A 141,215-nucleotide genomic window follows, 5' to 3' on the forward strand; every position below is an offset into this window, starting at 1 on the left:
ACAGAAAGAGAGAAAGATTAGTAGTTGCCCAGGGTTCCAGGAAGGACAGGAGGGGCATCTCTATGAGGGAAACATCAAGAATCCTGTGTTGATGGAAATCTTCATTTCAGTGTCAACTCTTGGTTGTGATTGATATTACACATAAGTTTTTTGAGGTCTCATTGTTGGGGGAAACTGGGTAAAGGGTATATGGAGCTCTCTGTAGTGTTTTCTTTTCTTTATTCCCTCCCTTCCTCCTCCTCCTCCTCCTCCTCCTCCTCCTTCTTTCTCTCTCTCTCTCTCTCTCTCTCTCTCTCTCTCTCTCTCTCTCTCTCTCTCTCTTTCTTCCCTTTCTTTTCCTTTGTGGTACTAGGGATTGAACCCAGAAGCCCTCTACCACTGATCTGCACCCTCCTATTTTTGATACAGTCCTCACTATGTTGCTGATGCAGGCCTTGAACTTGCAATCCTTCTGCCTCAGCTTCCTGAGTCACTATAATTACAGGCGTGTGCCCCACATTGGCTCCTGTAGGGTTTCTTATAACTGCATAGGAATCCAAAATTATCTCGAAATAAAATGCTTATTTAAAAAAAATGACACCCCCTGATTGAACTACAGGAACCTGAATGTACAGCTTGGGGGCACGCTGCCTACCAAGACAACATGAGGAAACCATCCTGCTCTTTCCCCAAGCGCTGTCGATACCTGAAAAGTAGGAACACAACGGCAGCTTTCTGATCTTTCATTCTGCCACGAAGGCACACGCCCCAGAGAACGCGAGGTGACGGCGAGGTTGCCAGCCAAGATCCCCTGGCACTGCTGCTTGGCGCAGATTCAATGGGATCCGGTTCCTGGCAGCAGTCTCTCTCCCTTCTTCCCTCTGGAGGAGCAGTGGGGAGTGGGAGACACCTCTGAGACCCAGGTGGGCACAGGGCTGGGGCAGTTCTGTCAAACAGGATGACCAAGCCTCAGGGTGGGGCAGACAGGAGAGGGAGAGGGAGGTAAGGGATGGCCACAGGCATACCCTGCTCTGCCCTTGCTCTGCCTCCCCCTATCCCGTGTCCCAAGTGCCCTTGCCGCCAAAACCAGCCACTTCAGATGCAGCTCAGGTCCCATTTCCTCTTTCATTGCAACCAGGACCGCTTCTTGCGAGAGCGCAGCAATGCAGCCCCCAGGGAAATGACCAACACACTTCTGGATGCGTTTAAACTCCTCACAGACGAACACCCAACTCACCAGGCTCCTTGGCACAAAGCTAGGCACAGAATACAAAAGTCCTGCAATGCTTGTCTCAGTCCAGGAAGAGCCTCCTCAATTTATAAAGTGACCATAAAAATCAAGGAAAAGGCCAGGTATGGGGGTGTGCGCCTATAATCTCAGAGGCTTAGGAGGCTGAGGCAGGAGGATCTGGAGTTCAAAGCCAGCCTTAGTAACTTAGCGAGGCCCTGGCAACTCAATGAGACCTTGTCTCTAAATAAAATATAAGAAAAGGGTTGGGATGTGGCTCAGTGGTTGAGTTCCCCTGGGTTCATTCAATCTCCGGACCGAAAAAAAGTAGAATCAAGGAGAAAGAGACCAACAATCTGATAGGAAAACCATCAAAAGATATAAACTGATTGCTCTGTTTATAAATGCAAATGGCCCTTAGCCATATGAAAGGATGGTCAACTCCCTCATGATAAGAAAAATGCAAATGAAAATGTACAAGAGAGCGCGGCTCACCTGTCACACGGACAGACGTCCAGGAGTTTGTCAGCATACTGAGCTAGCAAGACTCAGAGGTATTCCCAGTGGGAAGGCAAAATGCTGTAATCCCTATGATTTTGTAAATATTTTATGGTAAAACAATCTCAAACTGACAAAAAAGTTGCAAATAGGGTACGAGGTACTATTTGTTTCTGAATCATTCATCATTAAGTTGTTAATATAATACTCCAGGCCTCCCCCCCAAATTTCAGCAGTTAATTCTTACAAATAGGACTTTCTCCTTCATAGCTATAGTAGGAACATCAAAATCAGGAAAGTAACGTTATCCATTACTACCATCCAGCCCTCCAGCCCATTCAGTTTCCCTTGTAGTTCTGATAATGCCTTTACAGAAAAAAGATCTGGTCCAAAATCATACTTTCTTTTCTTTAAATCTTTATTTATTTTTTTTACACTTTTTGTTTTCAAGCATCTTCAGCTTCCTTCAACACGGAAGTTTCAGTCTCTCTTTGATGTTCTTGACCTTGACGCTTTTGAACAGGGCGCGTCAGCTCATTTGTAGAGTAGCCCTCCCCTCAGGTTTGTCTGGTGTCTCCTCGAGATCAGACTGGTGCACCTGTGGTGGCACAGGGCAGGGATGCTGCTGTGTGGGTCTCACTGCGTCCTGTTGGCTGGCACACCATTTTGATGATGACCTGACTGATGACATTGACTTTGGTTTTGATCACTTGATTAAAGTGATATGTTCCAGGCTTTTCCTTCCTCTTTGTAATTAATATGCATTTTGTGGGGAGGATCTTTGAGACTACATAAATATTGCATTCCTCATTAAACTTGCAGTCTTGTTCATTAGTCGTGGGCCACAAATCAATGTTTCAGTCAATGGCAGATGGCATATGTGACAGTAGTTCCATAAGATTATATCACCCAGTGATGTCATCGCCATCTTAGTTTGTGTAAGTACACTTGTGATGTTTACACAACAACAAATTTGCCTAATGATGCCTTTCTTAGAACATGTCTCTTTCATTAAACAACATACTACTACATTTATTGCTATCTGTATGGACTCGTGTGTGTGTGTGTGTGTGTGTGTGTGTGTGTGTGTGTTTGCTCTGGAGATAGAATACAGGGTGCTCTACCACTGGGCTACATCTCCAGTTCTTTTATTTTATTTTGAGACAGGGTCTTGCTAAATTGCCCAGGCTGGCTTTGAACTTGCAATCCTCCTGTCTCAGCCTCCCAGATTGCTGGGATTATAGGCCTGTGCCATGGCACCTGGCTGTATGGGTTATAATCTGTTCTTCCCATTATTTGTTTTGGTGCTCAGATTGCCCCATATTCTGTATCCCATCATTCTTTAATCACTTCCTTCCTTTTACATGTGACATATTCTTTTTTTTTTTTTATTGTAAACAAATGGGATACATGTTGTTTCTCTGTACATGGCGTAAAGGCATACCATTTGCGTAATCATAAATTTACATAGGGTAATGCTGTTTGATTCATTTCGTTATTTTTTTCCCTTCCCCCCCACCCCTCCCACCACTCTTTTCCCTCTATACAGTCCCTCCTTCCTCCATTCTTGCCCCCCTCCCTAACCCTAACTCTAACCCTAACACTAACCCCTCCCACCCCCCATTATGTGTCATCATCCACTTATTAGCGATATCATTCGTCCTTTGTTTTTTGGAGATTGGCTTATCTCACTTAGCATGATATTCTCCAATTTCATCCATTTGCCTGCAAATGCCATAATTTTATCATTCTTTATGGCTGAATAATATTCCATTGTATATATATACCACAGTTTCTTTATCCATTCATCAATTGAAGGACATCTAGGTTGGTTCCACAATCTGGCTATTGTGAACTGAGCAGCTATGAACATTGATGTGGCTGTATCTCTGTAATATGCTGATTTTAAGTCCTTTGGGTATAGGCCAAGGAGTGGGATAGCTGGGTCAAATGGTGGTTCCATTCCAAGTTTTCTAAGGAGTCTCCACACTGCTTTCCAGAGTGGCTGCACTAATTTGCAGCCCCACCAGCAATGTACATGTGACATATTCTGAGCTCAGCTTCTTCCTTGTATGACTCAGTTCCTTTTAGTAGAATGATATTTAGAAACCAAGATCTGGGTAAGAGGTGTGCTCATTGCTATTGAGATTTCATTGTTTTTAGGTATTCTCTAGGGGCAACAAAGGAATATATACCCACATGCAAATATATGTGTATACAGAGAAATGTACACATGAATGCATGTGGGCACACATATGTATCTATAGTATCACATTTTATATCTTGTTTACTTACCTGTCTAGTCAAGTACTCTACCACTGAGCTATCCTCCTAGCCCCTATCTTTATTTATCTATCTGTCAGTGTATAGGATGAGGGCTTCTGCTGGAGGGAGAGGCAGGGGCTGAGGTATCTACTGGGAAAGGGGCTGAACCAACAGCTAGAAGTGAGGGAACATTTATTGAAGCTGCTCTGATAAATCCAATAAGAGGATAAAAATAATTGAAGAAAAAGACTTTGCACAGTCATATATAAAACCATATGGAATGAATTTGTGTCTTTATGATTTTTCTCTGTGAATTACAATATGGCATTTTATGGGGGACAGAACACTTCCATATCCACTCTTTAATTCTCCCAATGTGGGTGCATGCATAGTAATTAACTTGGTGTCTTTGAGTCTTTGGAAAACTAGTTACTAGTCTGTGGACTTCTGTTATGATTTGTGTCAAAATGTCCCCCAAATGCTGGGGACCAAGTGTTGAAGGTTTTGTCCCCAGCTGGTGGTGCAATGGGAGGAGATGGGAACTACAGGAGCAGGGACCTAGTTGGAGGAAGTTAGGTCACTAAGGGAAGTGCCCTGGAAGGGGATATTGGGACCCAAGTCTCTTCTCTCTCTCTCTGCTTCCTGGCCACCATGAGGCGAGCAACTTTGCTCTACCACTGTCCTCTATCATGTTCTGACCTGTCACAGATCCAAAGGAATGGGGACAAGCAACCATGGACTGACCTCTGAAACTGTGAGCCAAAATAAACCTTTTTTTTCCTTTAAGTCATTTACCTCAGATATTTTGTCATAGTGATAGAAAGCAGACTGACACAACTTCCCAGGAAATGAGTTGACTGGCATTTGGGTGGGGTTTGAAGGGAGTGATCTCCAGCCCCAGTGACCACTCAGCCTCTGAAGGAATCCCCAGGAAGAGGGCCAACAGGAACTCCCTAAAGGAACTTCTTCCCTTCAACCCTCCAGTGCAGCCACGGACAAAGATCCAGAGAGATACTACTAGGAATTCAGACAGGACTGGCTCCACTGCCAAGAACAGCCCTGGCCACCCTGCCAACAGGTGTGGTGCAGGCCATGGACCAGCAACCTTGCATGCTCTTTCCTAGCTTATCTTTTTCCAAAGTCTGTCTTCATTTGGATAATGTATTTTCTTTCCACCCTTGTATATTTGGTGTTTTGGGGTGGTTGAATTGAAAATTTAACCACAGGGGACAGGGTGACAAGAAGTCACATAGAGTCCTCATGGACAGGAATGCACATTACTCAGAGATCTTGATCTTAGAGTGTCCAGGAGTTGGATTATCCTTCTCTGGGAAAGAGAGGGAGTGCATTTCAGGTTGCAGATGGGGTGGGTTCTTTATATCAGCAGGAGCATCACTAAGGATGTCTTTTCTGTTGAGATGAAATGCACACAACATTAACCATTTTCAAGTGTGAGAATCAGGGGCATTTAGTAGAGTCACAGTGTTGTGCAGCCACTAACTCCGTCTTATAGCAGGATCACTTTTGAAAGTGCACTTGTAGGAAGATGGCTGCCATGAGGCAGTAATAATGCCTTTGCCCAGCACGTCTTACTTTGGGGAACAAGCCCGCCCCTAATTCCTAGTGTGTGGATTGGTTCTGTACCTCCCAAGGCCATCTCTTTTATCCACTTACAGGGATGGGTGTGTGATCCATGCCTTCCCACTGGCCATAGAACTTGGTTCAAGGTGGGCTTTTGCCCAAAGCCAGAACAACTGAAGTAATTCTTGGGATTTTTCTGCTCGGGCTGGCCTCACAAGTGCAGGCAACATTGGCAAAAAAACAAAAGCCAAAATAAGGACCATTGTGTGTTTCAGACCTTGAAGCTCAGGGTTGAGAAGACATTAAGGAACTTGGAACTTCATGTCCTGGAGACAGCAGGGGGCTTCCCGAAAGGAAAGGAAATGTTTTGTTTCCACCAGAACCCTAAGCTGGGAGAAAGTGCACCCAAGCCTGCGGGCCACGTCTTTCAAAGCTGCGTGGAGTTTGTTTGAAGTAGTGAGGGAAAGATGCTGACGTAGTGGGAAGCAGATGTGAGTGATGTGAGAGAGAGAGGGAGAGCAGCTCCTCTTGAGAATGAGTACGTACTCAAGTGTCATTAGAACTCTTGGATTTTCCTACTCTTGAACACCCAACCTGGGATCTCCATTATCTAATCTCTAAACAGCTTAGTCCCTTTGTGTAAGATAGTCTAGGCTGGGATGCTGTCACTTGCAGCAGAGTCTTGGCTAATGTAAGTCTTCCCTGGAAGGTAGACAGACAGGTCCTGGCTGGGAGTCCTGCAGTATCACCATTAGCAGGTTCAGATGAAGAACCTGCACTGACAATGGTCCAGCTGTAGCTCTCCCAGGAGTGACATGAAGAGGACATTGAGATGCCTGTGAGATCGATGTCATCAGGAGGGTGCTAGGTAAGCCAGGTCTGGAAGCCAGGGAGGAGGATGGCAAAGGCCAGCAATGAGTTTGGAAGGGTGCCCCTGGTGGTTACTGGTGTAAACATGACTGGATCTTTGAGGCCCATGGTGGCATTTACTTCCTGGATCCTTGCAGTTAAATGGAACTATATGACTGGTTCTAGTCACCAAGTGACAAATGTCTATTTTCTATGTGATACCCTCCAGATCTCTCCATGAGAAGATAGCTATTCTATTGCCTGGGTTCCCTGAATATTCAGTGGGCACAGTCTCCTACCTCCACCCCACTGCAGACCTGCAGGGGGCATGTGAATTGAACAAGAAACCTGTAGAATTTTTTTTTTTCCCCCAAGTACTGGTAGTCCAACCTAGGGTCTCAAGCGTGGCAGGCAAGCACTGTCCCACTGAGTCAGACTCAGTCCCATGGATTTTCATAACCTATTAAGTAAATTTAATATACACTTGCATTATGCTTTGGTGTTTATTTATTTTTTGTTTTTGTTTTTTAGATATTTTTGGTACCTGAGATTGAACCCAAGGGCACTGAGCCACTGAGCCACATCCCCAGCCCTTTTTTTTTTTCCCCAGCCCTTTTTATTTTATTTTTTTTTTTTTTGTGACAGGGTCTCACAAAGTTGTTGAGTCTGGCTTTGAACCTGTGATCCTCCTGCCTCAGGCTCCTGAGCTGTTGGAATTATAGGTATGAGCCACCATGCCCAGCGCTGTTTTATTTTGGCAAGATACACAAAACACGAAATTTACCATTTTCGCCATTTTTCAGTATACAGTTTAGTGGCATTGAGTACATTCACGTCATTGTGCAAATGTCACTGCCATCTACCTCCAGAGCTTGTTCATCTTCCCAAACTGGAACCCTGTGCCCATTCAACACTAACTCCCCATCCCCCTCTCTGTCCAGTCCCTGGTAGCCATTATTCTACTTGGTCTCTATGAAGTCATTATTCTTGGTACCTCATGTATGTGAAATCCTGAGTTATTTGTCCTTCTGAGACTAGTTTATCTCACTTGGCACATCTTCAAGGTTCATTTATGTCGCAGCATATGTCAGAATTTCCTTACTTTTTAAGGCTGAAGAATATTTCAGTGTAAACTATATTTTGTTTATCCATTCATCTGTTGATGGGCATTAGGTTGTTCCCATTGGCTATTGTGAACAGTGTTGCTATGAACACGGGTGCACAAATATCTGTTCGAGTCTGTTGTCAATTCTTTTGGATATATACCCAAAAAATTGCTGGGTCATATGGTAATTCTGTCTACTTTTTCTGAGGAACCACAATACTATTTTCCATAGAAATTTTGTGGTTTTTAAGTCACTGAAATTTGAAATTGTTCCTGCAGGATAACCGCGTCTATCCAGACGGCTACTGCCCTTCACTCCAGAGTATCTAGGATCAACCACTCTGGCAAGGCCACAGAGGGGCAGATACAAGTGAGGCGGTGCAGGAGCCTAAAGCTGAAAACAATTTGAGCTGAACCCAGAGTGATGTGCAGTGAGGAGGGTTAGCTGGCACTGATTGCCTCCTCTTGGGACCAAAGATAGCAGGGCCAGGGTTGGAACAAACCTGTTGCCACATCTTCTTCTTCTTCTTTTCTACTCCTCCTTTTTAAATATTTTTTTAGTTGTCAGTGGTACTTTATTTATTTATATGTGGTACTGACAATTGAACCCAGTGCCTCATGCATGCTAGGCCATGACTTTAGCTCCGATGTTTGCTTCTTATTAGACACAAACTCCCTCACCTTGCCACCTTGACCCCAGCAACACAGACATCCAAAGTCACACGTCTAAGGTTCCCAATAATGTCATCATAAATAGCCCTACTGAATAGTAACATGCATTTGCCCATCTTGGTACTGAGAATTTCAGTTTGAGAAGAGCAACTGTAGTGTTTTAGAGGTGTGGTAGTGTTGCGGTGTGCTGATTTCAGAGTCAGACGAACCTGGCTTTGAATCCTGATTCTGCCATTTTTCTCTCTCGCTCTTCGCTCTGTGCTGGATAATGAACCTAGGGCTTGCGCCCTAGACAAGCTAGACAAGCGCTCTACCACTGAGCTACACCCGCAGCCCAGCCTCAATTCCTTCACTGGAGAGCGAGGCCAATTCAAACTACCTGACAGGGTGGTGATGACTGGGGGCAAGTGCCACGTCAGGTGGCTGGCACATGCTAAACACTCACCAAGTGGCTGCTGCTCTTTGGGGGCAACAGAGAGGCATGCCAATCATTTTTCTAAAATGCTCTCCCCTTTAGCCAAGCTGGGAGCACCATGTAGATTGTAGGTGCCCAACTTGATATAGAAGCCATGAAGCCTGCTGTTCACATATTCATTCAACCAAGGGATACTGAGCCCTACTACGCATCAGATGTCAGAGATGTGCATCCTGACCTCACAGAGCATTTCGAGTCTCTAGAACAGGCCTGGTGGAGATCATGGGTAGAAGGGCCTAGCATCAGTAGTCTGGAGTGGCCACTTGAGTGGGGGTGACACTGAAAAGAGGGCAATTGCCTGGGGAATGGTCTTAGGTCTTGAGGCCTGGGGGAGGGGAAGGAGGTGGAGACCGAAGGACCAGGAAACACTGGAGGGCTTCCTGAAGGAAAACAAGCTCTCTTAGGTGAAAGAGCAGCTGTGTGATCTCCAAAACTAGCTCTTTCCCTTAACACTAAAAGAGGCAAAGCTGGTGGGTGAGGGGGTGTTCCATGAGGACAGGGAAAAGCCAGCTTTGGCAGTGAGGGCCTTGGATACCCATCTCCAGTAGCCCCAGCAGGTGGGATGGTGAGTGTCTGGGAGGCAGCTCAGGACACTGGAACACAAATGAAGGGCTGGGTGGAATGCAGGTGCACAGTGGGTGATGGTTGTTTGCGGGGGACGGGCAGAACGGAGAAGTCAGGCAAGGTAGCTGGGGAGCCGAGGGCCCAGCGCCAAGTCCTAGAGGTGACTTTTGGAGGAGAGATGAGCAGAGGGTGGCTGTGCTGGTGGAATTTGACAGATGCCCCAAGTCAAAAGCCTGGAGCTCGCAGAGCTCTATGGGGTTGAGAACAGCCCCCACGGTGAAGGGGTGAGGGCGGAGTATAGGTATACACAGAATCTGACAGCGGGGAGACCTTTCAGCGTCATTTAGTTCAACCTCCCACCCCACGAGATCTTTCAGTCTTCCAGAGCCCACCTGATGGTACCCAACTCTACTTCGACACCTCAAGGTAGGGGGAGCTCACTCTCTTCTAGGCAGCGCATCCGAGAGAGGTGCTTGAGCCTCTGGGGAAGCCTGGAGGAGCCTGGCTCTCCGACCTTGGCCCTGTTGAACCGGCTGGCCGCCACTCCGGCGGCACCTGGCTGGGGATTGCGGCTCGGACGGGCCAGCGCTGCTGTCCCCAGCCCCAGTGCTGAGGCAGGCAGAGTGCAGTGGGCTCTGGTGGAGGTCGGGAGAACTGCAGGGCGAAGGCCGCCGGGGGCTCAGTGGGCTGCGGGGGGAGGCACTTGACACCGGCCCGGGGAGAGGAGGGGCCGCTGTCCCTGCGGCCAGTGCTGGATGCGGGGACCCAGCGCAGAAGCAGCGCCAGGTAGCGGGGCGCTGTGCGGGGGGGAGGCTGCAGCAAGGCCCCGGGATCAGCTCCTACCCAAGGGGCCCTGAGTGGTCGCGAGCGCGGCATTGGCGGGGTGCTCAGGCCGGGCGCACGGTCGAAGCGCTGCGGGGTTTGGCTCTCAGTCTCACAGCGTGCGGGGACCCCGGTGGGGCCGCAGAGGCCAGAAGTCAGGCTGAGGGCGCTAGGACCGGCCGCGCGCCCAGGTCGCTCCCGCCGCGGCGCCCCGGGGCCCCCCAGCCGGCGCTGCCTCCCGGGCCGGCTCCGCAGCGCCGGGGCCCGGGCCAGCGCGGCCGCGGGGGGCGAGTGGCGGGCGGAGGCCTGGGCCCGCGGGCGGCCGGAGGGAGGGAAGGAGGAAGGCGGAGAGAAGGGGTGGGAGGGGGGGACCCGGCGGAGGAGGCGGAGAGAGGGAGCGCGACAGCGAGCGGAGGGAGGGAGCGAGCGAGCGAGCAAGGCAGGCAGGCGGGCCGGGAGGGAGGAGGGCGCGCGGGCGGCGGCGGCGGCGAGAGCAGAGGACGAGCCGGGACGCGGCGCCGCGGCACCAGGGCGCGCAGCCGGGCCGGCCCGACCCGACCGGCCACACGGTAATGAGCGCCGCTGGTGGCGGCCCGGGAGGTCGGCCCGGAGGCGGGCTGGAAAGAGGGAGGCCGGGCGAGGGACACGGCGGCGGGCAGTGCCCGGCTCGGGGCACGCTCCTGGACCCCTGCAACTCGGCGCCGGGCGCCGGAGGGGCCAGAGCTGCGGGCGGGGACGGCGGGCCAGGCTGGCCGGGGCGGCGCGGGGGATTTGAGGGTTTGTTTATGTCCCCGCGGGCTCGGCAGGCGCCCCCTCCCGTCCTGCCCGCTCCCGGCGCGGACCCCCCTCCCCGCCCCCGCCCGGCTCCGGGCTCAAGTTCAAGTCTATACAATGATGCGGGGGGCCCTCTCCACCGCGGGCCTCGGCGGCGGTGCCCGGCTCTGCGCTGCCGCAGGGGCCCCGGCCCGGCCGCCCCCGCCTTCCGGGCTCTGGTCCGGCCCCGGGGCCCTGCTTAGGGCCTGAGGCCGGGGCGCTGGAGGGCGCGGACCCCGACCCGGAATAATCGGCCCCCGCCGCGGCCCATGGGGAGTAAGGGAGGGGGCGGGGGCCGGGCCCCGCGCAGGCTCCGCGGCGGCGGCAGAAAATGGCAGCCTGGCACGACCCGGCCCCCCGCCCCTCCCCCCGGCTCCCGGCCCTCCTCGGCCCGGCGGGGCGGGGGACCCGGGAGGCCCCCGGGGGCGGGCCGGGGGGTGATTCGGGGGCCGGACCGGGGAGCGCTGCGCAGCGATCCTCCTCCGGCCACCTGTGGCTGGGGGTGCGGGGTTCCAGCGGATCTGGGAGGGGCAGCGAGGGTGGGGAGAGTGCCCATTTGGGGGGCGCACCTTCCAGCCGAGCGCCGGGCAGCGCGGAGTTGGGGGCGTCCTGGCTGGCTCCTCCCTGCCCCCGCTGCGGGCCGTGGGAGCCGGGGCGGCGGTGGCGGCGGCGCCGCAGTGTGGGGGCGGGGCGGGGGCGGGCGAGGATCCCGGGGCCGGCCGCGGGGGCCGGAAAACGCGGGGGTGGGAGCAGCGGGGCTGGGAACCGCGCGGGTGGGGACGCCGGGGTCGCCCCCTGCAGCAGCCCCCACACACACACTCACAGGCACGCGGACACACTCACGCACACGCACCCCCGCCGGGCCGGTGCAGACGTGTCCTTGAAAGCTTCGCATCTGCACAGTGAAGGACGAGGCCTCACCGAGGCTGCGGATCGGGGTCTTCGGCCCCACGTCCCCGCACCCCGGGAGACCCCGAGCTCCAAGCCGCAGGCGGCCGCGGTCCGTGTCCCGCCCTCACCCCGGCTCCGCTCCCCAGGCCGCCCTGCCCTCCCTTCCCTCCCTCCTCTTCGGCTCGGTCTAAGCTGGCGCCCGTCCAGGACCCGCCCCCGGCCTCCCCCAGCCCCTCAACGCTGGGGCCCGCGGCCCTCCGGCTGCCAAACTGCGTTTCGCTTTCCTGGAGCCTGCCTTGTTGGGGGCACCCTCTCCCTTCCCTCCCCCCCTGTGCTGTTTCCCCCCTTCTCACAATCCCCTCCGTCCTTCCTTCTCTTTCTGCTGCAAGGCCAAGGTGCAAGGTGCGGACACCCTCGGTGGGAGTAGGGGGCCCGCTGGTTCCCAGGAGCTCTCCCAGGCTCCCAGGAGTAGCCCCCTGTGGCTGCACCTTGACCCAAGATGGCGTTCTGCACCCAGTTGGGCAGCTCAGGCCTGCGTCAGGCAGGAGTGGAAGGGCTGGAGACGGGAGCCACCACGTAACTGTCTCCTTTCAAGCCAGCAGGGACAGGAGACTTTGGGGAGAAGCACCCTCCGCCCTGTGACCCAGCTTGCCCCTCACTGCCCTGCCCAGAGACTGCCATCAGCATCCCTGGGGACAGTTCAGTCTTCATGTTTCACTCTGGGCTGCCAGAGGCTGAACCGCCTCCTGGGCAGGCTGTGAAGGGATCCTGGGATCAGGTGCTGCTCCAGTGTGCTCCTCCCTCCCAGGCAGATGTGACAGCTGCAGCCTAGGGAACTATTCTCCTTGAGCTGCTGGGATGTTAGTACTGGCCTGTGGGATTTGGGGAGCCCAGCTGTCAGGCAGACCCCCTTTGGGCTATCCCCTCTGCTGGCAGGGGCCGCTTGCCTTTGGAGAGTTAGGTTGCTGGAATTCCTGCTGGGTTTGGGGGTAAGATGGCCCCGTCTGCTTCTCTAGGCTCTACTGAGCCACTGGTGGGACCGTTGACAGGCAATTCTGTCAAATGTGTGCATGTGTAGGTGTGCAGGAGGACTCCAGGCCAAGCCAAGCGGCCAGTCTGCCACCTGCTTGCTTCCCCTCGTCCGGCCACCTTCTGCTCTGGGCCCTGGAGTTCCTTCCAGCCTCTTCGCCTGCACCTTGGTGCTTGTGTTCAGTCCTCTTCAGATGTGCAGCTGCCCAGGGCTTTCCTTCTTACCCCACGGAGGCTCCAGTGCCTTCAGTGAGAGCCTGACCTCAGGGAGGGTGAATTCCTTCTAGTCTCGGGGAATGACCCGTCCCCAGTGCAGAGGCGGCCCTCCCAGTACTGGAGGAGCTTAGGGGAGGCCGCCAGTGGCCATCTGTCAGGGTGTCTGCGGACAGGATTCCTCTGTGGGGTGGGGGTTGGACTGGAGCTTGGAGGTCCATTCCAACTTTGAAATTCTATGGCTCCGATTTTGGCGGTGGAATTTCAGACCCAGAATGGGGGTGGAGTGGTCTGTTTTTCACCACAGATGCAGTCAGGGTAGACTTCCTGGAGAGGAGGTATGAGAGGGAGCGGGACGTCCCAGGAGGTGGGCCTTGGGAAGGAGGGGTGCGTGAGGTTCTGCAGGGAGACAGGTTTGTCTCATCTGACTCTGCGCTGTCGTTAAGGCCTCCTATGTGTGTGTCCATAGGGGACTGAGGAGCTCACAGTGAACTCGGAAGGAAGGAAGCCTCAGACACCATCCACACACAGATTTCCACGTAAGCTCCTCAGTCCCCTATGGATATTTTACTATCACTTTCATACCTCTCAGCCATTGGTCCTCTTAAAACCAGCCAGGAAGACAGGCTGAGCCATGAGATCCTCGTCCAGGGTCCCTGAGCAGGAAGAAGTGACATACGGCTTGCATTCTGGGTGACCAAGGCTGCCCCAGCCACAGCTGTGTCCTGGGCTGCCACCGCGGGTCCAGCTCCCCTATCAGTTTGAAAAGGCCTCTTGCCTGGTGGATCTGAGTCCTCTGTTGGACATTTAGCGTGGCCTCCCAGGGTGTTCTGCCAAGTGACAGGGAAGCTTACTTGAAGTCCCTGCCCTCTCCCAGGAGGCAGGTTTATTTGCCTCCTGTTGCTGTCTGTGTGTCCGGTGGCATCACCACTTACAGGCCAGTTCCTTAGTTCCTCGAGAGTCCTCAGCTCTTTCCCACACTCCTTTAGAGGCTCCTGCGCGGGGAACCAGATAGAAGGGAGTCTGAGAGCAGCCTTGCTGTCTCTAATGGGTAGATTGAAAGTGGATCTTGTTTCTCCACCCTTGGGCCTGAGCTGTTACCATAAAGATTCCAGGCAAATTTGGGGTTGATAGCACTGTGAGCCCTGAGAGCGCTCAGACTTGGGTTGGGGGCTGCGTGGGGAGGGTCGGGCCCAGTTCTTCCCCCAGTTGGCAGTGCTACCCAGAACCTGAGGCAGAAGGGCTGCTTATGTTCTGTCACATGTTTCTGCCTAACACTTCTGTGGCCTCCAGCTTGCTGGCCTGAGGTCCCCTCCACCCTGCATGTACTGCTGATAGTGGAGTGTGTCTCCAGCTTCTAGCAGCTAGGGGCAGGGCACGGGCCTTGGGAATCGCTTCCACTTCCATTTTGGTATCTAGTAGGTGTTAGAGGCCTTTGGCTTGCCTGTTGAGACTGGGTTTCTGCTGGGACTTTGCTGCTCCCGAGTGGGCTTTAATAGTAAACAGAGGGTGCCAGATTCCTTTCCACTTGAACTCCGAGGGCTTTTTGTCTGTTATTTGTCTTTTTGACTACAGTATGTTGCCCCTAAAGACTACCAGATCTCAGATCAGTATCAACCTGAGATTTGTATTTGTGTCCAAGCTGCCTCCACTTGGTTAAGTGAGGGCAAGACGGGGTTGTGTGCACGTGTCTGCGTATCTGTGTTTGTGTGGTGTGTGGCTGTGTGTGGACAGACAGGACTTGCTTCCACATGAGCTGGTTTCAAGGCAATGTCAAGTGAGGGCCCTGGAGTCAGAAGGAGCTGAACTTTCCAGCTGCAAGGCCTCGGGCAACCGGTTTCTCTTGGCCTCGCCTGTAACATGGAGCAGGTTATGAGCACTTTCCTCCTTTGGGCAGCAGACAGGGCTGACACTGTGGGAAGGTGCTCAGAAGTCCTGTCCACCCTCCTGCCTCTTTTGCGAAGTCTTGGGTCAGTTGTGCCAAATACTGATCCTGACTGAAAGCCTTGGGGGATGGGAGCCTCCCCAGTGCCACTTAGCCACCTGTTCCGAATCTAACGACCTGACACTTGTTTCAGCTTCTTATTCTTTAAAAAAAAAAAAAAAAAAATATATATATATATATATATATATGCATATATATATATATATATATATGTTATAGATGGACACAATACCTTTATTTTATTTTAATGTGGTGCTGAGGATTGAACCCAGGGCCTCACATGTGCTAAGTGAGTGCTCTGCCGCTGAGCCCCAACCCCAGCCCCACTTAGTCTGTCTTGAATTCAATACTATTCCCCCCACATTTGTTTCCTTTTGTCCAAGATTTGCTGAGCATTTCCTGTGAATAAGCCCTGTGCTGGCTTTGAGGGGACACTGAACTGAATATGTACCCAACTAATTAACACTGCAGCGTGAGCATCTTAGAAATGAAGTGCTCAAAGGAGAGAGAGGTCATAACCAAGGGGGTCAAGGAAGGCTCCTTGGAGGAGGGGGCACTTCAGAGGGGCCTCTGAGTTCCGAAGGGTCAGGGGAAGGGTGTCATCTGGAGCAGCCACAGTGTAGGGACTGTGGGTATGCTGGAGGTCAGATTGAGGCCCTGAAGAGGTTTGGAGAGAAGGTTCCTGGGACTCATAAGCCTGTGTGGCCCCAGAGCATCACTCCCAACAGCCTGTCTGGGGTTGGGGGTGAGTGGAGAAAAGGCAGGACAGAAGAGGGTAGCCGAAGGGGTGACTGAGCTGCTCTCTGGGAGTAGGATATTGATTCTTTATATTCCATAGACTAGAGCCCAAGAGTTCAGACTTGAGAGGAGCTGAGCAGATTCAAAGTGCACAGCCCCAGGGGGTCGTGGCCACAGAAAGCCAAGGTAGGGGCTAGTTTTCATGCCTGCCATGGCAATCACAGTGCGGGTGGGGGCAGAAGGGTCCCTTCTCTGGTCTTTCAGAAGTTTTCACGTCCCACACCGATCACTCTCCAGGTCTAGACACCCCAGCGTCCAGAACATTCCTACGAAGGGCCAGGAGAGAAATGGGATTGGAGTGGCAGATTCCTGCCTCTACAGGCTGACTCCCCTTGCCCTCTTCTTCCTCCCTCACACTGTGAAGAGCTGGCTGCCGACTCAGAGGGGAGGGGCCTGGGCAGGGAGCCAGCACCCCCAGGTGTGGGTGCACGTGCCTAGCAGCCTTTGGTGAGGACAGCCCATGGACAGGGCCCTCTGTCCGGCTGGGCCACATCTCCCTTGCTGATCACATCTGTGGCTGCCGCCTGTCTGGAGGACAGTGGTGGGGGAGGAGGCATGGACGCCTGGGGGTTTCTAGCCAGGCCCTGGTGGAGAGTGGATTAATTTTGTAGCAGCAGAGGTGGCTCTGCATGGGCCCCTCCTGTTCTGCTGTGGTCCTCTCTGACCCCTAAGCCTTCCTGACCTTATTTAGATATATGACCAGGTTCCTATTTTCTCTTTCCTGCGGTCATCTGTATTGATCCTGCTTCTCTGTTTCTGTTTCAAATGTCAAGGTCATATTTAATTCTCAGCCTGTTGTTAGCTGCCCCATCTGGGTGCACGGAGGGGACTGTCGGAGGATCGTCTCTTATAGCCAGCAACTGGGAAGCTGGGTCTCGGGTCTCCTGAATCTTAGATCAGTGTTCTTGTGATTAGTTGGGGGGTCAGTACAGAAAATGCTCCAGACCTAATCAGCTAGATCACAGGGTTCCAGTGACCCTTACTTGAAAGTGTTAAAAAAGATGCTTAGAGTGAGGATTATGGGATTGAGGGGTTAGACTCGTGGTTGACTGAGCTATCGGCAGGACACGAACTGTGTCGTAGTGAATGTCTGCAAGGCCCTGGACTGTGCCTCCCTTCAGTTCCCCAGAGGATCTTGGGAGGCATAGGCGAGTGTGCCCCCACTTGTGTCAGGCCAGGGAATCCTCCAACAGCCCACAAGCAGAATCTTGGGGGAGACACTTCTTGAAGGGATGGTCTTGTGTGGTGAATTTTATAGATTCTTTAAGGGTAGATAAATGTATGGATAAAGGAGAGTCTAGATAGATCTTCCAGAACCTTTGAAATGAGGTAGTAAGGGTGTCTATTCCGACTTGTTAAATGCCCATGAATTGGTATTGGCTTACCCAGAAGGCAGTGTGCACAGTATATTCTCATTTTTATAAAACTCCTTTAAAATAAATACAAATATTCGCATTTATGCATGGGCTAGTGCATATGTAAAAAAGTTGTCCTGGAAGAATATACACCCAATCTGTCAGTAAGGATTTTGCCTTCTTACTTTATACGTTTTTGTATTCCTTGAAAAAATGTAAATGAACATGTGTTTGTTTCTTAATGACAACAACCAAAAATAAAACGATACCTTAAAAAAAAAAAGTGGTAAAAACAGATTTTATTCTGGAACTTTGGCAGCAGGGGAGAGAGTCCACAGTGTAGAACTGGGCTCCGTTCTAATGCCTGGACCAGTGTGGATTCTTAGCCAGGAGCAGGGATAGAGGTCAGGATAAGATGAGGATTCTGGCAAAGAAACAGTAGGATTCTTGCTAAAGGCAGCCTGGGTGACTGGATACCAAGGGTAGGAATGAGAAACTTCACAAGCTATTGAGAGTGATCAGATATCAAGGGAAAGTCACACGTATAGAAAGTTTATGAATAATATGAAAAAAAATTGAAGTCACCCTAACGGGGAGAACAGAATTGCTTTTTTATAAAAAAATCAACTTAGAAGTCAAGATTACTGGAGGAAACTAAAGCTTTGTAGGGAGGGTCTTTTCTAGAGAGTTTTCAGGGTAAAGACTTGGGCTGGAAGGGGCTAAGAGGAGAAAATAGGCAGCTGCCTGAACCTTGTTCCCCAGGGACAGTGGACAAAGTTAGCTTTCTAGGATGGTGACTTGAAACTCTCTTCCTACCCGGGGTGAGAAACATCATTGAGAATCTTCCCGAAAGACATCAGTCTGGTGCACTGCCGTGGCCCAGATGTTCTCCAGGAGCTGGAGAAACAACTGTGGTCTAGCCCAGGGGTGCAGCACAGGTGGCCCAACCCAGGCATGGAGAGGGCACCACTTCCCCTTCTACAGTCTTCTCTCCTCCCCAGCCAGGGGCATCTCTTAAAGCTCCCTTCCTCTCTGAAGCTACCTGTGCTAAACAGAGCACGAGAGAGGGTCTTTGCCAGCCTCCTCTGGAAGGAGGCAGGAAGAGAAATGAACGAATCCCAGCATGGAGGCAAGCAGAGCTGATCCCTGTGCAGAACAGTCCCTTCGTTCCAGGCTGGTAGGCACAGATGTGCAGGGCAAAAAAGGAACTGGGTAACGGGACAGACCTCCCCTACCAGGGGATTATCATGTTGTACTAGGGCTCAGTTGCTGGAGCCCTGAACAGCTGTGGGACGCAGGGTTTTCATCTGTAGCTCTGGGACAGTGGTGTCCTCATGTGACTGGAGTTGCCTGAACGAAATGCAAACACTTATGGAAACAGCCCAAATGTAAGCTGCCAAGGAGTTATGCACCCCTTTTCTTTAAGTAGGGGTAGTCCTGGGTGGCAAAGGGTGAGGACAACCCCCGTGGAGGCCCTGTCGCACTGTAAGACCTTACAAAAGTGACCTGTCTTCCTCATCACCCTTAGGTGAAGGGAAGAGAGAGTTATGTTGAGAATGATCCCCAAGCCCACAGTGGACTCTGGGCTGGTGGGAGGGCAGTGGCAGGGACAGAGAAAGGTGTCTCTGCCCACCAGCTTTTTTTGTCTGACCCAGGTGGCTTTTCCCAGTGCCGACAGGGAGTTTGACCTTTCTGGCTTCCATTTCTTTCTCCACAAAGCCAGGATTTGACTATATAGAGACTCCTGCCCATGTAGTGTCCCCAAGCCCTGGCCCTCTGTCCCTCCCTGTCCCCTGGTCTCCTTAGGGCCAAACAGGCAGTGGCCTCTGCTCTGGGTTCTGGGTCTGCTGGCAGGGCTGGCTGTGCCACGGCCCGGAGGCATGGGAGGGTCTAGACCACAGCGGCCTGGCAGCTGGCGCTCGGCAATGGCTCCTAATGGTTTTATTACCGGTAACAATGCGCAGCTTGTTGACATGCGCTCACAGCCTGTGCTTCCCAGCCTGACTGGTGGTGGCCTGAGGGCCCTGCCTGGTACTGAAAGCTCAGCTGGAGAGCCCACTGGGGCTGGGCAGTTGCCTCTGAGTGTTCTTCTGTCAACACCCTCCCAGTGGCCTAGCGTCTGAGAGCTGGGCCCCAAAGTGGCAGGCCTGACAGCTCTCAAGCTTTTTCCCCAGAAGCCCCTTGCTTCAGACCGCGACAGTGTCCATCCGTTCATTTATGAAGACCTCTGGGTACCAGGCACTGGCTGCACAGAGGAGAGACCAAGGAGCCAGCAGCCTAGGGAGCAGTGTGGTGAGGGCTGGTCAGTGTGGGTGGCTGGAGGAGCCCTGGCAGTGGCACCTTGGCATCACTGGGACTCAGAGGGAAGGGACGGTCCAGAAGAGCTTTCTGAACGATGTGACACTTGAGCTGAATTGATGGGCAGGGAGCAATGAGTTAGTTGGTCAGGGGCATGTTCTGGCCCCATGTGGCTGGAGTGTAGGGAATGCTGGGATAGAAAGCCGGAGGACTGGGCCGGGCCAGGCTGTGGAGGCTGTGGAGGCTGTGGGCCCCCTGGAGCCTCATATTTGTATATGTGAGAAAGATCATTCTGGGACCCCAAGGTGGAGAAATGGGAGAGGTAAGATTGGTGACTGGGAGCCCAGGAAAGCAGGGGGCAGTAGCAGGGGCTTAGAGGAGGGCACGCTTTGAGGGACGCTCAGGAAGCAGAGTCAGGAAGGGCTGCGCGTTGAAGGGAGTGGGGCAGCTCAGCATATGCGTGGGAGAGAGGTGGGGTGCTTCCCAGGGAAGCAGAATTGGAGTCAGGGCTGGAAGGTGGGTGGGATTTCCTCAGAGAAGCCTGGATGTCTTCAAGCTTGCAGGAGGAGGCGAGCGCCTGAATCACAGGCCTGGAGGGGGCGTCCAGTGGGATGGATGAGAAAGGGGCATTTGGTTCCGTCACTGGTAGGCAGCCCTGCAGACGCTTGAAGGAGGCAGCGACTTGACCAGGATCAGGGATGCTGATGATGGGGACCTGTGCTGGGGCTTCGGCTTCTCTGTGGTTCCCCCAAAAGATAAGCAGCAAGGCCTAGACCCTTTCGCTCCTCTCGCTGGCTGCGCGATCTGGGTGAGTCCCACCACCCTTTGAGAATCATCTGTAGAAACTGAGGTAGAGCGGCAGGCCTTCCAGCCAGTCTCCATTTAGAGGTAGGTGAGCCAAGATAGGAGGGGACAAGCTGGGGGCAGCATTTTTGCTAAGCAAACAGAGAAGATGCAAAAACTGTTTCTCTCAAATAGAAATGAGTCTTTTGTGTGTCACTTGTAGTATAATCTGAAGGCTGTTTCCAAAGACTTTCTAGAAAAATGACCTGAGCCACGTCAGCAGCACGGAAGCCAGGCAGAGGCCAGGGCCAGTGTGGCATCACGCTGGTGCCATCAATCTTGGTCTGGTCAGGTGGTGGTTCCACCTTCCCTGTGCCACCTGCCAGCCATGTATCCTTGGGCAGATCACTTAACCTCTGTTGGCCTTGGTGTTGCTGTCTGTGGAGTGGACATAACCTCACAGACTTGTATGTTTGTTTGTTTGCCTTGAACATTGCATCTTGTGCTAAACCTGGATATTTTATTTCACTCATCTTTTAAAAGAATCCTTATCCAGTTGGCCTCGCAGGTGTTAGATTAAAATTCTGCCATGTACGTTCCCTGTTTGGCACAGAGGCGATGCGTACTCCCCCCCTTCTTTCTAGCTGAGTTTCCTCTGGTGCTTTGCCTCCCAAGAGGCCTGTTCCCTTCTGTCCCATCGTCAGTTTTGAGCTAACTGTTCCTGCAGAGTTCCCTTTGTCAGGTCCCAGTGACTCTCTGATTCCCAGTTCTTTTCCTTCAACCTGAGCTACTCTGGAGTGTGTGAGGAGCTTCTGCTGAGAATGGGAATGGGGGTCAGTTCCTTTTTCTTTTTAGTAACTGGGAGGGAGGGTCTGTGCTGAGCTGCCCAGGGCTGTGTGGAGAGCAGAGTGTTGGTGGAAGCCAGGGAGGATAGTCAGACGATTCGGTGGGATCACAGCTGGGACCTGCTTCTGCAGCTGGCTCGTTGTGCGATTGTGCGGGGGGGGGGGGGGGGGGGGGGAGAGGCCTGGTGGGGTCGGGGAGGTGAGATTGGGGGTGACTTGGCCTGGACCTGGGATGGGCTGTCCTGCTTGCAGAGCCAGATCTCGGGAGATGGTGGAGCCAGAATCCTCTGTGAGGGACACACATGGTGGCTCTTTGACTGAGTTGTTTTCCTGTGATCTGCAGCCATGCCGGTGGGGGAGATCTTTGAAGCATCCCTGCATTCCAGAGCCTCTGGGTCTGGAGTGGGGGTGGCTTTTCAGCAGGGGCTCTTGTGCTGGCGATGTTGGCCAGGAGGCCTGGCAATCATCGGGCTGTCTCTGGTCAGGGCTGGGACCTCATGGGGTCTGCTGCTTATTTGAGTGTGGAGCCCATGTTCCTCTGGATTGAACAGAGAGGACCCAGGCCTTAGCCTGCCCCTCCGGAAGCTGGGCCTATATGAACCCAGGGTGTGGTGCTGTAATCAAATAAAATGTACAGCATAATTAATCTGGCATACCCTTAATGATATGCATAATTGTGCTGCATGGTAATTAGGTGTAAATGGTAAGCAGTTCACATAAATGTTTTTGTAATTGGTATTAATTTTGCAGAGGCAAACCAAGTTTATGTGGTTTTTCTCTTCTTGCTCTGTTAGTTTTCTGGTACAGGCAATTCCCAGCTTTTGGAGGAATTCTATTGCAAATGTTTGTTTATAGGGCAATGTTTTGTATTTTCTCTCAGAACAATGTTATGAATGGTTATGAGGTTCCAAGCTGGTTTCCAAATGCCTCTTTGGCCCGTACAGTAGGTGAAATGTACAAGCACGTGCCTGTGTGGGGGTGGCCACCAGCCCCCTGCTCCAGGTGCCCCTAGGCCTGCAACTCGAGGGGCGGTCTCAGCGTGTGCACGTGCATCTGCGTGTGTCTGCATGTGTGGTGTGTCTCTCTCTGGGCGCACATGTGCTGGTGCTCATGTGTCTGTTTCTGTGTGTCTGCGTGCTCATCTGTGTCTGTGTTTGTATCTGTGTCTGTCTCTGTGTGCATCTGTGTCTGTGTGTTTATGGCTGGGTGTTTGTGTGCATCTGTGCATGTGCATCTGTGTATGTGTGTGTGAGTCTGTGTGGCCACAGTGCCAGGTGGAAAGTCATTGCTGTGGGTGGGAAAGTCATCGCTCTATTCTAGGGGCTCATGCCAGTACCCTTGGATGGAGTCTTAAGCCAGAGTCTGCGTTTCCTGAGAACCATACTGGCCTTTCATCCTGAGCCATGTGATATCTTGAATGAACATTTACTGAGTGCCTACCATGTGCCAGGCACTGTGCCAGTTTTACAGATTGAGAAACTGAGGTCCACACCTCTGAGTGACAGAGCCAGAGCCTGAGGTGGAGTGTGGCTGAGCCACCTGAGGGTGGAAGGGTGGGTGAGCTGCGGTGGCATGTGCCGCCCAGGATCCTGGAGCTCCTCCTCCTTGCCTTGACCCGCCTCCCCAGTGGCTGGGTTGGAGATGGAAGGTGAGGGGAAAGCAGCCCAGGGTCCGGTGGGTAGTTCTGCGAGCAGCAGTTCTACCTTGCCTTAGTGGGTGGGAAGGGGCTGAGCCCCATCAGCAGCTTCCAGTCCCTAAAGACCCTTGGGGGACCTTCTAGTTTTGACCTTGTAGTCCGTCAACTGGGTGATGGAGGGTATCGCTTAGTCTAGGAAAATGATAACAAAGTCAGGTGGGGGAATGTGTCCGCAGGCACTGCAGGAGAGGGTGGTCACAGGCAAGAAGGGACTCACCCGCCCCTCTGTTTTCTGAGGATCTCTGGCACCCCCAGTGCCTGGAACCCTCATGACCCCCTTCATCTTTGCATCCAGGGAGAGGAGGACCTGCACCCCCCTTAGCAAGTGTCAGTTCTGGCCTGGGGACAGTGGATAGGAACCTTGGGGCTCCTGCAAATGGTCTTTCTGTTGGTGCAATGCCTTGGGGGCCCTGCCAAGTGACCCCTAGAATGGGGATTGTGGGGGGTCACTCTAGGCACCGCAGCACTGTGCTGGGGATGTTGCAGCTGCCTGGGAGTGACTTCACACAGTCCTCTCTGCCTCAAGGGTCACACGGAATGGGGGGGCAGGAGCAGCCCCAACTATGGGCTGTGGGGTCAGGAGAAGGCACCAGGAAAGTGCAAGCCATGAATCCTGACCTCATCTATTTGGGAAAACAGATGCATCCACATACACGTGACATATGGAGTGACTACCCACAGAAACTGATTAAAGACCCCCGGGTTGGTTGGCAAGGAGAAGGGGGCAAATGGAGGAAGGAGAGATGTCAGACTGAGGGTCAGGGAGAGAGGAGCTGGGGGACTCTGGGAGGAGCCCCCATTTGGAGGAGAGAGTGGTGCGAATGGATACGGTGTGCAACAGGGGATACTGGACCTGGAATGATGGGGGTGCTGGGAGAGGTGGAGGGTGAGGCCAGAGGTGGAGGCCAAGGCCCCTCCATAGCCAGCCATTGGTGTAAGACCAGACCAGAGTTTAGATATTACCATGTGTGGAAAATATTGGCATCACAGAGTTCAAATAGAGGTAGAGAGCTAGAGATATGTATCAACTTTATTAATATGTAATTCAAGCTGGGCATGGTGGTGCACACCTGTAATCCCAGTGACTCAGGAGCCTAAGACAGGAGGATCACAAGTTCGAGGTCAGCCTTAACAATTTAGTGAGATCTCAAAATAAAATAAAAAGCAGGGCTGGGGATGTAGCTCAGAGGCAGAACACCTCTGGGTTAAATCCCTAGTGCTACAAAGAAGAAAAAGATATTATTCACTATCAGTGAGAGCCCATCCAGGAGACAAAAACCACATGGGGCTGGGTTGTGGCTCAGTGGTAAAGTGCTTGCCTCACACGTGTGAGGCACTGGGTTTGATCCTCAGCACCAAATAAAAATAAATAAAATAAAGGTGTTGTGTCCATCTACAACTAAAAAAATTTCTTAAAAAACTACATGGAGTTTGGAACAAGGAAAATTTAATATAAAGAATGATCAAACTATACCAGGGGATTGGAATAATGAGGGATTGGCCAGTGCCAAGAACTCCAAAGAATATGGAAATAGAAGCTATAAGAACATTCCATACAACTTGCCCATGTATGCGTACAATTGGATGGTTTCAGTACACTCACAGAGTTGTGTGGCCATTGCTGCAGTCAATTTTAGAAACTTCTCATCAGGGATCAGGTGTTTGGTTGAGGAAGCTGCACGTGAACTGTCTGTGCTGAAAGGCTGGGATGGAGGTGGAGACACCAGAGGAGGAAGGAGGGAGCAGGAGGGAGGCAGGAGGAGGGAGGCCTGCTGCAGAACAAGGCCAGAGTTACTGTAGCCCTGGTACAAGGGCTAGAGGGATTGAGGGGATAAGAGAAGCTTGGGGATCAGGTGCCTGGGAGTGGGACTGAAGGTGGAAGGTGGGACCTGAGCTCCCTCCATGGTTGGGGTTTGGGCAGCTGAGTGCCACTTCACACAGAGAAGCTAGAAACCAGAGTAAGCTTTGCGGGGAAGAGGAGGTATCCGGGTCTGGAAGGGCAGGGTTTGAGTGACTACCAGTCATCCAGGTGGAGGTACACAGAAAGTAAAGAACGAGGGAGCCCCTGCAGGAAGAGCTCCTGAAAGCCTGGGTGTGTTAGAGGAGGGGAGCTAGAGAAAAGCTGAGGGCAGGTGGTACCCCTGAGCAGCTGTGGAAGCAAGACTCCGTGCTAGCCCCGACACAGCTGCAGAGTCTGAGGTCAGGGAAACCAGGAGCGTGGAGCCCAGTGGAAGCACGGTGGGACAGAATACCAGAGAATCCACCGGCTTGTGAACTTCCAGAAGTAGGGGGTCCCTTGTCCACCCTGGGCCTGGCACAGCAATGGCACTGGATATCTGATTGGTGCTTGAAGTGGGGAGTCATTAGCTGCCAGGGCTGTTGAATTGAGCTCAGGGCCCACAAGGAGGAAAAAAAACCCTCAGAGGCCGGGGGTGACTCTATCAGTGAGGGCCCACGCAGGAGACAAAAACCACATGGTGTTTTGAACAAGGAAAGTTTAAAGAATGATCAGCTATACCAGGGCACTGGAATAATGAGGGATTGGCTGGTGCCAAGAACTCCAAAGATGACAGAGATAGAAGATATAAGAACAGCCCCTACCCCTACAGTTGCCATAGAGTGCCTGGGGAAGAGGTCCCCAGGGCTGAGATTCAGACCTGGATGGAGAGGGCATGGCTGTGGCTCCCTGGATGGCAGAAAAGTCATTGGTGCCATGTTGGTGGAACTTTCTAGAAATCTGCACTCTGGGACTTACTGGAAATACATCCTTTGGGTCCCAGGGGAAGTTGTTCGTGGGGAGAGATCTTACAGGAGGCACACTGCTCCTAAGCCCCCCAGGGGAGCACTGGGTAGAGCTGCCAGTTGTGCTAGCACGCATTGCTAGGGTCAGGAGTTGGAGAAGCTGTCCGCTCCGCCGGGGCCGAGCGCTCCTGCAGAAACTGGACAGGGAACCAGGTGCTGGAGAAGTTGCAACAGTAGACCAAGTGCTGGGAGCTTCACCTCCTGCAAGAATCTAATGCTGGAAAGAACCCAGGCTGCAGGATCTGGCTGCTGGAGGAGTTGTGGAAACCCTCCAGGAGAGCACACTGGGTCTGGGAAGGAACCCTCCTTCCTCCTTCAATGTCTCTGCAGTGCCCTCCACTGACAAAGTTAATGCCGTGCCAGCCAGGAAGGGGAAAAACATATTTAAAGGACCCGCCTGTGTTTTCACCAAGGTGACTGAGTTGGTAACTGGTACGGTCTGCCCAGTTGGCTACAGAGCTTCCCTTTGCACCCTTCACACCCGTGGGAATTCCTGTGCAGCAACAAAATGACTAGCTACCTGCTGTCAAGACATAGTTATCCTTGTGACGTTCTCATCCTTTTGCCCACGTAGAGTCCCAACAGTTAGTGCACCAAGTCCTGGCTACAGTGATAACTGCTCAAACTCAGAGTGCCCTGACTATTGTTACCTAAAACTAAATTATAAAGTTAATGACTGACAATTTGTATAGAAAACAATGGGAAGAAGGGAAAAAGAGGAAGACAATGGTAACTACACACGCAAATAAATACCTGCGCATCCCCAGTCCTCATTTCTTCCTGTGTTCACAAGGCCACACTTGCCCTCTGCTTTCCTCTCCCGTGACCCATTCTGCATTTCCTCTGCCCTCAGCCAGTGTCTCAGCAAGACATGCTGCGTTAACCCGATGGAGTGACCCAAACCCTCGTTCCTGAAGGATCTAATCAGTGGTCCTGGTTCTGCTACTGTCATTGTAGTGTTCCATGAAGCTCTACTGTGGGGCGCAGAAGTTCCAAGAGTCACATGGGGGGCTCTCCTAGGTTCCGACCTAGCCTTCCTTGGCCTCACTGAGTATCAGCTATACGACTTCTCACCCCCAGCCGTGGAGTAACTCCTTGATCTGTCGATTCAGTGGCCAAGGAGTCCAAAAACAAAAACCAGGATGATATCTTACTTTCCAGGGAACCATTTTGGGGTTCACTAGTGGAAGCATTCTTCCTTAGGGGGATGAAGACAGTCAGTGTCCCCACAGGGTTTCCGAGTATGAGGTAGGGAGCAGGGGCCAACCCAGGAGGCTAAGGGGAGAGTTCCTGAAGAGGCCCTGGAGCTGGCAGGTGTGGGACATTCTTTACACTAGAGAGGCACACAGGTGTGGCCCTTGGGCCACCTCCCGGGGAGGATACAGTCAGATTGGTGCTCATGATGACCACGGAGCCTGCCAGGGACCACACGACTGGTTTCTCACATGGACTTCCAGCCCTGACACCTGGGCTGTGGAAACCCATCTGACCGCCACCGCGCACATGGCTCCTTCTGTGTACAACCCTCGCTCGGCAATGGAGGCTCCTTTATGGAAATCTCTGGTGGCTCATTTTGGCTCCTGAGAACAATTCCAACTCCTTGACAGCATCTATTTTGGGTATAAACTCCCCCAACACACACACTTTTGGGGCTGTGTCATGGTAACCATTAGCGTGAGCAGAGTCTGACTCAGACTCAGCCCGCCCCTAGGGCTGCTGTCCGGGCCGCAGGTGTGCAGGTGTCGTAAATGCGCCTGCTGCCTGTACCTGTGCTGGCAGTGACCTGCCCTCCAGGTGTGTGTGAGAGCCACGGGTCACCTTACTGTGACTCCCAGGCCATACTAATGGGCTCTAAAATCGAGACAGGATGGCAGGACTGTTAGCCTGTCACCAGGCTGGTGGTGGTCTGTGGGCAGTGGGTGGGTTGCATACAAGTGGTATTTCTGAAAGAGCAAGGGGGTGATGATGTCATCTCATGCTGAAGTGGCACCGAGACTCCCCTTGCCCCTCCTCCTTACCCAGTCTGACTTGTGACACAGAGACTGTGCTGGGAGGGCGGGGGCGTTGGCAGATAGACATCTCCCTCTAGAAGATCATGGGGTCCCCGTCAGCCTTCTGCTGGCCCCTAGCTTGTAGCAGACCCAGAACCTGTTGCCACTCTGGGGAGGGGACACAAGATGCTCTCCTGCCTTCCAGCACCCACAGGACTTGTTCGTACCTCTTACCCACTCAGTAGGACATTCAGCCATAAGGCTGTTATTTGTGAGCTGGGGCCACCCCAGGGGCAGCGATCATTGACTGTGGGAGTGGCTCTGGGGTCTGTGCCTAACCTGCTCATCTGAGGGCCCCTGTGTATGGGAGGGCTCTGGGGTTAGATGGACCTGGATTCATAATCCTGCCCTAGGTGCTCTAGCTGTGCTGCCTTGGAGAGGATATAAACCTCTCAGTTTCCTTTTCTATAAAATGGGAATAACGATGGGACATACTGCATGGGCTCCACAGGGTTGCTACGAGGATCGAATGGGACAGTGCGTGTCCTGGAGCTCTGTGCCTGACAGGTGGTAGGTGTTCAGTAAATAGCCGAATGAATAAATGAACAAATAACTCCTTCATTGGGGCAGGTCATTGGCTGCTGTGATTAGAGGTTGCAGAGGCCACCTCCTGCTTCCCTGCCCCAGTGCACATCATCCTAACCAGGAAGGGGGCTAACTGCAAACTGTTCTGACTGTGCCCACAGCTAATACACCCAGCAGTCACGTGGCAGTCACCAGGGATGGTGATGGAGTGGAGAACTGGCTTCTGAACAGCACAGACCTGGATCTGTTTGGCTGTACCTCCTACTGTGACCCGGGACAGTTTTTGTTAACCTTTCTGTACCTCATTTTTCTCATCTGGGAAATGGGGCTAAAAATAGTACCCACTGCAAAGGGCATCGAGGAGGCGTCAGTGAGCTTTTGACGTTGCAGAGCACGGCTCACACCTGGCACGACCAGGGTAGTGAGCACGAGCTGCAGCCTGGGTGACGTCCACTTACAGGCACTCCAGGGATTGCAAGAAAAGAGGAATCTGTGGGTGGGTGGGTGAGTCAGGCACTAATAATTGTTAAGCTTTATGGGGCACTTTCTCGGTGCCAGGCACTCTCTAAAGCTCTCCCAAGTGCCTTCCATGCTGGCCCTCGCCACAGCCCTGAGGTATGCTGTTGTCCCCCCTATACAGCTGAGAACACTGACACTCCAGAGGTCAAGGTTAGCCCCGAGTCAGGCCTGTGTCCCTGGGAATCAGTGGCTGGCTCACCACCCAGTGTGAGCTGTGGGGCACCCTGGAGCTCAGGATCTGATGCCACGTTACAACCCGTGTGGTGCCCGCTACCCTGCCACCTTTGATCCCTGTCTTCACCTCTTCACTCTTTGTTCTCAGCCCAGCTTGCCCATGTGGCCACAGAGCATCTGCGGGTAGCCCCTGACTCACGTGCTGCCCCATTAGCATCCCTCGGCAGCATCAGTAAAGAAGTTCAGGAGGCCTCGGATTGGCTGTGCCTGTCTGACTCCCACTCTGCGAGGGGGTGGGTGGGCTCAGCCGGGCACAGCCAGGCCCCCAGAGTGTCCCCACCTGCCTTCCCATAGAGGCCTGGAGATGGGGAGCAGGCCTAGGGCGAGCCTTTGGGACTGTTTTAGTGGAGCAGAGATTTTGGCCTGTGGGCCCTGATGGATTTGACCATGGACGGGGGTCATGGCATGAGGGCCCTTGCCCAAGGGGGCTATGAGGGGAAACCTAGATGGAGCTGGTTGAATGACGGGGGAGCTGAGGCCTGGGGTGCTAAGGAAGCTGGGGTAGGTGAGGGAGGTGGGTGGCCTTGGGGACAGTGGGAAGGTGCCGATCAGCCAATGGGATGGTCCCCGGGCCGGCGTAGTGGGTGGGGGTTCTGGGTGGGGGGTCTGAGTGGCGGGTCCTTGGCTGGTAAGGGAGCCCGGGTGTGGGTGGAACGGCGCCCCCCTCACTCAGAGTTTGGGAGGAGCGGAAAGGAGGCGGCGCCCTGGGAAGTGACGTCATCGGAGGCTTGCATATTTCATGAGGGGGCGGGGTGGGGGCGGAGGGAGGTGCCACTTTTGCAGCTGGTGATGGAACTCTGCGTGGGCTGGGGAGCTGGTGATGCTGCCTCTGTGGGATGTGACGGTTTCACAGAGCAACGGAGGGGTGATGGCCGTGGCCACTTTCGGATTCACAGAGGAGGAAGTGGAGGCAAAAGCCACCAATGGCTGCGATGGGGTGAAGCCCTTTCCCGTCCCCAGTCCCTCTTTCTAAAAATTAGTTTTTATTTACAGCAGCACGTGAGCACAGTCTGAGGAGTCCAATGGCACTTGCATCCCTAACAAAATGCCTGCCTCTCTGCTTCTCGGAGGCGGCCACCCTAGTCCTGTTAGCTCTTTCTTCTAGCAGTGTCCCACCTCGTATTTCTTTGCCTTTCTTTATCTCTGTCCACTCTTCCTTCATGTCGGGGACTGAGCACAGGGCACTCTCCCACTGAGCTCCATTCCTACCCCTTCTTATTTTGAGACCTGGTCTCACTAAGTTGCCACAGCTGGCCTTGAACTTGTGATTTTCCTGCCTCAGCCTCCAGAGTAGCTGGAGTAGCCACTTTCATAAGTGGTGGCCTGGCTACATCTCCTGTTTCTGAGTTGTGTGCACATTTTCAATTAATCTATGTAGACATTTTCCTTTGACTTCCTATTTAGTAGATTCTCTGACATAGACAAACTTTCTCCTCTCCAGCCATCCTCCTAAATAGTTTCTGTGGTATCATTCCAATATTCTCTCAAAAAAGTGTATGCATGTGTTAATGTGTATATGTGTATGCATGTAATAGGCAGAATAAGAGCCCCTCAAAAATGGCCACATCCTGATTCCCGGAACCTGTGAATATGTTACATTACATGGCCATGCAGATGTGATTAAATTAAGGTCCTCAAGGTGGGGAGGTTATCCTGGATTATGTGGGTGACTCAGTGGAGCCAGAAGAGTCCTTAGAAATGAAACATGAAGAAGCCAGGCATGATGGTCTAACTTGTAATCCCATGACTCTGAATGCTGAGGCAGGAGGATCGCAAGGTCAAAACCAGCCTCAGCAACTTAACAAGACCCTGTCTCAAGATTAAAACTCAAAAAGGACTGGGGATGTGGTTCAGTGGGTAGTTGCCCCTGGGTTCAATCCCCAGTTCCAAAAATAAAGCAAGAAATGAAAGATAGTCAGAAAAGAAGTGACAGAAGCAGAGGCCAAGTGACATGAAAGGAGAGTGATTTTGGAGATGGAAGGGGCCATACATAAGTCAAAGAGCAGAGGCAGCCTGTAGAAGCTGGGAAAGGCAGGAAAATGGGTTCTTCCTAGAGCCTCCAGAAAAGAACACCCTGACGTTCACCTAGCCAGGAGAACCACTGAGAATGGCTGTAAGATAGTAATGATTGCAAGACAATCAACTTTGTCATTTTAAGTCACTGATTTGGGGGCACATGCAACATGTATGCATGTGTGTACACACACACACGTGCACATACATGGTTAGATCCGTGCAGTGTTTTCACTATCACGTTAGCACAACCACTGTTCACAGCAGAGCTTCTGGTTACTCCAGTGGTTTCCATCATTGAGTTGCTTTTTTCCCCCTGAAGTTAATTATTACCTTGTTTGTTCACCTGCCTTGTTTTCTTTGTACCTGTTGCTAATCCTCCCACACCTAAGAGCCGTCAGTCTGGCTTTCCACAGGTAAGAAAATGCTTCAGTTCTAGCTTTTGAGTTTTCTGCTTTCTTTCACTCTGGCCAGCTGCTCTGGGCACAGGCCACGTTGTAGCTGACATTCTGTGACTTCCCTTTGTGGTCACCTGGCGATCCCCTTCACCTTCTGGTTGGAGACCCTGATTCCTGGCGTGGTGTCTATTGCTTGGCTTGCCCCCTTATTCAGAGCACATTTCAGGGCAGAGATGGGTGAATATCCAAGCCTGTTTTGTTCCTGGGTTCAGATCACAGAGTAAAGCTGTGAGCTGTCCCTGTGGCTTGCCAGGTTTCGCAGCAGAGGGCATGGAGGTGGCAGCACCTGACAGGCCTCAGACTGGTCACCTCGCTCGGGTAGGAATGGCACCATCTACTGTTCATGCCAGGTGGTTGCCAGGCAGCCTCTTCACCTTCCTCTGGGGATGACCTTCCTTCTCCCCTGTGCGGTGAGATGCTCAGAGGGCATCTCCCCGGGCTTCCAGAGAGAAGGGCATGAGACCTGGCGTGTCTGAAAAATGTCCACTTGCACTTAAAGATAATTTGTCAGGATAATTTAACTGGAGAATTAAGGTTCGTTTCATCTTTAAGAGTTTTGAGGGGAGGGGTCTTTATCGTCTAGCTTTCAAGATTGCTGTTGAGCAATCTGAGGCCGTTCTAATTCCGGACCCATTTTCTGTCACTTTCCCCTCCTTCTCTGGAGACGGGTGTGCTCTTCTCTTTGTCTCAGTGTTCTGAAATCTCGCAGTGGTGCCCTTGGTGTGGGGCTGTGTTCATCTGTGTTCTGGACAGTTAGGCTTTTCAGTCGAGCAACTCGCATCTCAGTTTGGGGAAGTTCTTTACAATAATTTCATCGGTAATTCTCTCCCCACTCTTCTTTCTTTCCGTAACTCCTGTTATTCAGATGTGAAAAATTTCTCACCAAGTCGCCCAGGCTGGCCTCAAAATTGTGATCCTCCTGCCTCAGCCTCCCAAGTAGTTGGGATTACAGGCACCCAACTGTCTACTCTGCTTCTATGAAAGCTACATTTTTAGCGTTTACATATAAATGAAAATGTGGTGTTTGTCTTCCCATGCCTGGCTTATATCACTTAACATAATGTCCCCTAGGTTCTCCCATGTTGCTACAAATGACAGGCTTTTGTTCTTTCTATGATCGAATACTATTCCATTGTGTACCTACATTGTGTAATCATCCATTGGTAGATACCTAGGTTGATTCTATATCTTGGCTATTATGAATAGTGCTGCAATAAACACAAGACTGCAGATGTATCTTTGACATACTGATTTCATTTTCTTTGGCTATACACCCAGTAGTAGAATTGCTGGATCATATGGTAGTTCTATTTCCAGTCTTCTTTTGAGTTTTACATTTCTATTAGTACGATTTTTATTTCTAGGGGTTCTTTTTTTGTCCTCTGACTATTCTTTTTTAGTAGCATCCCATTCTTGTTTCATGGATGTAGTATCTTCTCTGTGCATAAAGTCTGTTTTCTCCAAGCAGTTTTGGTTATTGTCGTGTTTGATTTGGGCTTAGTCTTGGTTTATTTGTTCTGATCTTTATCTTCCACTTCCCTTGAATGACTGGTAGTCCTTGGTTGTCTTTTCTGGGTTAAGAATAGGGAACTAAAAAAGCTGATTGTGCACTCTCAGCTTGATGGTGGGACTTGTCTTTGAAATCCACATTGGTCGACCTGAACAAGGCGTTTGGAACCCATTTTGATACTGGTGTCAGCGTTGGCACCTTAGGCCTTTTCTCTTGGACAGTGGAGATTCTCCGGAGAAGAAGGTCAGGGTCAGTCTCCCACTGCTCCCAGCCTGGCCTGGGAATAGCCGGAGGGATCCCACATCAGCATTTCCATTAACCTTCTTTTCTTTGTCTTCATATATCACCTTTGCTATCCATTCTGCCGGTCACCTGTCTGTGCTAGGCCCCCTATTTTACACCCTCCAGACCTTCAGACTTCTGGGGGTGGGCAAGGGGAGGGACTTCATTTCTTCCGTCCAGCCTTTATTTTCACACACGCATCCCCTTCACCCTAGGCCCAGAGTACCTGGTGTGACCACGTCAAGGTCTGTTGAGGACTCTGTTGTAAATTGGCTTTCACACTTCTGCTTCAAATTCCTCTGTCTCAGGTCTCATTCCAGATCCCAAAATTTTGTTAGTAGTGTCTTCTCTCTCTTTCAGCCCAATCTTGTGATTTTATGTCTTCTTAAAAAAACTTCCACTAGGTTGGATGGAAGAAGGTGGCAAAGTGTTACCTTCAAGATCCTGGATCTTTTGGCAAAGCAGCTCTGTAGCTGAAGCAGTGACTGTGTCAGTGGTGACGCTGAGATGTTTTCATAATGGGATTCTTTACACCTTTTTTTTTTGTTGTTTTGATTTTTTTTTAAGATGTTGATGGACCTTTATTTTATTTATTTATATGTGGTGCTGAGAATCGAACCCAGTGCCCCACATGTGCTAGGCTACCACTGAGCCACAACCCCAGTCCTGTACATCTTTTAAGTCATGTCATAAACATTAATAGGGTCACTGTGGACATGGAAAGTATCAGAGAGAAAGTAAAAGCTGCTGGCGATGGTGGCAGGGCTCTTGGGAAGGACTTCTTTGTGGTGGTGGTTTTTGTGGTGCAGCCCTTAGCCTGGGTGAGGAGCATGCTCTGGTGCTGGGGGCAGCAGGGCCATGAAGCATGGGGGACCCATGCTGCTGGGCTGGGACAGTGGCCCAGGAGCTCTCTGCAGCCAGGCTGCCTGGGAGAAGAAGGTATTCGGGAGTGCCCAAGGCCTGGGACCTGGGCCATCCAGGGGCGCTCCTTGATTGTGCAGTGCATACCTGGCCTGGCCACATGCTGGCTGATTTTGAGAGCCACTTACCATCATGGTTGGCCCATTGAGCAACACAAAGGGACCTAAGATGGACACACTCACACTGCATTTTCTGTGAGGACAGTTTATGCGGCTCAGGTGTCAGGGATTTGGGTGGAAGAAGATGAAGAGGAAGAAATATCTCCTTCCCCTCGGGGTCAATGCTCTGTGGTCTTCTGCTTTCCCATCTGTGTTCTTCCTGGTCACTGGGGACAGAGGTTCTCTGAAAGGGCCCCCCTACCCCGTGTTGAGACTAACTCCTATTGTTTACTTTGTGCCAGGGTGTCCCATCTCCATTTTGGGGCTCCTCAAAGTGCCCTACCTTGTCTGCTGCACACCTGAGCTTCTTGTTGCTGTGGGGCCTCCACAGAGTGGCGAGTCAGGGCTAGGGTCCTGGAGGTCAGCCGGTCCAGCTCCCCGTCTTACTGATGAAGAACTGAGAGCCAGAGGAGCCCCAGGCAGAACCTGGACTCTGATCTGCTGGCTCTGGGCCAAATGTTCCTTCCAATCAGACTCTGCCCCTTTTTGAAGGTTGAGATGTGGGGTGATTGGAGATGACTGCTTGGGGACTAATCAATTACTGATAATGGCTGGAAACTTGGGGTGCTCTGGGATGGACAAGTTCTCCGCTGGGCTCTGCAGTTGCTTCTGTGGGGTGGTGTGAGTTAGGGGGTGTAGCTTCCTAGAGAACCCAGCCCCTCAGAATATGGGAGTTAAGAGATCTGGCTCAAGCCTCAGACCAGTCCTCCCTGTGTTGAGCCTCAGATTCAGCGTAAACTAGGAAAGTGCTGGTAGCTGTCCACAGGAGGAGCGCCGTCTGCGCTTAGCGCAGGATCTGATGTGGGGCCATGAACGGTGGCCATCCACCTTCTCAGGGATGGGGCAGCCCACCCCCGCGGAAGATAGGATGCGTTGCACCTGCGGCCTCCTTGGGGCTCAGCTGCGGACCGGGGTCTTTCCAGCCACTCTGGGTTTGTAACCCGTCCTGGCCCCGTAAAGACTCCTCCCACCTGCCCCCCGGCTGACACTGCTGCCTGTGCAGAGCTGGACCGGGCGCCCACCTCCAAGGCTTCCGCCCCCGCCCCCAAGAAGCCGGGCCCAAGGGAGAGCCCGGCCTGTGCTGTCTCCGGCTCCTGGTTTTCCAGGGAGCCCTGGCTGGAGGGGGATGGGAGGAAAAGCCCGGGAGGAGGAGAGCTGGGAAGCAGAACGGGAACTGGAAGGGGAAGGGTGTGGGTGGCCCCGATCCAGCCTGCCTCCCACCTTCCTGCTGTTGCCAGTCCCCTCCCGCGGGCACGCACTCGAGGCAGGGGCCCGGCGCTGGCTCCCGCGGTGGGAGCCGAGACCTGGGCCTCTCCACAGCCCCCCGCAGCCCAGCTGTGGCCTGCGGCCCCGGGCTTTGTTGTCTCACTGGCTTGAGGCCCACACCTGGAACGGGGAGGAAGAAAAGCCCCTAAAACTCATCCCGAGGCTCGCTCGAGCCCACCAGTTCTGCAGGCAGATGGGGCCTGTTCCTGGGCGGCCAGCGAGCAGCCCGCAGCCTCCCTCGGGGCGGCCTCGCCCCCCAGGGCAGCCCCTAGACAGCCAGCCACCCCGCCTGCCTGCGCCTGGGCTCGGCCCGGCTTTCTCGGCCCAGGCGCTAGCCCCGAAGTGAGGTGACATTCATTTCACTACATCCTGTGACTGCCGCTCACTTCCTCCACGTGGCAGGCGCCGTGTGGGGGTGGGGGGGGGGGGGTCGGGTGAGGACAGATTAGAAGGAAAATGCAGCGGGGCCGGGGCCTGGGGGGAGGCTGGGGTTTCCCAGGGGCTGGTTGGAGTGGGAGGGGGTGCGGGAAGCTTTCAAAGGGAAGAACGGATGTGAGAGAAGAGAAGGGAGGAGGCCGGAGGCTGCTGGAAGTCCCAGAAGTGGCACCCACAGCCACAGCAGCCTGGAGGCTCTAGAGGCCTATCCAGGTGGGGGGTGCCCGAGGAGGCTGCCAGCGCTAGCGGCGGGATCTGCCTCGGTTTCCCTGCTGCCGGTGGTGCTGGTGAGGCCGGGAGGAGCTCAGGGTGAGGGCCTCACAGGCCAGGCTGGCCCTGGGGCTCAGGTGGGAGGGTGGCTGGTGCGCCACCCTGCTGACGCTCTCTTTCCCCACAGGTGGAGGCACCGGAGGCCCAAACCCACACACCGACTGAGGCCGCATCCTACCAGAGGCTGGCGCTGGGATCTATGTGAAGTTTTAACTCTTGCTCACAAAGACCACGATAATTCCTTCCCCGAAGCCCGGCAGCCCCCCAGCCCCGCGCAGCCCCAGCCTGCCTCCCACCGCCCAGCTGCCCGCGATGCCCTCCAGCGGCCCCGGGGACACCAGCAGCTCCACTCAGGAGCGGGAGGAAGATCGGAAGGTGAGCAACTGGCTCTTCAGGCTTAGGGTTAGTGGTGCCTGGGGACCCTGCCCCCACATAGTGACAGCTCGGCCTGCTGAGCGCTGCTCCTGTGCTGTCACACAGATCCCTCAGTTCTTCTCAACAGGGTGGTCGGGACCCTTGACGTCCCTATTTTGGTGATGAGGAGGCTTGGAGAGGTGAAGTCTGGAGGTGGAACAGGAATTTGGACCCAACAACCTGGTTCCAGGGCCCCAGCTCTTAACCCCCGAGGTGTTTGAGCACTGACTCAAACCCCAGTGCTGGCGGCGGTGAGGGGTCAGTCCTGTAGGGAGTCTCACAGTCTCATTCCTTTTGGATCTGCCTCTTACTGCTGTGAGTCCTCAGGTGAGTCACCACACCTCTCTGTTTTAGCTGCCTCTGTTTCCGAGGGTGTTCAGTGACTTCCCAGGGCTCTGTAAACACGAGGCCATCACCCACATAGTCGCGCTGCTGTGTTCATGTACTCAGGGGCCAGAGAGAGCAGCACCCTTAGAGGTGGCGACTCCTCACCTGCCTGGGCTCTGGGTAAGCGTCACTGAATGATCCTGATGTAGCTTCAGGCCATGGAGCTGGTGGCCCCCATGTGCTCAGAGTCCCGTGAGGGGAAACCTTGTCATTTTTCTACTGAACTCCAGGTTTGGCCTGAATCAGTCGAAGGGGCTTTCATCAGAATTCATAGGCCACCCTGGGACCACCTAAGCTCTGACCACCCATAGGAAAAACAACTTCTGCCTCCAACACTGGGACCCTATTTTCCCTCTGTGAGCGGGATGGTAAACTCCATGGTCACCCTCCAAGGGAGCCATGGTGGCCCTTCCTGGCCTGTCTCCACAGTTCCCTCTGCCCGCTCCCCTTTCCCTGAGTTGCTGTGAGAGGTGGTGATGCTTGGTGGGGTCTTGGGGTAGCAGTTTGTTCTTCTGGAACAAGGGTGGACCCCTGGCACCAGGTATGGGGCCCCTGAGCAGGCAGTCTGGGCACTGCCCCAGGATGGCAGCTCTGCTGGCTGCCTCACGTGCCACTCGCTCTAGTCTCCCTCGCATGCGCACCTCCTTCCTGGACTCGCTCATTCTTAGAGTGTGTTTCTGGGTTTTGGGTGGTTTCCATCCATTGTTGCATTTGTCCTTAGGGACAACCCTTGGAACTAGCAGGGCATGACAGATATCCCTGGTTTACAGATGGGGATGTTGAGCCTGGCTAGTCAGCGGTGGGTCCACGTGGAAGCCTGGTCTCCTGCCTCCCAGATCTGAGCCCTTCCGTGGCTGCCTACATAGGTCCTGCTGTGGACACACACACACACGTGTGCACACGCAGCCAGGTATGCACACAAAGCCCAGGGACCTGCCTTCCCAGCCTGGAGCCCTGCTGAGGCCCAGGGCTGTGTGCGCAGTCAGGCAGAGGCAGCAGGGGGTCAGTGTGTGCTGTGGCCCCTGGGCAGGGCTCTGGGGGCTACAGGTCTTTTCCCTTCTTTCTAATCCCATGAGCAAAGGACTGGCGGTCCAGGTGGTCCCACAGGCCTTTGGGGGCACCCTTCCTTTTCTTTTCTTGGTTGAACCCAGGGGTGCTGTAGCACTGAGCTGCATGCATCCCTAGCCCTTTTTATTTTTTGAGACAGGGTCTTGCTAAGTTCCCAGGCTGGCCTGGAACTTGAAATCCTCCTGCCTCAGCCTCTGAGTCACTGATTATAGGCAAGTGCCACTGACCTGGCTCCCCAGGGTGTTCCTGCTCAGGACTCAGCACAGACATCTGGAGCTTGTAGCCATGAAGCCAGGGACCTGAGGCCACCTCTGCTGGGGGCTGGCTATGGCTCTACATGATTCCGTCCCCTCCTGGGGTCTAGCTTCATTTCCCTAGTGGATTGGGTGGCTCTGAGCTTCCCCTACCCCGAGGCCCATCCCCTGACTGATGTTAGCTCACCTCCACATCAGTGCTCTTGCAGTACTGGCCCACTGTCCCCCACAGGTGGACAGACTCCTCCTGTGACTGGCCATTCAGCTCTCCTCCACCCTCTCTTCAGACAGCAGCAGGTCAACTCTGTATTGTGACAGTTACAGCCAGAGAAAGGAGCACTGCCCTAGGAGTCAAAGTCCCCTGCCCAATCCCAAGTCTGCCGCTTACTGGAGAAGTGACTTCAGGCCATCTGGGCTTGTGTTTGCTCAGCTGGAAAATGGGGATAGTAACTCTAGCCTCGCCCGACTTACAGGGCGGTTGTGGAAGTCAGATGAGGTCATGGGCATGGAAGTGCCCTGCAGACAGCCAAGTCTGGCCCAATTATGAAGGATCACGATTGCTATTATTATCTACCCATAGTAACTGCTCTGGCTCCAGTGGCAACAAACACACACCCAGCCCAGATGCTGGTGCTGATAGAGCAGGCGCACTCACATGCGGCAGGCAGGTGGTTATGCCAAAAGATGGCAGCGATCTGGATAGACAAGTGCCGGGCACTGCCGGGCCTCCTCCCCACCACCCACGCCCACAACGCACATGCTGGCTCACCTGGCATACCTCCATGGCACCTCTGGGCTGGCTCCAGCAGCGCCAGGGAGCTGCCTGGGGAGGGCGGATAGAGACACGGACGGCTGCCGCAGCAGTCTATAAAAGCCAACCCTGGGGCAGGGTGCTGAGGAGGGGAGGCACAGGCTTGGTCTCAGCCCAAGGAGCCTGGTAAGGTTGTCGGGCACCTGGCACCAAGGAGCCGGGGAAGGGGTGTGGCTGCCCACTGGCCCCTTCACTGCCCAGCTCCACCTGCCCTTCTGGCCTAGTCCCGGCCCCATCTCCAGACACCACTTGAGTACCTCCTGGGCTGCCGGGCCTTTGGGCTGTCCCCACTGCCTGGTGGGCCTTTTCCTGATGTTGACTGCCCTCGATTACAGCCGACGGTGGACCAGCAGTTCTCAAAATGTGACCCCCAAACCAGCCACACCAGCATCACCTGGGAAGGTGACAAAGCGCAGCTCAGGTCCCACCCCTGGTCCACTGAGTCAGGACCTGTAGCAGTCCAGGCTTTAAGCAGCCTCCCGGGGATTCTGTGGCCACTCACAGTTGAAAAAGACTGGTGTGGGGTGGGTAATGTCCGGTGCCCTGGGGTGGGGTCTCAGCCCTCTCTTCTGTATGAGCCTCCAAGGCCTGTGGTAGCCCGGAGCTGTGCTCAGGAAGTGTTTTATGGATAGGGTGGAAAGAAAAATGAGAGTGGATAAAACCCATCCACAGGAGAGTCATCACAGGGCCCCGGGTCAGGAAGGTGGGGTGAGGAGCTGATGTGGACACACCGTCAAGGTGACCACAGCAGAGGGAAGAGTCTGGCCTTGAGGGGAACATGCCAGGAGGCGAGAAGTAGGGAGGCCAATAGCTTAGAGGGGATCTGGAGTTAGAGGGCCAGCCCTGCGTGGAAGAGAAGGCACGGAGCAGATGAAGCAGGACAGGTGACCAAGAACGTTCCAAGGACCTCCTCAGATCCCCATACAGGCATTGAGCTGGCCAGTTGTTCAGTCCTCAGGCTGTCTCCCTGGTCTCAATGCCCTCTTCTTTCCTCTGGCCTCAGAAACAATGGCCAAGATGCATTGAGCACTGTCTACTGGGTACTCTGCATACACATTTTCTTATTTAATTCTTATAATTGCCCAATAAGGTGGACACTATTATTTTCATTATTCTTTCTTATGAATGACTGAACTGAGTCTCAGAGAGGTTAAGTCACTTGACTAAAGTCAAACAGGTGGTGGTCCAGGGGTGGGAACCCAGCAGCCTGTGCTGTGGGCTTCTGTGTTCTTCTGGCCGCCTCCCAGCCATGACACGCCATAGCCCTGCTTGGGTATCTCTTGCTGCAGGTTCAAGGGTTTAGACTGAAACTCAGGGTGTTCAGAGAAGCCTATCTTTGGGCAGCAAGCCCTTGCCCTGGGTGGGATGTGAGGGCACTTCACCTGCAGCAGGCGCTTACATACCCAGGCTCACGTGCATGATGGCCCGTGTGTGCTCCCCGTAGCTTCTTTTCACTGAAGACTCTGCAGCAGATACAGCACTTCTATGGTTCCTCCCTCCCTTCCTCTCTGGACATAGGGCTTCTCTTTTCCTCCCTCCTTCTTTCTTTCTTCAGACTTAGGTCCCTTTCCGGGTATCTAGTGCATAGTAGGCCCCACAGATGTGTTGGGCAGACTGATGAGCACTCGTGGAGGGCCTTGCAAAGGACAGGGGGTAGGAAGATACAAAGACAGCCAGGCCATGCTGCAGAGGGCGGGCGCTCACCTGCCTACACACCCGCGTGCCCTCTCCTGCTGGGAAGAAGGGCAGCAGGGGTGCGTGTTTGTGTCTGTACACACGGCACGTGTACATGAAGCCTGGGCTGGAGCTCCTTCCTTCCCTGCCCCCTCAAAGTCCAGCCCAGAGGCCTGGCAAGTATTGATTTCCCTTGGGCCCTGAGCACTTCCTTGCCCTGGTACCCAAGCTCAAGGGCTTCCCTGGGTGGGGTTTCCACCAGCTCCAATCTCGGTGGTTCTTGCAGGTCCACAGGTCTGCAGGAAAGCAACCTTCTGGGGCAGGATCTGCCCTTATTGCGTTCAGATGCCCCTGCATAGTCACCTAGGGCTGGCTAGTCACTAGAGCCTTTTATAAAGCTTCCCCCTGCCAGGCGCAGTCGTGCACACCTGTAATTTCAGCCACTCAGGAGGTTGCGGTAGGAGGATGGAAAGTTCCAGGCCAGCCTCTCAGAATTTAAAACAACAACTGGGGATGTAACTCCATGGCTTGCCTGGAACGTGCAAGGCCCTGGGGACTGCAGTACTGGGGGGAGAAAGCAGCCTCCCCGGGGACATTTAAATAGAAAAAGCCACTTTCCCTTCAGGAACACAGCACATGGATAATGATGTGCACGTTTTTACTCGGTGGAGTTATTAGATGCTCAGGTACATTCAACAGGTCTGTGATGTAACTGACCACACGTGACCTGCCCAGGACCTAAGTTTTGGGCTTCAGATCGTCTAAACGTCTCTTGAAGCAAATCTTACTGAATGTCACCTTCAGTTAGCCTTGCAGTCAGTGTGGTCTTGGGCGGGTCAGCGGGGCTTGGAGACAGACCTGTTTGAATCTGGGATCAGCTGCATGACTCAGCAATGTGAGCACCAGACAGGAAGATGGCGCCTCATTGTCCTGAGGTGTTCAAGTAGATGGGGCACGTGAGCAGCTAGCACAAGGGCCCGGTATGTATTACGTTAGCCTTATGCTTTATTTTGGATAACTTTCACCTTATCTGTCCTTTGTCCATCTGCCTACCTACCCCTTTGTGGTGTGGGCCCGCTGCAGCCCCATGCATTGCAGAGGTGTGGGGAAGCGCAAGGACCAGGCAGGCGTGGGACTGGGGCAGGTTTGGAGTCCCCTGTGAGCCCTGCATGTGGAGGGAAGCTCCTCTTTCTAGGTCCACAGGTACAAAAGGGCTGAGGTCCTTCTGCCCATTGAACAGAAGCAAAACCAAGGCAAGAGGCAGTGAGACCCACCTCCTAATGGCAGGAACTGTGGGTCCAGGTGAGGCGCCATGGCTGTCCATAGTCACTTGGTTCGCTCCTTCTCTTAATGTGCAGGCTAAGGTCAGAGCATGTCCTGCTGAGAAGGTGGGTCCCCTACGGCCACGGTGGGAAAGGCTGGAGGGCAAGTGGGGAACCCAGCTGGAAGAAGGTGTCTCTGGACCATCAGGGAATGGCCCCTGCTTTCTGGCAATTGGGCTGGGACCGGGAAGCCTGATCCTGCCCTCTTAATGCCTCCTCAGAGCCACAGGCGCTTGGGGATGTTCCCTGTAATCATCCCGTGCACCGTGTGGAAGGGCTTATAAAGGAGTCTCCTTTGCATAGCAATTAACTCATTTAATGTTCACAGTAACTCAGGAGGCACCTGCTGTCATTATCCCACTTTACAGGTGAGCAACCGAGGCTCATGGCAAGTGTCTCATGGCTACGAAGTAGTTTTAGAGTGAGTCTCCCGCAGTCGGGTGGGCTGTTGAAGGAGCGGACGGGAGCGGGCTGGGTGCCCACAGAGTCGGCTGCCAGCGAACAGTGGGCACGCTCCGCGCTGGCCCTCAGCATGGCTCAGCTGGTCTTGTTTATGTGTTGTCTCTCCCTCTAGACTGAGTTCTCCCTGTTTGCTTACCTTTGTATCCAGTACACAGTAGGCGCTCAATCTATTTTTTTGAGCACACCCCTGTGTCTGGCCTCTTGGTGGGGGTGAGGTCTTGCCCACTCTGTGTTTGTTTTCTTTCCAGAATAATGTGAGGACCCCCACCTCCAAGCAGGGAGGCAGCTTGTGGAGGGAGGTGGGGTGACCTACAGAAGTCAGCAGATGCGACCATTTTGAACCATTTAGCATTTATGAGGCACCTGTTGTATGCAGGTACTCAGAAGCCATGAGGGACTCAAAGGGGCTACTAGGACATCTGCCCTCCAGTACTGTGTGACCTTTGGGCCAAAGGGATAGTGTTCATCAGTAGTTATAATAACCAATGAATGTTTGCTGAATTTTATTTATTTTTTAATATCATCATCATCACTTTATGTTTTTGTAGTGCTGGGAACGGAACCCAGGGGGTTGTGCGTGCATGGTAGGCAGGTACATTCTATGAGTGAGCTGCACTCTGGGCCTTTTTTAATTGCTGAGGCTGGTCTAATGCTTGTGACCCTCCTGCCTCAGACTCCTGAGTAGCTGGCATTGCACTGTGGGCCACCACCCTTGGCATGTTTGCTGAATGTTATTGAGTGGTTGAAATGAAGGCCTCATGACCTTTGGGAGGTGACTGAGGTCAGGTAAAGTGGGGGTTTAGAGGGCTGCCGCCATGAGCTTTCTCCAGCGACTCCCGATTCACCCACTGCAATCTCTGTCCTTGGTCTCTCTAGCCAGAGCCGCCTTGCAGGGCAGGCCTGGGCACGTCTGTATATGAGTGCGTGCCCATGTCCCACGTGCTTTATGTGGGTCCATGATCCCACGGGGGTGGCTCCTGCACCTTGGTGCTCAGGCAGCCCAGGGCTCTGCACTGCAGAAGCCAATTTGTTTCACTGAATTCCACAACCACAGACAGTCCCTGGGAGGCCAGCCAGCCAGCTGGCAGAGGCTGTACATGCTTCTTGTCCCAGGGGGCCCTGGGCAAGTGGCTGACTAGATCCTGCAAGTTCATCTCCTCAACTCAAACACCAACTTGAGACATCTGCTCAACGGATGCCGGGTCGGTAGCATCCGGTTTAAATATTGAAGGGAGCACACATGTCTCTCTGTCTCTGGGCAAAGATCTTGGGGGACTTATAGCTCTTGGGGGAGGGGACCGGTGACTGCCCCCACCCTGTGGGTTTGTGTCTTCGGTGTGAGCATGTGTAACATGGCACGGTAGGTAATAGTGACATGTCGCAGTTTTCAAGGCCTAGACCTCAAAAGATTGAAATTTTGGTTCTGAAGGCCTCCCTCGTTCTCTGATTTCTAAGAGTCAGATAACCTCTTTGGGCTTCATTTCCCATTTATGTAATGGAAAAAACCTAACACTAGCTCTGCTTTCTGTAAAGCATAAGTATAAAATGAAATAACATACGTGGAAATGCATTGTTAATTACCCTATACTATATGAATGTGAGATTATTATCATCATAACCCAGCTCATCAGAATGAGAAGTTGTATGTGGCTTAAAATAATCCATCCAGTGAGCTGCGCTGAAATGTAGGTCAGATCATAGCCTCAGAAGTTTAGAGAGAGGCTGATGGGAACCACCTCATCGAACAGGCACCCAAATGTGAAGGTGCTTTGAAAGCCATAAAGAATTACATAAATGTAAAGTGACAATTGTGTCGAAGCCTAGGAAGTACATTTTAGTCCTCCTGTTTTCTGATTCTGGAAATGTCAAGATCTGAGTAGCACGGGTGCCTCAGTCACGCCGTGTTTGCTTGGGTTTGTGTACCTGGCATTCCTCATCTGTGTGTACAGACTTGGTTATTTATTGAGCACCTACTGTGGGGCAGCCACTCATCAAATGTTTTGGACTGTCTGTCTCACGCTGGGTGCATCAGACTATGCAGTGTGGACGCCAGTGTGAAGACCTGTCACCTCTGTCCAGAAGCTGGTGGCCTGGCCAGCACAATGCTGAGAGGGCATGCTGGATAGTAGTGCTGGAGGAGAGGAGAGGTTTATCAAGTCAGTCTAGCTAGGGGATGGGGAGGGGGTCCAGGAGAAGGGACAGGAAGCTGGAAAGGGGAATTTGGGTTTGCTGGAAAGCCCGGGGGGTGGGGGAAGGTAGCAGAGGAAACAGTCTCCCCACGGGCCAGGGGAGCAGCTGCTTTTGCACCTGCCGCAGTCTGTTGGGTCCCCATTGGAGAGGAGACCCAGGTGATCCAGCCATCCTGGGGATCTTCCTGCTTAAGGGCTGAGAAGTGGGCTTGATCTCGCAGGCACTGGGGTCCCCCTTGGGGAGGGTTTAAGCTGTGTTGAGTGACATAATCAGCCTCGCATTTTAGAAAGATCAGGAGCCCCAGTGCGCTGCATACCTTATCACGTAGGCACCAGCCAGATGCTGGGCCCTGTCTGAGTATTGAGTGATAGCTGCACATGGAGGGCGGCTAGCAGGGATTTGCAAGAGGCAGGGAGGGGACCTAGGAGGAGGGTGGGAGTGCTATGCTTGTGTGAAATGTTCTAGTCAGACGTGTGGAGCCGGGAGGAAGTGAGCAACTCTGAGTGACTGTCATCTGCCAGTTTTTGATTTATTACCTCAGCTCATTCTGACACCACTGCTGTGAAGTATCATTATGCCCATTTTAGGGATGAGGAAAGTAAGGCGCAGAGAGATGAAGGAGCTTGAAGTGACGAGTAAGTAGAGAGCAGAGCAGGAATCCCGGCCCACCTATCTCTACCTCCTCCCCCTCGACTGCTGCTGGAAGGGCTAATTCAGTCCCTTACTTGACAGACGAGGAAACCAACCTGGGCCCAAATCTGTTCCCGCTAAACGTGTTGGCTGCTCTCCAGCTGCTCAAGTCGTTGTGGATCAGATTCTCCTATTTCGCAGTATTAGTGATGCCTCTTAATTCAGTGCTACTTGCAGATTCGATAGGCATGCTTTACATTCCTTTGCTCAAACCGTCAACAAAGATATTGAATAAAGCAGACCCCGTGACAGATGTGGAAGTAACCAGTTGATACGCCTCCTCGGAGCCGCTGAGGGCATGGCCCCGACCAGCTGCTCACCCTGCTCGGCACATCAGCCCCTGCCCACCAGTGTGAGCCAGAGCAGGCCCAGGGCTGGAAGCATCGCCTTCCACTCTGCCCTGTGCGTGGGCTCCGTCATGGAAGGATGACGGGCTGACAGAAGATAACGTACTTTTCACAAAGCTGTGCTTCAGGGCCAGATGGAAAGGGCAGGGGCCAGGCCTGGTGTGAATTGTGATTGAGGGTCCTGTGAAGACTTGATTTCTTCCAATCCAACCTGGAGAGGTGGCCTGGCATTGGGGGTCCACCCTTCTTCCTGGGCTGGGTTGCCCTGAGTTGAGTGCCAGGAGCCTGCTGGACAGCATGCGGGACGGGGGCCTGGGGGAATGACGACGAGTCCCCATGTGCTGGGGGCCGCCTGTCGGAGACCCCACAGGCTTTGCCCATGTGCCTGGTGGGAGCTGGGGCTTGCCCATCCTGAAATGTCAAGGGTATTTGGTTTTAGTCCTTGCCGTGTGGTGACCGTGGTTTCTTTTTGCTGATCACAGGTTCCGATTGGCGTTCACATCTCTGATTAGTTCAGAATAAAAGCGAGAGGGTCAAACAAGGCCCTTTGTGTAATAAATGTCGTTTGTTGAAAAAATAGTTCAAAGCCCAGAATTTCTGGACAGTAGCAGTTCTTCCAGAATCTTTCCTAGGCTCTGGGGATCCTGCAGAAAACAAAATAAATGAGGGGACAAACCATTTGTTTCCTAAGAAACCTGAGAAGCAGGCAGAATGAATACCTTTATTCCCCCATTCCCCGCTTGTTGGTACTGGGGATTAAACCCAGGGGTGCTTTACTTCTGAGCTACATCCCCAGCCCTTTAAAAAAAATTTTTTTAACTTGTAGATGGACACAATACCTTTATTTTATTTATTTACTGATTTTTATGTGCTGCTGAGGCTCGAACCCAGTGCCTCACACGTGCCAGGTGAGCACTCTGCCACTGAGCCCCAGCCCCCCCACAGCCCCAGCCCTGTTTTAATTTTTATTTTGAGACCAGGTCTCATTGAGTTGCCCAGGCTAGCCTTGAATTTACCGTCCTCCTGCCTCGGCCTCCCAAGTAGCTGGGGTGGGAGGCGTGCGCCACCGTGCATAACCCTTCCTTATTGGGGTTGTCTGTGGAATCTTGGGGGACGGCTCAGATCCAGCTGCCTGGCCTCCCACAGGCACATGGCCTTGGACCTCCAGTGGTGTGGGCTCCCTCTCCAGCTGGTTGCCTCCCCTGGGCATTCCTGTCGGGGCTGCCTCTCTGCTGTGCTTTCCTGAAGAGAACCCCTCAAGGATCTCTGCCCCTTGGGTCGGCCTCTCCCCCCACACTGGACCTTTGCCCTGCATGACAGCACAGGCCCTTCCGTCCCCCAGCGTCCCTTCCAGACCTTTCTGTGCTGGGTTCCTAAAATTGTCCTCTCCAGCCCTCTCCAGTCCCTGTATGCTCACCGCCATGTCCTTCTGCACACTTGGTGACAGTGCTCCTGAAGGCCAGCTTTATGAGCTGATCTCTTTATGAGCCTGATCTCTACCCTGACATCGTAGCAGCCGACTTTGGTCTCTGGTGGCAGCTTCACTTTTCTTGTTCCCATAGTGCACAGGTGACCCCTTCTGTGCCTCTTACTGTCCCCCCTCCAGCGTGACCATTGCCACTACCGGTGCCGAGGCCTGGAGCCTCCATCACCCTCATTCTTCTGCCCTTGGGGGCCTCCCAGGACTTGAGCTGTGACAGGCTGTCTCAGGGACATGCCTTGAATGGACGGGGGCAGGTAGAGGGGCCAGCAAAGCTCTGCCCCTGGGCTTGATGTCTACAGTTGGTGGCAGTAGGCTTTCGTTCTCATGTCCCTTCATCACCTGAAGATTAATGTGGCAAACCACAAGCTATTTTGAAATCACAGAAAATGAAAGTTGAGTGGGAAGCCGAGGGCCATCTCAACTGGATCTCCAGGAAACCTGGGCGCCCTCCTCTCCTCACCCGCCGTGCTGTCGCTCTGGGCTGGTCCCTCCCCAAGAAGAGCCCTGAGCTCATCGTCAGCTCCACAGCGGGCAGTGCCCGGGAGCAGCCTGCTGCCCTGCGCTGGGCCAGGGTCTCTCCTTCCTCAACAGTACTTCTGGTGGCGATTAGTCATGCCAGAGCCTGGCTGAGTCAGAAGGGACTTGTGGGTGGTTTGTGGCCAGGCTGGAGCAGTGAGGCAGGACTTTCTAGGTTTATGTCTCTGCCCCAGGAGACAAGCAAGGGGTCCGCCTCACACAGGTACTCGAGGGGGTGGGGGCAGGTAACAAAACAAACTTCTGGTCCAGAACTCAGTAAGTGAAGAGGATCAAGAAAGAGGAGGCAAGGTGTGGCCCGAGACGCTCCTGTGGGCGCCATGCACGTGCGCTTCCAGAGCCACGTGGCCCAGGCTGCAGGGCAGGGGTACGGACAGCCGCTATAAAAGTCCTGCATTCTGTACAGTAGTCCTCATTTCAAGTATTGTGTGTATTTTAAACAGGCATCGCTAAATTTAACTTTTCATGTGATTTTATACTTTTCAATAGATTCATTAAATAGATTACTCATTGAATTTTTGGACTTGCATAAGACTTTTTTCATAGAAATAAGCTCCTAACTCAGAAACAAATCCGTTATCGAAGCATGCATTACGATCTCACGGTTGAGAACTTGTGGTCACAAGAGGGAACAGTGCTTTTGCTGGGACAGCGGGGTCCCCTGAAGTCCCCCCACCCTGGATACATTTAAGTGGGGCGTTCAGGGGTGGCTCCAGCTTTGCCAGATGAGAGGAGGGGGTGGTCACCCTTTGGGGGAGGGCAGCATGGCACAGCCCTGGGAGCGTGGCTGTCATGGGGATGGGACAGGAGGAGGCCAAAGCCAGCCAGATGGGTCTGGAAGGAAGTGCCTCTTGGATTAGCTCTGGCTCACTGGCTGTGTTGTCTGCACCCGCAGGAGGGAGAAGAACAGGAGGAGCCTCGTGGCAAGGAGGAGCGCCAGGAGCCCAGTGCCACGGCCCGGAAGGTGGGGAGGCCTGGCCGGAAGCGGAAGCACCCACCAGTGAGTGTCCTGTCCCCCCGTCAACACACACCACGTGATCTGGACGGCAGTGATGCACATCCTGCAGGGACCAGGGGCTGTGAAGGCCAGCTCCAGAGCTCGCTCACGTTCCCATCCTTCGGCTCACACAGCCACCTGCACAGTTCCCTGTTAGTCCATTGAGACCCGGAGGTTCCACGGGCCAGGGAGTGTGGCTGGTGGGATTTCAGACAAGCCCCAACTCCCAGCCTCCCTCTGGAAGGGCAGCAGAAGAGTCTGCTGGGCTCCCTGGACTGGACGGAGCCTCTGGCCTGGCAGCTCAGGCCTCTCCCTATGATCCGTACACCCACCCTGGGCCTCAGACCCCCACGGGGGGCACCTGAGGCTGGGAGTCCAGTTAGGGAAAGGAAAGGACACAGGCTGGGCAGTCTCTTTGTAAGAGGAGAGCCAGGCGCTGCTGAAGCCCTGCAGGGGTGGAGGCTGCGAGGCCAGCCTACAAGCGCCAGGCTTCTGGGGCCATGGCCATTGGTATGGGGAGCTCTGGGGATGCCAGGATGAAGGGAGCTCAGAGGGCAAGGCTGGGCCTGGAGCTCTTGAACTCCGAGGTGGGTAGTTATCCCCAGCACCAAAGACAGCTGGTTCCTTTCTTTCAGCCCCTTCCAGCTGAGAATGGTAAACTTGGAGCAAGAAGGTGAGGGGGAGCCAGGGGCTCGGCTGTGTAACTCAGCCCTTCAAGGAAATGCTCCCCGCAGGGCAGGGAGCCCAGGAGAGCGCAGCAGAGGTGGGAGGCGGGTTCTTAGAGGTGGGAGATTTGGGCACCTGCTGGGTGCTGGAGGCGAGAGAGCTAGAATTAAGTGCTTGTAAACATTTGAACATTAAAACCGACATAGATATTTTATGGCCTGGAATGAAAAATTCACATGACAGTGAGAGATAAACTGGGACTTCAGAAGAATTTCCATTTGTAGTGGGCAGTCCTGGCAGATTCCTGGGATGCCCCCACACACTCTTCTACCACCTCGAGGCGAAGGTGGGTGGGTGGGTGGGAGAGGGCCCAGGCTGGAGTCAGAGTCCACACCTGACCCCCCTGTGTGCCCTGCCTCCCTCCCAAGGCTCAGCAGCTGGGACCTGCAGAGCTGACTCCCCTTTCCCCATCTAGTTCCTGGGGACAAGAGCCACCACCTGTAGCAAATGAAGACCCAGCGACCCTTTGACTCCAATTTGTAAGTCTCTGAAATTAGAGGGAAGGCATCACTGAGAGGGTCAGAGGGCACAGGAAATGGCCCACAGACGGACAGTGCGGGAGAGGAGTGAGCAGCTGGCTCTCTCTGCGCAGCCTGCAGTGGGCTTCAGCACAGGAGGAACACCATTTTTGGAGTCCAGCAGACCTGGGTTCAAACTCCAGCTCACCACCTGTGACCATGAATAAGGTCCAAATCTCAGGTTCTCCTGGATAAGCGGGGTTGATAAGGATGCATTCCTTGTAGACTGCAGTGATAACGAATGAACGCGAGCACCACCCGGCCAGCTGGGCCTGTCCTTGACCAGCCAGACCTTTCCTCCTTAAGAGGCCACAGAAATCAATTTGACAGAAGAAACAGCAACTGAATTTACTGCTTCCCAGCTGTGTAACCTTGAGCAAGTTACTTAACCTCTCTGAGCTGCTTCCTCATTGGTAAACTAGGGCTGCCAATAATACATGCCATGTCCGCCTACTGGGGCACTTTGCAGACAGTGCAGCAGAGCCTAAATGTACTGGGCTGGTGGTCAATGAGCCTGCGCCGCTGCAGGGACCACATCCTAGGCTGCAGTGCAGGCCTGCAAGGGGAGCCTAGGCCCGGAGCAGCCCCCAGGAGGCAGCGCGCACCCCGCGAGTCAGGGTGGGATGTGGTCCAGCTGTGTCCTAGGTGAGAGATAGCCACCAGGACTCTCAGGACAGGCCCCAGGCAAGGGAGTGCAGGGGAAGCAGGGGCGGCAGGTGGGAAGGACACCTTCACATTGGGGACACGGGAGAAGCCACAGCCCAGGGAACAGCAGCAGCACAACCCTTCCTGGGCGCCTGCGCGGGGAAATTCCTACTGCAGCCAGGGGGCAGCCTTTGCTGGGCCCCGACCAGGGCCTCAGCATGCGGGTGCTGCTCTCGTCCTCCTTGCCTCCCAGCAGGGAGGGCTTCTCTGGGACCTGGAGCGCTGTGGCCCTGAGAATAGCTTTGTCAGGGACCATTATAGTAGCTGAGCGTGTCTCTCAGCTAAGCCCAGAGAGCAGGGAGCTCAGCTAGCCCTGGCAGTGGGCATGGCGGGCGGCGGGAGGGGGCTTCCTTCGTGCAGTGTGCACTGTCTACGCCGGGCAGGGAGGGTCAAGGCATATCACCAGCGTCCTCCCCAGCCCCAAGGCTGAGACGTCTTGGGCTCCCTCCTCCTCTTGCTCCCGAGGCCTATCTCTGCCCTCAGCACGGTGCTGCTACGGGTGCTGCTGTGCTGGCCTCCTGGCTGTGCCCTCTCCCAGACCAACTGCACTTGCCCCTGGGGTGCCCAGGACAGCATGCCTTGTAGAACCCCCATCCATTCCTCCCCCCACAACAGACACTTTGCACTTACTGAGCACCTACACGAACGAGGTGGGGGAGAAACCCAGATACAGATTTATCTTCCCAGCCAGATGCAGTGGCGGGCACCTGTTATCACAGTGACTTGGGAGGCTGAGGGCAGGAGGATCACAAGTTGGAGACCAGCTTCAGCAACTTAGTGAGGCCCTTAAGCAATTTAGTGAGACCCTATCTTAAAATAAAAAATAAAAGGGGCTGGGGGGTGTAGCTGAAGCTCAGTGGTTAAGTGTTCCTGGGTTCAATCTCCAGTACCACAAAAAGAAAAAGAAAAAAAAGATTTACGTTCCAAGCTACTGTGTGGAAAGAAGAGGCCACACATAGTCATTAAATACCACGCCTTCCTGGCATATCTCTGTCCACAGGTCCTGGGGCCCTTCTTATAGGACAAGACCTGAGTTTTCCGTCTGGCATTAGAGCTCATTATTATCTGATCTCGCCTGCCCCCCAGTACCACCTCTCTGGCCGTAGAAACCGTATCTTCTGGTTGGCCCTGAACACACCTAGCTCGCTTCCCCTGCTGCCTGTCCTGTTCTGAGCCTTCCCTGGCCTCAGCCTGCCCCAGAGCCACCACCTTGCAAAGCCTGGCTTAAAAATCAGCCATTGTGACCCACTCTGGCCTCTCCCTTCTTGCCCTGTCTGTAAATTAATACAGTTGAACGGCTAAGGAATCAAAGACTAGTTCCAAGCCCGCTGCTGGGTGGCCTTAGACCTCACTTGGGGATGTGCTGGTTGGTTACCTGTCTGTACAGACTCAAGAATGAGTGTTTCGGAGTTTTGTGTTTTGTGGTGCTGGAGATGGAAGCCAGGGCCTCGAACACGCTAGGGAAGCACCCCACCACGGAGCCACACCCCAGCCTAGCAGCTTTTTAATCAGTTTGATACTGTCGTTACATCCATGTGCCTGACTTTGATTTTACAAGAAGTATAACTTCTCAGTGACCAGAGAATTTAAAAATCTAAAATCAAAACCTGACCTTTCACCTCAGATAGTTTGAAAAGCCAGTGGAAAAAGCTTGTCCCTCCTGGTTTTGACCCTTGGTGCCATGCCCTTTGCCTGGTCACCAAGCTGAACTACACAGCATTTGTCTGCTCCCACTGAGGACAGGGATCATGAATAAAGACAGTTGTACAGCACTTTCTTGCCTACAGAGGCCTTTACCATGACAACCTCATTTGATGCTGAGGAGGAGACTTTGCAGGGTCGATGGGGACCTCCATCAGTTACCATCCCAACATTCCAATGAAGAGACTGAGGTTCAGAGAGGATTCAGGACTTGAATCCCATGGCTCCTGACTGCAGAGCTCATGGTGTCCTTTCCTCCTCGCTGCTCTAGCCACTCAGTCTGGCTGAGTGGGTACCCACAGGATAAGTGAATGTATGAATGCCAGGATGTTTGAAAAAGTGCACAGAACTGTTCCAGAAAGCATACAAAGAAAAGTATAACTGAGAAAAGTGATCAAATACCAGGAAGCCCGTGTTTAAGTAGGGAAGGCCGCAGTGGCCTGAGGACTGAGGGCAGGCCCGCTAACACCAGGCAGCGCCTGGCTTGCAGGCAGCACTGGCTACAGAGCCAGGATGTTGCCGACAACAGGAAACAGGAAGCCAGCTGCAAGGCTGGGCGGAGCTTAGGAAGAGAACTGGCACCTGGGCCGGGGACTGCGGGTTGGCCAGTGCCCATGATGGGGAGGAGGGGGCTGGCCGCCGGGCGATCCTGCGTGTGTTGGGGGGGCGGGGAAGGGGCATCTTCCTGTCCACCGGCGCCCCAGGATGTTGCAGAGTGAAGCTGTCAGAGGCCAGTTTCTCCCTGGTCACAAGCCCAGACAGCGCTGCAAAACTGTTTGTCCTTCACGGGTGGTTCCAACTGGGGCAAATGAGGGCTGGTTTCTGCCCTTGCCCACCAGACCCTGGGGGGCGACCTGCCCTGTTCACCAGCTGTACGTGTTTAGTCATTGAAGATTTATACCCACCAACTTCCTCTAGGGTTATTTTTGCTTGGAGGGAGCATTCTGAGGTCACCTCTTGCTAAGAATAGCCCAGAAAGGGCAGTAGGGGGCTGGGAGCTGGCGCTGAGCTCAGTTGAGTCGAGCCGGGGTTCCTGACTCCACCTCCCACCTCCAGCACACCAGAGGAAGGGAGTCTGCTGGGGCGAGACTGCCCCATGTCAGGGCAGAAGACCAGAGTGTCGACTGCCCAAGGCCTGGGAACCCTTAAGCTGCATCATAGGTCAGCTTGGCAGTTTCCCTCAACTTTTAAGAGTTTACAGGGACTGGAGTTGTGGCTCAGTGGTTGAGCACTTGTCTGGCATGTGTGAGGCCCTGGGTTCAATACTCAGCACCCCATATAAATAAATAAAAGTTCAATTGACAACTAAAAAAAAAAAGAGTTTACAGTTTGGGCCACACATGGTGGTACACACCTGTAGTCCCAGTAGTTTGGGAGACTGAGACAGAAGGATCACAAGTTCAAAGCCAGCCTCAGCAACTTAGTCAGACCCTGTCTTAAAAATAAAAAATAAAAAGGGCTGGGGATGTGGCTCAGTGGTTAAGCACCCCTGGATTCAATCCCCAGTACAAAAAGAAAAGTTTACAGTATGGGCAAATTTTCCAACCTACTAGACCTTTTGATTCTTCTCCAGGGTAGCACAGAGCTCAGATCCCCCTTCTTTCCAGAATTGCTCCTGCACTAACCTGTCCAACTGTGACTTGGTAACTGTACCCCCTTGTTTTTAGGCCCCAGACTCCTTGAGACAGGTCCTCTCATTTCTGGGCTCCAGCCGCATCAGTTCACATTCCGCCCTTTCTCCTGTCTTCTCACACGTTGGAAGGTGTGAAGAAAGTGTAGCTCATGAGGTGTGAGACGTTGACCTCTTCCCTGCAGATCCCCCAGCCCCAGCAATCAAGTCAACCCCCCCCATTGGAATCCAGTACCGAAGGGCCTAGTCAGTGGTGTGGACTTCACAAACTGTGTGACTCCTACGGATGCTGGAGAAGCTAGGGAGGATGTTGGAGGATGTGGGGCTTCATGTGGGCCTTAAAAGAGGGTGGCAGGCTGTAATCCCAGTGATTTAGGAGGCTGAGGCAAGAGGTTCACAAGTTCGAGGCCAGTCGAGGCAACTCAGACCTTGGCTCAAAATAAAAAGGACTTGGGATATAGCTCAGAGGTTTAAAAAAAACCCAAAAAGTGTAGCAGCCAAGGGGGAAGTGACAGACACTTGCTGTGACCTTGCTGAGCAAGGTGTGGGGAAGGAGTGCATGTGGACTGGTGCATTGTGGGGAGGCAGGAGGTGGGAGGCAGGAGCTGAGAGCTGACCAGCCTGGCCGTGTACACCGGGCTTTATTTTTTAACTGCGTCTAATCCAGGTTGGAAGGGAGTTTGCAGGCAACCTGAGTGTTCATTTTTTATCCTCTCAGAAACACGTCTTCCTGGAAGGTCTGCAGGAGGCTGTGAAGCCATGGTAGTGGTGTCTGGGGAGCTGGCTCTGGTGTCCAGGAGCCCCGTGGGGCTCATCCTGCCAGGACATGGGAGGGAGGGTAGAGAGACCCCCAAACAGCCCCAGGGCCTCAAGGGAGTGGCAGTGGGGGTTCAGGTTGGCAGGGCCTGTGCTGCTGGCCTCTGGGGATAAGGAGAGGAAGGAAGGGAAGGCGATGCCCCAGGCCCCAGTGATGGCAGAGCAGGATCAGTGCCAGGTTGCCATCAGACACCAAGGCTCCTGAAAGGACCCAGCTGGAGGCCACTAGATAGCTGGCCGTATGGGGGCATTTGAGTGAACTCTCAGAATCACCATTTTGCTTTTCAGAAAAATCCCTTTGTCTACTTGTGCCCCTCCCGGGTCCTTCCCCAGAGTCACACTCCTGGGCCACCTCCAGTAAGTCCTTCATACCCACAGGTTCCAGCCCCATGTCCTCTTAGGAGCCAGTGGCTCCCGTGTCTCCTGGGGCTGTGGAGCCCTGACTGAACAGTCTCGACACTGCTTCCCTGTCCTCCGCCACTCAGAAAGCTCCGTGCAATTGGGCTGTCCACCTCAGGAAGGACATAAGTGAGCTGGAAAAGCACCAGAGAAGGGAAGGCGAGTCTGCCGCGGGAGGGCGGACTGAGGAGATCATGGCCATCTGGGCTGTGACGTCCTGTCAGGCGGGGGAGGACAGTCACGGCCCCAGACACTTCAGGAGAAGGTACCTTTTGCCATGGCGGGTTCCCTTCTTACCAAGCCTGTCGCCTAGGAAGCTAGCGCCTTCCAGGGACTGACATGGTGATCTCTTGTACACTGTGGCTCTTTGAAGGGAGACTCCAGCTCACGGCGAAACCCCTTGAGGTTGATTTCAAAGAGCAGAGCCAGGCCCAAACTCAGGTGGACAGGTGTCCCTGCTGGGGAAGGAACCCCAGTGGGCTGAGTCACTCACATGCTGCTCTCTGGGCAGTTTGTCTCACAGCCAATTGCCATGGCTGGTGGCAGCCTGGCCGGGGCTTCCCTCCTTGGACACTCACAGGTGGACAGAGCTCTGGGGAGGAGGGAGGCAGCCCCCAATGGAAGTGGTAAGGGGGACCAGGTGGGGCCTCGTTGCCTTGGCTGGGGCCCGGGTTTCTGGAGAAGCTGTCTTTGGCGGCTGGTCCTTCTGTTCCCTCATCCCTCTGGTGGCCATTTTAGCTACTCCACTGGAAAAAAGGAAATCAGAGGAGTCAGAGTTCTAGTTCTCAAGTATTGGAGCCCGACTCCATTGACTCCCGGGAGCAGCAAGCAGGCGAGCCTTCCGGAACCTCCCTTGGGAGCAGGGAGGGGGTGGGTCTTTCTGGCTCCCCCTGCTGCCACAGGCCACTTCCAGCTGCAAGATCTCGGGGGGAGGGCTGCCAGGGGAAGGGGCTGCAGGGAGGCCGGGGGTGGGCAGTAGTGGCCGCGTGCCAGTGCTTCAGGGGCAGGGCTGCCCTGCTTACTTGGACATGTGGCTGTTTCCTGAAACTGGAGTCAACCTGGAAAAATCCGGGCTGGGTGGGGGCTGATGGGCTGTGGCAGCCAAGGAGCAGGAGGGAGCAAGGGGCAGCCGTGCGAGAGGAGGGGCTGGTTGTGCTCCTCGGCCTTCACTTGAGCATCCCTGCCCTGCCAGCACCGTCAGATGTGTGTTGCTGGCCGGGCCAGGGTGAACGCCGTGTGTGTGTGTGTGTGTGTGTGTGTGTGTGTGTGTGTGTGTGTGTGTGATTGTGTGTCAAGAGCCCACAGCTGGCCAGATGCCAGGGTTCCCGGATGGCAGAACCCTGCCAAGGCCTTAAAGGCACAATAGCCAGCCTGGAGGAGCCAGGAGGAGTTCCTGGTGGCTCGAGCTGGAAGTCGGGTGCGTGCGTGCATGTGCCAGCTGCCAGGCCTCCCCACCCCCAGCACTGCTCCTCAGTCGCTTGTCCCTCACCTCTTGTGTGCCTGGTTTTTCGTTTTTGTGTGTAAACATTATAATAAAGGAACTTTAACTGTCATTCCCCCATTGAGACCTTGAGCACTTTGCCCTACCTGGGAGACATGGCCTCACCTGGGGAAAGAGGTGGGGCGTTCTGGCGTCTGGCCTGCGTCTGGCCTTCCAGGAGCAGAAGGAGTGGAGGATGAGGCGGCACAGGGGAATTGGACTGGGTCCCGGAAGGGCTCCCTCCCGCTTCACCCTTGGCTTTTCCTCCAGGCAGAGCCTGCCCTTCTGAGGCACATCAGAGCCTGCCTGTCCTTCTTGGAACCCATGGGGTTTGCTTGAGATTTTCCTAGGACCCAAGGCAGAGCGGGAGTTGGCCTTTAAAAGCCTCTCTTGTACCTGGGTCGTCCTGGAAGCTTTTCCTCCCGGGAGGCGTGTGCCCCAAGGTGGGCCCAGGGGCTTTCTCCTCAGAAAAGTGAGGACAACACTGGCTGCCTCGGGATTGTCGTGATAATTAACTTTATTAATTTTATAAGTGTACGGCTGCCAGGTCCTGTGCTTGAGGCTGGAGAGCTGTAGGTGGAGAGAAACGAAAAGATAAATAAGGCAAAGCTCACAGTCTAAGAGGGAGACATACGGTAAACAAATAATTAGGTGCAGCCTGATGAGTGGTGTAATGAGATCGGGTGAGAAAGCGCTTTGTAAACAAGCGTGGCATGCCGTGGGCTGGGGACAGGGAGTGACTACTGCAGGGACGCTACCCCATCCTCCAGCAAGGCTGGGACCAGCAGCTGTTCACACCTGCCAGCTACATGATGGGGGGCTTTGGGAACTGGGGGTGGGGTAAGGCTGGGGGCTGCAAGGACAGGAGGTCTAACACAAGCCTCCCAGTGACATGAGAGAGACTCAAGTGTTCCTTAGAGGACAGAAAGTAGAATAGTGGTCACCAGGGAAGGGGAGACTAAGCGGGGTTTGCTGTTTAATGGGTGCAGAATTTTTGTTCCAGACGACAAAAAAGTTCTGGAGATGGACGGTGGTGATGGTTGTATGGTAATGTGAATGAACTTGGTGTATATTGGAAATCGTCAAAATGATCGATTTTGTATACACTTTAAAAATTTTGTATACACAGTTAAAAAATTTTTTTTTTAAATTTCATTAGAAGAGGCTGGGGATATAGCTCAGTGGTGGAGTGCTTGCCTAGTATGCACAAGGCCCTGGTTCAATCCCCAGCACCGCCAAAACAAAAAAAATTTTTTTTCAATAGAAGAAGTCATTGCCCCTAGCCTCAACTTAGGGTTTTTCAAAGACATTCTGACATTCGGGTAGAATAACCCTTTGTCAGCAAGGCCATCTTATGCCTGCAGGGTGTGGATGCCAGCAGCCACTTGACAATAAAAATGTCTCCAGCCAGGCATGGTGTCATACGCCGGTAATCCCAGTGGCTTGGGAGGCTGAAGCAAGAGGATCAAGAGTTCAAAGCCAGCCTCAGCTTGCCTTTTGCTGAGACTGGCGTAAGGAACTCAGTGAGAACCTGTCTCTAAATAAAATACAAAAAAGAACTGGGGATGTGGTTCAGTGGTTGAGGGCTTCTGAGTTCAATCCCTGTCCCCCCCAAAAAAAGAAAATGTCTCCAGCCAGGCACAGTGGCTCAGGAAGCCAAGGCAGGAGGATCGCAAATTGGAGGCCAGCTTCAGCAACTTAGTGAGACCCTAAACAACTTAGTGAGACCCTGTCTCGAAATATAAAAAGGGTTGGGAATATGGCTCAGTGGTAAAGTGTCACTGGGTTTAATTCCCCAGTACTCCCCCTGCCCTAAAATGTCTCTGAACGCATTACCAAATGCCCTGGGGTGGAGGTGGCAAAGTCACCCCCAGCTGAGAACCATCAACTTGATCTGCTTGGGATGAGCTGTTCACAGGATAGGCCTGAGGAGGAGGTGGTGGAGGCAGTTGTCCCCGCAGGGATGGGGCCTGCCTGGCAAGACGGGGAGACCAGCAAACTCTGAGGGACCTCTGGAGGGGTTGGGCAGCGTTTGACGGCCCAAAATGAGGCACACGGGTGGGGCAGGCAGGCGTGGACACCACGACCAAGTGTTACTCAGACCTGGGATACGAGTGTCACGGACTGCAGTGGTCCCTGAGGACTAGGAAGCAAGGGATGAATCCGCCCCTCTTCCCTTCCTGAAGCCATCATCTGCAACTGCTGTCGGTGCCATCCGAGATGGCCGGAATGCATTTTCAGGGGTGTCCTGTGTCTCTTTTTAGGGCACTGTGACAATAAAAGCAAACAGGGCTGGGGCATAGCTCAGTGGTAGAGCACTTACCAAGCAGGGACAAGGCCCGGAGGTTTAGTCCCCAGCATAGCTGAGGATGGGGGGGTGGCAGACAGAGCAAACACAACCAGCTGGCCCAGCTCTTGTATGTGACATGGCAATAGGGCTGAAGCTCCCTCCCAGCTCATGAGCAGGGTGTTCACACTTTTAACCTTGTCTTTGCCATCAGCGAGTCAGTTGTGAATATTTATTGAGCACCTGTCCTGTCCGCTTCACGCTAAATGTTGCTGGATTAAGCAGAGTCACTAAGCTCTAGGTGTCCACAAGCTAGCAGGGTGGGAAGAGGGGAAGAAGATAGAACCGCAAAGGCAGGCATGGAGGTGGCTGCCGAAGAGTCCAGGCATGAGTGGGTGGTCCCCCCAGGCTTCTCACCTGAGTCAGCACCCAGCTCCTACCAGAGACTCGGAAGGCTGTTTAAGCCAGTTGCCCTGACCTCCTTCCTTTGTCTCAGTGGGTTTCTATAGTTGGATTTGCCCTGCTCAGTTAAACTGGGCCCCAGAGAGCCACATTTAGCCTACTCCCCACCACTCCTGGCCTCAGTAACTTCAGTACTGAGGATTGAACCCAGGACCTCACTGAGCTTCTTCCCCAGCCATTTTTAAGTTTTTAGTTTGAGACAGGACCTCACTAAGTTGCGGAGGCTGCTCTTGAACTTGGGGTCCTCCTACGTCCAGCCTCTTGAGTAACTGGGATTACAGGTGCCATTCACTGGACCAGCCCAGGGGGTTCTTGATGGGTTCCAGAGTGCATCTGGGTGACCACGCAGGAGCCATCAGCTTGCCCTCGTGCCACAGCTTTGGCTGACCGAGGACTCCTCAGAACCAGAGAAGGTGGGCCGGAGGACGGGATGGTGTGGACTAGTGGGAGGCAGTGAGGGCTCAGCTGCCGAGCCGACCCTGGGCCTGGAGCTGTGCAGAGTCCTCTTTCCCTCATCCACCCAGCGTGCCAGCTTCTGCCTCTGGAGAATGGTACCTCTGATGCTGCTGCAGGCGAGGATCCTCCTGGCAAGGCAGAGGAGGCGCCTACTCAGTGCCGGGGCCCTGGGCTGGGTCTCTGAGCTGGCACTCCTGGGTCCCTGTACTATGGAGCTGGCAGTCAATAGGAAGTGAGTCCCACGGTAAGAGGAGGCCTTGTGATCCCAAAGCAGGAAGTGAGTGACAGTGAGTGACCTCCAGCAGTTCCTTGGGGCAGCAGGTGGCTAAAGGAAAGGAAGTGAGAGATTGGCTCTGACCAGGAGGGACCCTCAGCCACTACCCTGTAGTGTCATGTTGGGGACCTTATGGTGTCTAGTGCAACTGGTCCGCAGAAGGTGGCTACTGGGGCAGCAGTGTGTGCCCCTTTCCAGGCTGCGTGGGCAGTCTGACTTCCTCACATGTGTGACTGAGCTTGCAGGGTGACAGAATTTAAACTAGGGAGGTACATTCTAGGCTGGAGTTGGAGAGACGGGCTGGGTCCTGGGCAGGGTGGGATACATGGACGTCGTGCTGCCAAGGCTGTGGACAGGGGTCTGAATGCCCTGGCTTTGCTGGCCCAGCCCTGCTGAGCCCTGTGGAGCCTTCTCCTCCTACCAGGTGCTTGCTCTTCCGCTTGCTGCAGCCTCCTGGGGTTGCAGCAGCACAGCTTCCTGGGGCTTCTCTCTTCCCAGAGGCAGGTCTGCCCCAGCTCTGCACAGCCTAGGAAGAGCTCACATAGGGAGCCGGGCCAGGAAGGAGCCTACCTGGGAGGACCCTGGTTTTGCTGTTTTTTCCCAAGGCCCTGGTCCCTGTTTGCCACCTCTGAGAGTTCCTCACCAGATAGCAGTGGGCTCCGTTTAAGTCCTAGGCCTGCAGAGCAGAAGCAGGGCCATAGGGGAGGGCTGGGCGTCAGCACCCTCGGGCTGTGCTCTGGTACGACAGCCTTCTCAAGGGACCGTGGCATTTCTCCTTGCACTTAGACAGGCATGCCCTGAACCCTGCCAGCCACTCCTGGGATTCTGCCCTACAGATACATACACATGCAGGAGCCACAGGTGTCAGGGTGCTCACTGCAGCAGAAAGCAGGTGGGCCCAAGTATCCACTGTGTGCATGAATCCTGGAGCACCCATTAAGCAAGAGGCAGAGCCATGAGCACCAGCGTGAAGAATGCCCGCTGTTTATTAAGGGAAAAGTGAGTTGTAAGACATTACAAGTCACATGATACCCTTTGATAAAAACATGATTCTGGGTCCGGGTGCGCATGTGAATATGTATGGATAAACGTGTAACTTACATACGACTGTAAAAAGTCTAAAAAGGATGTTTGCCGAGCCCTTAATATAGGTTTACCTTGTGGGGAGTGATTTGGGGGATGGGGAGTTATAATAGGAGCTTTAACCTTATTCATTTTTGTGCAGTTTGAAATTTTATAATATGTCTGACTTTTTATTACTATTTCTTCAACTGATACATAAAAACATAAAAATTATGCTCATTATGGGTGCAGTGGTGTTTGCCTATAGTCCCAGCAATTTAGGAGGCTGAAGTTGGAGGATCACAGATGCAAGGCCAGCCTTGGCAACTAAATGAGGACCTTTTTCAAAATTAAAAATAAAGTTGGATGTGGTGGCACATGCCTATAATCCCAACAACTTAAAGGCTGAGGCAGGAGGATTGCAAATTCAAGGTCAACTTCAGCAATTTAGTAAGACCCTGTTTCAAATTTTTTAAAAAGGCTGGGGATGTAATTCGGCAACAGAGCAGCCCAGGTTCAATCCTTAGTATTGCAATTAATGAATTCATGTAAAACAATAAAAAAATAAAAAGAGCTGAGGATACAGCTCAGTGGTAGAGGACCCCTGAGTCCAAAAAGAAAGTTATATACATTAATGGGGTACCCCATGATGTCTCAATAAATGTATATATTGTGTAATGTTTAAATCAGGTTAAACATACTTCTGTCCTTAAACACTTATCATTTCTTCTTCATTTTATCTTTCTTCTTTTGACATATATGGTACCCTATTGTGCAATAGCATACCATAGCTTTTTACTTCTGACCATAAATGAGTTCCCTTCGATCAACCTTTCCCCAGCCCTCCTTCACTCTTGATTTTTATAATGGGGGGGAAAGACTTAGATAAAGCTTCCACTGGTTGAGCCTAGTCATCTCACCTTACAGGTGAGGAAACCGAGGCACCTCTGAGAGCAGTGCCTTCCCTGAGGCTTGCTGATCCCATCCTGCCCCTGGCCTTCTACTTCCTGGCTCCAGGCATTCTGCAGTGGAGGGTTGCTGCATGCAGCCTGGTGCCCAAGAGAGTGGCAGAGCATCGAGTGCAGGGACCCTGACCTTTTCCTGCCCCAAGCTGAACACCTGCATTTTTCCCAAGATGTCCTGACCACTTCCCATCAGCTGGCTGAGGGCAGAGTGTGCATGCACACAGCACGAAGGCCACTGGCTTTCCTGCACTTGTTCTGTCCTTATAAATTAAGGACCTCAGGCAAATCATAAAATTCTCCAAGAGTCTTGGGCTCCTCACCTGCTTCCCAGGGAGACTGACAGACTGGCTGTAATCAGGCACGGGTGGTTGGGGTGACTCCATATTTGGTTTCTATTAGCTGGAGCCTTAGCAAACTCTGTCCACAGGCTTCAGGGGATGAAGCACTGCACTGCCTTTTGAGGGGACATGTGGGACCCCATGCTCAGGAGTGGTGGCTGCAGGCTTGCTGGGGCCTTGGCTCTCCCAGAACCCACGGGGGCCTAATCTGAAGGGCAGAGAGCTGTGCTGGCTTGGGCCCAGCGGATGCTTCTTTGAGAGGACTCCTTTGACTCTCATGCTTTGAGACACCCAGAGGAAAGCTGGGGAGGCTCTTACCACAGAAATCAGGCCAGTCTGGGGTTCCCAGAACTGATCTGGCAGTACTGGAATCTTCTAAGGAAGAGTCCTGGTTTGAATGATAGATAACTTAAGAAGCGTTTGTTTTGAAGAGGGACTGCGGAGAAGGCTTGGAAGCCCTAGGAACCTTAGTGAGTTGGGGTGGCAGTGGGAACGGGCTGGCTAACCTGCCCCAGACCCCTTAACTTCGAGGGTCAAGCCACAGACCCTCTGATGTTGAAAGCAAACAATATATCCACTTGCATGAAGGCATGTGTGAACATCAGTTCCTGAACAGAAGGAGCGTAACTTTCACCAGAATGTCAGAGGATCTGTGATCCAAAGGAAGCGATGGCCCTCACCTAACCCTTCCCTGTGCACCCTCCTTTGCTTCCAGGTGGAAAGCAGTGACACACCCAAGGACGCCGCGGCCACCTCCAAGTCCCCGTCCATGGCTCAGGACTCAGGCCCTGCGGAGTTGTTACCCAATGGGGACTTGGAGAAGCGGAGTGAGCCCCAGCCTGAGGAAGGGAGCCCTGCTGGTGGACAGAAGGGCGGAGCCCCAGCCGAGGGAGAGGGTGCAGCCGAGTCCCCACCCGAAGCCTCCAGAGCAGTGGAGAATGGCTGCTGTGCACCCAAGGAGGGCCGAGGGGCCCCTGCAGAAGAGGGTGAGTCTGCTCTGGGCCCACTGATCCCCGGAGGGCCACGACTGGTTCCCAGGGGCCGGGCCGGGGTGGAAGCTGGGGCCGCCTGCAGACTGCTGGCGGAGTGCAGCTGCCACACATGGCTTATTTGGCCCACACAGTGCTTTAAACATTGAAAAAATTAGTTGCCAGTATTTAAAAATCAAGAAACTTCACATAAAAATCTGGAGTTTTGGCTTTTCATGAAAAAAAAAAAAAAAAAAGCTAGATCTGGCATCAGCGGGTTTGCACAAGGCCAAGGGTGGCTAGGCAAGGGTAACAGGCACCCCTTCCCGCTGGGTTGGCTGTGTGCCTCGGTTTCCCTCAGCCCCCACCGGCCTGCTTACTCTTCCCCATGACCAGCAGCTCTTGGGGCCTGCCGCATGTGTATCCTCTGATCTGAGAGTGTGTGGACACAGATACCCCATGTGCCTCCCCCAGCACAGAGCTCCTGATCCCCCCCCCCCCCACTACAGTCTGGTTGATTCCATTGGAAAATTGGTTGTGACGCTGGGGCGTGAGAGAGGACAGGGGTTGGGGAGGGGTCGTTTGTGCCTCGCCCAGCCTAGGTTTCTTCATCTGGGGACTTTCTGGCCTCGTCCTGGAATTCTGGAAAGTTGCCCACTTTTCTCTTTCAGGTTAAGCCAGAGATTTCAGGGCCAACCGAGCTGTAAACAAGTTAGTAATGAGGACAACTAGCATTTGTCTGGGGCTTCACAGCTTCCACAGCACTTCCTCAGACATTGTCACATTTGATCCTCCCAGGGCCCTGCCAGGTTGTTTTGCATATGTGCATTTTAATTTCAAAAAGTCTTCCTTCCAAGTGTGTCTGATGGAATGAGTAAATTGATTAATTGGCTTAACTTACTTTGCATGCATCCAAACCTAATATTTATGCAGAATGGAGAACATTTCCAGAAAAGAGATTTCCAAACTTATGTTAAAATATCCTTCATTTGCTATTCAACAAATATTTATGATGCTCCACTGTGTGCAAGGCACTATCTGAGGCACTCTGTGTTTGTTGTTTTATTTACTGCTCCAAACAATCTCATTCAAGAGGTATTATTATCCCCATCCTAAGGGAGAAATTAGGACTGATAAATTGCCTTGTTCATGGCCCCCAAACCTGTAAATGGCAGAACCAGGATTCGCTGAATCTTGCTCTCCTGCTTCCCATTCTCCTCTGCTATTCTGGAATGGGATGTGGCCCGGGTGGTTCTCAAACTGCCCAGGCCTCTGAGTGTCTATCTCATACTTTGTGGGAGTGTTGGGTGAATCTACGGGTAGTGATGGAGGGAGAGAGACACCTTCCTCCAGTTCTCAATGCCAGAGGTGCAGGAGGAGAGAGCCTGGGTACCCAGCAGCCCTTCCCAACCTGGTGTGGCGGCTCTACTTCTAGGTTGCTGGGATCACACCAGGATAGGTGCCATGCTGCTGCCTGCAGCAGGGCCAGTCCTTCCTGCCTGGCAGGATAAGATAGAGCCCCAAGGCTGCTCTTTAGCCTTGAGGGTTTGTCTTCAGTTTGGAATTTCCCTGTTTGAATTTCTAGTTGTTCTCTCGAGCTCCTTCAGCCAGCCAACAGGTGTCCATTAAACATCTGTTTGGTATGTACCAGGACCTGTGCTGGTCTGGGAAGCTATCAGCAACAAAAGCCTGTTCTTGCCCCCAAGGACAACCCAGTGGGCCAGAGGGACTCCACCCTTTAAAAGGTGTGATGATTCTCAGAGAGCAATGCTGTAAGGGTAAGGAAACATGGTGCCCGGAGGAGCTATGGCAGAGGAATCTATGCTGACCCAGGAACTGGAGTCCCACAGGCGAGGGCTGGCAGAGGCAGAGAGAGAACAGCCCTGTTCCAGGTGTGCTCCCAGGTGGGAAGGAGCAGGGTACCCCAGGACCTGACGGAAGCCACCAGTCTAGAGTGGACAAAGCCAGGGAGAAGGCTGACAGGCAGTGGGTGGCAGATGCCAGACTAGACAGGCCTTCAAGGCAGCCTTCTTAGGAGTGACCTGAGAGGCTCTGCAGGTTGAAAAGATCACTTTGCTGTCTGGACCCAGAATGGATGGAAGTGGCTGGGAAGGAGGTTAGGAGGCAGCTGCAGGCATTGAAGGGAAACTGCTTGGCTCTGAGAAGTAGCCCCAGAGCAAGAGGGAGGTGATGAGAAGTGAGTGATGTGAGAGGTAAGGACACGTTAAGGACTATTCTAGGTTGGGGACTTTCAGACATGGAGGATCTTCATCAGGATCTGGTGCTAGAATGGATGCTGGGCACAAAGGCTGGAAATCTCCACCTCCAAAACTTGACGCTGGGGCTCTCCTGTGTGGCCTCAGCTATCCAGGAAGTGGAGATGCTGGCAGGGATCAGAGCTGTGGCATCCCCAAAGGCCACTGCAGAGCAGCCAGGATGCTGAGATTGGTGAGGCATTACCTAGAAGGGTGGGAAGTGGCCTCCTGGAGGCTTTGCCAGGGGGCAGTGAGTGTGGAGGCCTCCACTGGTCCAGCAGTCAGCTGACCCAGAGTGCACACAGCTGGTAGGTTCAGATGAGGAAGGAGATTAAGTCCCCAGGGAGGAAGTGACTCAGCCACGGTCTCCTTTCAGTTCCCTTCATTCCAGGAGTCCCACCCATCTCTCCTGGTACCCCTTTTATTAGTTCCTGTACAGTAAAAATGGAAGACTTTAGGCAGTATTCCAGCAGATCCTGAGAAGAGGGATCTTGATCCTGAGAGGAAGGCTAGGAGGAAGGATAGGGAAGAAGTGAGATGAGCAATCAGGTCGAGAGCCAGCCACCTGCACTCCTGGCATGAATGCCACACGCGGATCCTAACGACCAGGGAACATGCTGTCCATCACCAAGCACTGCGAGTCAGTGTGCTTCGCTACCTTACTATTCACAGTGATCCACGACTGGTGGTGTCCGCCTGGCCTAGAAAGCTAGCATAGAGGATCTCCAGCTCTGCCTCAGACCCACTGAAGCAGGCTGTGCATCTTGAAAGATCCTCATGATGTCAATGCATAGTAAAGTCTGAGAAGCCCTAATTTTTTTTTCTTTGCAGTATTGGGGATAGAACCCAGGGCCTCATGCACTCTAGGATAATACTCTATCACTGAGCTATATACCCATCCCTTTTTAAATCTGTATATTATTTTGAGCCAGTGTCTCACTAAGTTGCCCAGGCTGGTTGACTTGCAGTCTTCCTGCCTCAGCCTCTAAGTGCCTGGGATTATAGGTGTGTGCCACCAAACCTGGCACCCTGTTCTTCTATTGTATCCTTGTGAGCATGAAGAAGTTTCCTATTATCCCCATTTACAGATGGGGAACTAAGGGTTCAGAAAGGTTAAATTACCCAAGATTATATAACTAGTAAAGGACCGGATTAGGGTCAGCACAGTGCTCCTCTCTGGTGGGACTGAGCACGGTGCCCAGTATTGGGCTAGTGACTGCCTTCTGGGTAAACCTGGACTCAGGCCCATCATGGGGATTTGGGTTCATTTCAAAGAAAACTTGGGGTGACCTAGCTGAATGTATCTCAGAAGAACAGGTGAGCATTAGAAGCCCCTGGCCTCCCCTGCCCCCAGGACCTGAGACGCCCAGGGGGGGGTCATGTTCCAGTCTGCCAGGGGCACCCTGGAAGGCACACAGCCACCTGCCCTGCCTGGGACCCTGGGACCCAGCCAGGAGCAGATGGACTGCAGAGGGAGGACTGGGAGAGCGGCCGACTGCCTGCCTTGCCACAAGTGCCACATTCTGAGGCAGCCCGGTGGTGTCTGCTGGGCCAGGCTGGCTAGAGAGAGAGAGCGCGCGCGAGGGGGGGTGGGGGAATCAGTCAAGTGGGCATGCGCAGTTTCTCAGGGAGAAAATTCCAGAAAGAAGCCAATTGGAAACTGCATAAGGAAAAGTCATTCTGTTTGGGGGAACTAGTGGACTGGGAATCAGGAAGGGGGTACCTCAAGGAATAAAATTAGTGGTTCACTGGAAAGGGAACTGGCTTGGGAGCCAGGAACCCTGAAATCTGATCACAGCTCTGGCTGTAAGTCGCTCCACTCTCCAGGCCTGTTTCTTCATTTCTTTATTTAAAAATGTAGGGGTTGGACTCAAACCTCTCCACAATTCATTTCACCCCTGATTTTCTTCCATTCTGATGAATAAATGTCTCTCCGTAAATGTAATCGCATGCCATGGAGGGTCCCAGGTAGGAAAAGTTTAGGGCCGAAGGGAGGCTGGGAGAGAATACAGCTGACGGCCTCGACTTCCGGGACGGAGCCGGAGCGAGGGTCCCTACCTCCCCACCCGCAGCCGCAGGGCCGACGCGGTGACTGCTGGTTGCGGCTCCACCTGGAGCCCAGCGGCCCGGCTGCTGCGGATCCGGAGCAGCGCCCCCTGCTGGCCGCCCGGGCCTCGCCGGGCAGAGCGCAGAGGTCCGAGAGGGGCGGGGCGCCGGCCCGAGAGGAGGGGCCGGGGGCTGGCGGGAGGGAGAGCCCCGCGTAAAGTTGGGGGGCTGGTTGTGGTGGGAGCAAGGACGTAAAGGAAGTAGGGAGGAAGAGACGGAGACGTGACGGATGAGACATACCTTAAAAGGCCGGTCACGTACCAGCGCCGGCAAGTGCGCGCTCACCCACCCACACACGTGCCGTGACTGTCACCGCTTTCCTCCCCCGCGCCGCCTCCACGCGCGCCGAGTGACAGGCCCGCTCGCCGCCAGGTCCACGGCCCACAGGGAGGCCGGGATGGGCTCGGCCCTTCCTGCCTCCCCCTGCTGTCACCCAGAGCGGAGCCCCCTGGCCCCCCCAGGACACATGGCTGTCCTGGGCTCCGTGGGGCAGGTACAGGGCGAGCCCAGGTCGTCTCTGGTAAGAGGGAGGGAAACATCCTCCCGGGCTGAGGATCCAGAGCCCTAAAATGCTGCGGGTTTCCGCTCCAGAGCCAGGAGATGAAGCAGGGGCTGTTTTTTCCGTTTGGGGCCCTTTGTCTCTCCCCCATACCCCCCAGGCTACCATGAGCCAGTTTTAGTGACCTTCCTGCTTTGGCCCAAGCCCAATAGTCTCTTGGCTTTAGAGGAAGGAGTTCAGGGGGCCCCAGCAAAAGGAGGGCTCGCTCCTGGCCCCACTTCCTGCAGGAAGCTAGGGAAGGCTATCAACCAGACCCATAGCCAGCAGCCCTAAAACTGCCTGCTGTGCTGGCCCTGGAAAGGGCCTCTGAGGGGCGAGGAAATGGCAGGAGTGCAGGAGGCTGCCCTCTTCTGTGGCCTGGAGGAGCCCTGAAGAAGGGAGGGTCCCCCTAAAAACAGGGGTGCAGGGGACTTTTGCCTCCAGGCCAGATGTCCCTTTAAAGAACTGGAATCAAGGCACAGAGAAGCCAGGAGTGGAGGAGCAGGGACATGCTGTGTGCCAGGGAATCTCTTAGGGAAGGGGAACGGCATTGACGTATTGAACACCTACTGTGTGTCATGCTGGGCTCTAGGTGTTTAGGGTTTCACTAAACTTATCATGTGAGAACCGTAAGAATGTTCATCCACCTTGCTAGTGAAACCAACTAGGAGAGGTTAGGGAGGTCTCATTGGGAAAGCTGGAATCCAAAACCAAGAGTTGTAGATTACAGCTGAGCTCAGGGAAGGAGAATGGGTGGGAATGAGGACACAGGTAGATATTCATAACAGCACCACCATAGCTAGAACTCAGGGAGATCTCGGAAATCATCTCCAGTGTCAGTGTGCTCCAGATGAGGAGACTGAGAATCACAGAGACCAAGTTGCTTCACCAGGTCACACACCCTCCTACCTGCAGGCACCTTTTCCTACTCTACACATAGAAGCAGCCTCTCCCTTGCAGGGTCCCTCTCCACCTTCCTATTCCCTGCTCTGGAAAGGAACTCTGTTGAATGTGAGCTGCGGAGTGGAGGTATTTTTAGGCCCCTTCTGTGTACCTGAGGCAGAATCAGTGAGCCAGAAATCACAGCTTTTGTCTTTTTTTTCCCTTTAGTACTGGGTAGTGAATCCAGGGCCTCATGCATGCTAGTCAAGTACTTCACCATAAGCTACATTCCCAACCCTTTTAATTTTGTATTTGAAGACAGGGTCTCACTACATTACCTAAGTTAGCCTCAAATGAGGCAGGAGATCCTCCTGCCTCAGCCTCCCGAGTAGCTGGGACTATAGGCAGGTGCCACTGCACCTGGCAATTTTTTTCTCTTGCTTCTGTATTCTTTGGCCTTGAACTGGCCCCAGTTCTCTCTCTGTGCTCCAGGCCTTGCTGTGAGTCTGCAGGGCCAACACGGTTAACACGTGTGACACATGAACGACCAAATGCTATCCTCTGTGGCAGTGAGCCCAGGCTCTAGGTGCAACCCCTGAGCTACCCCTGTAACTCTGCCGACAGTCCCCTTGTTCTTCCCTTTCCACAGGCAAAGAACAGAAGGAGACCAACATCGAATCCATGAAAATGGAGGCAAGTGTTTTCCTCACCCCCAGGGGCTCTGTGGATCCTGATTCTAGAAGAAGGCCACCGCTCTGAGGACTGTAGCGAGTGTGTGTGAGGGGATCCCGAGGGTGGGCCCCCGCCCTTTCTTTGCCATCCCCCTCTGAGAAGGAGAGGAAATGGGGGTGGCAGTTGGAAGTCCCCCCAGACACGCGGCCAGCGCATCCTCCTCCAGAGAAGGGGCACTCCCCTGGGCCTGTGTGCAGCCCGCCCCACACCCTCACCTCTGGCCCACTCCCTGGTTGCCCCCTCTGGCCAGCAGCCAGAATTTTCATATTCTGTTCGAGGTGAGTGCCCCCTCAGTTTCTCTTCCAGGAGGGGCCCACAGGGGCGACAGTGCCCACCTTAATGCCTGTCTGTCTCTCTGCCGTCTCTCTGTCCTAGGGCTCCCGGGGCCGGCTGCGGGGTGGCTTGGGCTGGGAGTCCAGCCTCCGCCAGCGGCCCATGCCGCGGCTCACCTTCCAGGCCGGGGACCCCTACTACATCAGCAAGCGCAAGCGGGACGAGTGGCTGGCACGCTGGAAAAGGGAGGTGAGGTGCCTTCTGGCCTGAGCCCCCACCTGTCCCATGCACCTGTCCCTACCCTTTGGCCAAGCCTCCTTCCCTGTCAAGTTAACTCCTAGAATTTCCAGGGAACTACTTGATCTCTAGGCAGTGACTGGCTCATTTGTTCTTTTGACTAGTGGCTATTAAGCACTTCCAGTATACCAGGCTCTGTATGCATAAGGTTTCTGCCTTCAAGGAGTTGACGTTCTGGTGGGGCAGACAAGGAAACAAACAAGGGGCCGAAACAAGATAACAGAGACCTGCTCTTGGTGGGGTGGTCGAGAGGCTTCTCGGAGGTTGCTTTTCAGTTACCATCTAAAGGAACTGAGAGGTGGGGTGGGGAGAATGTTCTAGACAGAGGAAATGGCACAGACAAGGTGCTGACTTTTTGGCAAACTGTTTGCCCAGAGGTAAGCAAGTGGGAAAATGGGGCCAGAGGAGCCTGGAGAGGCAAGCAGGCTCCAGTCACTCGGGGCTTGCAGATCCTGCCAGGTGATTACTGACTGTACTGGGGAGTCATGGGAGGCCTCTGTGCAGAGGAGTGAGTCGACTGGATTCGAGTGGCAGCATTGGAGACAGAGGACAGACAGCTTTAGGTTAGTTTTTGGAATGGAATCAGTAGGGCTGGTTGACAGAAGGGAGGAATAGGGATCTGACATGCAAGGACACCCCTGGCGTCTGGCCCCTATACATGGCCATGGTTGTTCCGGTTACTCTGAAGGGAGGACTAGGGAAGGGAGAGGTGTTGGCAGGTGGGATTCAGGGTTCAGTATGAGATGCGAGGTGCCTGGAGGCTGGGTTTGGGAAGCACAGGCTGCAGGTATCCGGGAGGAGTCAAAGCAAACCTGGCATTTTAATCCATAGGACCAAGGAGCTCACCTAGCAGAGAGGGGAGAGAGAACGCCCACGAATTCTGAGAGGAGGAGCTGCAAGCAGCAGGCCTGAGCAAGGGCCAGGGAAGAGCAGGAAGGACTGGTGTAGAAAGCAGAAGTTCCCGGGGGAGTGGCCGCCCAGCCTGTGGCACTTGGCTCCTGGAGACTTGCCCATGGTTGGAGAGCCTAAGGGAACGGCCGCTTCTGTGGGGGAAGGTAGCGGATGGAGGTAGCGCATGGAGGGCTTCGGCAGGGAAGGCAGGTGAGGAAGCGGAGACCGGAAGGCCAAGGAAGGAGGAAGTCAGTCCGCCAAGCACAATTTGTTGAGCTGTTGCCTCAAAGTGTTTGATGAGAAGAGAAAGTACAAAAAGAAAGAGTTGTGGGATTGCTGAGAGGAAACCGCCACCACGTGGGGCATTTCACCTAGCTCTCCATCTTCTTGACCCCAGGCCATTTGCCATTGTGTGAGAGTTGGCTCTGGAGAAAGTTCCAAACAATGGGAGGTGGGGGGGTCTGGCTCCTCGATTGTTTCCAGTTCCTTCGGGATTCAGGAAGGCAGAAATTACTCTCCTGAAAGAGCCTGGGAAAAGGGCAGCAGCCTGTGCAAGGTGTAGGAGAGCAGAGCCACTCGGCGAGTGTCTTCGGGATGGGAATTCAGGAAGTAGACTGCTCTCTCCGGCGGCTCCAGCTTTGCTCCTGGGACCCTGGGACTCAAACAGGGGCTTTTCTGCTTAACCCTTTTTTTTTTTTTTTCTTTTCTGTTTTCCCTAAGCCCTGAGGCAGGAAACGTAGAGATCATGAGTTTTAGACTTGGAAGAGCTTCTAGAAGTTCTGTGATTCTCAAAGTGGGCTCCCTTGAAGTCGTGGCATGGAGGTCTTCCTTCAGTTATAATAACAAAAGTGATCTTTTCTCAGCTCACAGGAAATAAGGATAGATAAATTTTTTTAAATTGTAAGTTTTCTACTAAAGTTTAACACTTTTTTTTTTTCTTTTTTTTAATTATTAAGACCATTTTTGGGGCTGGGGAGATAGTTCAGTTGGTAGTGTTTGTCTCGCATGTCCAAGGCCCTGGGTTCAATCCCCAGCACCACAAAAAAAAAAGAAAAAAAATTTGCTGGGCTGGGCATGGTGGCCTACACCTGTGATCCCAGTGTCTCAGGGGAGTGAGGCAAGAAGATCCCAAGTTCAAGGCCTCTGCAATTTAGCAAGGTCCTGTTTCAAAATAAAAGTTGAAAAGGGATGGGGATGTAGCTCAACTGTAGAGGACCCCTGAGTTCCATTCCCATTGCCACCAAAAAATAAATACAGTTTTTGAAATAATAAATTTTTAAAAGCTGTAGCACTCACTGTAACTTAGTGGTAGTACATCCCTGGGTTGGATTCCCCAGTAACTCCAAAAAAAAAAAAAAAGTTTTTCTAGTAAATCTGCTAGATTTTAGTATCTCTTTCAGCACCCCAACCAACAAAGGTAACAATGAGCTTTAACTGAAAGTTTTAAAAGTTCTTTAATTAATGAATGAATTAATTATTTTTGTGGTACTACATATTGAATCCAGGGCTTCATGCCTCTCTCTACCACTGAGCTATGTCCCCAGCCCTTTTCAATTTTTATTTTGAGACGTGGTCTTGGTAAGTTGCCCAGGTTGGCCTCAAACTTGTGATCCTCCTGCCTCGGCCTCCCTAGTAGCTGAGATTACATGTATGCACAATTTAAAATACTACAGGTCTTGCAAGGTGAGACATCCAAACAAAATATCTTTTCTGCCAGTAAAATTTTTCCTTATTCCTGTGCTATAATTAAAGCTGTCATAAAGAATGCCATAGCTTCCAGTCAGGTTCTAAAACTAGTGATCCCTTCATTTTCAGATTAGGGAACTGGGACCAGAGAGTTATGTGACTGGCCTCAGCTCACACAGCAAATGGGGATTGGGGCTGGCATGGAATTAGAATTTAGGTTTCCTGTTCCTTTGTGGGTTCAGCTCTGAATCCCAAACTCTCCTCCTGGGCTGTCCAGGGGGCAGGGTAGGGCCAGCTGCAGGTAACAAGAATGTTGGGGAAACATAGGTAGATTTAGGATGCCCAACCCCCCCCCCCACTCACCTAAAGAGCAGTTACCTGTTGCTATCAGTCCTGACTTCTAGGTGGTACAGAAATCCATCTTCTTTCCTAGCCTCATTTTAGCTCTTTGGTATTTGACCCTTTCTGCTGAAACTACCTTCCTGATGACCCCAGCAGGTTCCCACCTCTTGCAGCCACAGTTCCCAGCAGCATCCTCTGTACTCCCTAAACCACAGCATCCCAGACCTCTACCCCACCCTCTGCCAGTCTGATCTACTCTCATAGATCCAAATACTTGCCCCCTCCCCAGAAAGACATCTCTCTTCCTGAAAAAGCCCCCAGGCTCCAGGGCTCAACTGCACCTATTTCTCAGGCACTGCCACTTTAAGGTCCAACCAGCATTTCCTCACTGGGAGTGTAATGCCACTCTTCAACACTTTCAGGTCAGGCCTAGTGGGGGACTCCTGTAATCCCAGCGACCCTGGACGCTGAGGCAGGAGGATTGCAAAGTCAAGACCAGCCTCAGCAACTTAGCAAGACACTGTCTCAAAATAAAAAGGACTGGGGATGTAGCTCCCCACTAGTGTAAAGTGCCCCTGGGTTCAATCCCTAATACAAAAACAAAACAAACAAAACTTCTTCAGGCATCTCTTTTGAGCCCATTACCAGAACTCTTCCTGTCTGAGCACCATGTAAAATCCTGGAAGCATAGGACGAAGGCTCATGGCACCTGCAGAAAGTGCATTGTCCTGAGAGGGGCTTAGACTAATTCTTCCAGGGGTCGCCATGCATCAAAAAGAGGCAGCTTTTTACTTTTTAAAGAATGAAATGGGGCTAGCCTGGTGACATACACCTGTAATCCCAACGATTTGGGAGACCAAGGCAGGAGGATTGCAAGTTGAAGTCTAGCCTCAGCTATTTAGTGAGGCCCTGCCTCAAAATGAAAAATAAAAAAGTCTTGGGGAAAGACTGGGAATATAACTCCCTGATATAGCACCCCTGAGTTCTATCCTAGAACCAAAAACAGTAAAATAATATAGGATGAACTGGAATTTGGGAAGGGAAGAGGAAAGGCATTTCAGAAAAAGGTAAACAGCAGGTGCAAAGGTCCCAAGGTAGAAACTGGCATGGCCTTCTAAGAGTGGAAGTTTGTTGTTGGAAGTTTGTGTTGGAATTCAGGGGGTGCAGGCAGAGGGCAACTGGGAAGGTCCAGGAGCAGGTAAGGCCTGAAGGGCTTGTGTGCCCTGCTGGGGAGCTTCCACCAGATCCCAGCCTGCCTGGTCCCCTAGTCTGAATGCTATAGCTGGGAGGTCTTCGCTCGAAGTCTCCCCTTCCCTCTTCCTTAATTTCCTTTTCCCCTGACCTCCCTTGTCAATCAGACCATAGTTACTGAGTGAGGCCTACTTCTTACTCTTCTGTCCACCTGAGACCACCTACCACCTGAGGTTTTATCAAAAATAATAAAAATGAATAAATAAATAAATAAATAAATAAATAACTTTTTTAAAAAGAAGACTTAGAATACCTCAAAATGAATAATGAAATTTAAAATAAGTGGATAGGGAAATGAGACATTTTCTCCATCCCTCAGGCTTATGTGGGGATTCTTGCAGGAACTATCTCCTATTCCTTCCACCTATTTGCTAATCCTCAGCTTTACTCATGACTAGAAACTCCCTGGAACCCACAATGGCTCCCTGTTGTATCCACCATCCTGCCAGATAGACTCTGGCTGTTTCTCATATTTTCAACCCGTTACCTCCGCAGTGGAGCCAGCGGTTTTAGGACGCCCTTACAGCTCATCGATGTTGTGACTCTCATTGATCTCTTTGCCCCTACCAAATTATAAATGTCTTCAAGGCAGGGGTACCATGTCCTGCTGCTCTAACATCTAGTCTCTTTCCCGGCTTCCAACCTGAAGGTCGGGACCCTCAACTCATGCATTCTTGCAGTAATTAGACACTTAATAAATACTGAATAGTGAACAAAATGAATCCCCTGTGGCCCAAATATCATAGTCTCTCCTCCTCTTTCCCCTCCTACCTTCAGGCACAACCCTGTTCCCACTCCAGACTGTCCAGCAAGGAGCAAAGTTTTGCAGGGTGCTGTTCACTATGGCTTCTAGGGGCAAGTTCAAATGCTGACTTCCCAGTCCTGAGACCTTAGACATCATTGAACCTCACCACTGAATTCCCTCTGTGGATGGACATGACCAAGTGCTGCTCTTCTGCATACGGCTCAATTCCAGGGAGCATCACTCACCAGTTTGCTTACTGCCTCTGCCCAACCAGAGTTTTTAAGTGCGGGCCTCTGGGCACCTCTGTCCCCAGGGCTGGCAGGCAGGAGGTACAGGGAGGGCAAAGGTGTCCTGCAGGTGTGTAGTTTAATAAGGAAACAACCTTTAATTAACACAGCACAGAGCTAGCATGTAATAGGAGCTTGATGAGTTTTTAAAAAATATCTTAAGTTACATAAGTGTTATACAAATACATTCTTTTATAAATAAATTCTTGTTATAAGAAACCTGCCCCCCCCCCTCCAATTTTAACTCCTTCAAAATACTTTAGGTGCCAGTTGTGGTGGCCACACCTGTAATCCCAGCTACTTGGGAGGCTGAAGAGGGAGGACTGCAGGTTCTAGGCCAGCCTTAGTTAGATGCTATCACACACACACACAAAAAAAGCGAGGGGCTGGGAATGTAGCTGAGTGGTGAGTAGTGGAGCACCCCTGGGTTCAATCTCCGGTACTACAGTGGAGAAGAAGAAACCTCACAAATTTTAGAGGTCTTGGTGTTATTGGCTTAGTATATATGTTATTCCTATTCATTTATGTTTACATGCAAATACATAATTTTGCTTCCCAGATTTTTTTTCTTTACATAAATGGAACCACACTAATTCCATTTTACAGCTTGGTTTTCCATTTACAATATGCCTGGCCAGTCTAAGCAGGTAATTCCTATTATAATCTACCATTTGGATTATCATGATTTTATTCACTGGCCTCTTATTGGTGGGCACATATGTTGTGCACAATATTTTGCTGTCAGGTACTGCAGACCTGAGCACCCTCAATCCTGTCTCTTTCTCATCTGCGTTTCTATGAGACAGACACCCAGAAAGGGAAGCTGCTGCTCAAAGGGATTGTGCATTTTGCATTTTATAAAATTTGGCAAGTTGCCCTCTAAAAAGGACAGCACCAATTTATGCTCCATGAACAGGGTATGAGATGACTTCTGCCTTTGCCAACATCAATATTTTGCTAATCGAACGGGTGGGAAAATGGTTTTTTGTTATGAGTATAATTGGCATTTCCCAGATAATAAGTGAGGGTGAACATCTTTTCATATGTTTATTGGCCATTTGTGCTGCTGCTGCTTCGGTGAGCTTAGCAAATGTTGCTTCCTCTTGCTTTACAACCTGAGGTCCCAAAAGACTGTGCTTCCTGTCCGCCCTGGGAAGATCAGCCTGCGAATGTCCAGAGGGCTGCCTCCCGCTGGGCCATATTCCATTTAATAAGCAATCACTCAGCTCCGCCTGGGTAGGGGGCCTCGTGCAAGGGGCTTTGGAAAGAGGAGGTGACTGAGGTGTGATCTCCTGGGCTTTTGCAAAGTGGACCTTAATAAGGGCTGCAACCAAATTAGGAGCTGAGGGTGGGCATTTGAGGCAGTCATTCCCGAGTAACCACTATGCCTGCAAAAGTGCCTCCAAACTAACATCATCTTTGAGGAGATGAGGACATTTGGAGCAGACAATAAGTACACTTTACCAAAAGGCTGAACACCTTTTAAAGGTGCTCCTGTGACAGCCCATAATCAAGAGTGACTTCCAGGGCTCACTTTTGTGTTAAGCTGTGAAAATTGCCACAAAGGGACTCTCCACTGTCCTTCAAGTGGATGAGCTGTTTGCACACTGGAGAATTCATTTCTTCTGGGGCCACAGAGAGAGTAGCTCTCTGAACAGCCCCCACTTTTTAGTAGTGAGAAAATAAATGTACTGGGGGGTAATAATGTATCCAGCATCTAACTGCTGGTCACAGCAATGCCCCAGCTAGGGAAGGCAGGGACTTTATTGAGCACCTACCTGCACAGCCTTAGGCCAAGAATATTAGCTTTCACTATGACCCTAAAACACATTTTCCCCAATGATTATACATTTATTTTTCACTTTTTGTTTTGGTGTTTGGAGTACTAGGGACTGAAACTAGGGCTTGATGCCTCAGGCATGCCTCGTAGGGCTTGCCTAGCCAGGCATGTTCTTAGGAAGTGCTCCTGGTGAGCTATGCCCCCCGCCCTATAAAAAGCATCCCTGTTTTTACCACGAGGAAACTAAGATTTCCCGAGGTAAGTAGGTAAGAGTTAGATGGATATCCCTGTGGAGGGGCCTCTGGCAAAACCAGACTCCAGATCTCAGGCCTCTGTTCTGCATGCTGGTGACTCACTAGAGCCTCGTTTTCCTGTCGTGGGTAGTCATGAATTCCAGCACAGGTTTGGAAGAGACCCTCCAGCTGCTGTCCAGGCTGTCCCTCCCGCCTGTCTCTGAGGCTCAGGTCCTTTTCAGCTCTGTGACCTGTCCCTCCCAGCTCCACTCCCTTGGTTCCTTGCCCTGCCCTCGCTGTTTCCTCCTGACTGTATGTCTGACATTGTGAAACTGGATTAAGACAATGTTGGAATGAGATTCAGGAGGCCTGGTTTCTGGTCTTAGCTTCTGATGGGCTGATCAATTTGAGAAGCTCTTTCTCCTCTGTGCACTTCAGTTCCCTAGACAGAATTAGACTAAATGACTCCAGGGATTCTAAAGTGTTGCAGTGGCGAAGAGGACTAGCATGGTATGGGTAGCTCCCTTTGTCATCTCTCCTAGCTTGCACATACACTCTAGACCTCAGTGAATGCTGAGACCTCACACATGTGCTTTTCCTAGAGGCACAAACACACAGCATCCTCATAAGGGCTCTTTCAAAACAGACTTGTATAAAACTTGCATTTGGGTCTGAACACAATGGTGTGGAGGCTGAGGCAGGAGGATCACAGGCTCAAGACCAGCCTAGGCAACTTAGTGAGACCTTGTTTCAAAACAAAACCTGGGAATGTAGGTAAGTGTAGAGCACTTGCCTGGCCTTTGAGGAGCCCTGGGTTCAATCCCCAGTACTGCAAAATATTAAAGGAGGAAAGGTAGAACAGGGTGCTGTGGAGTTCTTGGACCAGCTAGAGGACTACTAAGCCCCCTTGTCACCCTCTGTGGAGCACTTCCTAAAGTCTGTCCCTTGTCCTAACCTGTCACTTTGTACTCCCTCCACACCAGCTGCCCACCTTACCATTTTTTGGACTTAGCCATTCTTCATGACAACACTTTACAGATAACATGGCTCTTCCCGTCTTCCACTTTAACAATTAAGAGTAGGCAGTGCAAATACTTTTATTTTCACTTCCAGCTCAGATGGAGTGGACAAAAAATAGGAATAACAGTTCAGACCCCTATGTATTTGAATCTTGGTGGTGTTTGAAAAGCAACTTTATGGGGCAAAAATCAGAATATGAACCTGCTTCCTACACACCAAAGATGTTCCCTGGAGGTGGGTTTGTGTCACTCCTCGGGATTCCCCAGGCACTGTATCCAAGGCACGTCCCCTTTCTGAGCCACTGCAGCAGGATCTCTGGAGCCGTGTCTGAACAGCCTGGATATCAGCCAGGTCCCCACATGTTCCAGGGGTCTCTGAAGTCTGAGAACCACCCAGCTTCAGATGCTTAGAAGTAAACAAACCTGAGGAGATTCCCCGAAATACTGTATAACCTGCATCTGGGACCTCACTGCACACTAGGGTCACCTGGGAGTTTTGTTTAAACACGGGAATTTAGTGACAGCCAGAACAAGTCACTTCTAAAGGTCTCCAGGTCATTCTGAGGTAGGCCCAGGTGCAGGCTCTTGGATCTGGAAGGACCAGCTGAAGAAAAAGGATGGGCTTGGAGGCAGGCAGATGCCAGGAACACCTTTCAAGCCGCCCGTGTGGGGGAAGACCGGAAAGGACTTGGTGCCGGAATTTAAATTTCCCTTTCGGATGGAGATGGCAGGCGCTCCTGCTGTTTTCAGCGGTAGCCATGCTCTCCCTGGGCCCTCCAGGTCTTCTCTTTGGACCCTGAAATTTGAGAGGGTTTGCATGCCTGAATCTGAATGGTGGTCCCTTAGCCCCTCCCTTTGACCCCCAGAGCCAGGAATAAGGGGTGGGGGAAGGGTGGGGGTCAAGGTGTGCCAGGTCCTTCGCCCCTCCCCCCAGTACAGCATTAATACGTCTCCAGGTCTGGCTTCTAAAACACAGTGAAAACATTCTTGTGTCCTAAAGCAAACTTGTCATGAGGTTTTTCTGCTTCCCAAGTGTTGCCCCCTCCTGACTTCCTTTGATCTTACTTGTAATGTTTGGCAGATATTTATAGTCCTATTAGGCTGGTTAGGGAACAGGTCCAGGGAAGCCAGGTGGTGAGTTAAGGTCTTGTCATCAGCTACACCTTGCCCAGTCCAAGACCATGCCCCTCCCCCACTGCCCTCCACACGCTCACCCTTGATTCTCGAGTTAAGGTGCAGGTGAGTCCTGGGGTCAGTGCAGCATGGCCACACCTCCCCCCCGCAACGTCATCTCTGCCCCCAGACTCGGGTGGAGCAGTGCAGGCCCAGGAGTTCTTGGTTGGTGGACAGAAGTGGCAGGACAGGAGAGCGGGGCCTGTGGATCAGCAGTGGAGCTTCAGGAGAGTGCGGGTGGGAGAGGCAGGGAGGGGGTTGCGGAGGCCTGCTGCAGACCTGGTGCCTCTGGCTTTGGAGCATAAGCCATTAGGAAAGCAGAGGGCTGAGCCCCGGAGGAGGGCTGCGGGCTGCTTGGGAGAGAGCTGGGGTGGCAGGGAGGGTCAGTGGGAAGGGAAGGACTGGCTTTCTGGCAGGTCCTCTACCCTGCCTTTTATTTTTCTTTTTTTGTGGTGCTTGGGATGGAACCCAGGGCCTCTAGAATGCTAGCTAGTCAAGCACTCAGCTACTGAGCCAGAGTCCCAGTCTCTTCATTTCACTCTCTTGATCAGAAGTCCTGTATCAAAATTCATCTGCCTCAGCCCCTCGTACTAGATATACCAGTGGCCTTGCCTGTGTTTGTTCCTTCCCCTCATCTGCTGGGGCTAATGCCACAGCAGGCGACTCCCAAATCTGTCCATTCCCGCCTGAAAACCTAGAGGGTGTGCTCATCTTCCCCTGAATCTTCCTGCCTTTGCTGATCCCAGGGTGTCTGATTTCCTGGGCACATGTAGGAAGCATCGCTACCACATAATTTACCATCTAATTGCATGCTGTCTGAACGAGGGCTGTGGTTTATGTATGGTGGGTCCTGGATACCCAATTAGGCTGTAACAGAAACGTGGAGGCCCGTCTCTCCCACCTTCTTCCCTTCCTCAGGGCCCCCACCCACCCAGCAGGTGCCCAGGACTCACAGATCCTGGGGCCATCTTGGGGCATAGGTGTATTTCAGGCGGGCTCACAGGGTGGCTTCAGAAAATTAATCTGGTAAGTGGGGGTGGGGTGTCCCTGCCCAGTGGCATTCGCTCAAATGCTGTACCTCTCCTGAGCCTCAGGGAGGAGATTCTGCTTCAGGGCCCAGGTTTGGGCTGGTGGCATGGAGCCCAACTAGTCCAGCACACTGCAGTTGCCATGGTGACCCTTTTGCTTTTCTTCAGGAGGAGGGGGAGGATGAATTTCTCTTTCAGTCCAAATCATCTGCCTGGGCTGCCACCATTTGTACACTCTGGGAACCAGACTCCCCAGCCTACTGCCTTCTGCTTTCTGCCATTGGGGAAAGTGTGTCCAGCACTGTGGTTTTAAATCATGACCCAATATCAAACAACATGTTCTGACCAGAAAGGGGAGCAGGAGGGAAAGGCCCTGGAGGTGAGGAGGCTGGCCTGGGACAAGTGGCTGAGTGTGGGAACATGCTGTCGCACGTCCTCCTTCCTACCTGTCCTCTCTCCAGACCACTTCCTCTTCAGTCGGTGGTTCTGGCCCTTCAGGTGGGCCCAGTCCTGTCGAGGCCTCAGTGTCCTCACTCGTAATTCTCTGGTTCTCACAACTGGCTGGCATCAGAATTACCTACGGAGGTTTTAGTAGAGTCCTGGGCCCTACCCCAAGCCTGCCGCTGCTGATCTATGTAGGTAGGGCCCAAGAATCTAAATTTTTAAAATCCTCCTTGGGTGATCCTGATTGCATTTAAACCCCAGTAGGTTTGGGGTTCTTCTGGCAAGATGACCTGTAAGGGCCTCATGGAAAGACAAGGAGCTGTGCCTGGGGCTGAGGACTGACTGGCCTTTCCAGGCTCCCAGGAGCTTCTGGAGCCCCTGGCAGGTTAGTCTTGTCAGGAAGCCCATGTTTCCTGGTCATACTGACTAAGCCAAGTCTGGCCCCCACCTCTTCCCTCAGGAGAAGCCAGAAGAGAGAGAATGACAGGAAGGGGGGATGTTGCCATAACAACCAGCTCCAGGCAGAGGCCTCCCTTCCAGGGGCTGGTACTTCACCCAAGTCATGGTGGTTTCCATGGAGATGAGGTACTGAGGGATGGGGGGGCATCTGCCCATTTAGAGCATTAGTCAGAAGCTGCTAGAAGGCTGCACATCTCTAGGTGGGAGCCCTGGACCCCTGTCAACTTAGAGTCCCCCAAAATGGCCTCTGCTCTCCGGGTGCGCGTCTGACACCTTCTCCAGCTTAGCTGCTCTCTCTGCTGCTGTCTCCTTAGCAACAAGTCCTGCTAACTCCATGCTGTGGGCTCAGCGGCTATTTTTAGCTTCACTGCCAGCAGCCTGGTCCTGGTCATTTGCTTGCAACCCCCATGGACTGCAGGGGAATAGGAAAATGAAGATTTCTGGCTTTGGGGAGCCCTAGACCCAGACCCTTAGCAACCCTAGAATCTCTTCAATGAAAGGTTATTTGTCCCCCAGCCTGGAACTTGGGGGGCTTGGGACAAAGCTTCTGAGACAATGTTGCATTCAGTTCAGGAAACACTGTTCTAATCTTCCATTAAAGTGGCCCGTCTTCCACCGAGCTTCCAAACCAAGCTGAATAAGATCCAGTTCAGGCCTTCTGATATTCATCTCCTGGAGAAGAGGGTTGCACAGTTCCCTTCCAATAAGACTGGCAGATCTAAGGGAGGGTTACACAGTGCCATGGGAGGGAAGTGGAGGAGGAGGAGACAAGGTGGAGGACAAGGGACTGTAAGGTAGGGACAGTAGTGGGAGTAAGGGTAAAGGGCCAAAGCAGCCCTGTCTGAAAGAACTTTCTGAGGAGAGGGAACTGTTCTATGACCAGTGCTACCCAGTACAGTAGCCCCCATCCACCTGTGGCTCCCTTGGACACTTAGAATGTGGCTAGTGCAATTTAGAACTAGATTTTAATTTTTGTTGTCAGTAGCCACATGCAGCTAATAGCTACTTCAGTAGAAAGCACAGGGCTAGAGAAACTTCCTTGGTGGAGGCAACTGGTGAACTGACGTAGGATGGGCAGGATCTGGGCTGGTGCAAGTGGAAGGGGAAGAGCATTCCCAGAAGGAACAGCATGAGGAGTGGCAAGTGGGTGGCAGAACATGCCTCCAGGTTTGTGGAGACCTTAAGTGTCATGAAAGAGTATTGATTGCCTGGCACTGAGACTTTGAAATGCAGGCAGAAAGACAGGTTCAGAACACCCATCCTGACCTCATGGCCTTTGGTTGGTAGGGTCAGTGAGGACAGGAAGGAAATATTCAGTGACTTCCCAGTGTGTTGCTTTGCAGATTGCTCTTAGGGTCGTGGCTTCTCTGATTGTGAATAAAGGGACATAGGTGCTCACTGTCCTGTGAGTGATGGCAACTGATAATCTGCCCTCGCCCCACCAGCAGGGCACTTTAAGGCAGGCTACAGACACTGAGCACTGAGCTAAAACAAAGCAAGTAGGAGTGGCTTTGCCACTGGGACCTCCAGGCGTTACTGCTCTTTGGTGCCATATCCTGGCTGAGGGTCTCATCTCAGTTCTGTGGGCCTGAAAGTCGAGTGTACGCTGTTATGACAATGCTCTTCAAAGACACTAGAGAGTGACAGATACCAGAACAGTAAATTTAGCAATTTAGAATAGGACATGTCCTGGCCATGTAGATCATAATACTTGTCCTGTGGTTTTCTGGCAGCATAAAAGGTACGAGAGTCACTGGAAAATGTAATTAAAGTTAGAAGTTTGCTTGATGAATACAGCATCAGGGCTGAGAGTCAGGTGTTCCCAAGAGGTTTTCATCAGCTCTGGTGGCCTGTTGAGTCACCACTGTCTTTGCCTGCCAGACAGGAAATGTGCTCTGCCTTTGAGGTCACTCTCTCTGTTGGACAGGCTGGATCCTTCCTCTCCAGCACCTCTTTTAGGCTCTTGACATCCACCACACTTCTTTTCATCCAAGAGTCCCTCCTTTCAACATACTTTGATAACAATTCCAAGAACAGGGCTTATTTTACATTAAGCTGCTATTTTAAGTTGACTATCTTTATCTCAATCAAAAGACCTATCCCAGAAACTACTGGGAAGGTCAAAGGCTTATGTGACCTGAGGTTCATTAAAGGCTGTCCTGTTTTTTTTTCTCTGACCTTTTTCCAAAATCACCTCTAACTTATCCTAGATCTTGGGGTCTCTTCTGCTTTGGGGTCTAATTCTGTCTACTGATGACAAAGACACAGACTTAGTCCATGAAAGGGTGGTTTCCTGTCTGCGTGGCCATAGAAGAGGAAGATACCCTAAGATGGTTAGGGAATACCTTTGAGTCTGGGCTTCCTTTCGCTTAAGTTAGGAAGTTGTGTGGAAGAGCTAAGCTTTGACTTGAATTAAATTAATTTTGTGACATTGGTTATTGAACCCAGGACCTTACACTTGCTAAGCAAGCATCTACCTACCGAGCTACATCCCCAGCTTTTTTTTCAATTTTATTTTATTTATTTTTAAAATATTTTTATAGATGGATACAATATCTTTGTTTATTTTTATGTGGTACTAAGAATCAAACCTAGTGCCTCACATGTGCTAGGCAAAAAGCTACAACCCTAGCCCCTCAATTTTATTTTGAGACAGGATCTCGCTAAGTTGCAGAGGCTAGCCTCAAACTTACAATCCTCCTGCCTCAGCCTCCAGAGAACTAGTATTACAGGTGTCCACAACCACACCTGGCTTGACTTGAATTTTAAAGGAAATTATAAAAAAGGTTGACAGCTAGGGGAGAGTGCCTACTTTCTTTGTGGGCCAGGAGAAAGCAAATGGTCAGTTCTAACACTTTTGAGTCTTGGCTGCACGATCAGGCCTTTTATTATTGACTGGAGAAGTCCTAGGGCCACAGTACAGTCTGAGGTGTTTAGTTGCTTATAATGGAAAAGGAGGTATCCAGATGAGCTAGGATGTCAGAAAGGAGAAGCCAAGCCAGAAATCAGAAACTTCCTTTTGAGAGAAGGCCTGGGGTGAGGCTGAAGATAGCTGTTGACAGGGCCTGGATGCTAAGGAGGCCTCAGTGAGGCAAGCACCTTAGCAAGTCACTTCACATTCCTTAAATGTCAGGGGCAGGCAAGAGGGGTAAATTCATGGCAAACCCAGGGCCTTTTTCATGCTAGGAACATGCTTTACCACTGAGCTACACACCTAGCCCACAACTCTGGGCTTCTCATGATGGCTGGGGAATCTCCTGAAAAGATGTCTAGAGCAGATAACCTGATGCGGTTGAGAGACGGGTTGGGACCAAAGAGGACCTTTTTGTATTGGAATAGCTCTTTTTCCTTGTGTATGGGTTCAGGGTTGGAAGGGAAGTTTGTAACCCAAGACTGATATGGAGAAGGTCCTCTGATTTGGAGACCTCTGTCCTCTTCAGGGCTTACTTGTTCTGAAGGCCCTGGGAAAGATAAGCTGAGTCCCTGAAGAGATGGTGGGCTCTCCTTAACAGTGCATTTCTTGTCCTCATTATTCTGATACCTGTTCCAGCTGGTATGTCCCAGTTGACTATGGCTGGGGGCCAGGCACCTGGGGAGTTATCTCATTGTCCTTAGGATGCTGGTCTTCAGCGCTCCAGAGAGCTGATGTCATCATTCCTGTTTTGCAGATGAGAAAACAGACTTCTTGGGGTTAAGTGGCTCACATCAAGGTCATGGTGGTGGAATCAGAACTCAAGTCCAGATTTTCTGCCACTTTTGCAGCCAGACAGCTCTCTCCTGCTGGGAACATTCACCTTCAGTTTGCTGTCCTTTTTAATTCATCTTGCAAACTGAAACCAGGACTAATTTTTCTAAAATATCCATTTATCTTGTCAGAAAACCTGCCCTTACTCTTCACTGTTACAGAATATATCCATTGACATGCCTGACCCCTCTTATCATCTCTCCTTATCTTTCTCCTCCCCTTTAGCTTTAGTGGAACTGGGAGGGTGGAGGTGAGCATGGTTTTCCCTCCCTCCTTTGCCTAGTATCTCTTACCCTACCTGGCTGACCTCATTCCAAATCCCATTCATCCTCTGACCTCTGTAATCTCATTTATCATTCATACCACCCCTTTTACAGTTGTCCTCTAAGCCATCTGCTTGGTATCTGTGTTAGTTATCTTACATATGCTTGTTTTTCAGTGGTCTTTTCATGTCTCCCCAAGACTAGTGGAATCTGGCAGCTCCCTGAGGGCAGGGCCAAGTGTCTGTGCCTGGATCTGATGCTACAACCCACCTAATGGAGGGTGTGGGTGGAGACTGCGTCGCCTTGGGGGTAGGTGCCTCTGCTTAGGCGGGAGCTTGAAATGGCGGAGGCTACACCTGGAGGCTCCTGGTGACGATACTGTCGTCTTGAGCTGCAGATGTCTTGGCTGGGAATGGAGGCCTTGCTCTACTCTAACGATGGCCCTCACGACTCCACATTACAAATAGGAAAACGAGCGACCTGGGGCCCTCCCGGGACGTGGCCAGTTAGAGGTTCCCGGTGTCCGAATCTGTCAACCCCTCTTTTCAGGCGCCCCTCTCTGTGCACCTGTGACGTGCAGGGGCCGCCCCACCGTGCGGGTCCCGGAGCGCAGCCTGCCTGCGGCTGCCTTCTGTCCGCCTCCATCTGCACTCGGAGTTTCCCTGAGCTCCCTGGCACTCGCGCGTCTGTAAGCTTTTTTTTTTTTTTTTCCGGTCGTGCTTCTGCGAAACTCACTTTCTACAACTTTCTCCTGGCTCTTCCAGGCCGTCCGCAAGCTCCGTGCTGTCCTGCCCGGCTCCGCCAGGCTCCCCGGGGCCCGCGGCCGGCGCGCCCGCCCCTCCCCGCGGCCCTCCTTCCCGGCGCCCCGCGGCTCCCCGCCCGACCCACGGCCCGGCGCTAATCTCCTCCGGAGCGGGGCCGAGGGGGCAGGGCGGGCGGCCGAGGAGGGGGCGCGCGCCGGGGCGGGGCCTGGGAACGGGCGCAGGCCCGCCTCGCCCCCAGGCCCCCGCGCCCCTCGGACCCCGGAGAGGGGCTGGCCCACTGCCAGCGTCGGAGGCCGGCCCCCTCCCCCGGCCCGCCAGCAGCCAACCAGGCACTCCAGCGGGGCCCACGTGACCTGGAGTTCTAGACAAAGAAAATGTTCCCTCCCTCCCCCCCACCGCCCCCTCCCCCTCCCTCTGGCCCCCTCCGCCCCCAGCCCCATCGCCCCCTTCCCCTCCCCCCAGACGGGCAGCTACTTACAGAGCTTCAGGGCCGGGGCTCACACCTGAGCCGGACCGCAGAGGGGCTGCACCTGGCCTTATGGGTAGGTTCCTGGACGGAGCCCTGGGGAGACTGGGGGGCGGGGAGGCGGCCGGGCCGGTGGGAGGATCCCCGCAGCCCTCTGTGTTTGAAAAGAGTCAAGTATGCCTCCCTGGCCCGCAGCTGCCTCGGCGTCCCCGGCCCGCTTGAGTTCTGGAGATGCTGACTTAGTGCCGTCCCGCCCACTCCCGCTCAGGAACCCCAGGGCCCCACTCCTCACCGGGCTCTAGTGGCACCTGGCGCCCTCAGGGGACTGGAAGAGCAGCCCCGGCAGTGGTAACTGCAGGCTGGGGGAGCAGGCGGCTTGGCCGAGGGCAGCTGTGACCAGGAGTTGGGTTGGAAGCAGCTTGGCCTGAGCTGCTGGCAGATGGTACCTGGCGATTTCTCGTTGACCCGTGTGCCTGCCTGGGGACCACACTGCCCTCAGGGACCTTCCAGATTGTGGCCTCTTGAGAGGGACAGTTTTCTCCCCTTGGAGTTCCAGGGAGCCACAGGGCAGGCAGCCAAAAGGAAGTGGTGGGGGGTGGAAGAGAGCAGTGCAACCCTGACAGGGGGCGTGGGGGCAGCCTGATGCCGTGTGACGCAGGGATGGCCCAAGACCTCGTGGGCTTGGAAGCCCTGGTGCTCAGACCTCTGACCTTTGGGATGGTGTTGCAGGAGGAGGTGGAGGCGGACAGCTGCCCTAGGAGTGGAACTGGGCCGGGAGGCTGTAGTCAGTGGAATTACCAGTGGCTTTCCCCAGACTGGACAAACTCCTGGCCAAGTGACTTCCTTGAGCCAGGGGTAGTGGGGGATGGTGTAGCGTCCCTCTTTGGACCCTGCTCAGACTCTCGGCCTCCTCTAAGGGAGAGGAGCCATCAGCCCAAAGTGGAGAGCCCCGAGTTAACCCTTCCCTCTCCTATTGTTCCCCTGGGGAGAAGGTCAGGGGTGGTGGAGGAGGAAAGGAGGTTGGTTCTCCGGCCCTGAGCTGACTATTCTAATGAGGCCCCTCCCCCACCGGCTGCTCCGGCCCTTCTTCCCCTTTCCTCTGGCCTCCTGCTGCTAACCCCCTCCTCTGCTGCCTGGTCCTGGTGGAGGCCCCCTTCCTCCTCTGCCAGTCTCTACCGTGCTGGGCGCGTGTTCTCAGAGTGGGTTGGGGATGCGGAGCAGCTATCAGCGGCAGCATCTGACAAGCCGGGGGAAGTTGTGGGGGCAGAAGAATTTTCAGGAACTGCTGTGGAGGGGGTGAGGAGGGAGACAAAGGGGCTGTGGGGGAGTACTGAGGGTGGTGGCAGGCACGACTCCCTTCTAGACCCTGGAACCTGGGGGAGAGCTGGCACTCACTGGCTGCTGCTTACTATGGAAGTTATAGGGGGTCCCTTCCCCTCCCGTCCTCTGCCACCTGCATATCTTGTACTGACTGAGGGCCTACAAACAGTGTCTTTGGGACTTCCGAGGCAACATTCTAATCTAGGTCAGTCATCCCTGCCTGAAGGTCAAGAAAGCACAACAGAGGGAGCAGACCACCAGGCGGGGCCAGGGGTGGGGAGGTCTTATCTGTGAGTGACTAGCTAGTGATCCCAGGAAAAGAAGTGGGTTCCCTAGAGGCCTAGCCTTGGTACATCTTGCGGGAGGAGGTGGTAGCTCAATTTGGAAGGAAGGGGAAGCCAAAGTTCCGACCAGGTGGACCAGGTGAGGTGGGGGACCAGGTGAGCTTGGGGCGGAGGTGGGTTGAGCAATTACTCTGCATTCCTCCACCCCACCAGGCCACCTTGAGCTCATTTTCCCAGCTGTCTGTGGGCTGGGGGCAAAGGATACCTTATCTCATTTCAGAATTTGTAGTGAGAGAAAGCTATGACTAACATCCTCCATGTTATAGGAATTGCCATAAGAAAAAGATTTGATTTGTTGCCGCAAGGCAAAAACATGAAGATTTGAATGAAATAAAGCAAATCTACCAATCAGTGCACTAGATCATTGACTAGAGGTTCTTAACCTGGGACCCTTGGATACGGGGTTCATTGACAGGCTTTGCGATTGTCCTTGGAATTCTTGATACATGTATATGTCAGATTCTTAAACAGGTGACCAGAAACCCTGCAGTTCAAATGCCCTTCAGACTGGGGCAACTCTGAAAAGAAGGGACTGGGTCAGTCCGCTATTAATGAGCTGCCAGGCTAAGATGGGAATGAACTGTTTGGACTTCTGGTTTAGATGTCTTATACTCCAGGTTGCTTTCTGATCACTTGAAATCTTGAGGGTGGGTTTGCATTAGCTACTCCAGGCTCTTGGGGGAAAGCTGTGTTGAAAATGGAATTTGGGGGGCTGGTGGTGGAGCTCAGTAGTAGAGCGCGTGTTTGGTCTTTGCCAAGGACCTAAACACACACACACACAGAAATAGGATTTTTCCTGCTGACTCTGGTGTGCTGGAAAATGGTTGCAGAGCCTTGAAGTGTGAGGTCTGGGTGTCCTAGGTTCAGTAGTGGGGGTGAGATTAAGTTGAATGGTTCTCAGAACTAAGTACCAAGGATTTCATTCTCCTTTATAGGGATCCTGGAGCAGGTTTTGAGAAGGAATGGGCGTGTGGATCGTAGCCTCAAAGACGAGTGTGATACGGTGAAAGATTGGAGACTGTTCAATGGGAAAATAATGGGGGTTTGGATTATTAATTTGTTGGTGGGATGGCAGAGAGTGCCTGATCTGTGTGCTCAGCAAATAATTGAATGAATCAATGTATTTATGGTTCTGAAAGGTGCACATAGAAGGTAACAGCATACAGTATGTTAGCTGTGACACGAAAGCTCTTAATGAAGTCTGAGCATGGGAGCAGGCAGGCTCTTGTGGAGCATTCTATGGTCTTGGAGCAGATGTGGGGGGAGATGTGCTCTATGAACAATCAGTAGACATCACAGAACTAGAACTGTGATCTAGAGACCAGGAAAACAAGAGATGATTGCCAAGGGAAATTGTGGAGAAAAAGATGAGAACTCCCCTTGATTGGAAAGGAAGAAAGGAGAGACTGGAGCCAATATCTGTGCCTGAACAATGGTGCATAATTAATATTTGAATAGAATTACCCTTTCCAGATCAGAGGGTGGGCAACTAATGAGCTGGCCGGGGTGAGGATTAGGCCATGGAGGGAGGTTTCCTGAGAGGCAGAAAAAAAGGCTGGAATGGAATCGAGTTATTTGAGCTCACCTCTCAACTTCAGCTGTTTCCATTTCCATGGCCAGCCAGTTGGGTTGATGAGGGAAGAGCTGTTCTCTCTGGCCCCTTACCTCCCGTCACTGTCTCCAGACCACCGACGGGTTGAGAAGAGCCAGCCCCTCCATCTCAGTTGCCTTGCTGGTTCCTGGAGGGGTCAAGGTGACTTCATGCTCCTTGTTTCCTCAGGCTGAGAAGAAAGCCAAGGTAATTGCAGTAATGAATGCTGTGGAGGAGAACCAGGGGTCCGGAGAGTCTCAGAAGGTGGAGGAGGCCAGCCCTCCTGCTGTGCAGCAGCCCACTGACCCGGCATCTCCCACCGTGGCCACTACACCCGAGCCCGTGGGGGCTGATGCTGGGGACAAGAATGCCACCAAATCAGCTGACGATGAGCCAGAGTATGAGGTGAGCGGCTTGCTACTTCACCAGCCTAGTCCACTGCCAGCTCCCCCCATCCGCTCTCCATCTCCCTCTGGCCGTTCACTCTCTGTCCGACCCCCAGCCTGGTCTTTGTCATCGCCCCTATTTTGCTCTCTCTCTCCTTTCCTGTGGAGCTCTCTCCTGGCTGTCTTGCCCCCAGATGGCCAGGGCTGGGGTTGCCATGGGGGGGTCAGGGTGGCAGGGCCACGTGACCACCATGTAATTATTTCTGCTCCTTGGGGCTCCAGGACGGCCGGGGCTTTGGCATTGGGGAGCTGGTGTGGGGGAAACTGCGGGGCTTCTCCTGGTGGCCAGGCCGCATTGTGTCTTGGTGGATGACGGGTCGGAGCCGTGCAGCTGAAGGCACCCGCTGGGTCATGTGGTTCGGAGACGGCAAATTCTCAGTGGTGAGTCTGGGGTTGGCTGGAGTGTGTTGGGGGCCTCAGGGTCTGTAGTTTTAGCTGGGGCATTTTATCTGGAATTGGGGTGGTAGACGTGGGCTCTTTTTGTCTGCACATGGTATGTGGAAGAAACCCTGGAGATGATTAGGTCACACCCCTGGCTCAGACTGGAGCCTGCAGCCTGTTAGCTGCCAGGAGCCCTTCCACAAGAATTTCTTTCCACCTGCCTTCAGGTGGTCTTCCCGCTCTTGGTCCAGCCCCTCATTTGTCATTATTTGTCAATACCTCCCAACCCTGAGAATTGCGAGGCACTCCCTGGGGTGGGGGTTTGAGAGTGGGGGAGGAGCAAACGGTCACCTCATCCCCAGGTGTGTGTCGAGAAGCTGATGCCGCTGAGCTCGTTCTGCAGCGCCTTCCACCAGGCCACCTACAACAAGCAGCCCATGTACCGCAAAGCCATCTATGAAGTCCTACAGGTGAGCGGTGCCCTCCAGGGGCTCAGAGGAGGGAGCTTAGCAAGAAGATGCAGTGAAATTGGGCCCGGCTCAAGACCCTCTGGCTGTGAGTTCTTCCCAAGCTCACTGGCCGCCCCCTTCCAGGCCTGCCTCCTCAGACGTTCTCCCATCCCCACCCCGCCCACCTTTGCTGCTCCGGAGTCAGCTTTGAGTCCGCCTCACCTGCCATGCACCCTGAGCTGACCTGTGCTCCCACATGTTGCCTCCAGGTGGCCAGCAGTCGTGCGGGGAAGCTGTTCCCAGCCTGCCATGACAGCGATGAGAGCGACACCGCCAAGGCTGTGGAGGTGCAGAACAAGCAGATGATCGAATGGGCCCTCGGGGGGTTCCAGCCCTCTGGCCCAAAGGGCCTGGAGCCACCGGAAGGTAAATATGGGTACCCAGCCCAGCCTTTTGGCACCCCTACCAGCCAGATCCCAGCCAGGGCTTGGGGAGCCATTGTTAGGAAGAGCTGCCAAGGTCCCACAGAGGGACCCAGTAGGAGTGGCCATGGCTTCCCTCCCCTGGATTCAGGGCAGTGCAGGAACCCTGCACTGGCTTGCCTGACCCCGAGAGTTGGGAGGTAGCAACCAGTTGAGGACCAGCCTGCACCCCACTGCAGGTCGCATGGCAGGGGAGATGGGGCTCCATGGCAGCCTGTAACTGACTTGGTCTCCTGCCTTCCTGATGCAGAGGAGAAGAATCCCTACAAGGAAGTTTACACAGACATGTGGGTCGAGCCTGAGGCAGCTGCCTATGCGCCACCCCCACCAGCCAAAAAGCCACGGAAGAGCACAACTGAGAAACCCAAGGTCAAGGAGATTATTGATGAACGCACAAGAGGTGGGTGGCTGCCTCTAGAGGATGACTTGGGAGGGTGGCCTACCAAGGGGCAGGCATGGCCTGGGTGGCCTCTTCTGATGCAGCCTTCCCTCCCTCTGCAGAGCGGCTGGTGTACGAGGTGCGGCAGAAATGCCGGAACATTGAGGGTGAGTCTGCTTCCTGGGAGTCGGGTGCTCCTAACATAGGCAGGCAGGAGACCCTGGCCCTTGTGTAGCTCGGGCGTGCAGTGGCTTTGGCACAGGTTCTTGGAAAGGTTGGAATGCCATGGGCCCTGTGACATCAGCACTCGGGAGGCCTGTCTCCTTGCCCCGCCACCTCCAGCCTGCTTCACATACCATCTGTCGTCCTAGTGTCAGGAATTTGCTTTTCTGTCAGTGGCATAGTCTGGCCTTTGGGGTTCGTGACACCCTAGTGAGTCAGAAGTGTGGCCTTAGGAGATGATTGAACATGGTCTGAAGATGACCTCCTGACCATTCATCCTTCCTCACCTGTCATCCCACATCCATCTCCCTAGCCATAATGGTACTGATCTTGCTCATAGCTCCCAGTACCTGGAAGGATTGGGAACAGGGACCAGGCTGCCCCTGGAATAACTCCAGAGCAACAAGGCCAGGACCCTGTTCTTGCGAGTGGGTTTCCTCCAGGTCACCCTGTTGCTGGATGGTGGCATTGCTGCTCTGTGGGGTGGGGGTTCCGGCTTCTTCCTGCCTGCCTTTTTGGCTACTGCCCTGGCACCCGCTTTGTGGAACATCTCTGGGTCTGGGCCGTGGTCTGGTGAGGGCCTCTGGAGTTGCTCACAAAATACATGCTGCTTTGTAGATATTTGCATCTCTTGTGGGAGCCTCAATGTCACCCTGGAGCACCCTCTGTTCATCGGTGGAATGTGCCAGAACTGCAAGGTAGGGAGCCCGCCTACCTCCCTGGCACCTGGTAGGAGTGTGATGGAGACCTCCAGGTGATTCCACGAACAGAGTTCTGAGCAAATGAGCCCTTGGTCTCCAAGCTTTTGGCTTGTTCTGTTTCTGTCCTCAAATATCTTCTCAAGCCCCATTCTGGGACCCAGGTGTGGGCATCAGCTGGGCTTAAGTGGCAGTCACTGATTTGAAGGGGTGGGCAGCAGAGAGGTGGGGTCAAGCGGGCTGACTTGTGGGTTGCCATGTCCTTGGGAGCCCTGGAAGAAAAGCTGCAGGAGGGAGCAATGTGGTGGGCAGCTCCCCTCCGGCCCTGGCCTTGCTCTCGGGCCCTTCTTTGGTCCCTCCCCTGTGGTATGTGGGGAGGTGAGGCTTCCCCTTCCCAGGTCTGCAGTTCAGGCCTGACCTGGGGCGGCAGGGTTCTGTCTCCAGGGCTGAGTCAAGGCTCCAAGAGGCCAGGTTCAGAGCCTGCCTTTACCCTGGCTCTGCTGGACCCTGCCTGGTGGTTTCTGACCCTCTGCATTGCTTCCTAGAACTGCTTCCTGGAGTGTGCATACCAGTATGACGACGACGGTTATCAGTCCTATTGCACCATCTGCTGTGGAGGGCGCGAGGTGCTCATGTGTGGGAACAACAACTGCTGCAGGTGAGGTTCCCTGCTCCAGACCCTGCCCGGGACCTGGGCTGTCCTGCTTGCCCTAACAGCCTTGCTCTGGACTGAGTGCTTCCATTCCAGGTTGTATACTCTGGTCTCCCTGGACTGGGACCGAGAGGTGCCCCCTGCTCACTGGGTTTCCTTCCAGGTGCTTTTGCGTGGAGTGTGTGGACCTCTTGGTGGGGCCAGGGGCTGCCCAAGCAGCCATTAAGGAAGACCCCTGGAACTGCTACATGTGTGGGCACAAGGGCACTTACGGGCTGCTGCGGCGGCGGGACGACTGGCCCTCACGGCTTCAGATGTTCTTCGCCAATAACCACGACCAGGAATTTGTGAGTGCTGGGCCTGAGGTGTGGTCTTGAATGCTCTTGGCTGACCCAGGCAGAGCACTTTGGTGGGTAGCAGGGCCTGGGCAATAAGCAGAAATAGTCAAGCCGTGCATGGGGTTTTCAGACCTAGAAGACCTAAGCACTCATCGGCTGGGAAGGCCAGCCCAGGGTGGGGATCTGTGGGGCGGTCCTGAGTGTAGACCTGACCACTGTGCCCACTGCTTAGGACCCTCCGAAGGTTTACCCACCTGTCCCAGCCGAGAAGAGGAAGCCCATCCGGGTGCTATCTCTATTTGATGGAATTGCTACAGGTGAGTGGCACAGGTTCCAAGAAATGCTGGCTTCCTTGTCCTTGGACAGGGAGCCATGTAAGTGTGTTGACAGTATAGCTATTAAAATGTTATCCTACACTAACCGGGTGCAGTGGCACCTACCTGTAAACCCAGCTACTGGGAGGCTGAGGCAGGAGGGTCACCAGTTCAAGGCCAGCTTGTGCAACTTGGCAAAACCTTGTCTCAAAAGTTTTGAAAAAGGGCTGGGAATGTATCCCAAAGGTAGACTGCCCTAGGGTTCAGTCCCCAGTACTGGGGGGGAATATTATCATAAAGAGGAAACTTTGATGTTAAATGAAAAATTATGCAGTCCGTGGATATGGGTTTTAGCCAAAAGTGAAAAGTAAATTAAGGCAAACGAATCTGCCCAGTGGGTATTTCCCCTAATGAAGGAGATCCTACAGTGGAATAGGAGTGACTGCTTATAAATAAAATGGTCAACCCCAGCAACTCAAGAGGCCAAGACAGGAGGATCACAAGTTCAAGGCCAGCCTTAGCAACTTAGTGAGACCTTGTCTCAAAATAGAAAATAAAGGGCTGGGGATGGTAAAAGTGCTCCTGGTTAAATCTCTAGTACCAAAAAAATTAAATAGAGCTGGGGTTGTGGGTCATTGGTGGAGCACTTGCTGGCATGCAGGAGGCACTGGGTTCTGTTCTCCGTACCACGTAAAAAAGGTCCATTAATGACTAAAAATAATTTTAAGAAAATTGAATAAATAAAATAAATAGAATAAACTAGGTAATTTACAGAAGACTATTTAAGTCACCCATAATATTTTAACATTTTGGTGTATGTCCTTTTAGAATTTTCTCCTGTGCACGTGTATGTTTATATAATCAGGCCTCTAGTTAACCAAGAATGTGGATGCATACTGTTTTGTAAACTTGCCTTGTCATTTCTTATAACTTTTTTTTCACATCAACCAATGTAGAGCTACATTCATTTGTAAGTGCTGTGTTGGATTTCTTCAAGTGAAAGTACTGTAATCTTGACTCAGAGGCTGAGGTAGGAGGATTACAAGTTTAAGACCAACCTCAGCAACTTACTCAGACCCTGTCTCATAAAAGGACTGGGAATGTAACTCAGTCGTAAAGTGTCCTTGGGTTTGATCCCCAGTGCAAGAAAAAAAAAAAAAAAACATATTGCAAATTATTAACTGACCCCCATTAGGTTGTTTCATTAGTATAAGCAGTGCTGTGACAAGCTTCCTTGTAAATATATCTTTTTTTGTTGTTGTTGTTCCAGGGATTGAACCCAGGGCACTTAACCACCAAGCCACATCTCCAGTCCTTTTTATTTTTTATTTGGAGACAGGGACTCTAAGTAAATTGCTGAGTTTGGCTTTGAACTTGCAGTTTCCTGCCTTCAGAACTGCTGGGGTTATGGACCTGCACCACTGCACCCAGCTAAATACATTTTTATATAGTTAAGCCAATATCTCCTAAGGACAAACCCTTAGGGAATGCTGGGTCCTGGTCAGGCATTGTCATTATCATTATTTTACATGCAGCTCTTGATGCTGCCAGAAAACTCTCCTGAAGGTTGAGCTGAATATATACTGCCACCCCTACCCTCTTCCCAGGCTGAGGGCCTCTGTTTCTAAGAATATAATTGCTGGGCTTGGGATGCAACTCAGTGGTAGAGTTGCATGGGGCCCTTACATGCATAGGGCCCTGGGTTCAACTCCGAGTGCTTACAAAAAAACAAAAAAGGGCATTGCTTGCCTTAGAACTTTGTGTCTTGTGATTGGAGGGTGCTACAGATGGTCCAAGCCTGGGGACCTTGGTCAAAGGGGTGAGGTGGGGGTCATATCCCAGCCATACGTTTGTCTTCTGTTCTCAGCTCACTGCTGATGTCCTGTAAATCTAGAGACGTTCACATGCAATTCAAGTTTCCCAGGCTAGACCCTCGGGATCTTTCAGAATTATGTCATACCAAGAAGCTGTAAAAGCTCCTTGGAGAGACCTCTTGGGAGCCGTGGAAATGATGCCACTGTCTTCCATTTCTCCCGAAGCTCTTGGGGTCTGTTCTCATTGTTTCCTTGTCTCAGCAGCATTGACAAAAGAGGGATTGTAGGCAGGAAGTTAGCTCAGCACATGAACCCTTCTACTTGTCTCAGACACTGTCGGTCCTAGGGAGGGACTGGATTAGGGAAATACTCTAATGATGTTGAAGGATGGAAAGTGCTGGGGTACTCCAGATGACTCCAGGGGACTGCTGTGGGATGGAGCGTTGATGAAACCTTTTTAGAGCAGGTGGCATCCAGTGAAATCTTGAAGGGTGGGACAGAATTTCAGATGGAGGTGATACAGGGGTGAAGAAGGACCAAGATGTCAATGTAGGAGCTACAAGGAAAGGCCACCAAAAAGTAAATGGTTCTCTCTGGACCCTGAAACCAGCCACCGTCTGGCTCTGGTGTCCCTGGCTCTGGCCACCTTTCTAGCAGGCCAAACACTGTGCCCTTGTGCAGATGTTCCAGTTTGTCCAGAAAGTATTTCAGACAGGTGCATGGGCAGGGCAGAGGAGGGGCCTGCAGCTGACCTTGTGTCTGCTTGGCACAGGGCTCCTGGTGCTGAAGGACTTGGGCATCCAGGTGGACCGCTACATAGCTTCGGAGGTGTGCGAGGACTCCATCACAGTGGGCATGGTGCGACACCAGGGGAAGATCATGTACGTCGGGGACGTCCGCAGCGTCACACAGAAGCATGTATGTCAGTGCTGCGGGGCACACCCTGCCTTCTCTTCCCTGCACTTCAGCTCCTGGAGGCAGCCCCCGTCCCCTTTCATTCTCTTCACTGGCTGTTTCCTTTTCATGCTTCCCCCGGCCTCCTTATCTTCTAGTTTTCGTCTTTGACTTGCAAGGGTAATAGGCAAATTGGAAATGGGAACTTGGGGCTGGGGTGTAGCTCAGTGGTACAGCACTTGCCTGGCATGCATGAGGCCCTGGGTTCCACTGCTAGCACGGGGCGAGGGCTGGAATTTGGGAGCTTATCTTTTGGGGCTCAGTTGCTCTCTGGGTTGATTTCTTGACCCTTTATGATAAAGTACTTCAAATTGGAGAGGAAGGTTCTCATCTTCTGAATACTTTGGGCAAATAGCTTAGCAGCTTCCACTTCCAGGGGAGCTCTGGGCAGGGTCTTGGCATAAGGTCCTCTGTTCTTCCAGTTTTCTGGGTCTACCTCTGGAATCCTGGAGGGCACTCGCATGGCACAGACACCCTGCCCAACTGCCAGGAGCTCCTGCCTGCTGAGGGGCTACTTTTCTTGCTTGGCACAGCCTGGGCTCCCTGCTGGCCTCAGGGATGGTCCAGTTTGGTTTGCTTACTCACTGCTCAGAAGCTGAGCCCACAGATCCTCCATGACTTTGCCACATTCACAGATCATTCCTCTTCCTTTGCCTCTGCCCCTGGGCAGCAGGCCCATCACATTGCCTTTGTCTTCCCAGATCCAGGAGTGGGGCCCATTCGATCTGGTGATTGGGGGCAGTCCCTGCAATGATCTCTCCATCGTCAACCCTGCCCGCAAGGGACTCTACGGTAGGTGCTGTCCTCACCCCTCTACCTTTTGAGCTGGTGCTTTCGCACTTAGGTTTCCTCCTTAGATATTTCTACCCTGGGTCAGCTCCTCCCAACGACCCTGTCTTCCCTTGCCCTCCCCATGCGCGAGCCACACCACTGTGTGATGCAGACAGCCCCAGCTGATGGCTTTCTCTTCCGACCTCTCAGAGGGCACTGGCCGGCTCTTCTTGAGTTCTACCGCCTCCTGCATGATGCGCGGCCCAAGGAGGGAGATGACCGCCCCTTCTTCTGGCTCTTTGAGAATGTGGTGGCCATGGGCGTTAGTGACAAGAGGGACATCTCGCGATTTCTCGAGGTATAGCCAGCAACCTTGGTTTGGCCAGCTCACTAATGGCTTCTACCTTGGACTGCTGCTTCATCCCTGTCTCATCTGCATTATGGAGCTGGGGACTGGTGACTTCGCTTTGCAAGGGGCCTGTTTGGGAAGCTCTGGGCTTCCCAAGTAGAAAGGGAGGAAGCCGTGTTAGTGCCCCCAACTCCCACCCCCACCCCGTGTGAAGGAATGGGCGCGCTCGCTCTAGGAGGTGGTAGCGTGGGCATGGACCTCTGGTTGAAGGACCCGTCTCTAAGTAGGGTGAGGTACCAGACTCCTGCCTGGGGTCCGGGGTTCTGTGTGGTGCTAACACTCAGGAGACCTTCGAGATGCAGATGCAATTTTCTGTGACCAGAGGGGCTCGTCCTCATTCTCTGGCACTATGTCGGATGCTTTATGGCACCTGGCAAGAAAACATGGCTTATCTCAAATTTTCATTTCCTATGATGTGAGTCCCAGTTCAGCTCTGAGCCAAGTGTGAGCCACACTCAGGAGTTCTGTAGCCAGAGGCATTCTTGTGACTGGACCCTCTGGGAGCTTGAGTCCATGATCCCAAGTCTTGGACCAGTAACGCCTCAAACTGCCATTCCCACTTTAAATGTGAGCAGCATCCACCTGGCTTATCAAGTGGACACAGTGAACACACCACACTCACTGGAGGTTACTTTCTTAGCCTCCAGGTGGTCGGGAGCAGCCTTACCTGATATCTTCCATTGGTGGCCATTTACATCAACTTGAGAATTGCCAGTTCCCATCACACTGGCCTCTTTTCAAGTACAAAGTGAACGTCTCTAGCTAGTAGACCAGTGGCTACTGCAGTGAATAGTGCAGAGAGAGAATAATTACCATCACTGCAGAAAGTAGAGGTGGACAAAGCCAGCCTAGAGGAATCCAGCAAGAGCACATGGAATGCGGCCAGGTTTAATTCCAGCTTTTCCTAGGGGCTTCAGGCTTCTCCAGTGTGTGGCCTCCTGAGAGATGTAAGGGGCCTTGAGGCCTTAAGGTTCTCAACCAGCAAAATTACCCAGAGCTATTTAATTTCCCCCTTTGCTCATCTTCAAACTATCTCCTATTTTGTAGTCCAACCCTGTGATGATTGATGCCAAAGAAGTGTCAGCCGCACATAGGGCCCGCTACTTCTGGGGTAACCTTCCCGGTATGAACAGGTTGGTGAGCGCTCCTGGGCCCAGGGGGCTGTGGGTGGCTGCCTGCAAGGCGAGGTCAGTGAGGGTCCTTCCCAGGCCACCTGCATTGCTGCATGCCTGCTATTCTGCCATGTTCTTTATTCCTTGAGAAAAACAGGAAATCTGGTTATTGAAAATAACTTACCTCAAAAAACCAGCAGCCAGGTACAGTAGTGCACACCTGTTATCCCAGTGACTCACGAGGCTGACATGGAGGGAGGCAAGTTCAAGGCCAGCCTCAGCAACTTACTGGGACCATCTCCAAATAAAAAAAAGGAATAGGGGGCTGGGGAGACAGCTCAGTTGGTAGAGTGCTTGCCTTGTAAGCACAAGACCCTGGGTTCGATCCCCAGCACCAAAAAAAAATAATAAAAAAAAAGGAATAGGGGCGTAGCTCACTGGGAGAGTACCCTGGATTCAATCCCTAGTACCAAAAAAACCAAAAAGTCCCAAGAAAAAAACTAGCAACCAGTGGCCCACATAAGACCTTTAAAGGCACATTTTTACACAAGAGTCCTGTGCTGCAGGGTTCTAGTTGGTTTGCCTGCATCTTTGTGTGCAGAGCCAGCTGTCCCTTAGGTCCTCCCGAGGAAAAGCCACGGAGGAGGGGGAGGGGCAGAGGGAGGGGGTTCGGAGCAGCACCCTCCCAGCGTGAGAATTCTGTGTGTTCCTCTTACTTGGTTGGCTGCAGGCCCCCAGTTGGAAGGACTTTCTACTTTCAGATCTCCCAGATGAGAGGAAATTTCATTCTTCAGGTGCTGTGGTTGCATTCTAGAAAGGCCCAGAGGAGAAAGGAACTGTTCCAGGGTTTGCAGTTGAAAAGCAAAATGAGAACCACCTGCTCTCAAGACCCAGTCTGGGGGATTTGTTGTCCAGATTGTTTTGAGTTGTGGACTTTAAACCTTGTAAATAGAAAACATCATTTAGCTTGACTTCAGTCATCGAAGGTCCCTCTTTGCCACTCTTATAAAGTTGTAGGGCCTTTCCTGTTTCACACCACATTTGTAAAGCTGCAGTCTTTTGCAAGGGTTTGTTGAGAAGGAGGTGGGTCAGGGCAGCCAACCTGAAATTGCCCCTGCAGGACCCTCAAGATATGTGTGTATTAGAAAACTGGATGGATTGAAGTGGTCCAGTGTCTCTCTCTCTTTTTTTCCCCTTGTACTGAAGATTGAACCCAGGGGCACTCTACCACCGAATATACCCCAGTCTTTTATATTTTCATTCTGAGAACAGGGTGAAAAATCGCCAGGCCTGGTCTGGACTTTAGAATCCTCCTGCCTTGGCCTCCCAAGTCACTGGGATTACAGGTGTGTGCCACCATGCCCAGCTTCTGGTCCATTGTTTCTCTAGAGCCACTCAGTGTCTCCTGACAGACCTTGGTACTATGAGGTTGTTTCCACTGCTTCTTCCAACTCTAAAATACTAGAACTCCTGAGGTTCTGGAAGGAACACAGGCATCATACACAGCCAAGTGGATGGTACATCCCTAACAGATGTGTCTGGTTTTACCACAAGCCCCCTGTTTCCCTGCTTAGATCCTGGAGTGCTATGGGAAGCCTTCATGAAATACTCGGAAAATAATCAGAAAAGGATGGCACCAAAAGTGATCTTTAGTCATCAGCTTATCCCCACAGAAGTGTATTTTAGTGTTTCAAGGCCTGTGTAAAACTTGAAGTCTTTGATGCATATCTGTAATCCCAGAAGCTAGGAGGTGAGGCAGGCAGGAGGATCACAGATCTGAAGCCAGACTTAGCAACTTGGCAAGACCCTATCTCATTGAAAAAATGAGGGCTGGGGATATACCTCAGTTGGTAGAGTGCTTGCCTTGCAAGTGCAAGGCCCTGGGTTCAATCCCCAGCACCACAAAAAAAAAAAAAAAGAGAGAGAGAGAGAGAGAGAGAGAGAAAATAAGGAAGATGGAATGGTTGGGTGCAGTGGTGCACACCCATAATCCCAGCGACTCAGAAGGCTGAGGCTGGAGCATTACAAGTTCAATGCCTGTCTCAAAATTTAGCAAGACCCACTTCAACTTGGTGAGACCCTGTTTCTAAAATGAAGCTGAGTGCAGTGGCACATACCTATAATCTCAGAGACTTGGCAGGCTGAGGCAGGAGCATCTCAAGTTTGAGGTCACCCTGAGCAATTTAGCAAGACCAGGCCTGGGCATGTGACTCACTGGTAGAGTGCCCCTGGGTTCAACCCCCAGAACTGCAATAAATAGTTTTTTAAAAATTAATTAAAACAGGACCAGGGACATAGCATGGTGGTAAAGTACCAGCGGGATCAATCCCCAGTACAAAAAAATAAACAAATTTTTATTTATTTAGCGGGTAGGGATGTAGCTCAGTGGTAGAGCACAAGACTCTGGGGTCAATCTGCAGTGCCACAAAAGGGGCGTGGGGGCTGGGGTGTGGCTCAGTGGTAGAGCACTTGCCTAGCATGCATGAAGCTCTGGATTAGATCCCTAGGACCACAAACAACAGCAACAAAGATCTTTCACTGTACATTTTAGGTGTACAGTCCAGTGGATTTCATCTGATATCCACACACCCCATATAATCACCACAAGGAAGCTCAGAATAGTCTGTCATTCTCAAAGCCTGCTTTGTGGTGGGATTCTTAAAACTAAAACTTGGCACATTTTAAAATAACTGATTTAAAACATGGTACTGTTTTCCCTACTTCTGACTAGGCATCATCTGTCTGTTGGAAATTTGAGACCACTTTTGCATTTGCCTGTGTGGATGAAGTCTCGATTGATTGTGTATGTGTGTGGGGGTTTATGGGAAATTTGAAGAGGGTTATACTGTATGTGCATGATGAGGATGCAGGCTCTTTACCTACTGGCATTAGCGCCTTTGTAGGGACCTTCCTGCATTCTCCAGGTCTCTGATGTCACCTTCTCTCTTCTGCCTCCTAGGCCATTGGCATCCACTGTGAATGATAAGCTGGAGCTGCAGGAGTGTCTGGAACATGGCAGAATAGCCAAGGTCAGCCCCACACCCATACATTCCCCGCACCTGCCCCTCTTGGCCTGTGGGCACAACCAGTGTAGAGAATGCAGTTAGGGATGATGGAGGGTCACCAGAGCTACTGTCCTTGCGCCCTGCATCCCTGGAGAGAGTTGCCCAGCTTCTCCTGGGAGGGAGACACTAAGAAGTCTTTACCAAAGTTCTGGGCCTGCTGTGTTCTTTAAAAAAATTATTTTTAGTTAATGGGCTGGGGTTGTGATTCAGTGGTAGAAAGCTTACCTGGCACGTGTGAGGCACTGGGTTCGAACCTCAGCACCACGTAAAAATAAAGGTGTGTCCATCTATAACTAAAAATATTCTTTAAAGTTATTTTTAGTTGAAACCTATTACAAGAGCAGAGAGCTACCTCCTATATTGTGAATTTCTCTGGAGAAATCTGGTGTGAGTGGGTGAGGCATCAGTTCCTGTGCCAGCAGTTCCAACACTCAGGACCGCTGACATCCAGAGCCCGACTTTGAACCTCTAGGTCACGCGATGTGCTTTTCCCTGCAGATTCCTGAGGGGACCCATTCTTTGGAGGATTTAGAGAGGACAGCGGCCAGAGCTGTTGCCTCTCAAGTCTGACTAGCTAGATTGGACCCAGGGTGGTCAGGTGACATCAAGGTGGGAAGAGAAGCAGGACCATGGGGATGGGGAGGTTCTCCCCCACAAACCCAGCTCCTCCAGAGCCAGCTGGAACCCAGCACCAGGCTCGCCTGCCACACCAACATTTGGCAGAGGTGATGGGGTACGTGCTTATCCCTCTTTTCTCTCCATCTTCTAGTTCAGCAAAGTGAGGACCATTACTACTAGGTCAAACTCCATAAAGCAGGGCAAAGACCAGCATTTCCCCGTCTTCATGAATGAGAAAGAGGACATCCTTTGGTGCACTGAAATGGAAAGGTACCTGTGCTGCTCCTATTCTGGTCTCTGAGTGAGGTGCTCTGACTGCTGTGCTTGATGGAGGGGTCTTCGCTTTTGTCCCAGGCTAGTGTTTCCCACAGCCACAGGTGCAGTGGGAGGGAGGGCCTTATTGGGCATTTCCAAAGGGGCAGGACCCTGGGCTGGGGAGGGACTGGCTGACTGGTCACAATTCAGGAGGGGTTTTGGAATCAGCTCTGAATGCCTGGGCTTCCAGAGAGCCTGCTGAACCCTCCTCGAATGCTGCAGCTCTGGGGACTTCCTTAACTTGTACCGTAGGTATTTTGTAAGTGAGCACAGCAGCCGGGACCTTGTAGGCTACACAGCCTCTGCACCCTGATTTGGTGCAATGCAGGCCCAAGGGGTGGGCTAGATCAGCTCCTGTTCTCTGGGTCTAACCAGAATTTAGCCAACAGAGATGCCAGTTTCAGCAACAGGAAATCCTCGCACTTGTGAAGTTGGGGAGGAGTCCAGCTCCTTTTGGAACTCCACTCTCCTTTAGGGGAGAATCAAGGAGTGGACACGTGTTACATTCAGACTTGCGCTGTGTCTACCCTGCATCTAGATCTCACGATCAGGGGAACTATGTAGTGTGTCCAAGAAGCATTTTGGAAGTGCTTTTTGAACACGTGTTTTTCATGTTTGTGTGTGTGGTTCTGGGGATTGGAGCCAGGGCTTCGCACGTGCCAGGCAGGTGTTCTCCCACTGAGCTATGTGCCCAGCACACTAGTCTTCATTTCTGCTGTTCAGAGCTCACGGTTGGGATTACAGTAACTTTTAAATCCACAGAGACTAGCACAGTGCGAGGCGCATGGTCGGTGACCCATCCAAACGTTGGAATTGGTTACAGAAAGCAAAGGATTCAGCAGGACAGGAGTGTGTGGGTGTGAGCGTGACGCACCCGCCCCTTCCCAGGTGCTGTGGACAGTTCTGGTCACGTGCTCCTGGCAGGTGATCAGATGGCTTTGGGGCCGCTTGATCTTGGCCCTGCTCACCCTGCCTTTCTGCCTCTTCTCCCCCAGGGTTTTTGGCTTCCCTGTCCACTATACTGACGTCTCCAACATGAGCCGCTTGGCGAGGCAGAGACTGCTGGGCCGGTCGTGGAGCGTGCCAGTCATCCGCCACCTCTTCGCTCCGCTGAAGGAATATTTTGCTTGTGTGTAAGGGACATGGGGGCAAACTGAGGTAGTGACACAAAGTTAAACAAACAAACAAAAAACCACAAACACAATAAAACACCAAGAACGTGAGGACGGAGAGAAGTATCAGCACCCAGAAGAGAAAAAGGAATTTAAAACAAAACCACAGAGGCGGAAATACCGGAGGGCTTTGCCTTGCGAAAAGGGTTGGACATCATCTCCTGATTTTTCAATGTTAATCTTCAGTCCTATTTAAAAAAAGAAAACACAAAAACAAACCAAGTCCCCTCTGCCCCCCCCCCTTTTTTTTTTTTTTTTTTTTTTTTGGTAAAACCTTTTGTTTTCTACTCTTTCCAGAGGGGTTTTGTTTGTTTGGGTTTTTGTTTCTTGCTGTGACTGAAACAAGAGGGTTATTACAGCAAAAATCAGTAACAAAAAAAAAAAAAAAAAAAATGGTAACAATACCTTGCAGAGGAAAGGTGGAAGAGAGGGAAAAAAGGAAATTCTATAGAAATTTATATATTGGGTTTTTTTTTTTTTTTAATCTTTTTTTTTTTTGTTGTTGTCTCTAGCCTGGTCAGATAGGAGCACAAGCGGGGACAGAAAAGAGACACTCGGGTGGCAGAATTCCCTCCCAGCCCCTGAGCTGTCTTACCAGCACCATTCCTGGTCATGCAGAACAGAACCCAGCTAGCAGCAGGGAGACAGAACACCATACAAGATACTTTTCTACAGTATTTCAGGTGCCTACACACAGGAAACCTTGAAGAATACCAGTTTCTAGAAGCCGCTGTTACCTCTTGTTTACAGTTTATATATATATGATAGATATGAGATATATATATAAAAGGTACTGTTAACTACTGTACAACCTGACTTCATAATGGTGCTTTAAAACAGCGAGATGAGTAAAAACATCAGCTTCCACCTGGCCTTATGTGCAAAGGGTTTTAAACAAGGATGGAGGAAGGGATTCAGCTTGAAGATGGCTCTATGTCTGGTGGGGTTTCCCCTTGGTTTTTAACAAGATGAAGGAGAACTGGGGCATCATTCTCCCACTTCTCCCTGCCAAAATGGGGGTCAGCTTAGGTGGTCGGGACTGGGGGAGGCTGAGCATGGAGTTCATCCAGACTCAGGCAATAACTTGAATTTTTTCTAAAAGGAGACTCCCTTGGCAAGATGGCAGGGTAAGGAGTCTTCGTTCCTGATGGCTCATGTTAGCGGAGTCCAGGGCTCCTTGTGGTGGGATCAGAAATAGTCCAGAGTGTGGGAAATTGACAGTTAAAAACCCCACCTGGAGCAAATAAAAAAACATACAAAACGTACTGGTGCTTTCCTGTCTAAGTCGCCTTTTGTGTGTTCTTTTATGAGGCCCTCACCATCCTCCCCTCTGTGCACAAGGCGGCTCAGAGCCCCTGGAATGTGATGTTTTTGGTCATCTCCAAAGGCTGCAGTTTTATACTGGGAGGCTGATGACACCTTTTATTATAATTATTCTTATGGTTCTGGTTATAATTATGTTTGTTTTAAGATTTTCTTTAAGAAAACAAAAACCCAACACCCTTTAGGTTTCAAACCAAGGTGCGGGAGCAGGGTGCTTCTAAGTTAGTGGTGGCTCTGGTGCCCTGGCTCCCTTCCCCCGGGCCAGGTGGGCCACTGGGCGGTGCAGTGACAAGCTGGATGGCCAGGGCGTCCCCTGGGCCTGCCCTCCGGGCTGGTCGCTCTTGCTCTTCTCTTCTACTTCCCCTCCTCGTGAGTCGGGTGTGTCAGGGCCGGGGGAGGCCTGCGGTCTCTCTCCTGTGTGTGTGCTTGGAGTGGTGTGCGTTTCTTTTCTAGTGTTTGGTCTGATGATAGCTGTGCTCTTGCCTTGAGTCAGCAGCGCCTGGGGCCCCACGTGCTCGCACTTTGTTCTGCTTCCTACGGGGCAGGTGGCCTGGCCTGGCCTGGCCTGGCGTTGGCGGTGGGAAGAGATGGCGTTGCTGACTCCAGGGCGAGGGCCCGACGGGCAGATCTTGCCTGGATGGATGGGGTGTAGATATGTGGCATATAGAGATATATATTTTATAATGGGAGGGGGGGCGGCACCTCCTGGGACCGGCAGAGCTGGGAGGTGTGCCGTCAAGCACATGGTCCCAAGTCCGCATCCCTAGAAAAGATGGGGCCTATGGTGATAGGCGCTATATAAATACATAGATAGGGTCATGTATAAGAATACTACGCAGTGGGGAGCGGGGGAAGCGGGCTTGGTGTGCTGAGCCCGGGGCCCTCTGCAGGCAGACCCCACACCAATCAGTCTCACATGCACAGGAACCCACTTCTGTTTGGATGCATAGCGAGTCACTCACCAGGGAGCTCCCTCCCACCCTCCTCCCCAGGATTCAGGACTTTGTGGAGTCGGCCCAGCAGCTCTTTACCTCTGTTGCCCTGGTTGCAGGTAGACTTCAACCCCAGAAGTTGCTAGGTGCTGAAGGCAGGAAGAGGAGGAGGTTTGATTGGAGAAGGTGCTTCCTCTAGCAGGTCACGCTCTACCCCTTTTGCCCCTGGTGATGTCAGATTCTTCTGTTAGCAACCTGTGACACTGACCTGCAGCTCTAGGCACCAGTCAAGTCAGCCCTCGACTCCCCCTACCTATTCTCCCCGAATGAAGTCAAATTGACATCCCTGTCTGTCTCGGCCACAGGGCTTCCACTGGGAAAAAATTAATAATGGGACAGTGAACTTCACCTTTTGAATAAAGCAAATTAGTAATTAGTGACAACTACACCGAGGCTTTGAATCCCTTGCTCATTGCTCAGGAGTAAAGCTCACAGCTGTGGCTGTTCCCTCCTCATGGGGTGTAGTCCTGCCCCAGTCTGCTCAGTTCCTCGGTAGGTGGATTTCATAAGATCACACCCGGTTACCTTCCACCATGGCAGGTGGTGACTGATCACGGTGAGGCTGGAGCAGCAAGGAGAGGAGCCCAGCCCCAGCCCCACCAGACCCCTGTGCTTGCCTGTCCCTCCTTGCTCCCGCAGGGCTCCCTTCTGGCCTGGAGTCTCCCAGCGCTGTTCCAGGAGGGCTGAGGGGAGGAAGGCTGCCTCTCGCAGCCCAAGGTGCTCCCTCCCCCGCTGGCCAACACCAAGGTCTTCCCAGCTCTGTGTCAGGACAGTCTTCGAGGGCTTTCCTTTTCAAGCACCGCTGGCTCTCCCGAGCCTTCTGCCCACTGCTTAAATGAAGGAGTCAGCCTTTCCCAGTGGCCCCGGCTCTACCCTAGCTGGTGCTGGTGCTCCCCCCAGGTTTGGCGTGGGGACTCAGGAAGGGCCTGTGGATGTGACAAGCCTGAGAGACCAGCACGTGCTGGCCATCTTGCTCTGAGAGGGTTTTGGGTGCAGAGGTCTTGGGTCTGGCTACTTAGCATCTGTTCTTAGTACTCTAGTGACCTGCCAAGGCCCCCAAAATGGACCAGTTGCCCCCGGGTTATGGGGCCCCCATACAGGACAGGAGTTAATCACCAGCTTTTCTTCCAGCCCAACCTGTGGGCTTGGTCTTACAGTAGAACTTGGTAGGGTGAAGGGGGTCTTGGGGAATGTGCCAACTTGGTCCAAGTGGCATACCCCTCATCCACCTCCATCCCTGTGGAGGACTTCTGGGGATAGGTATTAGGTACCTTCCAAAGGGGCACAGCGCCTTGCAGCTGGGGTGGGTCATGGGAGGGTTAGGTGGGGGGAGTGTTGAGCTTGCTGTAGACAAGCCAAGGGTAGGGCCAGTGGATCGGGAGAGACCAGAAAGGCCTAGGGAGAATCCCCAAGGGTGTTCCCTGTGGGATTTCCTTTCCAAAGCGCAGGCCCATTTTGTCCTGGAAACCAGGGTGCTAGGGGGCCCAGGGTGACAGCCTCCCTCCTGCAGGTGCCAAGTGGAGCATGGTGCCAAAGAGATCCATGGCCCTTGCCTGGGGGAGGCAGCTGGGTGCTAGTGCCAGGGTCCCAAGCCCTGGCCTCCTGCCTGAGGAGGCGCTCAATCCCAGCAGATGGCTGCTGAGCCCAAGGGCCTCAGGCTGGCTGGTGCTAACCCCTTTCCTGTGAGACACCGGGAACAGCAGGCTGGTGGGGAGCCAACAGGTGAGGATTAGAGGGGCTCTTGAAGTCTCCCTGACCTCAGAGCCTCCTTGCTGTTTGACATTCTATCAGAAAGAAACTTCCCCAAAGAACATCCAGGACCTCTTAACCTCTGAAAGGCCTGGGCGTGGTTGGCGGGTAGAGATGAAGGTTTTAGTGAGCGGCTGAGCTGTGGACCAGAAAGGCAGACCCCAGCCGGAAGGCAGGCTGTAACCAGTCAGCAGACTCCCCTCTCCTGCTTTGCTGGCCCCAGGCTACAGCTGCTCTGGGGGAGCCTCTGGGGTCGCCACCATGTCCAGCACAGGGAAATCCATAGGAGGAGCAAGGGGCGTGTGTTCAGCTGAGCCACCGGGAGTTCCAACAGGAAAACGGCAATCAGTCGTAGCCTTCGTGTCTTTTATTACGGAAGTCTGTATTGAGTAGGTCTTAATTCCTGTTGCTGTTCTGCATGGTGCAGGGTTGCTGTGACTAGTGTCTTCGGAGCTATCATTTCATAGGAGCCCCGCGAACTGTAGGCCGGGGCTGTGGGGCCTGCCTGGCACCTTTTGTGAAGAGGCTGCTGCCGGCTTGCTTTGGTCAGGGGAACAGGAGAGCTGAGGTTCTGGGGAGAGCTGTTTCCAGGCAGGGCCATGTCTTGATCCGGGAGATGAATGGAGAGATCGCTGGAGGTAGAATGACCCTTCGGGGTTAACTACAGGTGGCATCAGGCCTCATGCTGGGGTCGGAGGACCTGAGAGGAAAGGGCAGAGATGAACTCCATGGTCCTAGTGTCAGCTCTTGACTCTTTACGTTTTGGTAAAGAAGGGCCAGGGTCTTTGAGAAGTGAGGATCTCGCACCTTTGGGTTTCAGAGACCCAGCGAAGGTAGGTCTTTGGCTGGGGACCTGTCTCTGACTCTAGGCAGTGGAGTTTGGGCAGCGAGAAGCAAGCAGGTCGGCAGGGAGGGGAAGGACAGAGGCTTTTGCTGGTGGGGACTCGCTCCCTAACCTCCCAGAGGCCCCTGGGCTTCTGCAGCTCTGGCACCTGGAAAGCTCCTGGGCTCTGTTGCACTTGAGGGCGCAGAGGGTGACTCCTCCAGACCCCAGGCCTCCAGCCTGTGACTGAGGACGTGAGCAGCCGTCTAAAGCATCACTGTAGTCCCATTCCACCTACAGACCGATTTGGTTGCACAGCCCTAGAATCCAACAGACGACAAAAATGCCGAAATTCCTTAGAATACGCAGAGGGAGGAGGTGACTCAACAAGGTGCTAAAACATTTTATTAAAAATATATATTGTTAAATTAAGTCTGCTGTCTGGACAATGACTGTTTGTTTTGTTTTCTTGTAGTGGAGTTTAAAAGAGACTATTATTTTACTCTGATATATTATTATTAAAAAGGCATTTTAACTTTGTACTTGAAAACTAAGTGAGCGATTTCACGTGTTTTAGCTGAGGCATTGAAGTAGCGGGTGCTTACTTATTTGTGGGAAATCATGTATTCATACTGAAGAATAAACTCCGTAGCTGATTTGGTAATAACTTTTACTGTTACAGACGACTTCGCTTTGACCCCGGTGGCCGAGCACTTTTACTCCACATTCCACGCAGCTAAATGCAGGACTTTCCAGACTCTTCCCTCCCCGGCCCTCTTTCCTTTCTCTTAAGTTCCTCTTTTCCTTTGTTTTGTTTTTGTTTTTGTTTTTCCTGGTTCCAGCATCCTTTTCACCACTGTATTTTTTTTTTAGGGTTGCTTCTCTATTTATTGACAATAATAATGTACATTTCACAGTCTGGTTCTGGGACACCCGGGAGGGCGCGTGGGGGTTCTGTGGGGCCCCGCCGCGCCCGCCCGGCGTTCTGTTGTATCTCTGTGTACGTGATTGCTCGTGACATAGCTGTTTATGAAATAATTAAAGAGGTCAATGCGTACAGCAGATGTAGAAAGTCTGTCAGTTCCGCCTTCATCACATTTTTTTTGTGCCCAGAAGAATATAATAAAGCTCCTTTCTAATGTACTTGTGCTGGAGAACACTTGAATAAATGGACTGTTTTTGTGCAAAAAGAAAAATGGAAAAAGCACGGTAATAATGTCCTTTTGTTTTGCGTCTCCTTTTCCCTGACGTGGCTGTTCACGGCCCTTCTCCAGAGGGCCTAAGTACCTAGGTGGGGGGTGCCAGCATTGGGTCCAGATAACCCAGGGCTCTGTTTAAATCATCCCCTGCCTGGGTGTCATGCGGGGCCGGACCCCAGGTGGCAGTGTTGATCTGAAGTTCAGGGAGAACGGAGTGAGAGGTAGAGCAACAGGTGTTGTAAGGCCAGAGCAGAGAGGGGACAGTGTCTTGGTCAGATGGCGGGGGGAGGAGCCCCGGTCACCAGCATCAGTGCCCTCTCAACGGGGTTTTGTCAACCAACCAGAGTGCAGAGCGGAGTAGCCAGGGAAGTAGAGGGTCTGGATTGGGGAGGAGTCCTGGAAGGAACCCAGCCATTTGTCCTAGGAGCCAGCACTGAGAGGAGATATTTGCAAACACCCACAGGGCTGGGATTGTCCTGGGCGGAAGTGGTGGTAGCCTGTGTGAGCCCAGCATGAGACAGATCCTTGACCCCCTGGCCCACAGTGCAGGAGGGACCTGGGGTGCAGAGGAGCCCTGGCTAGGGAGAGGAACTGGGTGGCTATCTGAGGGGATTGCTGGTCTTCCTTCAGACCCACGTCTGGGTTCCTCTGCTGCCTGGCCCTCCTCAGAACTGTTTTGCAAGTGGCCTGCTGACCTTGTGACTCTGCTTCACAGTCACTTGGTCCCTATCCCTAACCATCTAAAGTGACCGTCTGAATACCTGAAAGGACTGGAACTGTTCCCTCACAGCTCAGCTCCAGGACCCTGGGCACTTTGTCCACTAAGTGCCCAGTGGGCCCAGCCATGGTTCGGCTCCTAAGGACGGTTGCTTGAGGTTCTTTCCACACCAGACTTGTGGGAGGTTCAGGACTGCAGCTCTCTGCTGGCAGCAAACATGTCGTTAGGGGAAAGTTTGACCAAAGGGGAACCTGGCCAGAGTAATGGGTTTTGTCATGGGCACTTTTTCTCTCCTTTTTTCCTTTTTTTTCCTCACAAAGTTGTAAGTGTACATTTAACTTTTATCCTACTTTTTTCTCAATATTTTTCAATGTTGATGTAGAAACTGTTTTTTTTTTTTTCCAAATGACTGCATGGTGTTTTCTTGTTGAATGTTTGTTTCTATAAATAAATAAATAAATATATATATATATAATTTTATTTTAGCTATAAATAGAGCTTCAATAAACATCTTTATGTTTTGGCTTTTCCCCCTATATTTTGTATTTTTTTTCTTAAAATGGATTCCCAGAAATGAGACTAATTGGAGCAAAATAGATGGATATTTTCATTGGTTCCTAACATTTGCTGGATTTCTTCCAAGAGCCTAGCAGATAAGCAGTATAGCTTCAGCTCTGAGATTCTCCATCCAGAAACTTGGTCTTTAGTTTCACCAATTCAGAAACTAATATCTTAGTCTGTTTTCTGTTGCTGCAACAGAATACCTGAGAATGGGTAATTTATAATAAAGGAAAGCAATTTAGTTAGCTCATGGTTCTGGAAGCTGGAAGTCTAAGATCAGTGACCACAGCTGGTGAGGTCCTCATGCTGTCATAACATGTCCACATGCAGAAGAGACAGAACAGGAGAGGCCATCAGAAAGGCATAACTCCTTCCAAATGACCTAATCATCTCTCGAAGGCCCTCCCTACAGCACTGTTACATGGCACTGAATTTCAACATGAGTTTCAGAGGAGAGGAACCATATTCAACCCATGGCATATGTGTTAATGCCAGTCGAGAAGTAAAGACTCAAGACTTTTTAAACTAGAGATCAGTGAGAGACAAGAGGAAGGAACAACACAATTTAGTTGCTGGCTTTTGAAAATGAGCTTATCTGGAGGAATCCTGGGGACAGAACTCAGATTTGAATCTTTAAGATTAGTTCCAAAACTAAGGCAAGAAGAGAGGGTGGAAAACGGTGGGAGGTGCCATGTCACCTGAGCCAGGGGTAGAAGAACTTATGGGAGGGAGCAGCCTGGCCATTTGGTTGGTAGAAACCATCCCGCAAAGCTTGTTTAAAGGAGACATCACTTGATGGTGGAGGGGTGGGGGACGGGTAAGGGTCAGCGCTGCTGGAGTCCAGGTATCATGAAGGAACAGAGACTGCCTGGGTGGGCACGCTGTTTAGTGTATGGCGGGGACCCTGCACACCCAGGCCAGGCTTAGGGTGGGTCTAGTGGAACAGAGGTGGGAAGGTCAGTCACCAAGGGCTGCCTGGGAGCCAGCTGGGTTGTGAGGAGCAGGGTAGGGGACCCAGCAGGGGCAGGAGTTAATTGCAGGGCAGCGGGGGCTTGTGTGAGGACACAAGAAAGTAACATCCAAGGGGCACAGGAGTCCTAGTGTAGCCGTTCCTTTCTCCTTGGCTTCAATGAAAAGCCTGCTGCCCAGACTGGGCATGTAGGTCAGTGGCAGAGCCCTTGCCTCACGTGCCAGGTCCTGAGTGAGGGCCCAGCCCCACCACAACAAAAAGATGCAGCCCCTCCCTTGGCATTCGGGGTTGAGTGCGGACGCCTCTGAGGAACAGCAACTAAAACAGCAGCTTAGAGACTCAAACTTCAGAGACCGACCCGCCAGCCCGAGGGCCCGGGAGCCTCAGCTGTGTCCCGGCTGGAAGAAAGACCATCGCATTTAGACCCCCACCCCACCCGCCCCGTCTGAGTCCCGGGACCTTGGGCCTCAGTCCTCTCAGAGGAAACCTGAGTTTTGTCTTCTTTTGCCTTTGTCCTATGATGGTTGTACCCCAAGATCTGGTGTGGGTGGAGGGTAGCGCTGGAACCCTGTCTCCCTCAACCAAGGACTCCAGCCCCATCCGGCATACTTGGGTGGAGAGGACCCGGAGCCTCCAGAGAAGCTTTGGCCCCACGGGAATCACCTGCATGCGCCGCCCTCCGCATCACCTGTGACGGGGTGGCAAAGCAAAAATACCGGGCCATTCACAGAAAGGCCACCATTTGCCCAGCACAGTAACAGGCCCAGGCCAGCTTCACTGGCCCCCTAGGCCCTACCCGGGGTGAGGACTCCACCCTTGCTTCCTCCCCTAAGCCCTCCCCTCCCTGCTGTCTCCCCAGCCTCTCTCTGCTCAGCTCTCCCTCTCTGACTCGAATCCCTCGCTGCTCAGGCGGTGGCTCCCTCTGTCTAATGCCATGAAGTTCTCTGCTTCTCCCGGGAGCACAGAAGCATGCCTCCTTGGCGCATGCGCGCGCACACACAGGGCCTCCTGACTGCCCCCTCCAGACAGTGCTTAGTTCTCTGCTCCACTTTTCAGCAAAATCTGACAGCGCTCTGTTGATGCGTCTGATGTCCTCCCTCTGGGTGCCTTCTGCCCCAGGCCACTGGGCCTGCACCCCTGCTCTCACGGGACTGCTCAGGCATTAGGCCCCCGTGATGTGCATCTCCCTGAAGCCCCTGCTTCCCTGGGCTTCCTACTCCAGGGGACCCTTCTTCTGTTCTCTAATGCTGGAGGGCTCCCGGCTGCTTTCCCTGCCCTCCTCCCGAGACCCAGGCACATGGAACCCAACGCCTGCATGGCCTCTCGGCTCCCGTGTTGAACGAGCATCTTCAATGGGAACTGTCAAAACCGAAACTCTGGGTGCCTTCCCAACGTGCTCCCGGCCTGATTTCTCTTAGCAGCTCAGGCTTAACTGGCCTGAGGACCTTAGATCTCATCCTCGATCCCCTCTTAATATCACAACCCACTTCCCATCCACTAGCTGGGTCTGACAGTACTCACCTCTACATAGATCCTCAGCCTGCACGGTGGCTCACGCCTGTGATCCAGAGACAGGAGGCTGAGGCAAGACGGTCGCAAAAGAGCGCAAGTTCCAGGCCAGCCTCAGCAGCTTGGGGAGACACTGTCTCCAAATAAAAAATAAAATGGAATGGCGTTGTAGTTCAGTGGTAGAGCACCCCTGGGTTCTAACCCCCAGTACTGAAATAAATAAAACCCCAATTCAGCTCCTCTGGCTCAAGTCCCCATCATCTGTTCCCTAAATGGTCTTTGTCCCCAAAACAGGTCTCCTTCCTTCTGTTCCTGTCCCTTCCAGCCTGTTCAACACACTGAATAATTTCATTAAAACCAAACCCTGGGGCTGGTGAGATAGCTCAGTTGGTAGAGTGCTTGCTGTGCAAGCACAAGGCCATGGGTTCAATCCCCAGCACCGCATTAAACAAACAAAACAAAACAAAAAACCCAAAATTTGTTCCTTTGTTGTAGCAGAGCTGAGGATGGAGCCCAGGGCCTTGCACGTGCTGGGCAAGTGCCCTGCCACTCAGCCACACGCCGAGCCCAAATCAAACCCTTTTGAAAAACCCATCGAGTTGTGTGCTATGGCAACAAGCATAACCCCTCCCACCTTGGCCCATGAAGCCCACTGTCCTCAAACAACATTCCAGCCACGTGGACCTTCTTTCCTGTGAACATACCAAATTCTGCCTGCCATACAAGGGCCTTTGCACATGCTGGGCTCTCTCCTGGGAGGCCTTTCTCATCTCGCTGCTCTGCCTGTCTTATCTCCTATCATCTAGTCTCAGCTCAGAGAGGTGCACTGTGTGTTTGTGGGGGGTCACTGGGGGATTGAACCCATGGGCTCTTATCACTAAGCTATATGTCCAACCCCTCTTTTTTTAAAATTTGAGGCTGGGATACTGGGGATTGAACACAGGGGTATTTTACCACCGAGCCACATCCTCAGCCCTTTTTATGTTGAGACAGAGTCTTGCTAAGTTGCTTAAGGCCTCACTAAGTTGCTGAAGCTGTCCTCAAACTTGCAATCCTCCTGCCTCAGCCTCCCCAGTTGCCAGGATTACAGTTGTGTACCACTGTGTCCAGCTTTTTTTTTTTTTTTAATTTTTAATTTTGAAACAGAGTGTAAGTTCCTGAAGTTGACTTGGAATTTGTGATCCTCTTGAAACTTCTGGGATTACAGATGTGTGCCACCATGATTGGCATGAAGGACACTCTTGGGCTACTCTGCACACTCCATGGCCATGTCTCTGTGGTCCATTTATTATTTTCATAGCTTCCAACCTCAGAAGTTCTTACCAATTATTATGCTTACTGTTTATGTCTGTCTTCCCCATGACTGAAAGTTCTGCCAGGCGGTGGCACACACCAGTAAGCCCAGTGACTTGAGAGGCTGAAACAGGAGGATCATGAGCTTAAAGCTAGCCTCAGCAAAAGCAACTGAGACCCTGTCTCTAAATAAAATACAAAAAATAGGGCTGGGGATGTGGCTCAGTGGTCAAGTGCCCCTGAGTTCAACCCCCAGTACCCCTCCCCTCAAAAAAAAAAGAAAGAAAATGAAAGTTCTGCCCAGCAGGGACTCCTTGTTTCCATGGTACACCCAGGGCTGACCCAGGTCAGGAATGATTGCTGTGCAGTCGACGGGTCCTCAGTTCGCACAGACGCCATTCTGCGTCAACTCGTTTTGTCACTAGAGGTCCAAATGAGTTCCCAGAGAGGGGGACTCACCTCAGGACAAGTGGAGTCCTTGGAATATGTGATGGGAAAGAATTTCAGCACATGCCAATCAGAGACAGATGTAGTTAGGAAAGCAGAGTTGCATTCAAGGGACATGTGGGGGGTCTCTAGAGGAAGCAAGGCAACCCTCACAGTGGGGTGTTAATATTCATAGAGGGAGGGCTGCTTGGGGTTGGGCTAGAGGTGGAGCTGGGGCAGAGTTGCACCAACTTGGCACCCATTTTCCTAGTGCTTGTGCATCAAGGTCAAGGATGCAGGTCAAGGGCTCAGGCTGAGGACATGGGCTGGGTTACTGAGGAATGCTTGTTTTGCATTTCAAAGGTGCCTGGGCATTTCCTGCATTCCGACCCCTCCTCTTTTAAGATTCAGTCTATCTTCCCTGTATCTCCAGATTCCTGTCACCTCAGTCATCGCGGCCTTCCGCATTAGAAATGACTATCCCATTTACAGATAGAGCTGTGTCCCGCTTATGGTCACAGGGTACACAGGGAAAATGCTGGGACTTGAGAGTTTGTCTGGGCACTGCGGATTACCGCCGCCCCCCCACCCCACCCCACCCCACTACCTCTCAAGGTCTTGGGCTGGTCCCCTCAGGTCCTCATGGTGGCTCTTAATCCTCAAGGGTTTGGTGAGCAGCCCCTCACCTGCCCCCAGCCTTGGTTCTCCTCCTCCCCCACCCACCACCCAGGGGCTGCCCCTGAAGAGCAAGGGACATGCAGTTGTTGGAGGCCAGGGCAGAGTCACTGTCCCCGTTGGCCATGTGACCTGGGGCGAGTCTCTGAAGAAGTCCTGGCCTCTGCTTAGACTGCAGAGGCAGAATTGCCTGTCTGCCCTTGGGTTTATGGAATAGGAAATGGAGAGGGGCTTGGTATGGTCATGAGGGAGCAAAAGGCCCCTATTTTCTCTGGTGGCCTGAACCCAGGAGAGTTGGTTGAAGGGCAGCAGAGCATCGCCCTGGAGCCTGGTCTTGGGACAGCCATTGCACCAGGCAGTGGTATAGGAAGGAAGCGCAGGGACTCCTCTGGATCACCACCTCCCAGAGAGGCCCAGCCCCGCCTCCCTCCTTCTCCATTGCTGCTCTTGTTTCTTCTGTGGCTCTCACTACAAGTGAGACTCGTTTGGAAAGTTTACTTACTTATTTTCTCCTTCACTACAATGGAAATCCATAAAGCTAGAAAGAGACTCTGTCTTGTCCTCTGTCTACCCTCAGAAGTTCGTTCTGTTTGCCGAGTGAGTGACCGCGCCCAGCCCCAGCTGAGGTCTCCAGGACAGCGGCCCTAGAAGCAAAGTTTAGGGAGTTGTTTTTAAATTTGTATTCTTTTGAAACAGGTCTCGCTACGTTGTCCAGGCTGGTCTCGAACTCCTGGGCTCAGCCTCCAGAGCAGCCTGGACAACAGGCATGTGCCATGCATTGTTGGTTTGAGATTTGCTTAACATTTGGGACTTCTGTGCCTTAGTTCTTACGCAGCTGCAGAAATGCCTAGTTATGTCCTCAGCACACAATGGCCGGGAGAAAGGAAGCGATGTCCATCACCGCATCTCCTGAGTACATGCCAGCGACCCTGCAGTTGCCACCAGCAGCTCAACTTCCCAAGTCCAGACAGTGTCAAGTCCTTCACAGGAAGCATCTCATTTCTCATGAGAAGGACAGTGTTCCGGTAATGATGTCCATTTTGCAGATGGAAAAATTGAGGATCATATAGTCCTTGTAACCTGCCAGGTAGAAGCTGGACAGAAGGGAGGCCATACCCGCTCATCAGGGTTGTTTGCACCCACCAGGCTTCCTCAACACCAGCATCTGCCCACAGGAAGGGTGACTTGTGCTTTCAGGAGAACCTCTTTTATGAGAGTGAACCATAGGCTTAAAAAAAAAACCCAATATACCATGACTACTTGTCCCTGAGACTGAATTAAAACCAAGCTTGCCTTTCTTTTTTCTTAAGAGGTGGGGTCTCCACCCACTGGCCTTCAACACGGGGGCCTCAATGATCACACAATTCAAAAGTTACCCAAAAAAGGAGGGTAGTGAGAGTCATGATCCCAACTCCCAGAGATAATCAGTTGGAATTCCTCCATGTAGATACATATACTAATTTAGATACTTTACTAATTTAAAATCATATTAGGGCTGAGGGTGTAGCTCAGTGGTAGGGCACTGGCTTAGCATGCGGCCCAAGCCCTGAGTTCAGTCCTCAGCACCACCATTGCCAAAAGCTCGGTCCTTGTCCCCAATACCCATCCAATAACGAGGACTGGTTTTTGAGAAAAAGGAAAAAGAAGGTTTATTGCTTTGCTAGCAAAAGAGAAACACAGGGGACTCCTGTCCCAGAGGCTGTGGTTCTGCCCATCAGCAGGGGCAGGGGGCTTTTACAGAGGTGACTCAAGGGCTGTACACATCCCCGTGTCCCCTTCGCTGTTGAAGTTGCAATTCACGTGTTCACTTGGGAGATAACCATTTCTGAGATCCTCTGGTGCCATCCCCAAAGTCTGAATTACTTGTTCCTATGGTGGGTGTGTGCTCAGGGACAGATAAATATGCCTAGGATGGGGAACAAAGGTAATCCTGTCCCCGCCCCCCAGATTAGGGAAGAGCAGGGAGAGAGGAAGAGACAGAAACATGTCTTTAAAAAATGAGCTGCATTGGCAGAGCAGCAAGGGCTACATTCACAGCGTAAAGTGGACCAGTTACACCACCATAAAAATAATTAAGTAAATAAAATCGAGTTGTTCCTTAATATCTTATTTTACAATGATTACCAACATTTACTGCAAATTAGCCGTGCCAGATATTATTTTCCTGTGTATTTCATTATGAACATTTCCCCCCTACACTAAACTTTCTCTGAAAAAAAGTTTCTGGTGTTGTTAAGACATTTTTTAGGGGGTGCGATGAAAACATTTTAATGGCTGCATACTACTCCATCGCTTAAAAGTATTACAATTTAGGACATTTATATTTTCTTGTCTATTCCTTGGAAGGTGCCATTATCTGCTGGAGTGGGCATTCTAGCATGTTCTTTCACTAATCAGCACTCATTTACATATATTTTTGTAAAAAACCAAACCAAACCAAACCAAACACCCAGCAGCGTTAGGAGAAAATTTGCTATTGGGGGTCCTCGATATCGCGCGACCTGGCAGGACAGCTCAGCCTGCGCAGCTCAGCTGGAGATCTCATTGCAGTCAATGCGACGCCCCTGGGCCTCGTGCGCACGCGCGCCAGCCTCCGCCCACCCGGAGCCGCTGGGCCAGACGCGTTGGTTCCTCCTCCGCAGCCAACTGGGGTGTCAGCAGGCTCGGGAAGGTCCCTCCCCACCTGGGCGGGGCCCTGCACACGGACTTGAGATCTCCCAGTGGCAGAGACACGCGCGGTGGCACAGTCTAAAGGAGCTGCAACTTGGTGCCCGCACCTGAGCCTTTTAGCATAAACGTCTAAGGTGTCACTGCAGGTTGAAGGGCTCAAGACTCACAGCGGTAAACCGCCCCCGGAAGACTAGGCTGCAGGGCCTGCCCCTCGCCCGCCTGTCACTCAGGCAGAGTTGCGGATTGAGAGGGCAGCACTGGTGGGAGGCAGAGCCTGCATTAAGGAGCTCGCAGTCTAGTCGGGGACATAGATTTGTGAACAAAAGTCAATAGAAAGTACTAGTTACTGGCTGGCTAGCCTCAGATTTTTTTTGAGACTTCTCAGCTCTTGGAAAAATTAGAACACAAACATTGACGTCTCAACTGTGCAACTGATGAGCTCACATTTCCAAGACCGCAGCAGTTAGAGGAATGAAACCTAGGAGTATGGATCTTAATTAGGGATCCGAATATAGTGTAGCCAAACTGAGAAAACAGACCCGAGTCCAAATCCCAACTCTTGACTCTGATAATCAACCTTTTTCAAGAGTCCGTTTCTTCATCTGTGAAATAGGCACAATCAATAAACTCCCAAGGGTGGTTGTGAGGCTTAGGATCTGTATATCAGAGCCAGGCACAAAGGTGCACACCTGTAATCAAAGCTGCTCTGGAGGATGAGGCAGGAAGACAGCACGTTGGAGGCCAATTTACGGAGACCCAGTCTCAAAATAAAAAGGGATGAGGATGTAACTCAGAGATAGAGCATTTGCCTAGTATGTGTGAAGCCGTGGGTTCAATCCCCTCTTCTTCAACAAACAAAAACAAAAGATCTGTGTATCAGGTGTTCAATACATGCCACAGTGAAATTGCTAGAACCAGCCCCAGCCTCCTGCCTCTTTACCAAGGGATCCTTTCTGCCCAGAAGCGACCCAGATGCTTCCCTTGGACAAAAGTAAGGAAGCCCCAAAAAGGCAGGTGGCCTCCTGGGATGGAGAAGATAGTTTGAGGATGTACTTGGGCTAAGTCCTTCCTGCCTGCTTTGTTAGCCTGCCCTGTGGCTGTGGGTTTAGCTGTAAGGTCCAGAAGCCCTTCTAAGATTAGTCAAGGGGACACAGATTGGGCATTTCATGGAACCCAACTGCAGGAGGCAACGGAGTAAGGAAAGCACCCAGGCAGTCATTCTCTGCTCTTCCTTCCCTTTGGGGCTGTGCACACTCACTTGGGTCCCTACTAATCAAGTTCCTCCCTTGTCCCTGCTCACTCATTTCTCTATGTCCCCTCCTGGCCAACTTTCATGGTTTCCTGGCTCAGCCTTCACAACCTCCCAGTCCATCCCAGCACAGACTGTCTTGGTCTCTGACTCCATACCAAGTTCCTGGGATAGAGCTTCTGACTGTCCTGTGTGGGCCAGGTCACCCTGGTCCAGTGAGCTCTGGTGGAGCTCGCTCCCCTTGCATCCTAGCTGTTGGTGTGGCCAGCCCTGTAGGAGGGGGCAGGGGTGGGGGGAAGGCCAGCGAGCCAGAGGGCTGTCCTCCAGGCCCTCTGCTCTTCTCCGCTGACTCTGGAACTGGTTTGCATTCTAGCTTGACTCATGATACTGGGAAAAGAAATATTCAGAGGCATGTAGACACCAGGTAAAGTGAAAATTCATGTTGTACTAGTTTCCTAAGGCTGCAAAGGACCACAAACCCCGTGGCCTAATACAACAGACACTTTATTGTCTCACAGTTCTTGAGGCTGAGAAGTTCAAAATCAAGGTCATAGGTCATCTTCCCTCTGTGTCTATATCTATGCTGTTGTTGTACTATGGATTGAAGCCAGGAATGTTGAACCACGGAGCCACGTCCCCAGTCCTTTATATTTTTTAATTTTGAGACAGGATCTCACTCAGTTGCTGAGGGCCTCACTGAATTGCTGAGTCTGGCTTTGGACTAGTGATCTTCCTGCCTCAGTCTCCCCAGTTGCTGGGCTTACAGGTGTGCGCCCCTGCACCTGGCTGTATCTATAGCTGAATTCTTAAGGCAGTCTCTTCTTTGTGTGTGTCTGGGTCCCAATTCCCTCTTTTATGGACACCAGTCACACTGGTTTAAGGTCCACCCTAATGACCTGATCTTAAAATGATCACAATGCCAAAGACCTTATTTCCAAATAAGGTCATATTCATAGGTGGAGGACTTCAACCTATCTTTTGGAGGGACACAATTCAACCCATAAAAAAGGAGCCCAGACGTCTGGGGAGTGACCTCCTGCTCCCTGGCCTTGGCAGGTCCCCCTGGAGAGAATCCTGTCCGGCATCTCTCCAGGCCAGCCAAGGAGGCCCAGCAGACACGATTTCATGTGCTCCTTTCCTGTCTGACCCCATTTTCTGCCATCTGTCTCGAGGGACTCATTTTAAGCCTAACAGTCAATCCTAGGGACCAGGCCTCTTGCAGCTAGAAATGTTGCAGAAGCCCATTGTCCCATCTGATCCCTGATGGAGAGATTGCAGCAGGTAATGTCCTGGTCCCCTGTTGCTGGTAGCAGCTGGGCTGTGAGCAGGGCCCCCTGGAGGGTCTTCTACTGGCTGGTGGAAGGTCGGAGAGTTGGTCCAGGTTAGTGGGTTAACAGTGCTCTCGGCCTAGATGATGGGTGCTGCCTGAGCCTGGCCGAGGACCTGGCAGCAACCCTGTTAGGCAGAGCCTGGGACTGAGCCCCCCTCGACTGGGAGACACTGCAGCCCAGCGGCGGTGCCTTGATCGCCCAAGGTCAGAGGCAGGCCTGGCTTGGCTGGGCGGGCACCTGGGCCTTCCCCATGATGCCCCAGGGCTTCCTCCTCTCTTCTAGCTGCCTCTATTGAAAGCACAGAAACATTTCAAAGACAATCTCGCAATTCCACCATGTCAACACACCCACCCACCCACCCTCCTCTCCTCTCCTCTCCTCTCCCCTCCCCTCCTCTCCTCTCCCCTCCCCTCCCCTCCCCTCCTCTCCCCTCCTCTCCCCTCCTCCCCTCCCCTCCCCTCTTCTCCCCTCCCCTCCCCTCCTCTCCCCTCCTCTCCCCTCCCCTCCCCTCTTCTCCCCTCCCCTCCCCTCCTCTCCCCTCCTCTCCTCTCCCCTCCTCTCCCCTCCCCTCCTCTCCTCTCCTCTCCTTCTTTTCTTTTGTAGTACTGGAACCCAGGAACACTCTGTTACTGAGCTACATCCCCAGTCCTTTTTATTTTTTATTTTTTGAGACAGAGTCTTGCTAAATTGCCCAGGCTGACTTTGAACTTGTGATCCTCCTGCCTCAGCCTCTTGAGTTGCTGGGATTACCGTGTGCCCGACTGCGCCGAGTTTATATCATCCTTATAACTGCGTGTGAATCGACACTGATCTAATCTTTTTCCAGTTAAAAGGAAAAGCAGGGCTGGGTTTGTGGCTCAGTGGTAGAGCGCTTACCTCGCATGCATGGGGCATTGGGTTCAATCCTCAGCACCACATAAATAAATGAAGACATTGTGTCCATCTACAACTAAAAAAAATTTTTTTTTTAATTTTCTGAAAGAGTTGTGATCCCCAGATAAGTGCCATTTCGTATTAAACGATTTTCCAGGAAGGTTGTATTACAAACGCTCCCTGAGTTTCTGCAGCCCTTGTATATGGCTTAGTGGCAGCCTGGCATTCTGTCTTGAGGGCATAAAATGGTTGCCTTAGTTGATTTCCTTCCCTCAGTTGTTAGGTCGTTTCCAGTTTTTAGCTATTGCCAATAATGCCATATGAACGTGCTTATGCAAATGACATTTTTTATTCTTTTCAACTATTTCTTTAGGATAAATTTGCAGGGAGTGGGGTTACTGGGCATAAGGTCTGGACCTTGACCTGAGTGTTACTATATTCTGCATTACTGACTTCCTATCATGCTACCTTTATTGTTGCTTTTTCCAAGGTACAGATGGACTTTTCCCCAAGTGAGCAAAAGTTCCCCTCCGCTGTGCCTTTTGGCATTCAGATTTGTGGAGAAAATACCAGGAACCTCCCCAACTGTTTCTACCTACACAGTGTCACGCTTAGGATTTGAGTGGCAGAATGACAGGGGCAGCCAAGTACAGCCGGAGGAGCTGTCACCTGTCACCCTCCCCCGGGGCCCTGGCGGGCGTCCTGGGGCCTTCCAGGGCACAATTCCCTGAAGACGGCACTCGGATCTTCTCCCCAGCTAGGCTAAGCAGCAAGGGTGACAGGAGGACGAGGGGAGGCGAGGGACCTTTGCTTCCTCAGGCCTCCTTGGCGAGGCAGAGGACCACATCCCGAGCACAGTGGTTGAGAAGCCGCTGGTCGGTCAGGCTCCTAAAGTGGAGGCCCTGGGTGACAGTCCCCGATTTCCCGCTGGCGATCGCAGCCCGGGAGGTTCCGCCGGGCGAGCCCTGGGCACCGCCCTTGCTTCCGCGGCCTCCGCCGCCCAGTCCAGGAGGCGGGAGGGGGCGCTGCGCGCGGAGGCCAAAGCCAGGCCGGGGACCCGCGGGAACCCGCTGCCGCTGTCTGGCGCACTGCAGGGGCATCGTATTTATTTAAAAAATGTAATCTAAATAGGAATTTATTTTATTTTTGATTTTCTTAAAATTTATTCTTTTATTTGACTTATTTTATAAATTTAATTTTTTAAAAAAGTTTATATTTTACTTTTAAAATTTAATTTTTTTGTTTGTTTGTCTTGTCAGATGAAAATTCAGACTGCCCAGTTATATTTGAATTTCAGATAAGAACAGGCACCTTTTTTTTTTTTTTTTTTTCTTTCTTTTTCTTCTTTTTTTTTTTTTGGTACTGGGAATTGAACTCAGGGGCACTGGACCACTGAGCCACATCCCCAGCTCTCTTTTGTATTTTATTTAGAGACAGGTTCTCACTGAGTTGCAGTTGCTGAGGCTGACTTTGAACTTGAGATCCTCCTTTCTCAGCCTCCTGAACCTCTGGGATTACAGGCATGAGCCCCTGCCCCCACACACAGCCCAAGGCACTTTTTGAGTATAAGTATGCCCAGTTTACATAAGGTTGCCACCAGTGTCCTGTGTTTTGTTTTCCTGGGATTGGAGGTTGAACCAGGGCCTCATGCATGCTAGGCAAGCATCGTATTACTGAGCTACATCCTCAGCCCTTTATTTTTATTTTGAGATAGGGTCTCAGTAGGTTGCCCAGGTTGGCCTTGACTTGAGATCCTCCTGCTTTAGCCTGCTGAGTACGGGGGATTACAAGTGTGCAGCCACGTGACTGGCAGGTCCTGCATTTTTAGTTGCTAAATCTGGCAGCCCAATTTGCCATGGAGTGATTGTTTGGAGGGATCTGCTGCAGAACCCTAGTATCTGCCCTTGTGAGAGCTGTGGTCCTTGTGGAACTGAAGGGGAAGTTTGCAGGAAAGGTGGCAGGGGCCAAGAGCCTCCAATATTGCCCACACTGCCCTGAGGAGCCCCGCCAAACAGAACTGGCCTCCAGAACCTTCTCCTAAAGGGACTGAGCTTCCTGACAGCAAAGATGGCAGCAACCATTACAGGCTGTGACCTCTGCGCCTTGGATTCTCTCAACCACAGCTGGCTGGCAGCCTCTGAAATGCCCCCTGGGATCATCTCCTATGAGTAACAAACTCTGAGGGAGGGACCCAGCTCTGCCACTATGGGATCTGGACAAGTCTCTGGCCTCAGTTTCTCCATCTGTGAAATGGGGCTGTCATCCGGGTTACATGAGATAAGTGATGGGGCGAACCTGCTGAACCTGAAGCCCAGATGCTTGACTGTACACGTGCACTCTGGCCAGCTTCATTGGGGCATAGTCACACAGGGTGGCATTAACCAATGTGAAGTAGATAATTCAATGAATATTGACCTGTGTTTATAGGTGTGTGACCACCACAATTACAAATATCTTTTATTTTTATTATTATTATTTTTTAGGTCAAGAAACATTTGTTGAGCATCTGCTACACCCTGTGTCCTGGTGCAGGGCTGCAGTCTGTCCCTGAGGAACTCAGAGTCTGGTAGAGAAGCTGGACCTCACATGGACGTAGATGTGACCTCCCAACCTGTGTGAGCAGCAGCTGTGGAGGGTGGGGGTGGGGGGCATGGAGTTTCCCTTACAACTGGAACATTCTAGAACACTTCAGAGTCTGGCTGCCTCTCACCCAGCCCCATCAGGTTCTCAGTGCCTCTCCACCAGAAGCTCTGTGGGTCCTGGACACTCCCAGCACGCCGACGTAACCTTTTTTCCTTTTTCGTCTGGAAGGAGTTCATTCTTCTTGCTTCAAGGCCCAACTCAGGGGTTGCCTCCTCGGAGAAGCCCTTGACCTTCTCTGGTGGTTCTGAGACAGGTCTGTGGCTCCTGGTCACTGACTGAGGGACTACAGGTGCTGAGGGTTCGGGGGAGGCCGGGCCTGAGGAAGGCCAGTGGGAAGCAGTGATGTAGGCCGGAGAAGGGTCACTTCTTGGAGGCTGAGGTGCACAGGGCAGGAGGAGCAAAGCTGGAGGACAGGGGCCAGGCAGCTGGGGTCAGGACGCAGGTGGGTGCCAGCTGCCTCTGGGCAGGGAGAGTGAAGGTGTGTGCAGGTGGGTGCGGCACCTGCTGTGCCAGGCAGGCTCTGACCTGGTCCCTGTACCTGCGAGGGGCATAGTGGGACCGGTTGAGCCGGCTAAGCTCCGCAGTGGCTTCTCGGGCACCACCACGCGCGGTGCCTTCCTCGCATCAGCCCATGGAGTCTCCACTCTGAGGCTCTGAGCCCATTTGGGATGACATTTATCATGGGGCAGAGAGCGGCCGGGAAGAGCGGCCACGGGCGCAGAGATGGTGCTGTGCTCGAGTCCTTCCTGTCCGTTTGCCCTTTAAGCAGATCTGGAATCCATTCCTTTCTTTTCAGCCAGCATGGTCACTCTCCCAGCTGTGTCCTGTCCTGTCTGAGTGACCATTCATATCTCCCCATAGGGAGGTCCCTAGGTTGGGCCCACGGCAGCCTGGGTGATCTTAAAACGCGAGTGGTGGCAGCAACAACCACACATTTTGGTGCTGAGGCAGGTGCCAATCAGAGAGCAGAGGAGGATATGAGGTGAGAAGCCAAGGCAGGGGCCCCTCCCGCTTACCTGTTCCCGCTGTACCCCTTCCCAGTTGTTTCAAAGCATGTGAAAGCTTCTGCGTGCCTGTGTATGTACTTGTAACTGCACGTGTCCTGTGAGTGTCTGTCTGTGTGTGTGTGTGTGTGTGCATCCGTCCTCAGAAAAGCACCAACCACGGCTGGATGTGCTGGGGCTCGCCTGTAATCCCAGCGACTCAGGAGGCTGAGGCAGGAGGATCCCGAGTTTGAGACCAGCTTCAGCAATTTAGCAAGATCCTCAGCAACTTGGCAAGACCCTGTCACAAAATAAAAACAAAAAGGCCAAAGGATGTGGCTCAGCGTCCCTGGGTCCCATCCCCAGAACCCCACACACAAAAGGGGGACCTGCTGCGGTCAAAATACTGATAGCTTTTGCCAAATTGCCAATTTGCCAAAATGGCTTTACTGATGTCCATTTCTACAAATGGTCTGATATTTCTCCTCACTCTTACCTACATTTCCCCGTATCATATCTTGACACAGAACATTGATAGAGGGGCTGGGGAGATAGCTCAGTTGGTAGAGTGCTTGCCTTGTAAGCACATAGGCCCTGGGTTCGATCCCCAGCACCCCCCCCAAAAAAAAAAAAGAACATTGATAGGTGAAAATCTTAATTTGTGTATTAAAAATTATAAGCTAAAGTGAGCTTACAACATGTCTGTTATTCATATGAATCTCCTTTTTTTTTTGCAGTACTGGGGATCGAACTCAGGGCCTTGTGCTTGCGAGGCAAGCGCTCTACCAGCTGAGCTATCTCCCCAGCCCTGAATCTCCTTTTCTGCTATGTCTTATCTTGCTTGTTCTTTCCTCTTTGAAGATAAGGAAAGTGGCACCTTGTCTCTCACATTTTCCCCAATTTATCTATTGTCTTCTGTATTTTTGCCTCAAGGGAGCTTACATTTTTATGACTCAATAATATATTCATGATTTTTCCTCATGTTCTTATGGTTCCATATCTTTCTTTTTTTGGTGGAGCTGAGGATGGAACCAAGGGCCTCATGCAAGCCAGGGGAGGACTCTACCACTGAGCTACATTCCCAGCTCTTATGGGTCCATCTTTACATTACAGTTTTGACTGACCTGCTGTTTATTTTGATGTGAAGAAGAAAAGGTATAGAGTCACACTTAATTGCTTTCTAAATGACTAGTTTTTTCTTTTACTGAATGACTTATTTTAGTGCCACTGATTTAGTGCCACTTTTATCATATTCTAACTTTCTGTGTTATTGAATCTATTTCTGGTCTATCTATTGTGTTCTCTTAATCTTTCTGGCTAGTATAATAGCCAAATTGCTTTATTTATTCTAAACAAATTTTAAAAAACTTTTGGTACTGGTGATTGAACCAGGAGTACTCTACCACTGAGTTACACCCCAGACTTTTTTTTTTTTTTTTTTTTTTTTTTTTTTTTTTTAGACAAGGTCTCACTAAGTTGAGGAGGCTGACCTTGAACTTGCTATCCTCCTACTTTAGCCTCCCAAGTAGCTGGGATTACAGACGTGCACCACTGTGCCCAGTTTATTTGTTCTATCTTTTAAAAAATATTTTTACTACCTGGTATGATTACTTTTTAGAGATTTACTGACTATTTTCACTTAGATATTTTCCGATCACTTTTAATGTTATTAGGTGAGTGGGAAGGCAGCATGTCACACACCCTTAAAATAATGAAACCACATTATCATAGGTGCTATGGAAGAAGAGTCCCTGCAGTGGGAAAGGGGCCCCACCATGGAGAAGGTGACTGCTGACTTGTCCTACCACTGAGCTGCACCCCCGCCCTGAGACGTACATACGTGTCTTGACAGAAGTAGTTCTAAACAGTTGTTCTTTGTGTGGCTCTTATGAATGGACTCTTTTCTTTCCTTGTGTTTTCTAACTGGTTATGTTTGTTACAGGGGATCTTTCTACAGGACAAGTTCTGCTCAAACAGCCCCAAACCCTGCAGTGGCTTCCAGTTGCACTAGGGATACACACCACACTTCCAAGGTACTGGTGTGATCCGACTGTGGCCTCCCCCACCTCCTCCCTCCCCCCACCTCCTCCCTCTTCCGCCTTGTTGGTGCTGCAGGTGCCCACACCCTGCCCTCTCACCACCAGGCTGGAGGGTGCATCCTTGAGTCCTCAGCTTAAAGGAGGCTACCCCAGGTCTGGGTGTGCAAGTGAGCACCAGTAATCCCAGCTACCTGGGAGGCTGAGGCAGGAGGACCACAAGTTCCAGGCCAGCCTCAGCAACGTAGCAAGATCCTGTTTCAAAATAAAAAATCAATAGGGCTGGAACGTGTTGTGAGGTAGCGCCCCCTGGGACCCGTCTCCAGTACTGCTCCCCTGCCAAAACAGAGCTAGACCTCCCCAGGGAGGTGCCCCTGTGGGTTTAGTTGGGGCTTCTCTTTGATACCTTCATGCATGATCATGTTTTTGTTTTTGAAGTGGGGTTTCCCCATGGAGCCTGGGCTAGCCTGGAACACTTGGGCCCAGGTGACACTGCATCAGCCTCCAGAGTGGCGGGAGTCCAGGCGTGTGCCACCACACTCGGCTCATACCTGACCATGTAATGAGAATTATCTTTGTGGCTGTATTTCACACTACCTCTGCAGTCACCTGGACTGTGGTCCAGGAGGACACAGGGCTCTGCCTGAGGTTTTTACTGCTCTATCCCCAGCTCCTAAATGACACCCTGGCAGTGGCAGGTGTTGAGCAAATTCAGGGCACGTTGGTGTCCTGACTCGCAGGCTGGAGCTTCCAGGCACCAGGGACGGGGATGTGGAGACAGTAAAAATCCTCATGGTGGCGCATGGTCACTCAGCCAGCTTCAGCTCACTCTTGCAAAGAGACTAAAAGCGTCTCATTCTGATCTGTAGAAGAAGCCACTTGTCAGAGGCCATTGACTCGACAAAAAGCTGACGATGTTCATTCAATGCCAGTTCTGCAGCCATCAGCAATGATTTTTCTGAAGATTATGCAGCAACATAGGCTATGGCATGGAGCGAAGATTGGGGTAGAAAAGTGCAGAATGATTACAGCCAGAAGATCAGCTGCACGAGCACTTTTATTTTGATCCTGGTTGGTACCTGGGACATGCTAGGTGCTCTGTAAATACTTCATTGTGTGATTGAACTGGGGATAAAACAGATTGGAAACTCCAGTAGCATCAATATTATTAGGGTTATGTTATTATTTTTCGTTTCAGTGTGTTATATCTTCCAAGATGTCTTTAAGGGATTTAGGTAACTTATAGGAAGAACAGAAATTGCCTATTTTCTTCAAGCGTTCCTGGGATGCACTTCCCAGGATGGCCACCAGAGGGCAGGGCAACCCCATCGTCGGAGATGATCGCCGCCAGACCGCGTTCTAAATGGAGGCTTCAAGTAATGCAGAGGTTTCCTTAGAGGTCAGGGAACCACCTTCCTGGGGACCTTCACTATGGGCCAAAGCATTTCTTTCTGGCTCTGATGTGGAGAACACAACCTCTCTGAACCCACCATTCTGTGAGTTCTGTGCCCCTCCCCGTTGCTCTCCCTGGGATCCTCAGTGACCAGGACAGGGTTCCTACCCTCAGGGAGCTTATCTCAGGCTTGCTCGCCTCCAGATTCACTCAGGAAACTCAGACGTGGAGAAACGCCAAACCCTGCACAAAGGAACCCAGCTTTTACTCATTGGTGTGTCTCTGCAGAAAGCATGTGGTACGGCTTCCTGCGCATGGGATTCATTCATTCTCTCCAGAGATCTTCAATACCTGCTCTCTTCATGGGACCTGGGGCAGCAAGAGACACTCTTGTCATGAACTTCACAGTTTGGTTGTGGTGGCAGGAATGGAAAGAAAACAAATGGATTCCTAAGGTGAAGGTAGGGATAAGGACTGTGAGGACCAAGCAGGATGCGGGTGATAGGCAGGGAGTGCAGCTTTTATAAAGAAGTCAGGGGAATTGTCACTGATAAGACCTCAATGAAGTGAGGAAATAAGTTTGAGGGACAGGATGTGCAAAGGGCCGGTGGCAGTAAAGTGCTTATGTGGGTGTGTGTATGTGGGGTTGAGGTGTGGACCCTTTAGATGTGCAAGACTCATAGATCCCTGTGGGCCATTGGAGACTTTGCTGTCTGCTCCTTTTGCTTGGAATGAGCAACTGTGTTACCACTGACTACAGAGGTCAAAGGTGGTGTTAGGAAGAGATGATGGTGGGGGCTTGGCACCCAGGACACTCAGAAAACGCTTACTGAATTGCACTGAGCCGTTTGGGTGAAAGCTGCCTGGAAATCACAACCTCCCCGCCCCTTGCAGAGAATGGAGAAACCACCACAGCAACAAAACCTTCCATAGGAAAGGCCGCCTCGATTTAGGGGGCGGAGATTAAAAGAAGACTGATTCCTGATCCGGGGACCACAGAGCCCTAAAGCAGAAGGGAGGCCGAAGAGAAATGCCTGGCGGGACCCTGTGTTCAGGACGCGCTCTCTGAAGCCAGGGGGGTGAAGGGACTCACCCCAGGTCTCGCAGCAGCTTCTCGGCCCCCTGGGCTCCAGACAGGAGCTCTTCCTTCCTCTCCTGTGACTGCTTGTCTCTCGCTGTCCCAGGCTCCCTCTGGGCCCGCTCTGCTCCTACGTGTGGATGCCCCCCAGGGTGCTGCGTGCCAGGTCCCTCCGCTTGCCAGCGCGGCTGGTCACGCCCAGCAACCCCGCTCTGCCTTGTTGCCCAGGACCCTGAGCCAGCTCTGGTTTTTCTCCCTGGCAGGTTCCTTGGTCCTCTCACTCACAACCCCGGGCAGAAATAGATTTTGCCCGTGATGGATGTCGCGCATGTGGAGCGAGGGGAATCCCGCGGCACCTCAGAGTCAGAGGCGCCCCTGTCCTGACCAGCAGTTCCTCCTGGAGGAGCTGCCCCAGGGCAGCGCGCTGGCGCCCTGCGGAGCCACGTGCTGGAACAGCGCTCTGGGGAGTGACTCCTCCAGCCTGCGGGCCACTCGGCCACATTCCGGCTCTTCTGGCCTCTCCTGCCCCACTCCGCGGGTGACCCTCTTCTGCCGCCAAGCTCCAAACCTGAGTGTGCCTGTGGGAGCCTGCCGTCTGGGCCTGCCTCTCCCTCGCCTCGGTCCTGAGTGCCATCTCTGCGCTGACTCCCCCACGGTCAAGGCCCCAGGGCCGCGGGTCAAATGGCCAACTGCTATTTTTTTAAAGGTAGAATTCATCTGTCAACAACTTTGCCATGTGAAGGTGCATATGATTCAGTGGTTTTTAGTCCATTCACAAGGTCGTGCAAACATTATCACTATATGATTGCAGGACATTTTCAACACCCCCCCCCCAAAAAAAAAAAAAAAAAAAAAAAAAAAACCCAAAACGTGGTCCCTCACTTCCCTTGTCCCTAGCCCACCGCACTAGTCTGCTTTTAAAAGTTAATTAATTAATTTTGGTACTGAGGGTTGAACCGTGGGGTGTTCAAACACCGAGTCACATCCCCGCTCCCCACCCCTTTTTTATATTTAGAGACAGGGACCCACTGAGTTACTTAGGGCCTCACGAAGTTGCCGAGGAGGCTGGCTTTGAACTCAAGAACCTCCTTCCTCAGCCTCCTGAGTCACTGGGATTGCAGGTGTGTGTCACCGAGCCCAGTACTAGTCTGCTTTTTGTCTTAAGGGGTTTGCTTATGCTGGATGTTTCCTCTTAATGGAATTATACAATAGGTAGCCGTTATGTCTGTTCTTTGGTTTAGGGTAACAGTCTTGAAGTTCATTTATGTTGTAGGATGTATCAGTACTTCATTTGTTTTATGTCTGAATAAAATTTAATTGTATACCTTATGTTTGTTTATTTATTTATTTATTTTGGTACTGGGGGTTAAACCCAGGGGTACTTAACCACTGGGTCACATCCCCAGTTCTATTTTGTATTTCATTTAGAGACAGGGTCTCATGGAGTTGCTAAGTGCCTTGCTTTTGTTGAAGCTGGCTTTGAACTTGAGATCCTCCTGTCTTGGCCTCCCCAGTCGCTGTAATTACAGGCGTGTGTGTATACCACATTTTTTTGCATTCATTCGAGTTGTTCCTACTCTTTGGCTACAGGGAATAGCATTGCTGCGAACATCCCAGTACAAGTTTTTCTGCTGCGGGTGGCGGGGTGGCTCACACGGTAGCTCACATTTTTGTTTTGGCAGTGCTGGGGACTGAACCCAGGGCCTCGTGCATGCCAGGCAAGGGCTCTACCGGCTCAGCTGTGTCCCCAGCCCCTAGCTCAGGCTGCTCACTGCAGCAGCCCTTCCGCTCTGCGTGCCCTCCCAGCAGGCGTGAAGTTCCAGCTTCCCACGAGATTCCCAAGACTCAGCTCCACGTGTCAATAGCTGAACACTTTTCATCCCGGGAAATAGCACACGAAGTTTCAATCCGGACACCTGGGCCTTCAAACTTCCCACGTTCCGGCTCTCTCCACACACCACCAGGATGCGCCCTCTCTCCTGCTTCCTGAACCAGTCTAGGATCTGTGAAGAGCCTTTTCTCCACTGTCAGCTCTACTCCCAGGCCTACCGAAGCCTCCGGTCAGGGTGCTCACTCCCGAGCTGGTCCTTCCCATCTGCTCTATGGTGGAGTCATTTCTTTTTTTCTTTGGGACTAGGGATTGAACCCAGGGGTGCTTTACCACTGAGCTACAGCCCTAGCCCTTTTTATTTTTTATTTTGAGACAGAATCTCCTTAAGTTGCCCAGGCTGGCCTCAAACCTACAATTCTCCTGCCTCGGCCTCCCGGGTCTCTGGATTACAGACATGTGCCACTGTGTCTGGCTGTTTAACTTTTTGAGGAATTGCCAAAGTGAGATCATTTTACTTTCCCATCAGTAGCAATATTTCCTTTTAAGAGCAAATAAATTAAGTTGTAAGATATTATTTACCATCTTGAAATGATCAAGATTTCTAACTTTATTTATTTATTCTTTTACTGTGAAGTGAACCTGGGGATGCTTTGTCCCTGAGCCACACCCCCAGCTCTTTTTATTTTTTTTATTTTTTGAGGCAAAGGTCCTTGCTTAGTTGCTGAGGTTGGCTTTGAACCTGTGATCCTCCTGCTTCAGCCTTCTGAGTTGCTGGGATTATAGGCATGCACCATCGTGTCTGGAAACAGACTTCTTTCTTTCTTTCTTTCTTTCTTTTTTCCAGAGTATTTTATAATTTATTATTTTTTTGAAATTGTACAAATTATTTTTTATAAATATTTAAAATTTTTTCATATATTATGTAGGGTAATAATGTCTGTGTCATTCTACAGACTTATTTTTTAGATGTAAATTTTCAAAAATATAAATCAAGTATTCCCAGAAGATATTATGGCTTCCAAAGCCATCCCTGATCTGGCTTCCCCAGCTTCATCTCCTACCTCTCTCCTTTCACAGTCACACAAGTCTCGCTGTTCCTCAACCCCCCAGGGTCACCCCTACCTCAGGGCCTTTGCACTTGCTGATTCCTCTGCTTAGAAGGCTCTTGTCCCAGATACACACATGACTCTCTCCTTTGCCTCCTTCATGTCTTCACACAAATGTCACTTGCTCAATGATGCCAGTGGTCCACTTGCTCAATGCTCCAGCTATCTGAAATGAGAACCCCCCTTTTATAAATTTTTTTTTAGTTATCAATGGATTTTTAAATTTTATTTATTTATATTTAAATTTTATTTACTTATACGCGGTGCTGAGGATGGAACCCAGGGCCTCACGCGTGCCAGGCAAGTGCTTCACCCTGAGCCCCTACCCGCTTCTTGGCACCATCCTCTCTCCTGCTTTTTTTTTTTTTCCCCATGTGACCTACCACTCCGTCACATAGTGTGGATTTTACTTATTTATTACCTGCCCTTCTAGAATATAAACTCCACTTTTTGGCTGTTTAACTTCTGTGACCCTAGGACCTAGGATAAAGCCCATCAACAAAACAGCTCAGTAAACAGGTAGAGTGAGTGATGGTCACCTTCCCCCAGCCCTCTTGGCTGGAGGGTGACCACTCTTCACCGTTTCTTCTTTCCTTTAACTCTGTTTTTTTTTTTTTTTGCAGTGCTGGGGATCGAACCCAGGGCCTTGTGCTTGGGAGGCGAGCACTCTACCAACTGAGCCATCTCCCCAGCCCATTAACTCTGTTTTTCTAGATAGCGTGCCAATGCCACCACTTTTGACTTACACATTTTAAACATCGCCTGACTTTCTCTGACCCTCTACCGTCTCTCTGTCGTTCCCCAGCTGGTCTTTTACATTTGGTTCAATTCCGAGGACTACTGAACTATGGTTCGCTGCAAAGCTCTTTGTACTCTGCTTATATTTCCTTCCTTCACTGCCCTTTTCTCTTCCTAGAGCTTCTGATTGCTTGTTCCCTCCCCTGCCACGTTCATTATTATTCTTGCTATCCTAATTCGGATACTTTTCCAGTGTTGCACCACATTAGAGATTCTTAGGAGCTTTCCCTCTTGGTACTCATCACAATTAGTAATTATATATTTATTTGGCTGTTTGCTTTCTTAAATGTCTGTCTCTTGACTAGAGCCAAGCCTGCGGTTTCCCAGAGCACCCCTGTCACCTAGCACCTGCTTCGTGCCTGGCACCAGGTAGGTCCTCAATACTTATTTCTTGAACAAATGCAGAACAAAGACCATGCATGGCCATTCGTCACATTAGTCACCTGTCGTTCTGACTACCTCTGTAATGGTCAGCACCCGGCATTTAGAAGCAGCCAGAACCAAGGCTGCTTGCTTCTGCATCCTCATTGTTTTCGTTACTGTTGCCGCCAATGCCCCCAAATTTAGTGGTGTCATGTTGTCTTATGTTCAGGGATTCTACGGGTCAGGGGTTTACCTTCAAATTATTGGTTTTTTAAAATTAATTTGTTTTTCATATGAGGTCAAAATGTGCTTGTTACAGAAAAGTCAGAAAATATCAGCAAAGAGAACGAGCAGAGGAGACTTTGCAGTCTAACTCGGGTTAGCAATGGGCACTGTGAGCGTCCCAGCCCCTTGAGGTGAGCTTCGTGGAAACTCCTCAGGACCCCACCAGTGCATAGGCACGCCCTCGGTCCACGTTGTGACCCGCATTTTCCACGGAACACCACCCTGGAGCTTCGACGACGCTCATTAGTACAAGAGCTCGGCAGTGCTCTCTCTCTCTTTTTAATTGAGTCCAAGGGCGCTTAACCACTGAGCCACATCCCAGTCCTTTCTATTTATTTATTTTTAAAATTTGGGGGGCGGTACTGGGGATGGAACTCCAGGGCACTCGACTGACCACACCCCCAGCCCTTTTTTGATATTTTATTTAGAGACAGGGTCTCACTGAGTTGCTTAGTGCCTTGCTTTTGCTGAGGCTGGTGTTGAACTCTCTATCCTCCTGTCTCAGCCTCCCGAGCAGTGGAGATTCCAGGTGTGCGACCCCGCACCCTGCTCTGCACCACTCCCTGAAAGACCTGTGTGACATTGCTTTCCTTTGTTCACTCCTCCTTCCTTCCTTCTTTGAAGAATTGCTTGTCAGGGGCTGCACACAACGCTGGGTGACGTGACCAGCGTGCTCTATGGTTGCAGGGCTCACAGTCACTCTGCTATGGAGCCCTGGGATTTATTATACCAATCTCCCGAAGGAGAATATTTATGTTTCCATTTTCTTTCCATCACAAATACAAAGACCAAATTCATCTTGAAGCACCTGTTCCTGGGTTTTCTTAATATCACATGTGAAAAACGGGACACCTGGAGTGATGGGCACACACCTTGAAAACGTGGCTCTATGGGGCTGGGGAGATAGCTCAGTCAGTAGAGTGCTTGCCTTATAAGCACAAGGCCCTGGGTTCGATCCCCAGCACCCCCCCCCAAAAAAAAAAAAGAAAGAAAGAAAATGTGGATCTATGAATCTAGACCGCCCTCCAGCGGAGCTGCTTCAGTGGAAACCCCCTGGGCCAGGGACGAGACCGTCATTTCTTCGCCTCTCCCCTGGCCCTGGACTTTGGCACACTCACCGCCCTGGGATGTGAAAGGTGGAAAATGACCAGCTGGGTGTCGGCTTATTTCCCACTGTGTCTTGCTCCTTTCTTCTTTCTGGTGCCAGGGACTGAACTCAACCTTGTGCCTGCTAAGCAGACATCCACCGCCGAGCCAGGCCCCAATCCTTTCTAAATGTTATTTTGTGACGAGGTCTCCCTATATGGCTTTGAACTTGTAGTCTTCCTGCCTGGGCCTCCTTGTAGCTGGGTGGCAGGCGTGGACCACTGCACCTGGCTTCCGTTGTGTCTTGCTTGGGGCGCAATGGCCAGGGCTCCTGCGGCATTGCCGGTGTGGCGGGGTGCCTGTTCTGCTCTTCGCTTCTGCTGTGCTTCTTGGTACACGCCAGTGCTCTGGTCTCCCCAGCACCCAGCCACCTGACTTGTTAGGGAACAGAGACTGCTCTCGAGCTGGCTCTTAACACACAGCATTACCCTTTCCCCCCCTGCAAGGGAGGCAAATTTGATCAGTCAAGGGAGGGCTTGGGGAGCCCATGATGGCAGCATCTTCTCATCCATGGCTCTCTGGGGGTGCGAGATAAAATAATCCCTGCTTCCTGCTCTGGCTTGTCTTGGGATTCAGGGGCCATGAGTGTCCTTGCCCTTCCCTGAAGATGGAGGACACACCTTGCCCACCATAGCTGAGCCTTGGCACCTGCAGTCTGTCATTTCAGATGGCCCCGGGGGAGACCTGAGTGGGCAAAGAGCAGGGTCCGTGGAGGAGGCGAGACCCCAGTTCCCTGAGAGCTTTTGGAAGGTGTCCCCGCCCCAGCCTCCCTCCTCGCTTCCTTCCCCCATCCCTTTCCACCCTGTTCCCTGTGCTGGTCGTCATTAGCCTCTGAAACATCCGTGGGGCTTCGAGTCACTGGGCTCCGGGGCCTTTGTTTCCATCCACTTCACCGGAGGGAGTGCGGCGGGCTGAAGGCCACGGCACAATGGCAAATGGCTGGTCTTTCCTGAAAGCCTGGCCCTCCGAGGCCGCCCCCCCAGCTCCATCAGGGAGGCCGGCCTCTTCAGGCCAGGACCCAGTGGCGCACTTCCCCTCTCAGGCCCTTAAGCCTTTTAAAAGCAGAGAGAGATGGAGAAGCGACTTCTCCTTTGTGTGGGTCTGGCCCTCTCGCGCAGGCCTGGCCTCAGCTTTGTCGGGGGAACAGAGGGTCCCGCTCACATCCTCTCTCCGAGGGCTTCAGCTGAAAAGGTCAAGACCCTGGTGACGCCGCTTTCTCTCCATGACCATCTCGGGGCCAGAGACCAGGCCACTAGCCACCCGGGACTGGTCACCACAGACTGGGGCTGGGGGCTGCAGGGTGGGCAAAGTCACCCTCCTCTGAGCGCAGCAGGACACAATTCACTTCTTAGTCCACAGCCAGAGCGCACACGGGAAGCGCGCCGAGGGCAACCCACGCCCCTGTGGGGATACAGAACATTTTTTCTGATTCCAGAAAGTTCCCTCACGTCCCTTCCCAGCCAATCCCCCTCACCATTCCCAGATCTCCCTGCTACTTAGCCGCTCTCCCTCGCTCTTAGATATGGAAAATGAAAAGTCCCCAAGATGACGTGGCCTGGGAAAGGGAGTGAAAACCAAGGCCACCTTCGTCCCCCAGGACAAAGGTTTTCTGGATGCCAGGGAGGACGTGCTTTATCACCCCTAAAGGGACAGTCCCTCGAGGGCATGAATTCCCTTCAAAGACAAATCCGCAGACCCTCCTCCCAGGAGGTCAAATTCCTAAGCCCTCAAACTGACCCAGTCACAAATTCCCGCTGCCCAAGGAAACATGCTCTCTAGACGGCCCCTCGGCCCCTCGGGATAACTATATAAACGCAGTCCCTTTCTTTGTTCAGGGGCTCATTTTCCTCTAGGGAAGTGTGTCCCCTGACACCGTTCCATCCCGGGATCCCCTGCGCCTGTGTGAAACTTCGTCCCTGAACAACCAGCTGAGCTGATTCCTGAGGTCTGCGTCCCTGCCGGTCCTTTTGTGCCAACATTTGGTTCCCTGCCCGGGAATCGACAGCCAGGTAACCTTCCCTACTTCCCTGAAACCCCTTCCCTTCCCCACAATCAGTGGAACAGCTGAAGAGGCCTGGAGACTGGCTGTGACCTGCGGCATCTCTAAGGTTCTCTGAGAGCCGGGAGGACCCCCAGCCACCGCTCCCAGGAGCTACTGCTGACTTTCTCAACTGACTGCGTCCCCCTTCCCTGTTGGAAGTTGGCCTCTCCTGCCCTTTGCTGTCCACTTTATGCAGAAGACACATGGTGTGAGAGAGAGATGGAGGGCCCAAGACAACTGAGTCCAGCTGGCCAGGCAACTCCCTGGTGCTGATGGAGGAAGTCTTGGGTCTGAAATCTCACTCCGACAGCCCTCAGGGGTACCAGATATCAACCACCTGTTAAACTTTTGCGACTTTATGCCCTGTGAACAGTAAAGGGACTTATATCACACCTTTTGTTGGTGTCAAAGGAGGCCTACTTCTGCTCCCTCCCCAGTCTTCCCTTCCCCTGTGCACCCAGCAAACCTCACGAATCAGGGACCTACTTGCCATTTTGCTTCTGCATCCACCACCGGCCTTCTCGTCTCTTCTGAGAGGTAAGATCCCACTTATTAACCAGGACCCTGTCCCTCATTCTTTTCCTCTCTGCTGGACAAACACTCTGCCCTTAAGCTAACTCAGACCCTGTCCTTTACCATTGGGATTGAGGGAAAGACATTTCCCCAGCCCCTGGGGGTCGGGGGGGAGTCCAGTCCATGACTGGCATATTGGTGGCACAGAGAGCAGAGGATAGGGGCTGGGGATATAGCTCAGTTGATAGAGTGCTTGCTTTGCAGGCACAAGGCCCCGGCTTCAATTCCCGGGACCACTTAAAAAAAAAAAAAAAAAAAGAGAGAGTGCAGAGGACACTTTGCTCTCTGTCATCACCTTCTCAAGCCTCTCCAAAGATGGGAACTATCCAATCAATTCCCAGAGACCACCCCTTGGGCTGTCTCTCCACCAACTTTAAAACCTTCTAATCTCATACTAATCTTGAAATTAAATGCCTCATTAGGCTCAGTACTCAAATCTGGCCACAGTACAAATTGGACAGCCCGCACACGTGGCCCAAATATGAAACTCTCGATAAAGAGGTTCTACAAGCTTTAGGAAAATATTTAACTGGAAATGGCAAGTACTTGGGACTGCGGTACCTACAGACTTTACCCTCCTCCATTCGAACCCCTCCTTATGTGGACCTTGTACTATGCGACAGTTACTGGTTACAAATTTACAATCCCCTCTTCATTCACAGCCCCTCTTTACGGATCCTGAGGTCTCCATCTCCCCTGCCGGTTCCTCTCCTCAAAGCCCATCAGATCCTCTTCCCCAGAACCCTACAGCTCCCCCATCAGACTCCCCTTCACAGACTCCACACGCCCCCTTCCCTTTGCCATGCCCTCCCCGTACCCGGACAAAAACTCTCCCAGCAAGTTACATGGCAGGGGGTGAAGGGACCGTCTGAGTCCGTATCCCCTTCTCCATGGAAGACATGTCTCAAATAGAAGGCAAACTAGGCTCATTTTCTGAAAACCCTGCCAAATACATAGGAAGGAATTTATCCCCCTGACTCAGGCATACCGCCTCGCTCGGGCAGATGCATATTATATATTAACTTCTACCCTGACCCGCGATGACCACGCGGCATCTGGCGGGCTGGCCTAGAGATCACGCAGATCTCTCACACGGTCAAAATCCCGAAATCTACCCAGCAGCAGGCTACTGTTCCCTCAGTTGAACCTGATGGGACTACCAACCTCAAGATCCCAGGGTTATCAGGTTACAGCATAGGGTCACTTGCCTCCTTCAGGGAATGTCAAAAAATTCTCACACCCAAGTAAACTGGGAAAAGATAAAGGAAATCACCCAGGGACCTGATGAAAATCCTGCCTGTGTTTGGCCTGACTTACTGAGGCAGTCACCAAATATACAAATTTGGATGTCAACAGCCCTGGTGGCAGTCTTCCTACATTTTAACTCTGTCAGCAGGTCTGCACCTGACATCCCCAAGAAACTTAGGCAGCTTGAGAGAGGTCCTGAGTCTCCTCAACAGTTACTTTCAGATACAGCTTTCCAAGTGTTTAATAACCGGGAGGAT

The 141,215-nt window shown here is 52.2% G+C and overlaps 1 protein-coding gene and 1 long non-coding RNA gene across 6 annotated transcripts; one reads left to right on the forward strand and one right to left on the reverse strand.

Annotated features, from left to right (window-relative positions):
• The first annotated feature begins 9,905 nt into the window (after positions 1 to 9,905).
• On the forward strand, positions 9,906 to 105,311 carry Dnmt3a (DNA methyltransferase 3 alpha). Its single transcript, XM_047522091.1, is given in 24 exon segments — positions 9,906 to 10,002; positions 36,276 to 36,523; positions 48,680 to 48,784; positions 63,316 to 63,586; positions 69,999 to 70,042; positions 70,457 to 70,603; positions 90,672 to 90,887; positions 91,151 to 91,309; positions 91,672 to 91,779; positions 92,028 to 92,184; positions 92,491 to 92,640; positions 92,742 to 92,786; positions 93,460 to 93,539; positions 94,085 to 94,197; positions 94,355 to 94,538; positions 94,762 to 94,846; positions 97,430 to 97,575; positions 98,313 to 98,403; positions 98,593 to 98,610; positions 98,613 to 98,740; positions 99,839 to 99,924; positions 102,863 to 102,932; positions 103,738 to 103,856; positions 104,897 to 105,311. Coding segments are annotated over 23 exon segments (2,727 nt in total). The 5' UTR covers positions 9,906 to 10,002; positions 36,276 to 36,460; the 3' UTR covers positions 105,039 to 105,311.
• On the reverse strand, positions 78,919 to 87,776 carry LOC124962813 (uncharacterized). Of its 5 annotated transcripts, XR_007104603.1 has the most exons (6): positions 86,733 to 87,131; positions 86,268 to 86,363; positions 85,531 to 85,766; positions 81,533 to 81,663; positions 80,100 to 80,260; positions 78,919 to 79,681 (listed from the first exon to the last, which is right to left on the reverse strand). It is a non-coding gene; the product is annotated as an uncharacterized LOC124962813 (long non-coding RNA). The 5 variants fall into 5 exon arrangements; XR_007104602.1 differs by lacking the exons at positions 86,268 to 86,363; positions 86,733 to 87,131 and adding an exon at positions 87,240 to 87,776 and having other exon boundaries at positions 85,531 to 85,646; XR_007104605.1 differs by lacking the exon at positions 86,268 to 86,363.
• Positions 105,312 to 141,215: the final 35,904 nt, after the last annotated feature.

Source organism: Sciurus carolinensis, chromosome 13 (genome assembly GCF_902686445.1).
Source record: "Sciurus carolinensis chromosome 13, mSciCar1.2, whole genome shotgun sequence".
Lineage (NCBI taxonomy): Eukaryota > Metazoa > Chordata > Mammalia > Rodentia > Sciuridae > Sciurus > Sciurus carolinensis.